General features: G+C 42.4%; 4 protein-coding genes and 1 long non-coding RNA gene across 16 annotated transcripts in view; 4 read left to right on the plus strand and 1 right to left on the minus strand.

Annotated features, from left to right (window-relative positions):
* Window positions 1-2,424, plus strand: part of LOC147251302 (uncharacterized) — a 3,280-nt gene extending 856 nt beyond the window's left edge. The window contains exon 3 of the long non-coding RNA XR_015118899.1: window positions 708-2,424. This is a non-coding gene — a long non-coding RNA (uncharacterized LOC147251302). The remainder of the gene's footprint in view (window positions 1-707) is intronic.
* Window positions 2,425-27,904: 25,480 nt separating this feature from the next.
* On the plus strand, window positions 27,905-71,711 carry atp11c (ATPase phospholipid transporting 11C (ATP11C blood group)). Of its 10 annotated transcripts, none has more exons than XM_086221866.1 (31): window positions 27,905-28,473; window positions 45,240-45,359; window positions 46,775-46,864; window positions 50,897-50,977; window positions 52,031-52,138; window positions 52,805-52,933; window positions 53,237-53,325; window positions 55,034-55,084; window positions 55,505-55,569; window positions 55,688-55,769; window positions 55,857-56,007; window positions 56,115-56,330; window positions 58,238-58,408; window positions 58,800-59,008; window positions 59,119-59,190; window positions 59,290-59,363; window positions 59,450-59,553; window positions 59,670-59,851; window positions 61,555-61,821; window positions 61,896-62,073; window positions 62,160-62,262; window positions 62,374-62,519; window positions 62,648-62,707; window positions 63,696-63,823; window positions 64,550-64,685; window positions 64,781-64,846; window positions 64,984-65,087; window positions 65,189-65,345; window positions 66,406-66,496; window positions 68,967-68,998; window positions 69,244-71,711. In XM_086221866.1, the coding sequence occupies exons 1-29, from the start codon at window positions 28,447-28,449 to the stop codon at window positions 66,493-66,495; spliced, it is 3,456 nt and encodes a 1,151-aa protein (XP_086077992.1). In that variant the 5' UTR covers window positions 27,905-28,446; the 3' UTR covers window position 66,496; window positions 68,967-68,998; window positions 69,244-71,711. The 10 variants fall into 10 exon arrangements, with proteins under 10 accessions (XP_086077992.1, XP_086077989.1, XP_086077991.1 ...); XM_086221863.1 differs by lacking the exon at window positions 66,406-66,496 and adding an exon at window positions 67,434-67,542; XM_086221865.1 differs by lacking the exon at window positions 66,406-66,496 and adding an exon at window positions 67,437-67,542.
* A 1,095-nt stretch (window positions 71,712-72,806) lies between these two features.
* Window positions 72,807-97,079, plus strand: mcf2a (MCF.2 cell line derived transforming sequence a). 3 transcript variants are annotated; one of them, XM_086221874.1, is made up of 30 exons: window positions 72,807-73,298; window positions 78,369-78,437; window positions 78,832-78,946; window positions 79,262-79,352; window positions 81,394-81,513; window positions 81,845-81,961; window positions 82,191-82,340; window positions 83,252-83,367; window positions 83,549-83,663; window positions 84,160-84,279; window positions 84,422-84,613; window positions 84,742-84,933; window positions 85,063-85,234; window positions 86,546-86,622; window positions 86,774-86,859; window positions 87,053-87,119; window positions 87,246-87,361; window positions 87,757-87,826; window positions 87,911-88,003; window positions 88,147-88,239; window positions 88,504-88,629; window positions 88,745-88,966; window positions 90,191-90,283; window positions 90,583-90,661; window positions 90,833-90,896; window positions 91,968-92,068; window positions 92,339-92,451; window positions 93,277-93,389; window positions 93,629-93,732; window positions 93,810-97,079. In XM_086221874.1, the coding sequence occupies exons 1-30, from the start codon at window positions 73,184-73,186 to the stop codon at window positions 93,848-93,850; spliced, it is 3,342 nt and encodes a 1,113-aa protein (XP_086078000.1). In that variant the 5' UTR covers window positions 72,807-73,183; the 3' UTR covers window positions 93,851-97,079. The 3 variants fall into 3 exon arrangements, 2 of the variants coding, with proteins under 2 accessions (XP_086078000.1, XP_086078001.1); XR_015118900.1 differs by lacking the exons at window positions 92,339-92,451; window positions 93,277-93,389; window positions 93,629-93,732; window positions 93,810-97,079 and having other exon boundaries at window positions 90,569-90,661; window positions 91,968-92,049; XM_086221875.1 differs by lacking the exons at window positions 91,968-92,068; window positions 92,339-92,451; window positions 93,277-93,389; window positions 93,629-93,732; window positions 93,810-97,079 and adding an exon at window positions 91,198-91,860.
* On the minus strand, window positions 95,660-100,060 carry f9a (coagulation factor IXa). The gene is made up of 8 exons (XM_086221876.1): window positions 99,941-100,060; window positions 99,584-99,753; window positions 99,474-99,498; window positions 99,217-99,330; window positions 98,562-98,696; window positions 98,100-98,440; window positions 97,873-97,996; window positions 95,660-97,274 (listed from the first exon to the last, which is right to left on the minus strand). The coding sequence occupies exons 1-8, from the start codon at window positions 100,032-100,034 to the stop codon at window positions 96,685-96,687; spliced, it is 1,593 nt and encodes a 530-aa protein (XP_086078002.1). The 5' UTR covers window positions 100,035-100,060; the 3' UTR covers window positions 95,660-96,684.
* Window positions 100,061-112,636: 12,576 nt separating this feature from the next.
* Window positions 112,637-144,179, plus strand: part of fgf13a (fibroblast growth factor 13a) — a 97,690-nt gene continuing 66,147 nt past the window's right edge. Inside the window, exons 1-2 of the mRNA XM_086221877.1 lie at window positions 112,637-113,147; window positions 113,442-113,590. Of these exons, the coding sequence (XP_086078003.1) occupies window positions 113,542-113,590 (49 nt within the window). The 5' untranslated portion in view covers window positions 112,637-113,147; window positions 113,442-113,541. The remainder of the gene's footprint in view (window positions 113,148-113,441; window positions 113,591-144,179) is intronic.

Below are 144,179 nucleotides of genomic sequence, written 5' to 3' on the forward strand. Positions count from 1 at the left end.
CACTCTCTAATGTCACTTTTGTGCTGTGGTATCATTGTAGAGTGATTGACTTGCCTTAGGGGACACATATTCTCTTTAGAAGTGTTCCACTGTTGCTGAAGCTATTATATGGATATTAACCAGGAAATCCTTTTATCTAATGCTATCCACAGCGGGGGGAATATTAATTTGGGAATAGAACCTATAATCTCGAAGAGCCTGATGAATGAAGAGCCCAGCTGGTTGATATGGATGATAACGTACTATGTTTCAAATCACACACAGGATTTCTTCATCAAAAAGAAAATTTTAATGATGGATTTTGTAGACATTCTTGAAATGCGTGACTGCTGAAATACAAGATGTTCATCAACAGCGATGTGCCTGACTGAAATGTCACAGTGACAGAGTGAGAGAAAGAGAAGGAGAGAGATCTCGTCACCTGCTGGCGTGTTGTACCCGCTAAGACAAATATGCAGATATGAATCTAAACCGGAAAAAAAACAATCAGGTGAAAAATATAACAACAAAGCCAGACACGAACAAGAAGTTAAAGATTTTAGAACATCTTGTGATATATTTTATATTCTCTTTAATGACTTCACGCAGTACGACTGGGCCTGTACTGGGTTTGATCTTGTCGGGAGTTTGAAGTGATGGTGAGGTGTAAGTCAAGCATACTCTCACACCTATTTACTTTCTACCTCTTTCCTCCCTCTACTTTGCAGGTTCAGGCCTGAAAGACGTGCCAGACCTGCTGCCAAGGCATCAGCCTCCACCTCACCCTGCAGACATGGCTGAACACACGCACACATGCATACACACACAAACACATCAAGGATCACTCATATCCATCGCATGTCTACCACTTACACTATTCAATCGTATATATACATATTTACCCTACAAGAGTGTGCACACACTCACTCAGTCGCATAAAATTCTCTCCATTCTGTATGGAGTCACCATACAGTCATGTCACGTGTCAAACCTTAGACACTAGCATACTTCACACGGTCCCTCCAAACATAAACACACACATGCATGTCTGTCTAGCGTGCATATTTTTAAAACACCTACACACATTCTCCCATACTGGGACACACCCACTGCAGCTGATGCACCGCTGCGAGAACACCCTGCACATTTGTGAGAAGGAGAAAATTATTCAAGTGAAGTAAAAAATTGACACCCGACACCAGTGGTCTCTTTAAAGTTGTTTGCACCACCGCCTCCATACTTAATGGTACAGCACCTACTGATTATTGCATGCTCTCAGCTAGTGGGGTAATTGCACAGCACATACCTGTCCAGTGTGTAAGCCCATCGGCTGAACACGGCCCCCCTCTGTTACATGACTTATAGTATTGAAGAGAGGGAGCCTCCTATCTGTCAGTCACAGTCAATCATTGTCAGTGTGCATCCTTCCTCTGTGGTTGCACGTATGCCCTGAACGTCACACACGTTTTCTCTTCACTACATTCTCATCCACACTCTGTTCTTTCATCATCAACCAGTGTTTGTGAACAGCTAAATCAGTCAACAACCACAATCCAGAAGCTTTGTATTACACGAGGGACTCGGATCACCCTTGTAAATAGTTAAGTCATTGTGGTTTTCAGCACCCACTTCATATTTGAAGCAGTAAATAGTTCTCACACCTCCAGTCATTTTTTTTTTTCAGGACATCTGTATGAGTCACCCTCTTCATACACGTTTTTAGGTGACGGTGACATCTGTAGTTGTACAGCATCGTCACTAGAAAGGTATCAGAATATCACATCTGATGATTCTTTTGAAGTTATTTTTAAGGTTTGTTCTCCTCTTTATCACATCAGAGATGCCACTTAACTTCATGTCCAACAGGATTAGATCAGTAGCTGTTTTTGTCCTCCCTCTTTTCTCATCTCGCAGTTACAAAACTGCACAAGAACACCCATCCTTTTTTTTTTTTTTTTTTTTTAGAATTTATTTGCTTGTGCTAAATTTGTAGTCTGTGTAATATATATATATCACACCCTGAAGTTTTAAACTTTTCTGGCCTCCTGTAAAAGGGGCGGGAAAATAATAACAGTATCTATAGGCTATTTGGGACAAAAAAAAGTTTAAAGGAAATGAATGCGACAACGGAGTGAGCTAACTATCTAATTTCACAGCACGAGAGCTTGTTCCTGGGTGACGGGAAGTGGAATGAGGAGTGGTCACAGCAGTTTGTCACATCAGTTCCGTTGGAGAACGCAGTGAAATCACTTGCACTGCATGTACTCCTGACAAATTCAGCAATATTATCGCTACATATTGGAGGGAGACAATAGAAACAAAGAAATATTTCAAATGCCATTTAATCTAGATTTAGATAGAGACCTTTTACACAGTTTACCTATGCATTGTATCAGTAGTTTTTTTTCCCCTCATAGTTGATGCACTCCAATATAACATGGAACTCTAGACATTTTTTCATCATCTAATTAAACCATTATATGTATTCAGCATTGTCTGCTCTCTCTTTTGTGTAAGCTAATAAAAATGATTCTTGTAAATTAAAGAGAATCACCTTCATTCAATTTAGAAGCATTCCAATGATATTTACGCGTGAACATATGTGAAGTACGTGTAATCACAGTTGGTCGAATTACTAACTGATAAATATAAAGTGTCAGCGCAGAGTTTTTGACACGTGCTATAAGTGTTGTCTTGTCAATCTTAGATGTCACAATCTGATGATAGAATAAAAATCAGAACTCAGAGAGAATCTTAAAGATTAGAGTGACTGTGAAATCAGGATTCTGTTCTTATCTACAGCATCTGCAGTGCATCTTCCCTGTTTGTTGTTATTGATAGCACAAAGGCTTGTCGTGCTCCTCATGGGTGACAGTAACACGAGTTAAATCCTGTAAATCTTCAGGAGACCTCCTTCCTCCCCTCTAATTCCTCATGACCTCATGGCAGGTTGTCTCAGGAGAGATTTAGAGGGCCTGAAGTGCTGCTGCCACAGCCCAGCGTGTTAACCTGCTTGGTGAGGTTTTGGTTTTTTTTTGGACCACAGGGAAGGACCATGGTATGTGACGTAAAGCCAGGTGAAAGACCACAAACCACAAGCAGGTAATCCCATATGTTGTCGGTTACCTGTGTGAGTGTGTGTGGCTTCACACTCCAGGTGAAAACACAGGGAGGCAAAACACAAGAAATCAAAATCTGGTGTGAAACATTTTATCTGCTGTAAAGTTGTTCATAGACACGTGAAAAGAATGAAAGGTTGCTCATCCTTTCAGAACTCATTAGTGTTACTTCACACACCCATCTCTCTGTTCATCAAGCTGTGTGTGTGTGTGTGTGTGTGTGTGTTCCTGTACTTGCTACGTATTGAGGACTAGAATATGTATTTACACAACAGAGTGAGAACAATTTTGGAAAGTGAAGACATTTTAGCCAGTTATCACATCTTCAAATGGCCATTTGAAGATCAAGACTTGGTTTAAGGGTCAATGTTAGAATCAGGTCCTGGTTAGGTTTAGGGTCGAGGTTAGGGTCAGTTGAGATAGTTAGGTTTAGACTGAGGGGCAAGGGAATGTATTATGTCAATGAAAGTCCTCACAAAGATATAAGTACAAGGATGTGTGTGTGTGTGTGTGTGTGTGTGTGTGTGTGTGTGTGTGTGTGTGTGTGCGCGCGTGTGTGCGCGTACGTGCCGGGTGTGCGTGTGTCTTACCCTGCACCTTTAAACACATAAAAAAAAAAAAAATCACTGTTACTTCTAAAAACTGTGCAAATAAGAACTTCTTCTGAGCTGGAACCTGCTGGGAACCACTCAGCTTCCTGTAATCTGTTTACTAGCTCCCACTAGTGGCAGAAAGCAATACTGTGAAAACACAGCCAGGTGATGAGATACAAATAAACAAGCTTATCTGCAGTAATTCCAGTTTGTATATGCAGCTTATCTTACAACTTAGTGCTAGAGAGGAATTAAAGGTAAAAATAATACAAAAAACTAATACACACACAACCTACAACACTTCTTAAAGAACACTTGTTATCTTGTGCCACAGAACAGGAATGTACTCATAAGCTTGTGTCATTATTTTCCCCTTGTCTTCACATGGCTACCCTGTTTGTGAATGCATGTTGTAATGCTGCTGAAGGGAATCATTCAACGGTTTGTGTGATCCCCTCTATGCCATTGTGTCCCCTGCGACAGTGTTTACTGATAATTGAGTAATTACCTGTAAAAGATAGCGCTCCCATGGTTTGGTTCAGCTGTAATCTGCTTCCACTGCAGATCAGGTTTTCGCTTGGGAAGAAGCTAAATGCAGCAGTTTAGTGCTGCTCTGTGCGTGTGTATGTATGTGTGTGTGTGTGTATGTGTGTGTGTGTGTGTGTGTGTGTGTGCATGCGCGGACGTGTGCACGACCACTCTTTCTATGTTTAAACTATTCTGACTGACTGTGAAGTCAAAAGAAAGACGAAAAGTGTTGTAAACTCATTTGCCAAGACCGACAAGATGATGGTCGGACATTTGAAATTGCACAAAAATCATAGCACGGTAATTTGACATCCCTTTTGTGAGTTTCACAATCCCACTGTGAATGGAAAGTTGTAACAGGCACTTTGTGAGTACACTAGTGGCCTCACCCACAATGGCATTTGAAAGACAAACAGCAGTGCGTGCTGCTGGCCGGAGCTCCGCAGCAGTGAAAGTAGTCGTTCTTTTTGAGTTACGGCAGGCAAAGTTCAGCATAATGTCCGTGTCATTACAGTGTAAAGAAACCTTTGTCAACCAGGCCTGTCCCTTCCCTTGTCTGCTTCTAGTGCTTCTGTTTGAACTTTAACTGTCTCTCTCTCTCTCTCGCTCTCTCTCTCTCTCTCTCTCTGTCTCCTGAAGTTTTTTCCACAAAAAACTACCAGGCCTCAAACCAGAGGCGAGTGGTCCAGTTTAGAATATTCAGTTACAGATGCATTTCCATTCAATTGTCCTTAAAGAGGACGAGAAGAAGTAAACGATATGACTAAAGGGGATCATATTAATGTAACACACACACACACACACACACACACACACACACACACACACACACACACACACACAGAAAACACACACACAATAATCCCACAGGACTTCCTTCCCATTCCAATTACAAGCCACACCCAGCAGGCCAGGTAACAGGAGAACACCTTTCACAGGGTCAGATTGGAGAGGTGGGAAAAAAAAACAGGGGCAAGGTGACTATCTGATTAATTTCACCCCTTCATATCTCACGTTTCTTTTCTTTTTACATTACCTTTTCCCCCCCCCCTCTCTCTCTTATACTTTTAAACTCTCTCTCTCTCTCCCTCTCTCTCTCTCTCTCTCTCTCGCACACACACACACACACACACACACACACACACACACACACACACACACACACACACACACACACACACACCAGCCAAGCATCTCATTCATTTTAATACTGGTATTGGCTGATAATTTGAAGTGCCTCATGCATGCCACATGCCCAAACTGATCAGTCACTCACTCCAGCGTTTGCCTGAGAGTTGGCACCCTCAAAGGGACTGAATATGCACTGATGTAATGTGTGAGATAGGGATCTTTTGTGGGGTGTGTTATAAATTGTCATCGTAATGTGAGTACGCAGGGAGCTGTGGGTTGTGCGTGCGTGTGTGTGTGTGTGTGTGTGTGTGTGTGTGTTGGGGGTTACTGAGAGGAGGGGTGGGTGGATCAAGCAGTGTCACTGGAATCCACAGTGTTGTGAGAGCCCCATACCTTTCAGCTTCATTAAACCAATTTCACGCCGAGGTGAGCTAAGAGAGGAAGCTCTGAATCTCAGCAGCGGCAACAATGGTGCATTGAAGGGATGAGGCGAAAGTAAATTAGGTACCACTTCACAGACGGCAAATTAAAATCTGAAAGTTGGATAGGAAAAGTTGAGGGTAGATGATTATGTCTTTATTGTGCCCTCCCTCCTCAATTTAGAAAACCCTCCCTTCCTTTTAGCAACCACCTTTGCCCCCCTCCCTCATATCCCCACAACCCAATCCTCTAAGAAAAAATAATGATCTATTTCTTGTCTGGTAATTGGTTTCTAAGATGCTCCCACTCAAAGACCCAATCTCAAATACTGAACTGCTTATGGCCCTCCTTTCAGCCACTTAATTTGCTTGAGCTTATCAGGCAGATTTCATATCCAGGAAAATCATATAAATTAAACATTAATGTAGGGCTGATTTCTGTGCAATCATTGACCTCTCACGGCCATTGAGCTACTTCGTCTGCGGTTGAGACTTTTTGTGTTTGTCACTCAAACTGATGTGAACATTTGAACAAGGTCCCCATAGACTCAAACAATGGACGAGAACTAAAATATCCTTGATAAACGTTGTTTAATCCGTTAAGTCCTGACACGATCATGCGCTCTTGACTCTAATGTTTTATTTCGCTGTTAATGCACTTCGGGCATTTTTTTTTGTATAAATGGTATAATACAAATAAAACTGCAATGGAACTTTTATTAATGTGGTGCAAGAGATTCCTAGATCCACCCACTTTATGTTTTACCATGGAGAAAGTCTCCTTATTCTGTATATTGTCACAAGAGCTAAGTTATGATTGACTTATTGTATTTCTGGCTGTTTTTTTTTTTAATGAAATTTGATGGGTGTCATTTTTTGACACTTTTATGGCACCAACTTGCTTATCAAGTATAAATAGATGCCTAGTGATTTATTACCGAATTTCAACAAGCAAAGTGTAAATCTCCAAGTTATGATTTATTTTTTGTGTTGTGAAACTGCTCTGAAAATGCCAACACAATAACATATAAAACTGAAGAGTTGAAACAAATGAAAGTCAACCAGAAGACTGTAAAAGACCGCATGTTTTTATTTTATTGTGTTTGTTCAGTGTAAATTAAAATGATAATACGTGAATGATACCTCACAAATGTACTCACAGTTACTTTCATCCGATTATTTTTTCTTTTGAGATTACTTCGGAAATCAAGCATTGGCTAAAATCCTCTCTGTGGCTGGTGGGGCTACTCCGGGAGCCACGGGGGCCCTACACAATACCCTGGCAGCAGTGTAGCTTTTACTAGGTCTTGTGCTGCTGGCTTTACGAGAGCCAGACAGACGGACCCCCTTCACGCCATAAAGCCATCAACACGGGAACAAAGAAGGCAGGTGCTGACGGCTGCATTGAGAGCTCACCTGCACCCAGCAGGGGAACAGACTGTGTCCAGCCAAGCCAAGAGGCCCTCCACATTCACATCCCCACTCACCAGGCTCTAACGGGCTAGCGTGAGCCCACAGCCAATCCAGCTCTCTTTACACACAGCAAAAGAAACACTCTGGCTACACTACGGTGGTGACATATAGATTCATGCTGTGGTAAATGATTTTTGTTCAATGACTGTTGTCGGCTCTACGATCTGGAGCAGGTTACAACAGGTTGCTGCTGAACTGTAATTATTGACAGGGAGTGAGAGTGAAGGCTTTGGGAGGCATCCAATTAGGACGGCCTTCCAGAGTTTTTTTTTTTCAAGGGGTAATTTAAGAGGAAGATGTGAGATATCAGTGCAGCAAAGGGATTTGTGACAAGAAAATTGAAGTGTATTGGGGGAAGATGAGGAGTCGCATTGACAATGAGGCAAACAGGACAGGCAGATGGTAAAGCTTAGCAGCCACAGGTAGGCATGGCGTCAGGGAGGCAGGCAGGCGGGCGGGCTGGCAGGCTGTCAGCGGGGGAAGACTCCTGGCTGCTGCCGCTACTAGAGTGACAGATGTGTAGTGAATCTTTAACTCTGCTAGTTCCCCACTGTCACCGCATCTGTCCCTGCTCTCCACAAGTTTAGCTCAGCCCCCTCCTATGTGAAAGAGGTGACTTAAAAAGAGAGCTATCACTGGACTTATTGATTAGTCCAGCCTGCCCCGACTGGCAACATTTAATGACTTCTGGGAGTCATTATTGAGAAGTCATTGTCTTTGTGACCAGTTCACACCCTCTCCCACCATATGGGAATCCTCCTGTTGCAACCTCAAGGCTAAAATGTATCATTCTGCTATGTAAAACTAGTGCACGCGTTGAACAATCAAAAAGAAATTGAAGATATTTACTTGTTGTTTACATATCTAATTCAAATAAAAATGAGGTCACGCTGGGGTACATGTTCATCAACAATACCACAAGTAAGCGGCCAGCGTATGTCTTCAACTGAAACACAAATCCCTTTCATTGTCCCAATTTAAATCCCACTATAGAAAAACATATCACTGACAGTATAAACGATACATTCCACTTTATTCTCATTTACGCCCTCGGTCTAATCTCCTCAGATGGCCCAAACGGCAGGGACAGTGGCCCTCTCTCTCTTTCCTCACTCAGCCATGGCAGTGGTGAGAGATGGTTGATTTTAATTGAAAATTAGCAAAACAAAACAAGGGCAAGAGGATCCCTGAATGGGGCCCCTTTCTCCGGGAGCTCCTGTGCCGTTGAATAATGCATATGGGAGAAAGTAAACAGCAGCCGCGGGCCTTGCTGGGGGAACAATGGGCCGCACACAGCCCAACCAGGGCGCCTGATTTTATTACTGGCCTGTCAATCCCCCCAGCCTGGGAACTGTGGGACCTAGGCCAGACAGCAGCTGCTGACCGCTCCATACTGACCCAACACACCCTACAACCTGCAGGATGAAACTCTCACACTGCTGCATACCTGCACTGACTCCACTCCCTAACTGCCACTTCACTAATACAGGTGGGACTTGGAATGAATTGAGTCCATTTCCTGTTTGATGGCATCAGTCATGCAGCTTTATTTATCAGAAGTTTATGTCCAGGGGTAAAATGTTGGAAAACATGATGTGATAATGTCTTAAAACTTTAAATTGAAGTTGCATTAGCAGCTTTTTTTGAACTCCATCTGAAATTTCATTTACAGTCCAACTTATTTCAGACTTCATTTTGAAAAAAAAAAATCATTTTAATTTAATTTGTTGGGTTTTTAGATCAACTCCATCCCATCTCCGAAGCAGTGGTCTGGGGTCACCGTGGCCACTTGTAAACTTTTTCATTCCTCTAGAACATTCTTTGTGTGTGTGTTCGCTCTCCAGGCATTGAGATTCTGGTCTTGCTTCTGGCTTCAGCCAAGTCCCAGTTGCCATGCCGACTGGCAACTGGTCTCCCAGGATGAGTAATGATGCGATGTGGCTGTGCTCTAAAGTCCCAACAAAGACCTTATTACTGCTGCAGCACCTCATAACACACTATTGTTGTCAAGTGCTCCTGATATTAACCTGCCTGCACCGGGGCTTCCTCCCTTCACAGATGTGTGTGTGTGTGTGTGTGTGTGTGTGAGAGAGAGAGAGAGAGAGAGAGAGAGAGACTCTCATCATGTAAGCTTTCTGCATGCTTGTCCTGATGAAAGTTGGTCAAAAACGACACTTTCAGAACTTTATATATCAAAGAAATTTTAAACCATAGTGACAGCCCTGGTTCTAATTTTGTTTAATGAGATAATAAAGTGATAATTAAATGATTGTAAACATGCCTTTACCTGCTCATTTCCTAATCATACCAACCTGTAATCTCCTCATATCACCAAACAGCATACATGGGCCCGTGAACCGTCTACAGCGGTCAAGCCCCAGCCAAGTGTGAACAGCTATAAAGGAGAAGTGTGTGGGTGTGTGGGTGTGTGTGTGTGTGTGTGTGTGTGCACGCACGCACGCACGCATATGTGCTTGTGCTTGTGCTTGTGCTTGTGTTTCTGTGGGGTATACAGGGAGGGTGATGCCACAGGATGTTTGAGTGTTTGACTTGGTTTAACAACATCCTCTGACAGAGACACCACAGGCTGCAGATGAGGTGAGAGATAAGAAACAACTGTGATCCAGGCCTTCACCCCGGCCATTGTCCTGTTTATCTCTAATGTAGCCCTATCGGCTAATAATGGGGAGGAGATGGGAGGGGCTAGAGGGAGGAGTTGTCACTGATAAAGAACAAAAACATAATTTTTTTGTTCTTCAAGGTGTGATTTGGGGGCATTTAATGCACCATAGGCTGTGAAATGGATGCCGCTTTAACTTTCTTTGCCTAAATTGGTTTAAAACAGGATTTGGAGAATGACTTCACTCATGAGCCCAGGATCTCTACTCCTTCATGTCATATCATGTTCACTAAGTATGTTGGTTGGATTTGTGTGGACATCCTAATGGGCCAATGTTCGAAAGGAGCCCTCTTTGTTTCAGCCTGATGAGGCGTACACTCCGGTGTGTCACACAGGATGTCTTGTCCTCTCTGGTTTCTCTTGCCCCAGCTCAAAAGGGGTGCGCCATGGAGGTTATCAGGACAAAATCACCACTCTAGTTCCAGACTCCACCAGAGGAGGGGCTTCTGGCCCTGCGTACATCACTGTCGCCGTGGGAAACCGCATCCATCAAATAAAGTCAAGCATTTACCTGTGTGGCTCAGGTGACAGAGGAGGAGGGGATAGATGGGGGTTGGGAGAGTGAGTCTATGTGTGGTGGTGATGGTGGTCGGGGGCTGGTTGAGACCTTGAAACTGTGGAGGTAGTGGAGAAGAGGTGGATGCTCAAGATGGGCAGGGCTGGGCCAGCATCACCTCTGGCCCTCAGCTCTGGAGGCAGACAGGGGATTGTGGGAATTTTGCCTCCTTCAAACAGGGCCAGCTGTCCCTTGGGAGACGGTCCCCTTTCCGGGAGGAACAGCAGCAGCCATCCCGCCCTCCTCCTCATCTTCCCTGCAGTTCCACTGCCAAGACTGGGAGAACAAGTTCAAACACACCACTCACATAACCTCTCCATTGTGGGATCAGCCCTGTGTGACCTGGTGCTGGCGTTGTGTTTATTTTGATGCAAAAATAAGAGAAACACAAGAGAGTATCAAATTCCATCCTTATCAGCCTGCAGTTATTAAATGACCAGCAAAGTCTGAAATGTATGCATTTTCCAATTGCATGCAAATGCACATGTCACTTGTGAAATGAGCAGGGTGTGGCACTCGCTCCGTGATGATCACTGACTATGTCATTTTTCACAGAAAAACTCTTACTTCAAAATTCTTAAGGAAGTAATTAAAAATAAATCACCACCCCCACATTTATTAGAAACCCAGTTATAGATACTGTAGAGGGATTAATTACACTCCAAAGTCATTAAAAGTAGGCTCCATTTTAATTACAATCATTCTTTAATGCGATCACTTTGAAAATTCATCATATTTCACATCCTAATGAAGCGAACTTTCATCATAAATACAACTTGTTTCGTCTGACAAACTGAATATTATTTATATTCCATTTCCCGGAATAAATCACTCTCCTGACAGTGCAAAACAGACCTGAAGACACCTCGGTTGATAAGAGGGATATTTGGTTACACCTGGGGATATGAAGATAAGATTAAATTTGAGACAGAAGGATGAGGAGAAGATGGAGTAGGGGAGGAGGCGGAGGAGGAGGAGGAGGGGAAAAAGGTTTCCTCACTGATGCATGAAGAACAACATCTAAGGTGGACTGGCCAGGGGCCACAGGGTTGTCAGAGCCCTGGCCTGACCACACTGGGAGCTGCACCCGCAGGTTGACTCAGAGCTGAGTGTTCAGGGCTTGAGGTAGAGCTAATCCTTGGATTTAGACCGAGACAGGCTCCGGGACGGGGACAGGGGCTGCTGAGAGTGGATGGCCAAGGGGTCGAAGGGTCGTGTTTACCTGCAGCAGGTATTTCCTTTGGGAACTGATAAGACTTGGGGAGGGGAAGTGCTCTGTTCCAGGTGAGTGCAGAGGGGCCCGCAAAATGACACCATATACAATCCTCACCTGAACCCCCCCTTTTTTCTGGCTCCACCCCTACATACACAAACAGGTCATCTTTTGGCCTCATGCTCTCATCTGCTTTTTACATGCTTGCAACAGGAGACATGCTCTTCATTTGAAGAATTTTACCAGATGCGTTTGACCTTTGTCCTCGCATGATCACTGCTGCCGCTCTGGGCTCACTCCTCTTTCTTTGTCAAAATTATGTGTAGAAACAGACCAGATTAAATTGTTGAATAATCTTCTTGTCACCTTTGAAAAATGTGAGTTCATGTGCAAATCATTTGATAACGCACAGCCAGTAACTCCAAAGTTCCAATATTTTTAATAAAATGATCTGAGCAGCCATACAGGCAGGATGTCTTTCCAATTTGCTGTCAGGGGCAGCAGTGAGACGTCTGAGGTGTTACGTTGTTTGTTGCCCTTCTATCTTCTTTCCGCTTCCTCACCTGGTTCAGCGCTGAGGCCCTTCCCCCGAGTGCTGAGAGGAGTCAGTGAGCTAGAACATGTTAACAAGCACAGTCTCGACCACTGCACTGAAAGACACACACGCGCTCCCTGTGTGAGGATAGAACTGGTCGACGTGGAGGACAACCAGGCCGGGTGTTTGGGAGCAAAATGTTTCGACCACTTTATTTTTAAAGGTGAATGTCAAAATCAACGTGTTGCAGTTGTTTGAACTTCAGTTACAACATTCCCCAAGACAACAAATCTTTATTTTTTTCCCCATTTTTCTTCTTTATCATTTCTCCAATGTGATAAACAGATCTGCCTCCTCATGGGTTCTTTCTAGGCCAATGTGAACCCCGACCACCAACACCAACACCAACACCACCACCACCACCACCAACAACAACAGTCCTTCTAACAGACAAACAATTTTTAAACGCATAGAAGCACAAACTTTTTCTCTCAGCGGGCCAATCGTGAAAATTTGATGGGGAGCTAAAATAAACCCATGTTGTGTTGTTAAAAGGCTTCTTGTCTATCATTATTTTTCAGCATCACTTGTGCCAAACTGACATCCTGTGCAAAGTGTCACTGCCATGAGATAAACATAAAAAAAATAATTAGGTATCCTACATATCCAATGATAGTTTTTACCTTAAAAAGGAAAATAGTAAAGACGTTATGTAAATTATGATATCTGACATATTTTAATTTTTTATCAATACGTGTGTGTTGTATATTTTTACATATGGCAGGCCAAAGTTAAACTTCTGGCGGGCAAACTTTGGCCCACAGACCCCACTTTGAGCAGCCCTGGTCCATTGTATTCTATAGATCACGAGACGAGCACACAACACGATGCTCAAATGGAACACATGACAAGAACATAAGCATATTAGTGCAAAGCAGGTACATATGAGTGTGTTAAATGTGTAAGGTGTAAATATCAGGTCATCTAAAGATGGTTGTGTGAATCTGAACATCTGTGACAGTGAATATGTGCATTAGCTTTTTGTTTGTCTCTTTGAGAGTTGTAGGTTTTAAGCAGAGGAGGTGAGTGGGGTGTGTGAGGTGCTACACTCCTCCTCTGTCCTCCTCTTCTCCACCTCCTCAGGCCCTCTCCTCACCTCCTCCATCTCTCGAGAAAGCCTCATTAGTGCCAAGGAGCTGCTGAGGTAGCACACGGCTGCCATTGTAGCCAATCCAAACATCAAGTCCTCTCCATCTGAGCCCCCCACTTCAGAGCCCCCAACCAAATCCTATTTTCAGGCTCCGCAGCTGCCCTGCTCTGCCAGAGCACTTAGCCGTGTCATTCTATCCGGCTCTCCAGGCCTCAGAGGAAACAGGCCTGTTTTGTGCTTGGCAGTCTCTGATATGACTCCAGAAATGGAAATGAAGCCATGGATCTTCATTAGGAGAGGCAGGTGTCCACAGAGACCCAGCCCAGGTGAAGAAGTGGGGAGGGGGCTGCCAGGCGAGTGATGCTGGGAGAGGAGGAATTGGATTGGCGGTGGTGGTGGTGGTGGTTGTGGTGAGGGGGTTGATTCTGAAAACTTTACCCAATGAAGGGCCTCTGTTATTCCCTCATACACTTCCACACATGCACGCGCATATATGCACTTCTTTGCCATCGCCCCCCCCAAACCTCACCCCACCCACCCTGCTCCTCCACCCCAGCACTTAATTGCCCATGTAATGAGCTGCAGTGAATGGGATTACTTGTGTGGAGGCACTTGAGGACCCTGTGCATTGGGGGCACCTCCTGCAGGCCTTCATCTCCAGGGAATACATTTAGGATGATGTTTTCTATGAAGTGCAGGGGCAAAAACCTCAGCTCTCCTTGCTGCATCTGTTCTAGTTGCATCAGGCCCTCCACACCCTCCTCTCCCCCCACCCCACGCTCTCAACCCCTCTGAGTCTTTGTTTACTTAATTATTCATTACAGAGAGGTGGCCTTCGCTTTGAAACCTGTGGAGGTAGATGAGGCTTGGCGCTGACCCACGAAGCACCAGAACATCCTGGAGCTTGAAACGTGTCTTTGTGAGAGGACACCTGTTATTCCTCCATCCTTGATCAAATTCACCCTCTCGCCTCTAACCACACATTAACAAATCAGAGGAGAAAACAATACTCATTGTTTATGTTAATTTATTACATCCCTTCTTTTTATCTATGTGGCAAGAAGTTTTTCGCTATATACGTCACTAAAGAAGGAACACCATTCGTTTAGATAATGATTAATTGAATCATGTACATAAAGCAAACTGCAAGAACAGGATTTGATAAATATCATACAATCATGGAGAATATTTATTAATTTTTTTTCAGTTAAAGAAATGTTATTTTTATGAATTTCATGTGTACATATTGCTGTTTCCTAGCTAATGTTGAGTGAGAAGGCTCTCCCTATGGTGCCCAGGACTGCTTCTCTTCTCACGCTGTTTTTGGTAAAATATTAGCCCCCGCAGCCCTGTGCATGGCGGTTGACAAATAGAGTGCTGTTGTCCCTCTTCTCTCACAGGGCTGAGGGTTAATGATCCCAGTTTCGGGGGGTTAAAGCCTGCCAGTAGACCTTTCTCCTGCACCCCAACAGATGTTGCTGGGACTTTAATGTGGTTATCAAATCGGAGTGCCCTCTGAGCCCCGGGAGCTCATTGTGTGTCGCTACATTCCAGGGCTTTGCCGTGGTGACAAGGCATCCCAGGGGCCAAGCTGGCCTCCCGCTGAGTCTTCCAGCAGCCTCTCAGAGCTGACAGCTAGGGCTGCCCCTCTCCCCACACCGCCTCCTCCGGGTCCTCTCTTTGCTACCCCTGATCCTGTCCCCTTGGTGTCATAAAGTCATCCTCCATCTCCCCTCTATCCCACAGTGGCCCTCTCCGTCACGCTGTTCTCACAAATAGGTCCACTCACTCACTCTCCCCGTCCCACTCAAATTTTTTGGTCACACAGTATCACCCCACTCATGAGTATCACCCACGCTGATTTCAAGCACATAAATGTATTCTTTTAATCATTATCACACTGATTTTTTTTTTGTAAAAAAAAAAAAATTTAGAACCATTCTACTTAAAACTCAAAATTCTAAAGTTTTAAAAAACAGGAGCTGTGTGTAAAATCTTGGAGAAAAACTGCTTATTTCAAGTTGATTGAATCGTGTAGCCATAAACACAAATTGAATGGTTTTAATAGTTCCCTCAGTGACCCTAGGGCTGCCATTTAATGCTTTGGAGAAGCATAAATGCTATTAAAGAGTAAAAAATACTGGATACCAAAGGGTGAAAAAAAAGAGGAATTCTTCAAAGCTTATGTGGAAATATTGTGTGATAACTAATTACTTTAAAGAGGTTTAATTAATTAGCTGTGTAGGCAAGAGCGGGTTTACATCATAGCTGCTCCCAGCTATGATTTGTCTCCATTCTTTGAGTAATGATACAAACATTTATACAACGCTACCGATACAAAAAAGATGAGTAAACAGTGTGGGACGGCTCTTTTAAAAGTGTAAACAGGCTGGTGTTCGTATGTGTGACATACAGTCTATCTCTCAGATGACTGGGTCACCGTCTTTGAGGTGATACAACAGCCCCGGGGTCAACCTGAGCTTTCTCCGCTCTCCTGTGCATATACAGAATCAATGCCAGCAGCTGTGGGATTGTTTGTACACAGATGCAGGGGTGCTTGATGATAATTGCCTTGCAGCTGCACTCCGGGGGCTGGAAACGGGTGGTTTTTTTTTTCTCCCTCCCTCCCTCGATAGCTCATATTGTGTGTGAAGCGTTAAGAGCTGAAATGTGGGAAACAGTGGTAATTTAAGTATTCTATAACTCAATTAAGGAGTCTTCCCGCGCAGTTCCCCTGAGCCCTAACTGCTATCCTACACCTATTTCCCTGCAGGGAGATCAGTGTCCGTCTGTGGCCTCTGCAGCCTCTCCTGCATGAACCCCAAGGCCCTCAGTGTTAAACCGATGTCGTGAGTGGTTTAATTGAGAAAAAAGAGGGATTTGTTTCATGGAAATATGAAGGGAATGGCGTATATGAGGTGGAGAAAAGACAGTGGAGTGGAATAAATGAGGAATTGCTGTTCCATGGAGGGCTATGAACCTGGCTACCAGTCAGAGGTGAGACACTCATTAGAGACATGAGCCATTTTTCATAAGCTGTTATCAACTCACTGTGCACAGAAGATGGATGGATGACAATTACACTGCTGAAAACCTCACATACTCTTACTGGCAGGAAAATAGACTCATAAAAATTAAGTGTTACACAATTATTGATATTCCTTTTTGAAATCTAACACTATAACACACCTGAAAAAAAAACGTATTCTTTGTACTATTCTTAAATATTTAGAAATGAGGAATTATTCAATTTAAAGTGATAAACATCATGTGTTTTATTCTAATTCTGCTCAACGTCGGGAGGCTGGTTTCCGGCACGATGTATCTGAATACGTTGGACGATGACAGGCAACAATCAAGGTGCTCAATTAACTGTATAAAGATGATGATTAAGACATCAATTACTAAATTGATTGATGAGGCCAAATGATCCGATTCATTTTCTCCATCCAGCGTAAAAAACTGGTCGCAGCAATATGAGCGAAATTTGTTGATTAATGATTTGGATGTGTAGAAAGCACTCTGCTCAAGAATAGTTACATGTGATAGGAATTTTTTTTTCATATATTTTGATACAAAGAAGCAGCATTTGAAATTTAAGAAGTTATTAAAGAGCATGTGAACATAAACCTCTGGTTATTGTTTTTAATATTCAAATGCGTTCATAGTTTTCTTTCATTTTCTCAATGAATACTTTTGTTGTGTAAAAGAGGTTAATGTATCAAATGAATGTATTTCTTTTCTCTGTTGCCATTGATGCTGGTGATGTTCCTCTGCCCCTGCAACAATGGCCAAAACAATGTTTGAAGAGCGCCTTGAGACCAGCTTGGACTGAGGCTTTAGTTTTTATTCTGTCCGTGTTGTCAATGTGTAGAGGGATAATTGAAGCGATCCTTGACTATGGGATCTATTTATACAGAGCATAATTCCCTCTGTATTCAGGCATTATCATGGTGTCAGAACAAGCACAATGACACAATAAGGTCAATATAATGAAACTCCAAAACAATATGGTGTCGTTCCTATAATAAAAAGTGAGCCAGCCGGGATTGTTTGGTCTTGTAAGAGTGCTTTGGTTATATTAAACCTTTTGCAAAAGGATCATACTGTAATAAATATGCAGTCACTTACAAGTGCATTTTAGCGCATTATGAAGAACATAGTTATTGTTTATATACAGAAATGTGTCCTACAAGAAGTTTTTAATCGACTGAATTGTTTTTTTACTCTAACTATTCATGTATTTCAGGTAGCTTTGATAGTACTGGTTTCATCTTTTTCAAAAATAGAATTATTACAGATGGTTATTAAAAAGAAGTCGTAAAAGTCAAAATGGTTGTTTTTGCTCTATTGTACAATTAAAATGAACATTTTAGCACTAAAACAATTGGTCCTTAGAACCAAATTTTACACGCACCATGGTGACTTCTTTATTTTTAATTTTCTGTTAAACTCAACGGCATTTGCAGCCAAAATGACATCAGTTTTCTGTTTTTTTCCCATTAGCAATTTGACAAATACTCCTTTTATAACAGCCCCATATCATTCTGCTTGACTTTCCCCTGGGCCTGAATTCAGTTATTGATTGCCTGTTCAGTTTCACTTGGAAAAGGTTGATAAAAGGAGGTTTTCACTTTCTCAATTCGATGTGACAGCTCCCTAACAAGAATAATGGAGAGTGCCCATTCACAGGCAAATCAAGCTAATCCAGCGTGCCCCTCCACTCTCAATGGAGAAGTCACAGTCCCTCCCGGCCCATTCCATCACAAACCCCTCTCTTCAGAAACCTTCAAAGTTAGCCCAACTCCTCCAAGAGACAACATTGCTCTTTGTCTCTGCCTCTCACTCACCATCCAACAGATAAATAGGTCGATAAATGTATACAGAGTCAGAGGGGAAATAAAACTGAAGCATATAATCAGTTTGTTTTATGTGTAGTCTGCTTTCACGTCCCGTTCTGTTTATTGTCAGCTGCTGATAAATGTCATCAGGCTGATATCGGCTTGAAAACACAAAGCTGATTTTACAACACCCCGATGAAAAGAGAAGCACTTGCATTATTTTATTTGCAGTGTAATTGTGCAGTAAAGTATAATCAAACGTTATTCATCTTGAAAATTAGAGCGTATTAGTCCAGCAAAAGTGCCTTAGCGCAGCAGCACGAGGGGGCATTAGTAATGGGTTCCCCTCTCCTCCTGTGTTATTCTGGGCAATGAGCTGCGGTTTCTCATCAAATCCTTTTTCTGGGCAGAAACTGGATGACAAAGCAAAAATGTATGAGTGTGTAAGTGAGTCACGATGAATGAGTGAGTAAGCATGCCATGTGAATGAATGCATTTTTGAGACTCGTGCATGCCATTAGGAAGAGGTTACAACCAGATGTCCTGGATTGCTTAGTTGGTTTTATAGGCCCTAATATTAGCACAGCGGATCTTCTACCATCGTGTCCTCAGATCCTGAGTGAAATGTTATTTATATCCCATCCAAATCAGGTTCATTAATAGTCTTTTGAGCACACGAGGAGAGGAGAAAACAACATAAACAAAGTCTTTGTAGTGGGTTGTTGCCATGCTTCTATTAACATTTTTAAAGAATTCTACAACTTGTCTTCTGTCTTGGGTCAAGTGACAACAGAGGTCTCATTCACATGTGACTTTACAAGTCTTTGTAAGACTTTAGTTAGAGCATTAAAGTGCCACAGGTTCACTCCCATTCTGCTTTTAAATGAAGAGAAAAGGAAGATTAACATGATTTTACTTTATCCGGCACATACAGGCCTCAAAAACCATAAAACACATCCTAAAGGCATCCCCATCCTGCTCTGAATGTGCACTTGTTACCACTCTCAATTCGGCTTTCAGCCCCCTCTAAAGAGACAAGGCCCAATCACAATATTGTCAAGGCTCTGTTGGTTTTCTGGTTCAAATCCTTGTTCACGCTGTTTGCTGAGTACTCATCTGCTGTGACAGCCTTCAGACAAACAGTGAGTCCTGAAAGAGGTCTCCCACAACCAGATCTTTCCTGCTGGGCAGTGGCTAAAATGCTCCTTTCTCTCTCCATCAAGTGGAACCCAGGCTATTGAGTTGGCCCCTGGGATCCCTCCATTGAGGTGGGCTACGGGCCAGTGCTTCGCCCCTCCTCGCTCTGGGCCACCCTCATTCTCCCAGGACACCTGTACCCCTAAACCTCATCGTGGGAACCTTGTCACTGCCTCTGCCACCTGAGCTACTCGCTGTGCCAGCTGGGCATGGCTGACAGCACCATCGGGAGTCAAAGCACACAGAGACTAAAGATAGTCACAGCGAGCCAGCTTGACTGAACTTTTCACTGCCAAATCGTCATACTTATTGAAGCCAGAGAGAGATTAAAAAAGAATGACTCAAACCTGTGTGTCAGTTTGTGATCTGTAGCGAACCTTTTTTTTTTTTTTTGATGTGCCCATATTCACAAAAACCGGCTTCCGACCAGAGCTCTCTCAGCTCACACACGCACCCCTACACGTTCAATCTCCATGGCACACTGCAAAAAATGGCATCAATTAATCAACATTCATGAACCGTTTACTTGAGCTCGCCTTTGTGTGCTGCAGGGCCTAATCCAGACAGAGACCAGGCTGTTCTGCAGCAGTGCAGACTGCGTCACTCCACCCTTTGTGGGAGAAACCCATCAACTGGTGTTTCAGGGAAATGTCTCCCCCCACTGAGAGCATAACCTTCCCCCTCTCTCACCCTCTTGCTCTTGTGCCCCCTCACTCAGGGCAGGAAGCTCTATCTCTTAGAGGAGGCCATCCATCTATCCTGCCTCTTCCAATCCAATTCACAGCCGCTCTGCGTGTATGAAGACATCTGTCCATATTTGATCAGATATTCCATTTTGCTGCAAATGATCCCACCCCTCCATCCTCACCCATGAAGGAGGCAGCTATTTAAATGTGCTGATACTTTCCTGCATAATAACCTGCCAATTCTTTGCCTTGCAGAAGAAGCAAGTTTAATTGGGCTGTGCATTTAGAGCTCTTCTACAATTACACAATTACAGCGGAGATGCATTTCTGCACGTTGCGATGTTTGCCCCAATTTACTGCACTTTTCATACAGTTTAACTCTGGTTTCCTTTTCAGAGGATGCAAATTTAGCTCATTTGGCTTCAAATGGAGCGTAATTGCTCATATTGAAATCTACACCTTTCTACGAGAGGTTCCTGCCAGTTAGTTCTCATTAAACCTACGGAGAACAAAAATTCCCAATTCCATTTCTGCACAAACGCCATCTGTATCATCTTGTGTTAAAAGCAAGGAAATTGGAGACAAAATGGATGCTAACTGCATGGATTAAGAAAAAACAACTTAAAAATCAGTTTGTTCAACTTAGTCTGTGCAGAATAATCCCTCTCCCCATGAAAGTCTGTTTCATGTATATGACAATTAACATTAATTGGAATTTTAGTAGGAATGTTTTAGTGATAAAAAATGCAAGGAATGTCACTGATTGGAATTAACAATATTTTCATTGTTTTCAAATTCGGAATGCGTTTGCAATTCGAATAAGTGCAGGCTAATTAGTGTCGAAGGGCATGCGTGGCTGGCCTCTCTACTTGTCAACCCTGACTTGTGATCACCATGAAAGTGTTTTCCACTCCTTCCCCTTCTTTTATATCACAGTCTTGAAAGTTATAGAGAGAAAAAAAAAAACTCTTTTTCTAAAAGGCCCTCTGAGGCTGAAGTGGTGGCCTGAGCCCACTCCAGACAATACCTTACAAGATACTGTTTAAATTCATATCCGCTCGTCCTTTCTTGGAGGGGACACCACAACAAACCACTGACCCACTGATACACAATTAGAAGTGATGCGGCAGTTAAGGCTACAAGCAACTCTGTTTAACAGTCTGTCTTTGACCCTCCGCCATTGAATAAATATAATGCCCCCAATGAGAGTAAAGACACTGAGGTAGAGTGAAAAGGGAACTGGGGAAGATTTTAAGCCACAGATAAGTAGTTAAAGACCTTTATAGAGTATAACACCATTATCTCTGCTGAATAAAAATAGGATTTAGTGTTTTTTCCACTTAATTTAAATCAAAAGAGTCCCCACCTTACATATTGCACTGGTAATGTAATGGAGAGAGACCCACAAAAAAGGCTTTGTGGCTCTGACACCTCCTATAGTCGGACTGTGTTGTCCTGTGAGCAAAGGAAGAGAAAGAGTTTTTCTTCCCTGCGTTGCTATCTACAAACACATTCTAATTGATGCTGCTGCATTCCTCCACTGGATGCATTCAGTGAATAACGAGCCTTGGACTGAATACCCATGAATTGGTCCCCACCAAGCAAAGCAGTAAAGCCTTTGGCCCCCTGTCCCTTATTCTCCCCGAAACCACCACCATCGCAACCACTACCAAGCACCACCTCCCCTCCAAACCTTCCCCAAAGCTCTTCTCTAGCTTTACCGCCCATTAAAGCATGACCATTGTGCAGAGATGCAGTCCACAAAAGCTGTCAATCTCTCCGGGTCCTCCAAAGCTTGGACTCACACAGACTGGAGTGACAGACCCCCCCCCCCCCCCCCCCTTCACCCAAACCCACCCCTGTTCCCCTGAAAATCCTCTCCCTGAAAACTTCTCAGCTCCACCACTCTCTCTCTCTCTCTCTCCCTCTCTCTCTCTCTCTTGCTCTCTCTCTCCCTCTCTCACTCTCTCCAGCCCCAGTGCACAAAGCATCAATCTGTCTTCAGCCTCAGCACCCTTGGCCCTTTGTCCTATCTGCAGGTGCCTCTGAAAGCACCCACGGTCGCCCCAGCCTCTGCGCACGCCACGCCTAGTCCAGGGACAGGAACTGCTGACAAAGGCCCAGTGTGGGAATGAGGGATGCGTGCAGGGAGGGAAGGGGGTGTCGAAGGGGGGCTGCTCTAAGACAGATGGCTGGGGAAGTCTCCCAACTCCTCCACAGGGGCTGTCAGTTTAGATTCTCAACTAGGAATAAGACACACGAGAGAAGAAGCAGTAAGGGAATGCCCATGGAATACAGCAGCCACTTTACTCAGGATTACAGATTACAGAGGAAGCAACTCTCATCGTATATGAATTAAATGGCTTAAGTTACATATTCAGTATCATTTAAATCCTTTTATATCATCCTCCCGTCTTATAAATGTTACATGTTATCAAAGTGTTCAAGCAATATTCTGGTAACATGTCTTTAATTACATTTACAAAAGAAATATACAAAAAAATAATGACACAAAAAGAATTTCAATACGTCTCAGGCTGATCAATGTTTTCCTTTAGTTTTACATTGAAATGAATTAAAGATTTTCATGAAAATAACCTTTTGAGACTGGGAACATTCATATCAGCACACAACTGACAGTACATAGCAGGATATTTAAATTGTCTTTTTTGTAACAAGATATATATTTTCTGAGGTGCTCTTGTCTCTAAAGTTTTATGAAATTCATTGATTTTAGAAGCAGCCTCCCTAGATATTTTTTTTAATTATTCAATTTCAGCCTCTACCAGTGCATATTCTGATAATTCAGCACTTATACAAAAGACAAAAAAACAGTCAGAAATTATACATTTATGCAATTAAAAAAAAATTTTTTTTTTTAGAACTTTCTCTTGAGAGCAAATTCTAATCAGGTCTCCGGCCTTGCTCCAGGTTTCTTTCCTCCATGCAACAGGTTTGCAAAATCTCATAGACGTTACTGGGTGGACACCGTGTGGACATATGTGGAATTACAGCAACCAGTTGCTCGCTCCATTCATTGCCCTGCACTCGTCCTCACATTTGAGGAACAGACAGATAAGAACAAATGCAGCGTAGAAAAATAGAATGATTTATTTTTCTCTGTTTTTCCATGTATTTTGTTAATTTTAGAGCTGCTACTGTTTGTACATTATGCACATACAGGGAGGGAAACACATCTAATTGGAATCACCCAGCATAAACCTGTTGCTCTATGTGACTTCACTCAAACATCTCACGCTTTTTTATGTAATGTGTATGTTATACAGTATTTGTTCTTTGTACTTTTATCTATTATCTTGAGGGGGGTATCGGGGGGGGGGGTATTAATTTCTATTGTTTGGATTTTTTTTTAAGTTATGACAGTGCAAAAGAAATGACAAAGTACACCTGAATCCGTCTGCTTGTATTTAAGACGTTACATGACCGTTGATTCTAGTGAATGGCTTCACCCTGCTCAAACCCAGGTCGTCTGAGCTACACTGCAGCCAACTGGGAAAGGAATGAATTATTAACATGTTAAAAGATGTTTTCTGTAGGCCACATGGTGGTGGTAGAGTCAAATTTACCAGCCCGTGTGAGTTCAGCTGCAGTGGGAAGAGGAGTTAGACCCTCCTCCTTTTGCTGCTTTTGCACGAGCAGGATTGTTTAACTCAAACATTACAGTTGGCATGCTTTTTATGGTTTTATGACGAGATGATATAACATGTGCAAAATGTGTGACACAATCTAATGGTGTAAATCAACTTTTTTACCGACTGATCTGATGTCACTGCGCTGAGATTACACAGATTACAAACAGGGCGGTCCTTTAGCAGAATTGACTGTGGAGGCTTTTTATTTCTGCGGGACAAACAGGATTTATAACTTTGTGGTCAAAAACCCAAACCCAATCACTGCCCCCCCCCCATTTACATTTGAGCTGTTGATTTCCAACCTACTGTCTTTGAAGAGCTAAGAAAACAAAATTGTCCCGATTAATTATCCTTAAAATGATGAATAAGTAGATTTATTTAAAGGGTGTCTTGATCCTGAGTGACCTTAAAAACACAAAGCACGTGTTGAATGTCTTTGTATTTTTGTCGTCCTTGTTTGGAAGTTGTTCTTGCTATGTACATAATCGTTATTGGATCATTTGATCCGAAACATAGTCATCTATTTTGCCAAGTTAGCCTAATATTACGTCTGAATTGCCACCTCTCACTAAATGTCAAATTATAACTTAAGTCGTGATACATTGCTGGATATTTTCAATATCAAATGAGACACTTAAATACATTTGTTCCTTCCTGAGTCCATATCATCGATAGTGGCACTGGCAGGTCTCCTGCTCAATTGCTGCAATGATGCGGAAGAAAATGGCTTTTGTTCCACTGGATGATTTTATTTGCATCTACACAAAAACCCACATAGTAAAATATAAAATCACTGTGTATTTGCTGGATTTCTCCACCTAAAGGTCAATGTAATATTTACAAATGAGAATGTCAAAATGCCCGAGCTAGCAATGTTTTTATTAAAGAAGAGTGTGTGTGTGTGTGTGTGTGTGTGTGTGTGTGTGTGTGTGTGTGCGCGCGCGCATGTGTGTGTCCGTCTGATGTGGGGAAGTTTGGACCCAACAGTTTCTGCGTAACACTGCTTAGAAACAAGCAACGAAACATGGTCACTAAGAGAGAATGCAAAGCTGTTGCCAAATGCAAATCGCTGCTGGTGTCACTCGAGCTACAACACACGAAACAAATTAGCACGAGTACCACATCTGTTTATGACCTGCATGGCTTTTACTCCATAACAGGCAGATCGCATTTAAGGTTGTGAACTGTTTTTGAGGTTCACAAAAGAACGGAGGTCTCTAAAGGTGTAGCTTAAATGGAATTTGTCATCATATTTGTTTTGAAACTCACACAGAAGTTTTTAAGAGAATCGTGGAAGTATAACGGCTTCATAAAAGTGACCAGTTTGATTCCCTGCAACAGAAGCTGATCTAATTCCACATAAAAGTATTGAAGATAATGCAGTTTGTGGCGCTATAGATCGCAGGATGAGCTTTGACAGCACAATACACAAAGTGAGAAGAGATTAACTTCAGAAAAGACTCGGGATAGTTTGTGCCTTCCTTCCCTGGAATTTTTGCTTTTTAAACAGATGTTCCAGCTTGTGTGACAATAGTTCATCACATCTGCACATTTACCCTGGCGTCAAGCTCAGTCCTAACTAAAAGACACACAGTGTTCACGCTGTCACTGTGAGTAAAAAAAGAAAACCTTGGTGCTGAGTTTTTTTCACGTTAAAGCTGGTTTGACTTCCAGGAGAGGTTGGAGCCACGCTGTGCTGACTTCAGACCTTAAACTGCATGAGTCAGAAAGCAATTAAAAGTCAGCGGGAAGGTCCATATAATTTTGTTACAATGTGGGTAGATTTTGTTGCCGCAGTTTTATTGTAGGTAAATGTTTTTGTCAGCGTGTTCCTGTTTTGCTTGCAGCTGTATCTTCGAATATCCTCAGATGAAAATGACAGACAGCGCTTCATTCTGAGCGCACATTTTCACACATAGGAGAGAATTTAAATCAAGATATGAACTGCTATTAAAGAGCACTTTCGCTCAGAAAAACTGGAAATGATTTATGGTGTGTGTGTGTGTTAACCTTTACTTATTCAGGGTGGGTTCACCAAGATTGATGCTTTCTTTTGCAGAATTACAATCCCACAGTAATACATTCACACCTGGATGCTGCCCAGTATAACCCCAGTCTGACCTGTTGACCACTGTTTCCATACATTCAACCAGTCAGTCATTTTTTTTCTGGACGCCAAGTGAGATGAAGCATTGTCTTTGGATGATGTCAGTGATGATGGATAATAAGAGAAAATAATCAGCTTTTAGAGATCCTTCATATCTAATGAGCATTTTACCTCACACAAATAGCAGTAGCAGTGTTTTGTATAATTAGGGCCTGAGCCTGAAGGTACTTCAGGCAAGACCCTATTATGTTTGTTCGGCAGAGCAACACATTAGCAGCACTAAAAACACTAAAAACACACACTAAACAGTGTCCCAGCCCCCCCCAAACCCATGAGGCACCTCGGCCAGACGGCCCAGAGCCGGTTTTCACATACACACCCATTCAAAACCTGGTCCTGGACCGTTCTTGACGTCAATGAGCGCGCGCATTATGCGCATAATCTAATTTCACTCCCTTAACATGCATGAAATTGGCTGAAATTCTGCACAATTATCCGGTCTGGCTAAACATTCACTAATCAAAAACAAAAACACCACAAAAGTCTATAGCGCCACCTAGGGAGCCACACAACTAAAAGATAATTTTTTATAATTTAGAGCGTTATAACTCCTCCCACGAAAGTCCCACAAACATGGGACCAACACCGTTGGACTCGTCTCATCAAGACGCAAAATTCCTACACTCTGACCTCTCATCTATCTACAACAGAATGTCCACAAATTGGACATAACTGTCAAAATCAGGACTTTTTTTACTCCCCGAACAAAATCTATCTCCTCCTAGACTCTCCCAACTGTGCTGATTGAAAGTTGCTAAAGGTTTTTATATGAATCACTCGGTTTGGATTTTATAAGCCGTCAAAGTGGGGGAGACACGTTTCACGCTTACAATGGAAGCCTATGGGGAGAGCGTGTCCTCTCAGGGTACATACTGTGAAACAAACGCTTCGCATGTCTACACCATCCATCCCACAGCTTTAAAAAACACACCACTGAATTCCTGACAAAAATCCCTACAAAAATATGGTATTATGAGTCACTCTTGACCAACGTATGCCGACTTATTCCACTTTTCCACACTACAATTCTGTTGATCCTCCTCTGCTCTCCACTCTAGCACAGATCAGAGACAGAGCAGTGGGGGAGGGGTTCTTAAAGGGCCAGCTCTCAGCTCTGCTCTCAGCTCTGCTCTCCACTTGAGCACAGATCAAAGACAGAGCAGTGGGGGAGGGGCTCTTAAAGGGCCAGCTCTCAGCTCTGCTCTCCACTCGAGCACAGATCAAAGACAGAGCAGTGGGGGAGGGGTTCTTAAAGGGCCAGCTCTCAGCTCTGCTCTCACTCTCTGATCACACTCAGGCTTCTAACTCCTAAACTAGCTCCTCCACACTCGACCAATACACCGTTGGATTGGGGCCGGCGTCAACGATGCGGCCATAGGCCGTGCGGGGGCTCAGGCCCTAACAACGCTGCTTGCAGCTTTAATTAGGGCCTGAAGAAGACCCTATTATGTTTGCTCGTTTGAGATTCATTTTCCATTCATCCATCCATTTTCTACACCGCGGGGTTGATTCGTTTTGTATTTCGTGATTTTTAGGCCTGCAACAACAATAAACATCACATTACAATACACAATACATTTGATCTTACCGCAGGCTCGATTTAGTGCCTGGATGCAGCCCTGCATTAAAGGAGCATAATTTAGATAGTGTTTATGAGCATAAAGATTTATACAAGTGTTTACCTGAGATATTCATCAGACTAAATCCAGTTCTAGGCCATTTGGACTGTCTCCCCTGTGCCATTTATCCAGAAAAGCACCATCTTTTCAGTGTGATTATAGTGCAAATACAGACATTGTGTGTGTTTTATTGTGCAATCCCACAACACAGCCCATCACATTTCCCCTGAAATATTCATGAAATCATCCAAATCTTAAATGCTTAACATCTGTAATTCTGTAATTCCTGTAGTTCTAATTTCGACCACATTACCCATAATACAATGTGGGCGAAAGTCGCCGCACCTTCGCCGGGTGGAGCCTGTGAACGTGGGAACGTTTGTGGGTTGCTGCTGGCTGCTGCTGCTGCTGCCGCTGCTGGAGGAGTGAAAATTGTTTGCCAGGGACGTGAGGCGGCTGGAGCTCGGTAATCGATACGGGGAAGTTAGTTTGTAGTGTGGGGCAGTTTCTGGGTCAGCAGCGAGGCAGACTTGAGAGCCACCAATGATTTGCCCGATTCCCAGCAACAGGGCGCAGAGCGGAATGCCAGCGAGTGTTTCTGCCTGGAGCCGAGGCAAGCGCGACTAGTAGGCTACACCGCAACGCGGAAAAGAGTCAGGGGCGAGAGAATGCGAATGGTGAGAAGACACCGAAATCAAACAAAATGGAAACGATGTAGCGTCGCTGCAGCATTTCATGTATCTAGAACTAACGGTAGAGTAGGGAATAGATAGCCAAGGAGCTAGCAGGTTAACTAACATACATGTAAAGTTATTCCCCGGTGGAGCTGAACCGGAGCCTGGAGGCGTCTGTTGAACCCGGAGAGTTAACCAGTATTGCGAAATCAAAGAAGGAGTAGAAGAAGAAGATGCTGCGGAGAAGACTGAACCGTTTGGTATGTTGGCTGACATCAACACTACACTACACACTGTTAGCTTATGACATCCTGTTAGCGTTTCAACAGCCGTGATTCGACCCAGAAATAATGTCAACTGGCACCTTCGCTCATTTGTGTCTTGACATTTTCGATGTGTGCAGGAGAATATTTTCCATTCAGACACGCTGTTCTCAGCGACAACGTGAGACAGCTGTTGACTCACCTCACCGCTGGTGTTATTGAGCCAGTTAGCTAACTGCTAGGTAAGTTCTTGAAGGCAGGAAGTCACGACTGATGGAAGTTAGTCCCAGTTTAACTCATTAAACTTCCACTCGGAGGTCACTGGGGTGGTTTAAATCACCCTTATTCTTAGACAAGCGAACCCGTCTTGCCCACAGTTGTTTGACGAAATGAAAGTGGAACTGAAGCTGGGCGATATGAACACTATCAAATGTCGCGATATTTCTCTTGATATTCCGATCTTGTAATACTAATGTAGGTATGACTATTTATTCTTTCAAAAATACATTAACCCAATTAATGTCTTGATAAACACTTATAATTAATACCTGTTTAACAACCAATTGGTTAAAGGCAAATAGATAAACTAGAACTGTTAAGTTCGAATAATTTCTTCAATTTAATTTAATAAAAAGCCTTGTAGCTTTAGCGTAGAATGCTAATATGTACTTGGTTATAAGACACCTAAACACTTAAAAAGAGGAATATGAATCTCATACATATGTGATGTCATATCCCGTCAGTGATTAATGTCATTGTATATATTCATTCCAATATATATATATATATATATACTCAACAAATGAAAGGAAGGTATTAACTCTGGTTTGATTTTTTTTTTCATGCATCTTTTGCACTTTTTCTTTCAAGCGACAGAATACACATGTTATTGTACAAAAGAGAAAACACTTTAGTTGCAAACAGATAAAGTCATACGCTTACAATGAATATATCCTCTCAGAATAGAATTTGCTTTCACCTCTTTACTGCACTTTTGAGGTTGTCGTTTGGATTGATTCTTGCAGAGGTGGTACAGAGTTAGGAGTGTTTGAGTTAGCTGTTGGTGCCAGGCTGCAGTAACTTTGCAGTTCTTTGCAAAGTATGTTGCCCTTTTCTGGTCCATGTCTGACTTTTCCACACCAAACCACATCGCTGCGAACAGGGAAATACCCTGTTTTAGAATGAGATTGTTGTCTTGTTCTGGGTCGGTGGAGTCTGACTCCTTGTTTGCTCTTTATTTTATGCTGCAGAGCGGAAGAATGTTAAGTGTCATCTGATGATGTAACGTATTGCCGTAACGAGTAAATATGAAATTCAAGATAAACGATAGAGCGTAATATTGAATGATACAAGTTCTTCTTTTTTTTTACCTTCAAATGATGTATATCTTCATATTGGAGTGCCACTAGAAGCTTGTATGTGTTGAAGAAAAACATTTGGTCAATAAGCACTCATCAACTGAACTGGTTGTCAGTAATTATCAGTGAACAGAACCTGAAATGCTCCTTGTATCACACATCTTAGGGCTGCAAGTAGTGGTTATCTTCACAGTCGTTTAATTTGTATAAAGTTACATTCAGTCAGTTCAGTTTTCTGTGATTAATAACTGTAAAAAAATAAATACAAATGCTGAACAAGACAGTCTGACAGCAACCGAAAAAAAACCCTGCAAAACATTCGGAGTTATCATGGCATAAACCCGCTAAAAAATCAGTTGTGAGTGATTAGAATTCATTGTTTCTGTCCTTTAATGCACATGTTTTACATCCTGGATATACAGTGATATTTGGTGCGTTTGGACTTTATCCTCAGACAGAACTCAATATCTGGAGTTATCACCCTGGCCTCAAAACCTCTGACGGGCCTGTCAAGGTTTTTTTTTTTTTTTAAATCACCCTTTCTGCCTCTGTATCTTCCCAAATATACAGTATATCGAAGCTGCAGCCATTTTCCTGTGAGTGACACAGAGAGACTAACACAGCAGCCTTTTATATCCAACTGGCTTGACTACTGTAAATCTCACATATCTGATCCGTCCAAAAAAAAGTATTGATCAGCGACAGTTGATTCTGCTGCTTGATGTACTTTGGAGAGAGAGAGAGAGAGAGAGAGAGAGAGGAGAGAGAGAGAGAGAGAGAGAGAGAGAGAGAGAGAGAGAGAGAGAGAAGAGAGAGAGAGAGAGAGAGAGAGAGAGAGAGAGAGAGAGAGAGAGAGAGAGAGAGAGAGAGAGAGAGAGAGAGAGAGAGAGAGAGAGAACACATTGCTCCTGTTTTAAAGCACTCACATTGGGTTCTTGTCAGGTCCTTTGTTTTTAAAGCACCTTGTGGTCCCACAGCAGCCTAATCGTCCGGCACATTTGCAGTGCAAGAACCCCTCTGGTACAAATCCTCTTGTTGTTCCAGAAGTTCAAGGCAAAAACATTTAGTAAAGCAGCTTTTAGTTGGTGTTTTTTTTTTTTTTTTTTTAAATGCCCTAAGCAAACTTCTTTCACCTTTGACTAAAATTTCATTATTTTACCTAACCATTCATTCAATTGCATGTTCTAAAAACATTAATTATTTTGTCATTGTCTTTTGTTTCTTTTTTTGGAAATTTTATTTTATTGATTTTATTGCATAATTATTTAAAAAATGATCATAAGCGTTAGTCTCGTTCTTGTTTATCATGAGCCTGCAGTTCATGCAGGAATGTGCTGTACAAATACATTTTATTGAGTGATGTAGTCTGAAATAATAATAAAATCCTTCTTAGGATGCCTTATTGCTTTCCATTGGGGCAGCTTTTTTTTTTTTTTTCCCTCAAAATTCTAACTTGGTATATTTCCAACATGAAATGGTTTTTCATCATATTTCACACTTGGCCAGTTTAATGCTTTACCCTTTTAAAGTTCATCCATCGGTTTCATTGCCACTCTCCTGCATTTATCAGTCATGAGTGGACTAGTTGAAAGAGGGAAACTATCCGCAAGGCCAGGTTTATAATGCTGAGCTGTCTTTACTGCCTCTTTATCATCATCATGCACCAATAACCTGTTGTCACCAGCGGGCTCGAATCCGCCACAGGTGATGTGAGCAGTATAGATAGTTGCTGGCTGTGAATACGGAAGCAATATAATAATTATAGTGCCTGACCTGCCTCATGACCTTTCTCTTAAGTGTCATGTCAGCTGATTTTCCTGCTCCTGGAGAGAATCGCTGCTGTAATTTCTCCTCACAGTGAGCTGTAAATAATATTTTGTGCAGAGCAGCCATCCTCGGACGTTGATGCACACGGTGCTGATATCTCAGGCTCTCTGCCTCCTGATTCACACCACCCTCCCACAGGCAAGAAGAAGTGGAGTCAGACTGCTCATACTAAAAGCCACGAGGAGGCCTCATGTGTCTCACTTGACGCTCCTACTATGATGCGGTGCACCACTAAACCCTGGGTATGTCTTTGGAAAATCATTGAAGAGGGCTTTTAGTACGAGTGGGGCTGAACTTTTTCAGGGGGGGTGGGGTAGGGGGGAAGCTCCAGAGGTTGTAATGCTCTGACAGGAATGCAAAAATCACACAGTTGCCTTTGATGTTCATTCAAGCCCTTGAAGGCAGCAGTGTGATCTGCAAGAGAGGGGGAGGCTGGCGGAAATGTGATAGTAGTCATTGCGGTAGCCCTCGCCTTGACTGCAAGGAGAGGTGCACCTCACTATCTTTTTATTTTTATTTTTTTGCACCGCTGCAACCATTAGATCTCCTCCCACTCACTAGCTCAGTGGAAAACACACTTTGTGAAGTTTTTGCTCTATCAGGACACGATTGTAGTAGCTTGTAGCAACACCAAATGGAGCCCAGAGCTGTGCACCAACACTAAGGCAAGACACGCTCACACTGATACAGACCTGCCAGCACTCTTGTTTTCTGTCATAAGCTTATGTAATGAAGGGACGCTGCTTAGAATAATTCATTTAGTATTTGATTAAGAAGTTAACTGCTTTCTATGTAATGGAAGTGGAAGTGGAGTTTGATTTGAAGCCTGTGGACTATTAGATTTTAAGTCACCTTAATCACTCAGCACTGCACCATGTTGCTTCATTATGTCTCAGTGGTGCCCCCCCCCCCCCCCCCCCACACACACGTTTCTGTCCTTCTCTGTGTCTCTTCAACCTGTCCATCCTGCTGCAGGATGATGATGCACTGAGGCCTGTCTCACTTGACGGTGGCCCAGGCTGCTTGTAAACGTGCCCCGACCTGACAGCAGATGTTGTTATGCGTGAGCCTTTTGAAGGATTGCAGGTCAGAAGTGTTTGAAGCCCTTGGGGCTCTGCAAACCAGTTTCTCAGGTCAGCCATGAGCACACACAGGTCTTCTGATATTTACACACAAATGCACAGACACACTCATTTAACGGACAGTGTTGACTTGCACACAAACTGCACACATCTAAACAGGAAAATGATTTTGTTCAAACATCCTTTTGCTAATGGAGCACACAAGTATCTCTTAAGTCTAAATATACCCCGTGCCTCTTCCATTATTCTATTTAGGTTCTGCTGCTTATGTTCTTTGCTTTGTTACACTTCAAATTTATTTTTAATTGCTTTCAGTGCTTCTATTTACTTGTCTTTGCCAGCCGCTATTAGCATTGGTTCAAAATCCATAGATCGGTGTAGAAATGTGTCCAAATCCTCCCAAAATGTAGGTGTTGCTGACGGTCAGTTTGCCTCGTCTCAGATTTGAATGGGTTTATGGTTAAATGCCTGAAATAAGGTCTGTGCTTCTCACTAGCTGTAGATATTTTTCACATTTTAGCATAAAGTACACTAGTAGTTATCCACAATCTGGAATTTTTAAGCTTTTAGGTGTCTTAAAAAGGCGAATGTTTACGAGTTGCTTAACGTGACTACAGACATTAAGTTGCAGATGTTGAATGTCATCACAGTCAGTTGTGAAGCTTTTTGTGGTAATGTCCTCATACATCGGCAGGGTAGTTGCTTCATAATGTTTGCTTTGTGGTGTAACAATGCCATTTCCACTTCCATACTCATCAAAATAGTTTTCATCATCTCATTAAAAAAAAAAGCAAACATGAAAGGCTCATAAATTTATGTTTTCCACAGAGATTATTTGTGTCAATAATCCAAAATCCAGTGCTAAAATCCCATTGGTTTTTGGCCGAGGAACCCATGGCGATGTTAACTCTCTGGTTGGCCAGCACAAGGACGTCATCTATCAGGGCCTTTAGTAACTGATGAGATACAAGAGTCCTCAAACAGAACTGTCACTTGTTGGTGAGCAGTTGGGTTAAGAGTGCATCCGAGGGCCTCTGACCATACAAGACGTGTAGGACCATTTGATTTATTAGGCCTGTTTGATTAGAGCAGAGAGATGCGTATTGATTCTAGTTGCTCAGGTTTGCCGCCATTAGTCTTGCACCACAAGCTGGCTGGCGAACAGAATTGCTTACTCTCACTCCTTTCTCTTCCTTCCACCGTCCGCCTGGTCCCCCGCCCAGATACGGAAGCCCAGCCAAAGGAGCTCATCTGTAACACACAGGGGGATGATAAATATATTTAGTTTAGTGAGGAGGCAGTGTAAAGGGATAAGCGGCCGACTGTGTGATGAAATATACTGTAGTAGGGGAGCCTGGAAAACCCTGCATGACTCAAACCTTAGAAACTGAAGTCCAAAGGGGGGGGGGGGGGGGGGGGACCTGTAGCCTCTCTGCATCCGTTGCACCCTCCCCTTCTGTGCATTCTCCTAATGGACAGACTCCTTCAGTGTTTGTGTTGTGATTAAAATTGGAGTGGACGGATCCAGTTGGATATAAGGGGACCATGGATGGCTTTTTGTGGCAATCTTGCACTTCCATTTAAAAGCTAGGTTGAATTCTCAGTTTGTACATTTAAATAATTCAGGTTGCTTCATTTATTTTGAATCCCCCCCATGGCTCCTCCCTTTCCTGACCCACGTATTCTCACCAGGCTAGCAGCTTAAAATGCACCCTAGTCATCCATATATGTATAAAGGCTCCACCGGAGATTTTCTGTTCCATGCTGTAGCTGAACCAGGGAGATGAGAAGAGAATGCAGATATGTCTTTGCTAGTGTGTGTGTGTGTGTGTGTGTTTGTGTGTGAGTGGTGGGATGTCTTTGTTTGTGTCATATATCTCACTCTGTTTCTGAGCATGGAGAGAGAGAGAGAGAGTGAGAAGAGGAGAGAAGCCTGCATCTCTGTCATCCCAGTTTTTTTATTATCATCTGCAATGATAGGGGTGATCACTGATAAAGATGATACAGACAAGAGGGACAACCAAGTGCATGTGAAGCTTTAATGAATGGTGGAAGACAAACGAACATATCCCCTCCCACACACACACAGATACACATTTAAGCAACAGCCTGCAATGATTATCTCCCCCCAAAACTTCCAGCTGAGTAAGAGCTTATTGCTCAGTCACAGGGAGAAAAACAGCTCTTTTTAATGTGGTCAGAGTTTGGGCGGGGGGCGGTGGGGGAGTGGGGGGGGGGGGGGGTGCTGGTTGAGGAAGTCCAAACATTTCCACTGAAGAGAGGAAGGAAACAGAGGCATGAGTCTCTCCCTATGCAGTGTCTAAGGATGATTAATTGAATAGCAATTATAGCAAGTTTTGCCTGCTAGATTATTAAAGATAATGTCATCGGTAGGGCTGTAGCTGATATGAGATTTTTAAAGCTGGCCAGCATAATACATGCCGTCCTCTTCCACTACATCGAGGAAAAATAGCTGCATCGAGAACCTTCATCTGAATCTGCCGATTTGTCGCGCACAAAAATAGTCCAGAGCATGTGCACTTGGTTGGAAAAACCATCCTCCATTTATGGCCTCGCTACTTTTAAATTCTCTTAAATTATAGATTAAAGTGTGACTAGACTGCAGCTTGAAATGTGCTCACTTTTCCTGGTCTTAAAACACAAACTGTCGGTTTTTCTCCTTTAAAGCTCCTCGAACATAATTCTGTCATCTTCTCTAATACCCGGTGAGCTAACTTGTCTAGAGGATTTTTGCTCCCGGGACAAAGGTCAAGCCGGAGAAGCAACTTAAACTATAATCTTAAAACTGAAACCTGCCCTCAAGCCTCTCATTAAATACCCACTTTGAAACAGTAAACCAGTTAAAAGATAACTTGCCTTGTGAATGTAAAACTGGTTCCCAGTATGTTTTGTGAAATCAAGGCTTTGTTTTTGGTCTTTGTGGACAATGTAACTGTATTTTAATAGCAGCATGCTTTCAGTCACTGATGTTACCACAGGTCTCTGTCAGCATTGTTTGACTTGATTGCACATTTCCTGTGTTTTAATGTCTACTGTGATGTTTTTTCAGTTCCTCAAATTTTAACATTTTCCGAGCTACAATGACTTCTTGTCGACTTATTGTAACCCTATTTGCATAGGGTTAGTGTTCACACTTTACTCAAACAGAGAGGCAGAGGACAGGTTTCCCTGCCTTATCGCTACCTGTTATGTAATCACAGAATGTCTTAAGGTGACATTTCATGGTTTTCACATGAATTGCAAGAAGTATTCTGAACAATATTCTGTCTGTGGCTGTTTTGAGGCTACGGAATTATTGAGGAAGCTGCTCCCAGTACAAGGTCTAGATGAGTTTCCCCTCCTCCCCATTGTCAAGAGACGCAGCGTAATGTAGGCCAGTACCACCAGCCCATGATACAGTACACTCTGTGTCGTGTACAGCTGCGGGGATGCTCGTAGAACAATGAGCCTTTGCCTATCTACAACAGCTCTTTAGGATCAGCCCTCAGTTCAAGTTGGACTATTATTACTCTGTGAGGCAATTCATCATTGTGCGCAAACAGGGGACAGAGTACCCTCCAATAGGGGGGGTTTATGCTATACCATAGACCAAAGAGGTGGTGAACCCATGATGGAGGTAACTCCTGTTTCTCTATAGGATGGAGTAATGCCTTTGCTTGTTTTTATCAGCTTCTGCTTGTTTGATTAATCTTAATTTAGATTATTTGACAGTGATGTTCTGTTAATTAAATGATTTTTATGCTCTCCTGCGTTACACCCTCGTCAATTCAGCTGTCAAACTGCTTTTTTATGCTGTGACAAAGTAACATGGAATTGAGGTAAGAGGGAATGAATATTAACAGTTTGTCTGGTAAATCTTTTCTCACCCGTCATGCCACATTTTTGGATGTTTCAGTGACACAATGAACTGTTTATCACTTGTAAAAGTGTCATTCTACGTGATAAGCTTGTTGAATTACAGTTTCTGATACATTTTCTTATCTATTAGACCTAATTATAACAAAGCCCCTTTGTGCTGAAATTAGACAAATTAGCCCATGCGACATAGCTGTATCAGGAGGAGGTTGTTGTTGCACAGGAAATGCAACAAAGAGAGTTCTTACCAAGTCATTGCTGTGACAAATGCTTAATTCTGGATTGATGTCTTTGTCTTTGTGCTATATTAAGTCCAAAAGATAATGTTGCCTCTGAAAATCCAGTGCAGCCAATGCAGCGAGCACTTGGATGTGTAATCAAAACTGAGAGAGTTACAATTAGTGAGAAAGAGTGGGCATGCTGGGAGAGGACATGCAGGTGGCCTGACAAGCTACTGTTAGAGAATAAAAGTGAAGTGTGTGCCGAATAGTGCACGGTAGTGACTTAAACGTGTGCGTCTTTGTCCTTGATTTCATAACCGTCATCACTTGATGCTATTAGGCGTGTCATTATATGCTGAATAGTGAAGTTGCATTCATAGCTTAAGTGCAACAGTTAAGGTGGTTTTACTGTTCCCATCAACATCTTCTAAATGCTTTACTTGAGTTCAGGCTGCGCAGTTTATTTGTTCCATTACACTCAGGATGCCATATTATATTGCGGCCAAGTCGAGATCTCCTCAAATGTAATAGATCTTCTGGTACTTCCTTCTTAACACTTCTCCTTGGTGGTCAGAGTAGAAAAAAGGAAAAAAACCAAGTGGTGATGTTGTTGTACAAATCTAAATGGCAGATCATGTTGACCTGTGATTAGCTCACTGAAACATCATCCATAAAACCTGATAGGATAGATATAATGCAGTTGACACACAGGCAGCACTCACTTTTCCTGCTCCCCGCAAGCTAATACATTGAGTAATTTCGGGTTCAGTTTTTTTTTTTTCCCCAGGTCATTACAAGACACGGTTCAAGACTGGAACACAGAATTTACACCATATCTGTTGTACTCTGTGTAATTCAGAGTGCTATTAGTACACATGCAGGACATAAAGATGGGGGAGTATAGGTTTCCAGTGCTCTCTCCTCTTCCCACAGCTCCCTCACACCTCATTAAATGTGTTTAAGTAGATTTTCTAAGTGGATTTTTTTCTTTAAAGCTTAATGGTACCGCTGCATTCCATTCTGGCTGAGCTTGATGTTTTTGTTCATAAGTTACAAAACTGATGAGAACAAAGCCTAACCAACTGGATTCTTTTTGGGCTCACATTTTCTCCAATGGTTTTGTGAGAATAATGTGACGAGTATGGATTCTGATTGTGTCAGGCTATATTATGCTCTCAGCGCCATTGGCCCTATCAGATGTGACAATGCATATTTATTTAGTGTCTGAATAGAGATGCTAGTCAAATTAGCTTCCTTGACAGCAGACACATGTTGTCTAGAGATATACTGCATGCTGCCTTGGCCACGCTTCAGTTAACAGCAAGTATAACAACTAATGATGCAAGAATCTGAACACACTGAGCCGTCTGCAGAGCCAGCACCGCCTCTCTGTCAAACTTGCAGGCCATAAATGTCAAAGCATTTGTCAAAAAAAACCCAACAACAACTAGATTTACTCCTACATTTTGGAATCACTCATGTGGATGTTAAATGATGGGTGGCAATATGTTACTGCCCAATGGAGAAATGAAGCAGTCTCTTGGATCAAACTTACTCCAACCTTACTGTGGTATGGGGCATTACTGGCTGATTAGACCCTCACATGTAGAATTGCTGTCAGAATGTTGCATGCACACTATGCTATGTACACATTTGCTGTTTTAAATTGGCTGCCCATTTGAGATATCATTAGAAAGCCTAGATTCTTGTGATTCGATGGACAAAAGGCACTTCAGGACACAATCGTCATGTCTCTAAGTAATATGGCGATCAACAAATATTTGTTAAAGAAGGAGCTCAAATTCACTGGCTCAGGCTCTGACCATTCAATCCTCTAAGATCTACAAGCTCAAAATACTTAACATCCACAGACACGCACATACAGCAGTCAGTCATAACTCAGTTCGCATGCAAACAAAAATTGCAGCCGCCCTCTGACCTTTTGATTGACACTTCATTAGTCCCAATTGAGGCTCTCATGTCTGGTCAACAGCCAGCGATAATGGAGGGTCCTTGCCCAGGTCCGACGTGTGGTAGGCTTCCTTTTAGCCAATCAGAACAGATCGTGTGGATGTGTGATGGTTTGCACAGCCAATGAAATCCTGAAAATGATCATATTGCGTTTTATGCGTTGGAGAGTTTGTTCATGAAATGGATACTCTGGCTATTTTTAAATACCCCTGTATATAGTATTACTGTATTTTCCACCCCTCTCTTGGAGATGAAAGATGTCACCATGAGCTCTTGAAAATTTTAACAAGGTTAAATTTGGATTGATTTATATTCTTGACATTTCTCATTTGGTATTTTTGTAATATAACAACGGACTTCATGACTGCCTTATGTGCTCACGGTGGAGTAAACTAAAATAATGGTTTATTTTGTGGGTTGCCTGGTTCGAATGATGCACTCATCCATCTGAAAAGAGTAGCCCAGGGTTTCCAAGCTCTGATGAAACACCATCATTTTAGTGGGGTGAGGGGTGGGTCCCCTTATGGAGATCTGACTTACAGTTCTCTTTCAATTGACTTAGTTGTTTGCGTAACTCATTTTAAATATGCGGAGGAGCAAAAATTTCATAATCCCAGGCTTCATTTCAGTTCAAGAACATGAGAAATAACCCAATTTATGAGGGCTTTTTTTGGTGGTATTTTTAGATCTGCTTTGGCTGATTTGCGCATGAACAAGGCCATTCAACATAAATGTCTGTAAAAACAAACAGGAAAAAAAATTAAGAAATTGTGGTTCTCCCTCAGAAACAGGGAGATGCTGCTATCTGCTGATGAATCCTGTAAATTGCAACTGTCATAACTGATCATGACTCCCTGCTCTCTATATTACCAGCATTGGCCACTGAAAATCCCAGATGGCTTGACGACTAATTCCAAAGTCAAATTCCTATATTTCTGATTACTCAGTCCGTATCTGTTCAGCTAATGGCACACAGTGACAAAGCGGATAGTCATGAAATAGTGACATGGTGTGACAGGACGCAGTGTCATCAGACCCAAGTCATCACCAGGCTCTTGGCAGTAGCTGAATGCAGCCTTATATTCCCTGGCTCTTAGTCGAGGACCTTTCCCCCCTGCCCTAGCATCTGTTCATCTCACAATGTGTGCATAATTAAATCTGGGGCATAATTTAATGTTAAGTTTTAACCTCATTCAATTCTCTAATGCACCATTTATCTCTGACTCAGCAATTATATTTCAGCTGAATTGATGATTTGATGTTTGCTTCCTTGATCTCATTAACATTTGATGCGGGATCTACTGTCCTGTATTGACATGCTGGCAGTCTTGGTGGCTTTAGCTTTACATGCTAACATCATTGGCATTTAATGGCAGCGTTTGACCTTTGACAGTGAGGCAAAGATAACGTATTCAGTTCTATTTTTCTTACGTCGGCATTTCTGGTGCTGCCCTCTGCTCACTATTTTAGGATAAGTGAGCCCCGTCGTCTCACCCTCATTATAGTTTACAGTGAACTTGCTGCTAAATCGATAGCAATTCGGTAGTTACATCGTCATCTTCTGGCTGTCAGAACGTGAACATCGCAAAGAATAACATTTTAAGAATGAATTATGAGCTTCAGAATCCATCTCTGAAGCCTAGAAATTGCTGGTGTATGTTATTCTACAGCTTTTTTTGTTTTGTCTCCATCAGAATGAATGTTCATCTCCTTCATCAGTCCTCAGTAGATGGGTGCAGGTGAGAGGTTGATACTGAAATGCTGGAAATACTGTTTTCAGACGAACGCATTGTCAAAGAAATACGGGGGCTGCATGCCAAGGAGGTTGAGTCCTCACTTCCCCCACTGACTGTGATGAGGTGTCCCTGTCCCTGATGAATATGTTGGCACCTTGTATGGCAGCCCCCACCATCTGTGTGTGTGTGTGTGTGTGTGTGTGTGTGTGTATGTGAGAGAGAGAGAGAGAGAGAGAATGAGACAACACTGGTAAGTGCTTGGAGTGCACTCCCTTCATGTGGGTGTTAGAAGTGCTTCGGTCCTCCTGGAAGCTGGTTCTTTCTAGAAAACCTGGATCCATCCCACCCACCTTCCTTTGGCAAACAGGTCTGTCCGGTCCTGCTTAAGGACTGTGGCCAAACAGGATGGAGACTGTTGATTTGATGGTCATACTGAGCTGGATGCAACTTCCCTTTCGGACCTGACAGGCTGAAGTACCAGCCTTGATATCAGATACATCATATCAGCGTATATTTTTTCCTGTAAGTGCCAGAATTAAAAAGGCTTTGGTGGAAGAAAATCTTCGCGTGAAGACAAAAACACAGTTGACAAATCGCTTCACTTAAAACGCAGAAATAGATGGCTATGGTGATTTAAAAATGGTGTTATAAACTGTGTCCAGCAAGAAGTACTCTGGTGCCTCTGCCTTGAGATTTTTCACTATTTAATTTAAACGGTCATGTATGACAATTTAAAATATTTTTTTTAATAAAGTTAGTCATTTGATTAAAACATTCACCCTCTACCCTCTCAGTCCAATCGGTATAAAATTGTTGCGCAATGAACACAGAAAGGATCTACTTTCAGTCGAGCGCAAAAATTCATTGTAGCGGTTGCACATATTTTAAAAGTGACTTTTTTTCCCTTCCTGCTCTAAAATGGATATTGGGCTCAAAAACCCCGTGTCAGGTGGAGCCGACTACCCATCCTACTCTTCCCTGGTCTGGGTTGGTGATTCTGTCGTGGCATTTCACGTGTTACTTTGAATGAGAAGCAAACGATTGCATAAAGTGGAGTTATGTAGGCTGTGCTTCTGTCCTCATGCATACATTTGTTCCCCCAAAGTGATTAAGGCTCTGCTTTGATCCAACCCTTTGTCAGAAACCGTCTTTGGGCAACTGGCTGTCCAAGGTGCAGTAATTCACACACTCCCTTGGCACTGCTCCAGGATCAGGTGTTCACTGTAATCTGTTCCTTCAGCCCATATGTTTCTGACCCTTTTATTGAATTAAGCAGACGTATCCCTGTCTTTTCAACCTTAATAACAGCACAGTAACAACTTGTACATGGGGTACACACTTGTTATGTGTGAGAGTTGCGAACAGAGGCTGCACTACTCGTTTGTAGTAGATGCTGATCCATCACTAACAGATCTGATTATCATTAACTGATGTTTCCCATTTGAAAGAATACATTCATCTCAGGTCTGACTCAAGTGTCGCATGCAATAAAATCTTATAGAATTAGTAGTACATATAGACAAATATATATTTCTGTTTGTCAAATGTTGCTTTTAGGGCTGTGAAGTATAGCATGCACGTCCCTCGAAATAATGAATATGTAACATTTTAATTGTGACATCCGAGTCTGTGTCTGTGAGGTGGTTATCCATCTATTTTCCACAGGTATCAGTGACACAACTGGGTAACTTTCTTGTATTCCTGAGGAATTTTGTGCTTATGAAACATGAAAAGTTAAAAAATAACAATAAATAGGCAGACATTTGGAGAGTGCTCCAAATATAACAATGCATCAGAACCTCACTACTGTAGTACATTGTAATATAATAGAAAAAAAACAAACATAATACTCTAAGGCCGTGTGTGTACACAGCATGCACAACTCTGCTGATAAAAATAGCTGAAAAATGCCTCACCGTGGGAAGGAGATTCTGCCAGTGCCCCATTTCCTCAATGTAATTTAAATCTTGATGCAAGAATAGTGGAGAAAGAAGATTAGTTAGCATAACCAAAAGCTTCAACTTGTGCACTAACAGACATACTTGTTTAAATATTTAAATATTGTGTGCTCAGGCTTTTCCTGTGTCACACACTTTAGGGAGGATTTTTTTTTTTGACGTGTGTGTGTGAGAGAGAGACAGAGAGAGAGAGAGGGACATAGAGAGAGAGGGACAGAGAGAGAGGAGAATAGATTTGCGAGTGAAAAACCTTAATAAAAACTAGGACTTCCTCTGAATCCACAGCAGTTGCGTGTGATCTGAGGATCCAGCTGCAGTTTAATTGGCCTGATTCTGTTCTTGGATCCAGCAGCAGAGGATAAACATCTCACTCAGAATTATGAGGAGGTCAGGTGTGGTTTGAAAACTGACAGAAGTAATGATGGACGACCGATAAAAAGGTTGAGCAACTGACCAATGAACCACCATTGATGAATTCCACAGCAGATGATGGATGCCAGTGACTATACTTGGGCACAGCAATAGTTTTTTTAATGGTCTACTGGATGTTACACTTGTGCCACACAGCAGAATGCAACAATTTCTCCACAGTACAAGCTCAGCATTTTTCTCTGGCATTGCCGTGGATACAATTATTTGTTCGTTCTCTCCTTCACTGAGTTGACACAACTACGTTTTGACACATTTGTTTGGTAGGAGGTTTTTTTTTCTTCCTGTTATTGAGTTCTAAGCCACTATGTCAACAATTGTCATTGGAAAATGCCGGCTGGTGCGGATTTCAAAGATTAATAAATACAGTGACTCTACAAACTTCATGCAAATACTCAGCAACTGCAGGCTCATAGCGGCTGTGTAAATGAAATTTATTGATGCCCACATTGCAGTGGAAGGCTGAAAGAAGACAGCAAAGCATTTTATGCCCTCAGTTTCGTACAGTGTGAAATGTAATTAAAAGGTGGTAATTTAGGGGAATGGTGGAGGTCAAGAAGAGATTTAGAAGACCAAGAAAACTCTTGGGAGGGAAGTGCTACTAAGTTTTTCAGAAAGGCAAAACCCCCATTTGACTTCAGAAACCTGCAGGAATATGTGGCAGACTCAGGGGCCATGGTGCATTGTTCCACCGTGCAACGATGCTTCGACAGAGGTGACCTTCATGGACCAGTCGAAGTGCGCATCCTCATCACATTAGATGTCATGGTTTGGGATTGTACTGCAACCAGTCGCAAGAACGGAATGGATTCTTCTAAGTACCAGCAAATTCTGACAATGAGCATTAACCATCTGTGAAAAAAACTAAAGCTGAAAGGGAACGGCTTCTTCTACAGGATAACGATCCCCAACACGCATCAAACGCAGACCACCTAAAAAGATGCAAGCTGAAGTTTTGGAACGGCCCTAAATCTCCTGACTTCAACATAATTGAAAATCTGTGAGCACATGTTAAAAAGAGCTGTGCGTGCAATATGGGTGTCCATATAGTATATGTGATACTGTATTATATATGAAGAGCATACTATATATTTGCAGAAAATACTGTGTTTTTATGTTCCATTTACTAAAGAGGCTCCATTTATGTCTTTTCAATTAAGATAAGCACCCCCCCCCGGCCTTTCTGCATACTTTATTACATGAAGTAACATATGCTTAATTTATTGATACAGCCGATGGAGGAGTTGAGCGTGTTTGTTTGAAAGCATCGGGTCACTCTGGTAACGCAGTAACATCATAGGTGGTCGGAATCAAGATTGGGATGTGTTTCGATAAGGAATGCTGCCTGGTAAATGATGTAAAAAAACAACACAGGATAGATGGTGAAAAATATTGCTGACAATTTAATTTCCCATCATCTATCCTGACTTTTTTTTTAGTAAGATGTAGAGGGTGAAAAGAATGAGCTGTACTGTGAAATCCAACACATTGCCGCAGCTCACTGTCAGCCCAAGCAGCAAAGCCTCCTTCGTGGTTCTAGAGCTTTCTTGCTGTAGTGCATTCCATCATACGTTTTATATGTAGAGGACACTTGATCTATTATGTTTTTCAAATTAAAGTAAACCAATTAAAAACCGTAATACATGAGTCTTCTGTCAATTTGGAGTTTCATCAATAGACATGTTCTTTGGGGTTTTTTTTTTTCTCTTCCTTGGTGCCTCACTGATAGAAGTTGTGTGGATTGAAAAAAAAAAAGAGAAAAAAAAAGCCAACAGCAAACATCTAATTTCAAGTTAATTTTGTAATGTCCTCACTGATGACGGACTTCCTCTGTGACAATGTAATCAGGAGTATGTCTGTGTTCTTGCGGTTCCTTTTGGAGTCATTAACACTTTTGTTATTGAGAGCACTGCTTTCTCTTCCCTGCTCTGTGATTCATCCTAAAATGGGGTGGGGGTGGGGTAGTGCTGCACGATTTACCAAATCGCAGCCCGTGCGATTATATAACTGGAAGAAAAGCCACAGTTATTATTTTGAACAGTTCTGCACATTTGAAAAAAATATCAGTAATTTGTATGCATTTTTCTTGATAATCAAGCAAATCCAAATTGCACAGCACTCTAGTGGGGACTCAAACTGTGTCAAGATTCTTGTTTATTGTATGATGTAGCTTTTATTTTGTGCTTGATTTCATTTGAATGGTTCCATGTTTAGACTTACTAATAATGTGTGTTCTGCATTTTCTTATCCATTTTATCTTTATCTCTTCCCATCTCCATCCCCTCTCCCCTGCTCCCTCTTCTAGCTTGGAGGTGATGAGAGAAGAGTAGACAGTAGAACTATCTATGTTGGTCATCGGCACTGTTCTGCCACTGAGGCTTTCATCCCACCCAAGTTTTGTGATAACAGGATTGTGTCCTCCAAGGTAAGCAGCAGACTCACATGCATATGGCACCACTTCACACTCCAGTATACCAAACTGAATTCATACACCTCTGGTTGTGTCTCAGCTCCTCTGCATATTCTGTTTCACCTGCCTTCAGGCACTTCTCTTCTCACCTGGAATGCAGAATGAGCTCTTGCACCGTCATGATCATTCCAAGGTCTTCCTGTCTTTATTTCCTCTCCTCCTTTTTTTTCTCCCTTGTGGGGGGCGATTATTTGTCTGTCACGAGAGCCCTGGCTGTGGCACTAAAATACATGGCTGCTATTAATGTAACGGCAGGGTGGCCAATTCACTTTTTCCCTCTTAGACCCTTACAGACCACCCCCATCCCCCAGCTACATCTTGACCCTCAGCCCTTTATCAGCTGCAGGCTCAGGCCAGGAATGGCTGGCTTGCTTAAGGATATGAGTAGGGAAAGTGATGGAAAGAGAGAGGCGGAGGGAGGAAGACGGCATGGCGGTGAGATTTATAGTGGTGCTGAGGGTCCCAGTGAGGATGGACTAATCAATTGCCTCCTGCCTGTATGTCAGGGTAAACAGTCTTTAATTACACTCGCTGTAGTTTTTATGCTCTGCCATGATTCTGTTCTCCATCATTCTGTTGCTTTTGCACTCTGCAATGACCGTTCTCCACCTCTCCTCTCTTACACTCATTTCTGTTGCACCCCCCCCCCCTTTTTTTTTTCTCATTACTTTCACTCTCTTTTCTCTCTGGCAAAATGAGATGGACCTTTCTGCTGCAGCTGCACTTCACCACCCTCCCCATGCAGACATTCCCCTTCACAAACAGGGCCTTATTGCTGTTTGTGTTGTGAGCGTGTATGCATGCATTCTTATGCATTTGTGTTTTCCACCCTGGTATTTGTTATTTGGCACAAAGTTACTAGCAGGGTGTTGTTGAGCTGTTCCTAAAGGATTTAGGCAGATAAAGGTGTTGCCTCAGCCCTGATGGTATCAGTCACCGCCACTTCAAAACTAACAAAAGACACAGAAACAGTCGCCAACTTGACAAGTTCATGGGCTCTCCATTCAAGGGTACCTGAATTAAGGAGATAAATCTCCAATCTGAAACAGTGCAAAACCCGCGGTCCCCCATGGCTTCTCTCAATAGGCAGTACAAAGAACAGAGACTCCCAAGCTATTGAAGTTGCCTTTCCTCTTCCTCTTCCTACTCAGACAGAATACTCATACACAAGAAAGAGCCTGTGAATATGGAATGCCTCTAATCTCTCTCAACCTGTCAATCCTTTCTCTGACCTCCTAAGTTAGGTTGCAAAGATCATACTTATACGGTGAAATGACAAGAGCATCATCAAAGAGCCCTTCACATGCTATATAGCCTTAACATCTCTTTGACATACCTGTGTGTTTCTTCTCCTTTTTTCCTCTCTGCAGTATACGTTGTGGAACTTTCTACCAAAGAATCTGTTTGAACAGTTCAGAAGAATTGCAAATTTCTACTTCCTTATCATCTTCCTGGTGCAGGTGAGGACAAGCTGTGTCTGGCTTTATTATTTTTAAATGACCTGCATGACGTGTCTGCTGTTTGAAAATAAGCTGCTGAAGAGTCGGGGTCTATTTCTGCACGTCTGAACTGATTTTTTTCCTCAACAACAAGGTTTGTTTAAACCGAAGCTTCGTTCCCACTCGCTAAAACAGAGCGCAGCTTGAAACAGGATATGCTGATGATCAAGTTCTCTCTGTTACCTGCATCTTGGAGACCTCTGTGTGCTGATAATATAAAACATGCTATGACGAAGTGTCTCTAGTGGAACATGACTTCTTTGCTAATGCAGGATTGCAGTCACACATATATTTGGCCTTGGAGCTTTTAAAAAGGTTCAAGGTTTTGATTATAGATCACTCACACACTCCAGAGATGTTAACAACAGGGAGATTATAATTCAGCTATATAGTGACCTTATTTCTGTTGCTGAAATCTCACACAAAGTCTTGAACTGATTCAATAAAATGATTACTGAGTACGGAAATAATTTTATCTTTGTCTTGAGGTAAATTTCCCTGCATTTGCACTTTGATAGAATCATTCACTTGACATTGTCCTAAGTTTTTCTACTGTTCCCTCTGGCACTGTTTATAATGTGAATGAAGGAATTCACTTTTGCTTTTCTCAATTCATGCACCCACTGGAAATCATCAGTGGACCAGAACTCACTCCGGTCTACGTAGTTGTTTAAACTTCCTTTCAATTTCATTGGAATTGTCTTTGCTCTCCTCCCCTCTCCCACTTTATGAGCCCATTAGAAAGACGAGCATTTACAGCAAACATCTGTTCTTGCTCTTCCATCATCTCGTTCTCTCTCTGGCCTTTTTTCTGATTCACCATGGAGAACCTTTCTCCCTTCAGCTGTAACCAAAATATAACTGCAAACAGCCTGGGAGTGTAAACAAGTGTTGGTCTTGGTGTTCTCCAGAGATGTTCTTCCTTTCTCTTGTCACATACTGACTGTATGAGGTCACAGAGCAACTGCCTCCTGAAGCCCAGCACTCATTCTCAAGTCAGTAACAGTGTTTACTTTTCCTCAGGCCTCCGTTTCCCCCTTGAACCATTTATAGTTGACATTCCAGCTTGTATTTTCCACTTTGTCTCATTCGAGTCAGCTAATGGATAGAAATGCTAGATTTTGAGCAGTTGTGAGTTTATGTGTGAAATTAGCATTAACTTGTGCAGTACACTTATGTGGGAGTAAACCATCAAGCATGTCTGCATCACTCATACAAATTGCCTATTGCTGCGAGTGAGTGCACAAGGATTTTTCGTAGTGTATAATACGTGCAGAGTAGTTTTTGTTTGTGGGTGAATACATTTTTGTGTGTGTGTGTGTGTGTGTGTGTGTGTGCGTGCGTGCGTGTATGTGCTAGAGTGTGATGTATGACTTAGTGGGTGTCCTGGGTTTGCTGACGGTGTTTACCCAAGCTGCAGCATGGTTGGCATTTCTCCACTAATCCAGCCTCTCTTGAGGGGATCCTTATCCTAACCCTCAGTTTTCCCATGCAGCCTGCTATTATATCAGAGAGAGGGGATGAGAGAGGAACAGGTACACAGACTCTGTGTGCACTCATTTTGCACTCGCAGATGGAAATAAACCTTTTCACTTCCCCTGAGAGGCTTCATGCAAATGCATAACCATCAACCAGATGTCATGAAGCCTCCAGAATTTGCTTTTTTCTTTGCCTTTGTCATTTGGTGTCATTTTCTCGGTGTCTCTTCCTCCCTTTTATTCTCTCTCTGTCTCTCTCTCTCTCATCCCATCTCTCTGCAGCGCTGCACTGCTAACGTCAGCAGCCAGGAAGCCCTCTGTGCTTCTGAGTGCCACAAATAGACACAGGCTGATAAAAAAAACACCTCTCTCCTAAAAATAGCCTTGCATGTCTTTGCTTGAATTTGATCGAATGGGAATAGAGGTTTGTGTGTGTGTGTGTGTGTGTGTGTGTGTGTGTATAGTGTGTGCATGTGAGTGTGTGTGTGAGAGAGACAGAGGGATGGGACAGAGAAAGAAGGTGATGAGAGAATAGCAGGGAGAGAAAGAGAGGAAGAGGGTAAAGGAGTGGGAGTATGCAAGGGTCCACAGCGCTGCCCTGAGACCTCGGGACCTGTTTTTTTGTCACGCTCCCTGACACACTTCCTGGTTCAGATGAAGGGGCTTTGTGCTGCCCTGCTCTGCTGCTCCATTATCAAACCTGCACATCAGCAGCAGCAGCAGCAGCAGCAGCAGCAGCAGCACACAGTTCATTCTCGTTGCTGATTTTTTTTTGTTTTTGCATTTGGTGCAGAGGAAATGTATTTGGCCCCCCTGAAAGATTGGTGCCAATTTTTATGAATCTGTGTGGACGGATAATGACACGTTCTAGGACAGCGATGTGTTTTTTGGCAGATGAACAGTAGCTTGATGTTTTGTGGAGGTTGTACTTTATTTATGTTTTATTTTTTTTAGGGCATTTGCAATCCTGCCAAGTCAGATTTTGAATAAATGTATTACAAAGATGAAAGAAAATGTTTTTAGGGTCACTATAGAGGAAGGGACATTGGAAAAAAAAAAGACAGTTTGTCTCTTTTTATAGCCACCCCCTCCTTTTTTGCCATCAAACTGCCCATGGATAATGATAATTCATACAATATGTAGGCTGAAAGCTGGCTTTTTAGCACCTTCTCTGTGCTTTCACTCTTTTTCACGTTTGACCATCTGGCTGGTGCATCAGAGGGAAGTGTTTTCCTCAGTCCTTCCTGCAGTTGCTATTTAGCTTCCTCTAATCAGCCAGTTTCCATTCAGGACATTTGACTAAGCTGTAAATGTAGTACAGCAAGAAATAAACTACTTCATTAGAGCAGTGTTCTTTGAGGACCTAAAACATTGAGAGCTCACGAGGAAGTCAATAATCTACTTGCTACATCAATGGGTTTGCCTGTTGTAATTAGTTTTCAATAGAAAGGCCCATATACCATCCTCATGGACACACTCATTTAAAGCAGCAAGTAGTCCCACCTCAGGCTTCCTCCACCTGAGGCTACCACAGCACAACTATTACTTTCTCTTCTGTCTCACCGGAATCGCCAACTACCACAAATATAATGCAGACTCTCCTCTGAATCTGCACTTCTTCAAATGGTCAACGTGCGCTAGTCTCTGCTGTGAAATTGATTTATCCTCCAGTTAATTGTGATCTCATTAAAGCTTGAGTAGGCAGGTAACTCTGCTGTTGTGTGTATTTGACTGTGATTACTGAGAGATCAGGAACTGCATTTCATTGGTAGTCGGAGCACAGTTGAGGAAAACACCAGAGACTGCTTCAAAACTCTTGCTCTTACTTGTGCTGATATCAATCTGACAGCTTGTGATGCCCCCGGTTTGAATACCAATTAGCTGGATGTGTTGTGTCAGTACCTGCTGTAATGCACCTACCTCTGGGGGGGGGGGGGGTGCAGGTTTAGCAATACCAGATTAAACCTTGTGATGGTTAAAAGGGAAACACAGTCACGAGGCTATTTGTGTTTGGGGGTTTTAGCTGCAATCTCTGGTCAGGTGCTCTGGGATTACCTGTTACTGCTCACATATTTGTTTGATTAAACACACACCAAGCTCAAAAAGGGGAACGTTCGTCCAACAAAGCTTTGTGTTGGCCCTCTCCCATGTCTCGGCAGGGACACATCAGTGTTGGCGTCCCTGTCTTTTTAAGCTTCTTGTTCCCGGCCCACTTAATTAAAATCCTCTGTGTTCTAGAAACTCCTTTCATCCCCTCCAAAGTGTCTCTCCTCGGCTTGTTCCTGATAAACAATTCTGGGGAAGAGTTGAGATCCTTTACTGGAACACAGACTACACCCTGCACTTAGAGGGCTAGCCACACCTCCAAAACATCACCACTCATTCTTCCTCCCACTCCAGCAACCACACACACACACACAAACACACACAGACATTATGAACTGAGTGTTATGTTCAGTTTTGGTTTGTTCATTGATGAGGGTTAATATGGGATTTTTTTTCTCCCTTTCAATAGGTGATAGTGGACACCCCCACCAGCCCAGTCACCAGTGGCCTACCCTTATTTTTTGTGATTACAGTAACCGCTATCAAGCAGGTAAACACTGCCTAATGAGACTGTGTCATTAACATATTATGATTTAAATTGTCATGTCATCATGTTCTCATACTGCCTCTCTCATCAAATTATATCCACCCACTCTGAGTCCTCTTGTCCTCATCGACCCCTTGCTGTGAATTTCCTATATAATACGTGACTAATGCTCTCGTGGATTATGTATTGACATTTTCCGCTGGTGAATTGTGATCGGAACAAAGAGAAAATGGGCTTTTCGGGATCGAGAGCAAGTCTATTACAGAGATACAAATTATCAAGGGGAGCGTCTTTGACTCCATCCCAGCTTTAGATGTATTGTTTTAGGAATGGCTTTTTAGTGAGCCCACTGCTGGGGGAGCTTTGAAATGCACCATCGGAGGGGGACTTCCTTCCCTAAATATGTGAGACCCGCTGATAGTCCTGGACTGCCTTCAGCCAGGGTTTGAAGTGGGACTCCATGGCAGTCTGTGTGACTATTTGCCAGTTTGAAGCGAACTGCATAGTTCAGATGACCATCTGTGTAATGCCTTCTTCCTCCACCCCCACCCCCTTCATCCACCTGCCATCATTTCTCTGCATCACTCAAGTAGACATTCTCTCCCCTTCTTTCACCTCTGCCTGTAATTCCCCGCTTCCTGGCTGGAGCCCTGCCTTGGCTCACACTTGGCTTTCCACCTGCTGCATCTCTGCACCACCTCTCCTATCTCCATCACTCTCCTAAAGAGCTTATGAAGTCCACGCTGGGCTCAGTGGCTTGCTCTCTTTTAGCCCCAGGTATTATTTCAATGGAATATTGTTCCAACTCATTGCTGGACAATCATGATCCCATTCTGCTGCTGCAAGCACACTTACTCACCTTATGCATAATGATGAGATCCTAAAAGTGGTTATTAAACTGCATGTACAGGGCTTTCTTTATGTATGCCTTAATTCCTTTGTGATACTTAAAGTTCCCCATGTCAGGGTGTACTTACCACTGATGCTGATGCCAAGAGCTTTTATTAGCTCATGCTATACAAAGAATGTGATTCTGATTTTGATATGTTGCTGTAGGGCTATGAGGACTGGCTGCGACACAAGGCTGACAATGAGGTGAATAAGTACCCAGTGACAGTGCTAGAGGACGGCCGGAGGGTACGGAAGGAGAGTGAAAAGATCAAGGTACATTTCAGCAACCGCATCTTTGCTAAGCTTCAGTGGAATAAATAGTTCCATTGAGACATTGCGTGAGAGAAGCCGCTGGCAGCTTGGCATGACTGTATTAAGGACATATGCACAGGGGACAACATGCTCCAGCTGCTGAACTGATTAGACGTTCAAACATCGGTGTGATCTTAATTAATGTATCCAGGAAACTGCGTGCATTTGTTTGCTATGGGTCATATCGTACTTTTAGATGAATTTCTTTGTGTTGAAAATGTTATGCATTTATCAGGCAATGTTTGAACCGAACATCTCTGGGTTCCCGGTGCTGCTGAACACGCAGCTGTCAAAACCGAAACATCATCCCTTGTTTCTTCGGGGGCGAGGGGGTCCACGTAAGATAACTGTGAGCTCCCCTCCTGGAGCTGTAGCGTAAACAGCCATCTTTTCTTACTCAGCAGACTAAGCAGGTGCTAAACGGTGAGGGAATATTGAAATTACATCTGGCAAGCGGTCAGATAGAAGACTCCTGCGTTGCGCATAGCTCTGTTTATACTGTACATATGTAGGTAGCTTGTTTTCTAACATGCTAGTGGTGACAGTACTCAAAGCACCTCTGAATCTGAATCCAGCTGATTTACTACCTGCCTATACTTGTTTGTTTTCCTTATTTTCTTTGTGCAGGTGGGAGATGTTGTAGAGGTGGAGGAAGATGAGACCTTTCCCTGTGATTTAATTCTGCTCAAATCAAGCCGAGACGACGACACGTGTTTTGTTACCACAGCAAGCCTGGATGGAGAGTCCAACCACAAGGTAACGTGAACCCTCTTGAAAAATGTTTTTTTTTATGAAATCTGTATATCAGCTCTTTACATATTAACTATTTTTTTGTTCTGAAATGGCTGGACAGTGGAGCCTGTGTTCATTTCCCATGCTTTGAAGAAAAGTCTTAGTTTCTCCCTGTTCCTTGTGCTTTTTTTGTGCTCAAGTATGATTCACACTATCGGGACATTCATTTATCTGGCTAGTTTCCTGCTGTGTCCGTGTATGAAGGGAAGGGGAAGGTTGACCTCAGTCACTCAGCACTCACACTCTGCCTCTTTCTGCTTTCTCCAGACGCACTACACAGTTCCAGACACAGAGAAGGAGCTGGAATCCCTCAACGCCACCATCGAGTGTGAACAGCCACAGCCTGACCTTTACAAGTAGGCACTCTTCATGTGTCCCCAACACATTAACCCTGCACGCATGTGCTGCCTGTGGTTTGTTACGAGGCAGCAACTCGGCTGTTTTGGCCTTACCAGCAAAAAGTTTAAAGAATTTTTTTTTTCAGATTTTTATTTTTAACCTTTTTAAAAATTGGCATTTATTGTTCTCACCTTTAATTTGCCTTTGTCACTCTCAGTCTGATCTCCTTTAGTTTCTTTCGTCCTCAAATGAACTCCTGCTTGTCTCCTCAGTGCTTGGATGGCCTCTCCAAACCTGCCTGCTGCAGCTTTTTTTCTCTTTTCTTTCCTATTTTATGATTTTCATCAGCCTGTTTGCAATCGGATGATAGCTTTATTGGCTCCAAAAATGTAGATGAGAGTGTTTGGATATAAGTCAAGTTGTAGGTAGCTTGGGAACCTGACAAATCTGCTTGCTCATGTTTTTTTTTTTGGCCTGGCAATGTCAGTCAATTGTAGGATCTCTCAATAGCAAATTATGAGTTCAAATAATGCAGATATAATGCATACTTACATATAAGAGGAATTACAGACTTGATTAAAACAAACCTGACTACAGTATGTGAATAGTAGGAATCAGGTTTCAGAGTGCGTCCACCTCTGAGCCTTTAGCGCCCCCTTGGGGCGAGCAGTAAGAACACTGTCTGTGAGGCCATCAACTGGACTTGTGGTCCATTTTGAAACGCTTCTTTCATCGTGCCGCCTTCTTGTCTAAATGAACTGTAATGTATCCACGCTTCAAAGATGTTCGAGACCTGCAAAGGAAGTCCTGATTGTTTATTAGTCAGAGTGAGACATGTTGACTGCCTCCTGCTGGCTAACCACCAGTATTTATGTGGCCCACAAACCTCTTCATGTGATTTTTATCTCAAAGCAGAAGACATTCAACATCATAATTAGACAAGAAGGCAGAAACATCACCAACTATATCATCTATCGTTAAGTCAAGTGGCCTGAGGCACAAAGTAACACATGAGAGCAGGTTTTTTGATTCAGAAAACGGTGCTGAGAGACATAAAACCTCAGAGTGGACCATGGTGTTGATGTCAAACTTCAAATACAAGCTGTGATGGTTAAATGCTAGTTGCTTACTTGGATGTAGTACCATATTTGAGGTTTATTTAATTTTTTAGACGACATTTTTGAACTCAACATTTTCTCAGAATTTGTGCATGTTTTGTACACAGCAATGTTGTTGTGAACATTTTATAATTACTTCCAAAGGAAAGCCATGCTGGTATGATAACTAATATGAAAAGACTCTAGCACGTTGGTAAGTTACATCACGTATTACAAGTCAGTTCAGCTTTCCTTGACTCTTTAAAGTCAGTTTGAGATTCTAAGAGTGCATGAAGCTGCTTCTGTTATAAACGAACGCAAGAATATATTTGAGGGCATGTCAAGTGAATATGAAAATAACAAGAATAAAAATGGTTTCTTTTCAATTATAACACAGTTGTTACTAAAGTACAATTCACTTGGTGTCCTTAAAATTTGTGACTGTTCATGGAAATTATATTATTTGTTCTTGAAAAGTCACAGAAAGTCTTTGAAATGTTGTCTTTGAAATGTGTGGCATCAGTGGAAGTAACTCCAGTGCACAAATATTGACTAAGTTAGGCAAACATCACATATTCATTTTTAACATAATTTCAGATCCTTAATATGTGTTCCCGTTTCCTTGTAGGTTTGTCGGCCGTATGCACATCTACAAAAACAATCAGGAGCCTGCAGTGAGGCGAGTACTCATGCACAACCTTTCCTTCTTTAAGTGAGAGCTAATTTAAAATACAGGTGCTTAAACACTCATTTGTTTCCCTTTGCATCACTAACAAATCATTATTTCATTGATCTTCCATTGCAGAGGAGCAGTAAAATTAAAACAGGCTGGCTTGGCGTCAGCCACTTTCTAAAGCGCTCCCACAGGCATTTATCATTGACTGCTTTGTAATGGAAGTATAAACAAATGCCAGTGTCCTTCTCAAGAACATTGAGCCTGGTGAAAGTCCAGACCGCAGTCGAGCTGGGTACTGTCCCTGCTAATTTTAGAGTAAATGCCAGCTTGGCTGCCAGGTTACTTTCTAAAGAGCTGAGGAGTGTGTGCATTTCACTGCTTCTGTAGTGCTTTAAGTGCTGATGAACTGATGTGACTGTGTAGGTCTTTGGGCCCAGAGAACCTTCTGCTGAAAGGAGCAACTTTAAAGAACACTCAAATAATCTGTGGTGAGTCGGATGATATTTAATTCATGACATTAACTATACGACAACATAAGTGTGAGTGAGGTCGTCAGGGATTTTTTTTTAAAGATGTGTCCCTCCTCTGCTCCTGTTCTTTCTCAAGGTGTCGCAGTTTACACTGGCATGGAGACAAAAATGGCTCTCAATTACCAGGGCAAGTCTCAGAAACGCTCTGCTGTGGAGAAGTACGTTCCGAGGAAAGAGGATTAAATAAGCTTTAAATGTGTGACCGAACTTCGTTTACTCATAATGTTGATTTATTTCATTTCCAGGTCTATCAATGCCTTCCTTTTGGTATACCTTTGTATATTGCTGAGCAAGGCTTTGGTGTGCACGACACTGAAGTATGTGTGGCAAAGCAAGCCAGGGCAGGATGAGCCCTGGTACAATGAGAAGACCCAGAGAGAGAAGGACACCAACCTGGTGAGTGGGGGACAACTTAGTCACCTGTGTCTTTGTGGTTGAAACTATTATCTGGATAATGGGAACAAACACGCTACAACAATTCACAGTGATCTTTTTCTCAACAGTACCTAAAGATGTTCACCGACTTCCTGTCCTTCATGGTGCTCTTCAACTTCATCATTCCAGTCTCCATGTATGTGACGGTTGAGATGCAGAAGTTTCTGGGATCCTTTTTCATCACCTGGGACAAGGATTTTTTTGACCCTGAAATCCAGGAAGGGGCATTGGTCAACACTTCAGACCTCAATGAGGAATTGGGACAGGTCAGGAAGATGGACAATGTCAGTTTAACACCATCTAAAATCCATGCATGTATGTCATCAGGAGGTTTGTCTTTGTAAAGTCAGGTTCTTGTGTGCTCTTAAAAATCCTGCATAGGGTTTTGGGTTAGGGTAGATCAAAATGTCCTGGAACACATTGAGCTGACATGATAAAAGTAATAATGTCCAGAAAAACCATGTCGTAGATGCTTCTTTGTTCAGAGATGAGATACCTAAGAGGTAAGTTGAGTGGCTGGCAGTTCTATTTTTGGTAACTCAAATGCAGGTGGATGTCTAGTAAACTGTAGGTTCAATTTTTCGCTTCTCAAAGATCTGCTAATCTCTCACAACTGTAAGGTAAAAGATGCCGGAGACCAGGATTTCACACAGCTTATCTCTGCCAACCAGCATAACCTCATAGTACTGTTAATACCATCAATCACCTTGGAAATTCTCCCCTCTCTACTGCAGACAATCCCTCTCCGGCCAAGTGTGCTAAAATTTTTTTACCCTCTTTACAGAAAAGATTGAGCATATTGAGGAAAATATTACCCTTCCCTTCTCAGCAGTTGGCCACCCTCTGACCAGTGTTAATTGTGCTTGACTTCAGTGCAGCATTTGACACCATCGACAACCTTCTTCTAGTCTGACTAAAACAACATCGCACGGATGCTCTTGTGGTTACCTTCATACTACGATCAAGCTTCTGTGTTTGTCTGGAATTTTATGCAGGTGGAATAATCCGTTCTTCATTCGGTTGAAAATATTTGTCAACCGTTATAAACGATCAAGAAGGGAATGCATGCACATTTAGATAAAGGTTCCTGCTTTTAGCTGTACAAGGAAAAAAGGGCTGAAAAAGAAGATGTAATGTGGGATGGGGCTTACAGGACACTGTAGATGGTCATGTATGATCATCTTCTTGTTGGTAATCCATGTAGAGCTGCATGTGGATCAAGAGCTGTACTTAAACACGTACACTGACACACTTCCTTTATATTATGCCACATTTACGTCACGCTGACCAATGCAGACCCTAACAGACACAGAAAACCTAAATTGGACCTAAAACAGTGGACCTGCTCTCGAATGATTTTCTTCCTTCTTATAGAAAGTACTTTGTTTCTGTTGGAGATTTCTAACTAAACTTGGAACACGACAAGAATCGATCTCGGGACACGTTCGTTTCACCCTGTATTTGCTACCTTTAGGAGAGATAATCCATCTTCCATAACCGAGCAGAGGATACACGGCTCTACATTTCATTTATTCCCTTGGTCACCAGTAATTCAGTTTCACTATGTCGTGGCTGAAATATCACAAATCAGGATGCCCAGAGGTTCTTAAAATTAAACTCAAATAAGAACTTCTCATTATTGGCCTTTAATGATTAAATTCAACCTGTCTATTGACCCTCACACTTAATGTAGTGTCTGCTGTATAAACCTTGGTGTTATCTGTTAGCAACCTGAGCCTGGAGTCACTTTTAAGGAAACAGTTAAGTTATTTTTTTTTTATCAATAGAGTAACACTGAGAAAATAATACATTCTTATATTCTTCCACCCTGATTACTAGAGTGCCTTGTTCACTCGCCTCGAGCCACTAAACCGCTCAGTTCATACTTATAATGCATTTCCCAGAGTTATCGTACGAAACTACTTGTTGGGATTTTTTTTATTTCATGTAGTAGAGTTTAAAAATGGAAGTTATGAATGAGGGCATTACAATGTGGATATGTTCTCAGGACTCATCTGCACAGGTTTACTGTAAAATTTTAGTTGCTAAGTACCTCAGACTGCTTCATTTAGAGATAAATCACACAGCCTAATGATCACTGCTGTTAAAGATGAAGGTACTGGTGGGTGACTCTCCTTTTCTTTGTATTGCAACCTGAAAAGATGTTGTTCCCTCATCTTATTGCCTGCAGGTGGAGTACGTCTTCACAGACAAGACAGGCACTCTTACTCAGAACAACATGGAGTTCATAGAATGCTGCATTGATGGATTCCAGTACAAATACCAGGACGCAGCCACAGAGTTGGACGGATTCTGTGTTACAGATGGACCTCTGAACAAACTACAGCACAAAGCTGGCAGGGTGGGTTTTGTGGTGTCTCTCCATCTGGCATAAAAGTCCCTCAAGCAGCAACATATGGACATTCTATTGCGCAGTGCTCAGAAAGAACCATAACGGGTCACCCAAATATGATCTTCTTGCCATAACATATGTACTCAACATGGAGAGGAAGCAGAGTGGCTGTGTCCTGTGGAGCACCTGATAACCCTCAACAGACTGTCGCACTTAGAAACAGATAAGAAGTAAATCTGCATGCATAGCTTGTAAATCCTGGACCCTATCTCAACGCCAGCTACTGCTATGGCTCCCGTATGTGGCTGCAAATGGGTTCAAGGAAATGTACTGATTCATGCTCACAAAATGTAGCAAAATTAATTCATTGTATGGTTCTGTGTCAATGTTGTGTTATTAGGAGAGGGAAGAGCTGTTTCTGCGTGCCCTTTGTCTGTGCCACACAGTCCAGGTGAAGGAGTCTACAGAACAGGGTCAGGGCCACGAGGACGGACTGTCAGACCAGGTGGACGGTTTAGGAGTGGATGGAGGGCTGCATCCACATCAGGAGCAGAGAGGGTTTATAGCCTCCTCCCCTGATGAGGTTGCTCTGGTCAAAGGTGCCATGAGGTAAAAGATGGGCTGGGCTGACTCAGTGAGTTAGACTAACAAGTGCTGAGAGAAGTCAAACGTAGAAGTACACTGATGTCTCATCTGTGGTGGTGTGTCTCCTCCTGCAGGTATGGCTTCACGTTTCTTGGTCTTGAAAGTAAAACCATGAAAATTCTGAACAGGAACAATGATATTGAAATGTAAGTCGGTCATCTCAGTTATCAATTCGTTTGCTTTTGCCTTTTTGTCATTATTCACAATTACGCTTTCGCTTTATTCCCATTTTGAACATCCTAAAGGTATGAACTGCTTCATGTGTTGAACTTTGACCCAGTTAGAAGACGAATGAGTGTAATCATCAAATCCAAGTCAGGTGAGGGTGAGGTTGCTGTCATTGTTGTATACATCATTAAATGATGTCTCTTTGCTTAATTATTTTTTGTGTTGTTTTTGTTTAAGGTGAAACACTACTCTTCTGTAAAGGTGCAGACTCTTCCATCTTCCCCCGTGTCAGACAGGAGGAGGTGGAAAGGATACGGATGCATGTGGAGCGCAATGCAAAAGTGGGTGACAAAATATACCTGGTGTCTAAACCTCCTCTTCACCGTAAGCATTTCAGAACTGATTATTTTGTCTTTTCTACCTGCTATCGCCGGGTGTTGGGCATTTCCTCCTGCAGGAAGGCTTCAGAACATTATGTGTGGCCTACAAACTCCTCAGTGCAGAGGAATACGCACAGGCAGATGCAGAACTGAGAGACGCTAGACTGGCTCTGCAGGACAGAGAGGAGAGGCTCATGGCTGTTTATAATCAGGTGGAAACCGGCATGAGTCTAATTGGAGCTACAGCTGTAGAGGATCGGTGAGTGCTCAGAAAAAACTGGATTTCTCTTGCCCTGCTTGCTGCTGCCTTCCTCTCCTCTCACCCTCTCATTGTAAAGACGAGCGCGAAGAGTTGAGCAGAGGTCAAAAGTTTACGATGGCTGGCAGTAAGTACCGTCGTGAACCAGCAGTAACATTATGGATATTACTGGTGTTATAGCCCCATCACAAATACGGCTGGAGGTGCTGTCATCTTCACTCCTGCACTCTCATCCTTGCTGTTATAATGACAGACCCCTCCATTTAGAGCTTTCGTAATAAAGCCATTTGTCCTTTGTAATGTTAATCTCCTGTTTAGGCCAAGTCGGAACTTCCTGCAGCTGTCTTCAAGCACTTCCAGAAGCCTTTTTTTTTTGGCCTGGCATCCTTTGTAACACATCAGCAAGTTCCTCGTAGTCTTTTGTCCTTCATGACAAGATCCCTGCAGGGTTCATGCAGTCAGGAAGAGTCATAGAATTTGAAAATAGCAATTCAGAGGCCTGGAAAAGTCATGCAAATTTGCTCCAGAAATATCGGATATAAGAGAGTAGTTGTTCAGTTTACATCCATTGAAAAAAAATCAGTCATTAATATTTATCTGATTTTAACATGTTTATTTATTTATTTGATTTTAACATGTTTATGTTGAGGGCGGCACAGTGGACAGCACTGTCGCTTCACAGCAAGAAGGTTCCGGGCCCAAGTCCTGGCTCAGGCCCGGGATCTTTCTGTGTGAGTCTGCATGTTCTCCCTGTTCCTGCGTGGGTTCTCTCTGGTACTCCAGCTTCTTCCCACAGTCCAAAGACATCAGGAGAGGACGAGGCTGATTGATACTCTAAATTGACTGTAGGTGTGGCTGTGAGTGTGAATGGTTGTCTGTCTCTATGTGTTGGCCCTGTGATGAACTGGTGACCTGTCCAGGGTGAACCCCGCCTCTCGCTCGAAGGCCCAGCCCCCCTGCAACCCTTAACAGGATAAGCGGAAGAAAATGGATGGATGTTTATGTTGTATCAAACCACACAGCTCATCATTAGTTTGGTTAAATCTTTGCCAGTAAATTTTAACCTGCATCTCTCGGTTTATTCTGTGTGTGTAAATAGACATTTCATGAAATTTAATCTTCTGACAAATTCCCTAAAAGTCACGGACATGTATGTGTATATGTACGATATGTTTGAATCCTGCCCCTCCAGTTTCTCGGCAGCAGTTGGGATGGCTCTTTGCTGTACTTATTATGTTAGGTGAGACTGCCATCTAGTGGTTGAAATGAGGCACACTTTGTTTTTATGTTGTTTTTATTTGTACCTTTGGTGAATTCAAAAGACGCAACTGTGTGATGCAATGCACTGAAATTCATTCTTCTGCCATGAATTCTACTAGTCATGGTGGGTGGGTGTACTTGAGTGTGTTCTATGAAGAAGGGTTTCCAATGTTTTCCCCCTCACTAGTAAATAGGAGTGGTGGAAGTGTTTGAAACTCCTCAACGTAATGTAGTCAAATTCAGCATCACAGCAGACTTCAACGTCAGTCACAAACATGCACCTGGTTTTAGAAACGTGAATCAAAACAGTAGATTATTATCTTTCTGAAGGCAGAATTATGTTAGAGCTGCTTTGTAGCACCGCATTAGACCGTTGTGGTGCGCATTATGAAGCGAGTGAGTGGATAGAACGTTCATTTTCTTTTTCTGATTTCTGATCTCAGGCTTCAAGAGGAGGCAGCTGAGACCATGGAGGCTCTGCAGGGGGCCGGCATGAAGGTTTGGGTGCTAACGGGGGACAAGATGGAGACAGCAAAATCCACCTGCTACGCCTGTAGATTGTTTCAGAGGAACACGGAGCTGTTGGAGCTGACGGTGCGCACTCTTGAAGATGGAGGGAGGAAGCGTGAGGAGCGACTTCACGAGCTCTTGCTAGAATACCACAAGAAAGCTGTGCAGGATGCACCTCCTGTCAAGGCCGGCGTCACCAGGTTGGTCCCTTGGCTGACTGACAAAACTCAATCTTATTGATTACAACTAAACAACGTACCTTCCCTTTTGGTAGGAGCTGGTCTTCAACCAACCAAGACTATGGATTCATTATTGACGGAGCCACTCTGTCAATGGTCCTCAACTCCTCAACCGAATCAAGCTCCAGTCGCTACAAGAACCTTTTCCTGCAGATTTGTCAGAACTGCACAGCTGTGCTCTGCTGCCGAATGGCTCCTCTACAAAAGGCCCAGGTCGGAACACCGAAGATTATTTCTTTCTTTAATTGCTTTAATAATTTCCTTTTTAATATTTGCACGGTTTCTTGTTGTCTCTCTAGATAGTTAAATTAGTGAAGAACTCCAAAGGCAACCCGATCACCCTCTCCATTGGAGATGGTGCCAATGATGTCAGCATGATTTTGGAAGCTCACGTTGGCATTGGTAAGAATTCTCCCGCTGAAACTGGCCAAAGATCTAGCATTACTGTCCCAACCATAATGGATGGCACCTCTCGCGAAGGCATTGCACAAGCTAGTACTGTTGGTCTTTCAGGTATCAAGGGTAAAGAGGGGCGGCAGGCCGTGAGGAACAGTGATTATGCCATCCCCAAACTCAAGCACCTCAAAAAACTTCTCTTGGCTCATGGACATCTCTACTATGTGCGCATTGCTTATCTCGTGCAATATTTCTTTTACAAGGTAGGAGGACGAGACACTTCTGACGCTAACTTCATCTTTCATAAAGACCAGGGAATGAATGCACGTGTTGATGTTCTATGTTCTTATCGTCCATCAGTGTGAGCCTTTCCTCTTCTCTTTGCCTACAGAACCTCTGCTTCATCTTACCTCAGTTTTTATACCAGTTCCTCTGCGGCTATTCCCAGCAAGTGAGTATGTCCTGAAGCACGTTTTTAGCTTTGAAGATTCAAAGAGGAACAGTCCCTTGAATTCACGCCACCTCGTCCTCCTGAATGCTGGACTCTTTCCCTAAGATTACCCCCTCCTCATTGCCCCGGGACGTCTGAACTCTGATTTATTTCTGTGCTGACTGCAGACATCTTCTGCACTATATAATTTAAGAATGGTAGAAATGCAGGAATATTACTGTAACATATTATTGGAGCACATTGGTGAATTCACCTGCGTAATGATTCATTTATTGAATCATTGACCTCAGTTTGTCGAGCTCTGAAAGGTGAGGATGCCCTTTTCGTTCTCTCTTGATATCCAGACCCACATCTCTCATGAAGATATGAAAGATGTTTGCTTATTTTATGTGTGCGTGTGTGTGTGTGTGTGTGTGTGTGGTTCAGGGTGTTGTCACACTTAGCGTTTGTTTGATCTGGTCTGAATCAGTTAAATAGAGTGAAAAGAATATTTCCCTCTTCGTTCATTTACCTTTTATAAAAGCCAAACAAACCAACATGCATCACAGTAAATATGGGACTTTTGCTCTTCCGCGTATTTCTGCTAGGTTGTTTTTGTTTGTATCATTTACGGTTGTCTCCTAAGCAAACTGCTGCAATATGCAAAGCACATCTTAAGCTGTTCAGCTAAAAGTTGACCTGGTAGATCAGATGGAGTTGAGATCAGATTTAGACCACAAAGGAACCCACCAGGGTTGTCTTCTGAAGGCACTCAGACCTCCTCCTCTACAAAGTCTTGGTATATTTGGTGGAGTGTAATTGCTGGTGTCACACTGGCCCAAATGAACTGGAGCAAGGGTGAAAATTTACCAGAGTACAGTTCAACCGGACTAAACAAGCCAGGTGTGTCAACATCATACCTTTTGTCCTCTCCTCTCCCTGGTATTAACCCCCGGCTGCCCCGTCCCGACTGTTCCTTACCCCCCACTCCTGTGCCCATCCTCCCCAGCCCCTGTATGACGCGGCCTATCTGACGATGTACAACATCTGCTTCACCTCTATGCCCATCCTGGCTTACAGCCTCTTCGAGCAGCACATCTGCATGGAGGTTCTGCTGGACAATGCCACCCTCTACAGGTAAAAGCGATGAAGGCAGTGCAGTTGGAGGGTTTTGTAGATGTGCTTTTTGAAGCTTTTGGTCGAAGAGAACAGTTTTCTCTGTTTTGTTCTCTGTTTTGGGCAGTTTTAGCTTTGGCTTAGGGTTTACTAATGAGCAAAAATAATAACCATATTAGTGTGAGTGTTCTGTTAGATACGACTCACTGTTTCTGTCAATAGTAATCTTGATTTTCATTTCCTGTACCACACAACTGTATTTGCTTCTGTTTGGAGGATTAAAGAAAACAGCTTCTGCAATTTTGAATCTCCAAGGCTGCCATTTTGTGATTTTGCTAATATTTAGAATTTGTAATTGTTTTCAGTTATATATTTTTTGTGAGTTGGATGAACGATCTTTCACTAGATTTTAGATTAAAAAAAAAACAAACCCAGTTTAAGAAATAAAGTTTACAAACTGCTCTTCTGAATGTCTGTTAAAGTTAAGTGCCTTCTGGCATATTCGGTTGTCGTGTCGTCACCTTTGATGTGAATTTCTGCGTACAATGACATTTTCACCAATGAATCTCTTAATCTATGCAATGACTCATAAACATTTTGACGTTCATGCAATTTCAAAGTGTCCCTTTCTTGTTTTAGGGATGTTTGCTCCACACCTCATTTTTTAAAAGAGTTTGTCTTTTTTATTGAATATATGCAAAAGGAATTTAATCATGTTTTTGTCTTTTCTGTTGTGATTGTCTTCAGAGAGATTGCCAAGAATGCCATGTTGAGATGGATACCCTTCCTCTTCTGGACTTTATTAGGAGTCTGCCACGGCTTGCTCTTCTTCTTTGGGGTCCGATTTTTGTTCAGTAACCCAGCACTGCAGGATAATGGCCAGGTTTGTTCTGTCTTCTGATCAGAATCGTCGTCTGAATGAGTGAGGCAGTGAAAAACTCAGCTAATTTTTGTCCACGTGCTCTTCTTTCTACCCAGGTTTTTGGAAACTGGTCATATGGAACTATTGTCTTCACTGTCCTCGTCTTCACTGTCACACTCAAGGTGACCTCCTTTTCCTCCTCCTCTACTCTGATGGTGTTTCATTAGAGGGGCTCTTTTTTTCTAGAACAGATCTGAGGAGATGTATTGTTTTCCAGAACGTAACAGTGACATTGACTCTAACGTTTCTGCTTTCCTAGCTTGCTCTGGACACACGGCACTGGACATGGATCAACCACTTTGTAATCTGGGGCTCCCTGGCGTTCTATGTGTTTTTCAGCTTCTTCTGGGGAGGAATCATATGGTAAATAACGTGAACTGGATAGTTCATCTCTGCCTCTTCTATTCCAGGCCACTTGTCCCATATAGTTCTTCCAGCCAGAGTAAAGTGTTCCTCTCCTGCAGGCCTTTCCTGAGACAGCAGCGTTTGTATTTTGTGTTTGCCAACATGCTGAGTTCTGTGTCTGCCTGGCTGGTCATCATCCTGCTCATCGTGCTCAGTCTACTGCCAGAGATTCTTCTTGTGGTCTTCCGTAAACCCCGCGGCCCCCATTCTCGGCAGGTGGGAGGTTTACACACGCACACACACACACACACACACACACACACACACACACACACACACACACACACACACACACACACACACACCGGTGCCACTTGCACTCCAATATATTCCTTCTGTTTTACTGTCTCTCTGGAGAAATAAATATACTAGACTTCCACGAAATATAATAGTTTTTCCAGCTGACAGTCAGATATACTCTTTTGATCCTTGATAACATTCTGCTGCCTACTGTGACCCACCAATAGGTGTGATTTATATGAAGACACATGGACTGGACAGTGTATATTTCACTGTTTTGTGTTGTCCTGAAAATGTCAAATACTTGCTACGGGGGGGGGGGGGGGGGGGGTCATATGATATGTCATATGCAGCTAAGATTTTACTGTTTAGTGGATTAAATATTTCACAAAGAACAATAAAAACATGCTGGGTAAATGACTCGAGTTCTGCAGGACAGCAGCGATCCACTTGTAACTCTTTTTCAGTTCTAGTTTTACAGGAACTGGAATTTTAGATTGCGTATAGTCAGCAATAATTTGCCTTTACAGACCCCCCCCCCCCCAAAAAAAATCAAAACCAAACAGTGCACATACAAAATACATATTTGACTGACAAATATAGTCATGCAGCTGTTTTCCTCTTGTTCTGATAGTTCTCTCAATTGACTGTTAACTCTTCATTTTAACTGCTCTCATGCATGTCGTGACATTTTGCCATTTCTGTTTGCTCCTCACAGGACCAATTTTTTTCTGTGTCATTTAAAAAAAAAATACCATATTTGGAGAAAGTCATACTGCAGTTTTGTATGTGTATTTCTTTGTCAGTGCTTTTGAGTGAAGAACTTTACAAACTGCCAAACTGTGGATGTTGCTGCCTTAAATTGAAGATGACACACTATAATAGCTCTACTTTTTAGTCTATACCGCTCCTTTTTTTTCCTATATTTTCCACCTCTCCAACTTTGTACTCTCGCTTTAGCACTTATTTTTCTTACTCTGCCTCACTGTCTTTTTCTTTGTGTCCTCTCCTCCTCACTGGACCTGCCTCCCTAAAGATGAAACATCGCCTTCCTTCCTCGGGGACTTCCACTATCTTCATGTTGTCGCAGACCGCTAGCACTCACAGCTTCTCGTGGAGTGACTGAGGTCTCTTTTTCTCTCTGTCAGCTCTTGTTCAGCTGTCCCGCACTGTGCTGTGTCTGCCAGCCTTTGCTTGTTTCCCAGCTGTTGTTTCCTTTCCTCTCCCACTGCTAGATTCCTTTCTTACCCCCAAAGTAACTCAGGGATGGTGTTCAAGAGACCTCAGATTAATGATTACATCATATCCTCGGGCTCTTCAAACCCTGACTTCAGTGCTATTCCTTAACATTTATCTACATTAATGTCAGTCAGCGGGCAGAGGCGTGCCCAGCAGCAGTGTGGAGTGTAGGACTGGATGTCCATGCTGAAGACATGCAGTCAGTCTTGCGTCCTTGTTTGTCCAGTTGTATCAGTCAGTGTCTCCTCCCAGCTGCCTGCTGCACCAGTGCCTGCTGCCTCCGCATGTCCAGCCAGGTGAATGCAGCACATCCAAGCACCAAAACCTGCATGAGGCTCAAGACAGCAACCGCTTTCAGGACACTCACCACAGTCCCCTTCAAGCCACTGCATTTTTATCTGTGTGTTAATGTGTGTGTGTGTGTGTGTGTGTGTGAGCGTGAGCGTGTGTGTACGCTTCACCTGCTCAGGGTGGGGCTTGTCGAACATCACCAGAAGGATCCCTGTGTTGTACTGTACGTTCTGTTCAAGGAGAACAACCTTGTTCTTCTCAAGTTTCTTGTCTGGTTTGGAGATCTGGCCAGCTTGTATTTTTTTGGGGCAAAAGGTGTAAAGCACCCCTGGACTGATTTTCCTTACCCATCATCTCTGTTGTTGACGTCTTTGTGTATGTACATGTGTGTTCTCTGTGTGTATATATATATTATACGCGTGTGTGTGCGCGCGCGTGTGTGGACGCACAAGAGCGAGCACAAGAGGCAATGTGTATGTATGCGTTTGTCAGCTTAGTTACGTCTTTTTGGTGTCTCTTGCCTCACCCTTCTAGAAGAAGCTGGTTGAGTCGAGTGTGGGGGGCCTCCAGTCTCCCCGGTCGTCAGCCAGACCCCTGCTCATGAGAACCTTTTCAGATGAATCCCATACTGTCATTTAAACAGGTACCAGCCCACCTTCAGGCCATTTAAGCCAATCAAAAGACTCGTTTCCCCCCACCCAAGCCGACGTCTGCAGCAGCACTGGGGACTAACTCGTTAGCTAACAAGCGAGCAATACAGGCCATTTCCAACAAGTGTGCTGTTGTTGTTGTGTTATTGTTGTGTACGCTGGCTGAAGAGATGTACTTCGATGTCACTGTGTTCACGTTTTCTTTGTGTGTGTGTGTGTGTGTGTGTGTGTGTGTGTGTGTGTGTGTGTGTGTGAGAGAGAGAGAGAAAATGGTTCAACCTGCGCGTTCACTTAACATGCACCCGTAGGTCTTCAGTTGCACACGTTAGCTAATGTTTGTGTGTTCACATGCAGCCTCTCTCTCATAATTCCCTCTGCATCTGCTTTTGAAGCTTTTTGAATTTTTTGCGTTTGTTTTGAATGTGTTTGCTGGCAGTTTTTTTTTGGGTTTACTTAACTTACAGTGCGTGGCAACCAAGCTGCTCTGTGATTATCACCCCCCCACCCCACCCACCTCGTGTGGCAGTTGGTGATGGTCGTCTTCATCCTGTGTGCACGTTTCGATCTGCGTTGTTGGTCATGGTCTGCTTACTTTATCAGTAAATAATAACAAGTGGATTTTTGAGTGCTGCACTCGTCCTAACCCTTGATGTAACTTCCTGAACTTGACGCTGAATGCTGCTGCTCTACGTACAGGGGATAGACAAGACAAATACATGGAAACACCACATGATCAAATATTACAACTTCTACTCGGTGAATGTGGAAAAACTAGAATCTTCCATCAATAAAACATGTTTACTTCGTCATCCTAGTTAATATGGAACATTCTCGGTCTCTGTTATATATAACAATAGTGCATCATGGACTCATCTGAGGCTTTTGTTCCACAAACACTCTGGATGTCCTTTGATAGTCTTGTTCAGAGGGTTCTCAAACTGGGACTGTATTTTTCCACCCTTCAAACAACACATAGGGATAAAAAAGACTGAAAAGTCCAGTATGTACATGGAATGTTGCAATGATACCACTGAATTACATAGTTTTTAAAAAAGTCCAAACCCTTTATTTAGAAAAATAGATCATCCTAATACTGACGATAAAGTCCTATGGTGATCCTCTCGTGACCCCATGTAACTTCAGCTTGATGGAAGCTGAGAGCAGCGGAGTGACGGATGTCCCCGTCATGGTTCACTCAGAGCTTTAGACGAGACCCTTCCCTCAGCGGCGACATCCAGAACACCTCAGGTGTTCACAGGTCAAAGGCCTAAAGATTGTGTTCCATGTCATTGGGTGTTCTCATTATTTTGTCCACCTCCTGTAGGTAGGCCCTCCTCTCCACCAGGCTCATCAATATGTGTGTCTGTGCAGTAGCTTTAAGCTTTTTGCTTGACCTGCATTTCTATTCTCCCTTTAGCTATCAGAGGATGAACACCAACCCACATCCAGGTGAGCCCAACGAACAAACCTGCTGACCTTCAACGGGTCAATAATCTTGGATGAAATCAGGAACTCTGTCTTAACTGATTTTTATTTGATTTTTTTCTTTCATTGGCTTTCGTGGTGGTTTGTGATCGATCGCAACATTTTCTGTGATTATTTCAGGTGATTTCAATGCTTCCCTTCCTCTTCTTGTCTCTCTCGTGCATCTAAAACCCATTTTGAAGCCAAAGTTTATTTTTGTGCTTTTTCAGATTGCAGTCGTCACACCGCTATCCTATAAGAACCTGAAGGAGCGTGAGTGAGGGGCGGCCGGGACTCACAACAGCAGCACACATTCAGGGTTCTGTTCCAAACCAAGTCGAACCCGTCTTCCATCACGCCTGATCGAAATGAGGATGATGGGAGAAAAAAATATCAGAAGAAAAGGAGAGATCAGACTGTCGAGAAAGGATGAAAATGGGTTTTAGCAGTCTTAAATCTTTCTCCGTCCCTCTCTACCCAATCCCAACTAGCCCCCCCCCCCCCCCCCCCCCCCCCCACGCATGCCTGCAGAGAAGATCCCTGCATTATTTTAAAATGTATCTACTCAGATGACGGGCATGAGTATTCTCTCTTTTACTTACAAATGAATGCAAACACGGCTGCCTTGTCAGACGCTCGGAACTGCTGTGTTTTAACAAGCAGTTGTAATATCCACTCCAAGGTTCACCTGCATGAAAGAACACTTCACTCCACTGATGTTCCTTTACCTTCAGTATCCTGCAAGGTTTTGATACGACATGAGAAACCCAACGGTTACACCATAAGTTATTCTACTTCTAGTTATGCTTTCCTGCGTTTTTTTTTTCATGAAACGGTTATTTGCTTCTTTTTTTTTTTTAAAGGAAAAAAAAACACTTAATCACAGGTTCAAATCAGGAAGTTCATGTCATTGTTCCTTTTCAATTAATTTCTATTGAAGATTGGAGAGTAAATCAAGGCAATATCAACACTTGATCCAAAAATGTGTGTGTGGGTAAGATTGAGAAGTATAGATTAGAGATGTAAAAGGATATTCTGGCTGTGCTCGAAGCATGACCCGGATATTCCAACCTCAGCGATAACTTAAGCTAGATGAGAAAGTTAATATATATCTATATATTTGTGCTATACTGTATATATCTTAGAGATGTATGACAGCATCTGCTCAAAGCCAAAAAGTCTGAAACAGACACGTAATGTGATCCTATACTGTCTAAGCAGGTGTGACCTGAAAGTGTATGTGTGCGTCTCGACAATGGTGTGCAACTGTTCTAGACGAGAATAGCCAGAAATGTGTGCGTGTGTTTGTGGTGAGAAGAACCAGGATTACTTGAATCATACTGATGTTGAACAGTTAGACAATTGCTGCACTAGTAGGGAAAGGAGTTATTTAAATGGCGCCGATGGTCACCAAGGCACTAACGTATGCCTGCGCATGCACACACGTGGATAATTAAGATGCACACAATAACCGCACACAATGCACTAAAGCCTAAATGAGGTATTTATGTTCATTACACATCACTTAGTTTGCATAATGCGTGTGAAGCAGGGTGGAGTGGAAACGACTCCACACATGCAGATCAAGTGGGATTGATGCCACTGTGAGGTTCCTTGCTGTTCCTTTTTGTTATCTTTCTCTCTCTCTCTCTCTCTCTCTCGCGTTCATTCATACATTCCATTTAGTTATGCGATGATTTCAATCACTTTTAAATGTCTCGCAATGTTGCCCCACCCCCCCCCACAAATTGTCTGTTTGACATATTTATCGTCATTTTACTCATAAATGTATTTTTATTATATAAATCTTTTTTATTATTATCATTCTCGCGGAGAACGGTCATTTTTGTGCCAGTTGAGTTCACCTGTGTTGTTATTATCACTCCAGATGTGACCTTGTGCAGATCTTATTTGATTGTCTTTGTCATGCGTGTAAAGACAGGCAGCCCCCCCCCCCCCCACACACACACACACACACTTCCTTTCCATATATATTCAGACCATAACCCCACCCCCATGTTAAATGGCTGATTTTAGGATTTCACCCACCCCGGCTGATCTGCCATTTCATTTGGAGCATCTATATAGAATTGCATATCATAAAGTCAAATGGAGCTTTTAATATTAATCTGACGTGTAAATGCCTTTCATTTTCTACTAAAACTGTCTTCTTTTCTTTACTCTACGATTTGTTACCTCCTGACTGCACTGTGCCGGAGACGTGTAAGAGGACGTAGCGAGAGGGGCTGCCTGCTTTGTTAAAACTGAAAAACCTTTAAGCGACATCAGAGATGCTATTTTCAGAGCTTCAAAAATAAAATTAAAAAAAAAAACTATCTTGGAATCTAATGTTTTGCCTGTCGAAGTGAAAAAGTATAAAAGAACAGATTGTATTTTTAATGCAACCTTTTCCAGCCACTTTTTTTTATAAGAAAAATCAAAATGTACCAAAAAAAAAAAAAAACCTCGGGAGGTTCTGTGGTGGTGGACGGGGTCCCTCTCTGCACGAGGCGGGGTGGGTTGGTGGAACACCTTCAGGCAGCTCTGCATGGTGCAGTGAGGGGCACCCTACCATCTCCTGCCCCTTTTTTCGGGTCTCCAGCCTCAACAGTCCAACCTCCAAGCTGAATGTACCTATTTGAAACTAGTATATTGAAGATTTTCTGTAATAAAGCAGAATGTTTTGAACATAAACAAACTGCCTTGTGCTTTCTTAGTGTGTGTGTGTGTGTTTGTGTGAGGGAGAGAGAAAGAGAGAGAGGGACCACTCTCAGCACATGCAGCTAAGTAATGAGATGGCTGAGAGGCTAAAGCTGGATCAGCTGAGGGGCACACAGAGCGACTGTGTAAAGGAGGTTTGTGTACATCTACATGACTTCTCCGTTCTAGCCTACTGTTAATAAGTTGATCTGTTCAGTGTGGTTGAAGGTCGAGGAGTTGAGCGGAGAAAGGCTCTTGTCTATCAGTGTGTGCACAATGACACTCTTTCATCTAGTTTGAATGTGATTGTTGTGTATTAGAGGCTGACTGCTTCACGCGGGCCAAACTTGTTGGCGAGGGTGCTGTATTTTTGTCTTTTTACAAAGTTTCCTCTGTTAGTGCATGTGTTCTACTAAATGTGTGTGATTATAGAACAGGCGTTTTCATAGTCTCCGATGGTGGGCCTCTCCTTGGACAGAGTTTGGAATAAGTTGCCCCCCCCTTATCCCTTCTTTCACTTTTGTTTTTGGTTCATATTATGTTACTTGATCCCACCGTCTATTTAGCCTGCTCATTGCAGTTTTATGTAATTTCAGAGTAAACACAAATACATAGAAACGACCTGTCTTCAGTCATTTATTAGATTCGGACTCCTGGAAAGTAGGAAAAATAACAGTAAAATTCTGTAAAAACTATTTATCCTTTTGACCCAAATGCCATTCATTTAGGCTGTTTGACATGATTTTGTTCTGATTACTAATATTCTTGAACCTCCCAGGAGGGTTTCTGGAGCTGCTCCTTGGGCCGGCCTGGCTAGACAAAGGGGTCATCAGCCAGTCAGCTCACTCATAATCCAGCTGTAGCCCTGAGACCATTTCAGCAAAGTCCTAGAAAACAGCAGAAGTGAACTGGTGTGAAGTTAAGAGGGAAAAGTTGGGAGGGAGTTGGCAGTGTGTCAGGAGTAGACTTGCCCTGCTCGGTGCAGAGCTGACGCACCACCGCTCAGAGAGCGAGAGAGAGAGAGAGAGAGGGGAGGGAGGGAGGGAGAGAGAGAAGGAGGGGCGACGGAGACAGACAGCAGTGGCCAGATGGAGCCCTGTTTGTTTGGAAGTAGCTGCCTGCTGCTGAGAGCTGGAGACTCCGCTGATAAACACTATAGGAGGGTAAAACATTACGCAGTCTGGACTTCAACAGGACAGCAAACCACTCTCTTCTGCTGAAGTGTGCTGCTGTGTGTGGACTCACTCTATGCTGCTGGGAGCTCCTACAGCAGCGGGAAATTGTCCCATCTGGATTTTGCGACCTGCAGAGGCAGGTGGGCACATACCTCCCTGGTGGGGGCCCTTTACAGAGGACTGTAGGACTCTGAAGAGGATGTGAGGCCTGGATTACTGTCAGTACCTCCCACCACCACCACCACCACCACAGGGTCAGTTCTCCCTGCCTGATCCTGTATCAGACACCAAGGGAATGGGCCCGGCCTCACTGCAGGAGGAGAGAGAGCCTGAGAAAGAGTCCAAGGAGGAGATGGAGAGCTACCGCTGTCTCCTGCAGGCTGGCTCCCAGCTAGAGAGCACACTGCAGCGTGAGTAGGCATTCACCTCCAGCAGACGGACACTATCAGAACCGCTCCGTGTTGTGGTGCACAGTGCAGCAGACTGATGTGTACTGACAACAGAGGTGCATTAACTTGACCTCAGTGTTCATTTGTTACTTCCTAGAAATATTACACCAGGCGACTGCAGCCTTATTGATGTTCCCTCTCTGCAGCTTTGCTCCAGCAGTGGGTCATTGCTGGGATTATGTCAGCTATTTTAAGCTGTCACAGATGGATGCACATTTATTTATTTATCTTCAATAATCATTTTTAAACGCCTAAATATTTGACTGCGGCTTACACGCATAGAAGTAAACAGCGCGAAGTGGCTATTAACTGAAATATTTGCAAGTAATAAAAATGTTTAAAGTGCTTTTACCGACACATCAAGAAAACATACAAAAATCTCACGAGTCCATCATTATTTAGACTTTTGTCAGAAGGGAAGGAGGTTGGACAGAAGAGGCTCCCGACCATGAATGACAACTTTCATGGATGAGCTTCCTCCAGAGGATAATGAGATTACTTTTGAGACTTGGCAGGCTACAGCTATTGTTTAATTTAAGACCCTTACAACTTCATTGTACCTTTATTAATGTAATTAATTGCATGGCAGACTGTGTGTGTGTGTGTGTGTGTGTGTGTGTGTGTGTGTGTGTGTGTATGTGTGTGTGTGTGTAACAGAGACGGCAGGGAAAAGGCCACTGTGAATTTTCTATTTATACCAGGTGAAGTTTTTCACTTTGCCTGTGAAACGTGAGCTCCTCTCTAAAGGTTTGTGCTGGCCTGTGATGCAGAGAGGGGCAGAGGGCGTGTAACAATAACCCCGGATTGATAATTCACTCGATAAGTAATGATGCCATTTAACTACCGACCTCCTGCCGGATAAACTTCAGTTGCAACATGCAACAGAGTTCTTCCTTATTAGTAAAATGCTGAAGGTTTTATGACATTATCTCATATATGACAGTAAACCATAAGTGTGTGTTGTTTGTATTTCAGAGGTGGACAATATAGATTCTCAACCCCATCCTAATATTCCGATTGACTTTATTGTGGTAACAATATCATTGATGATAGTGTGATGTCACCACACAGGAGAATACAGCCGATCACGTACGAACTGATACTGATTAAATTGACTGCAAATTATTGTGTAAATCAAAATTCAGGTGAGGATGCAAATACCAAAACTTGCAGGATTACTAATCCAGTGACCAGGGCTGTAACTAATTTTTATTCTCATCATTTGTTAATCTGTTATAATTATTTCCTGTGAAATGTTTAGTAAATAAAATTTCAAGAAGTTAACCAGAACCCAAATTGTTAATGTTGCATCACCAACATTACAGTTTCTTCATTTTCTATCAAAAATGACAACAAAAAAATCTGAATCTGTTATAAATCTTGAAGATTTATAACAATATTTCACAGATTACGTGTGACATGGCCCTAACAACTATTAGTAAAGAAAAAAAGATTGTGTAAAATTGTCTTCACTTGTATAACGTTCTTTACATTTAATGGGAAAACAGAAAAACAAAATTGCTCTAAAGTGTAAATTCTAAATTGTAATGGAAAAATTGTTTGCTTTCCTTACTTTAATCGAGGTGAACACTGCAAATGACAACAGTTACTTGACACTTCACCCGGCATCTCAGCAGAAATCGGCTTCTACACTTAATAGTTTCCGTTACTTGGATAAAAACAAAAACAAATCAGCTTAAAACTGAATTTGGAATCGGCCTCATCTCCATCGGTGCCGCGATGCTTTCATATGGTCACGCACACTCGCACAACACATTCATACACTGATGGCATCAGTGCTTTCGGGTTCAGAGTCTCTAGAACCTTCTAGGTGACCCGTCCTGCTTCTTCCTACAGGATTTCCCATCCCAATGTAAACCAATTGAGTTTTCCGTGTGTCTAAGCTGATGGATTCCATTTTTTTGTCCTCTACTTTTCTCGACCGGAAAGCATCCACCCACCACTCTAATCTCCAGGCTATTGAAAGCTTTATTTTTTTATTTTTTTGGCATAATATCTCATGACCTAAAAGCATCGAGAGGTTAGTTCTCTGTGTGCTATGAACATGTTTGCATGTGCGCGAGGGGATTTCTTGCTCTGCGAGGGATTACACGCGTCTTCATTTTGGGTCGGTAGAAAATCTACGCTTGATTAAAGAATAAAAAATTGCAGGATTCTGCATACACTACAGTTAAAGTAGCCTCCCTCTGCTGTCATCCGTCACAAGCATTTACTAGAAAACTACATCCTTAAATCTCTGCCTTCCTCCGTCTGTTTTAACATCTCTTTATATCCTCTGACATCTCTCAATCTGAGGAGATTTGTTTCCACTTTGTTTTTCCCCCCTCGTAACATTACTCAACATCATAAAAGAATAAAGCAGGAAAAAGTATGGAGGCTTTTTATCGAGGCTCTGCATAGTAAAACTGGCATACATGATTATTCGTGTTTGGTCAACAGAGATAAACTCCGTAGCATCAGCTTAGCACGCAGACAGGAAGGATTGGTCTGAGTCCGGATTTGTTTGACTGGCAGCAAATCTCTGTTTCCCATCACACTGGTAAACATTTGTCTTTTAAAAGCAGAAGAGCAAACAGAGCTTATTCGACCTTCACCCCCCCCCCCCCCCAACCAACACACACACGCACACGTGTCACCTGGAACATTTGGGACGGAGCTCACAGAAAACTTGAGCAAGAAAATGAAATTCACAATGAAGAGCAGATTCTGTGCTCACGACTGACAACGTCTTCTTGTTACATGAAAACTGTGAGGCTGATGACCAGGAAACTTGGCCGAGTCCAGGCATGAAGACATTGGCAAGCTAAGTTTAAGTGCCACCTACTTTCTACAGGAAGTAACCCTGATGTAACAAACCATTTGATTTGCATCAAAAGTTCTTCAAGTGATGTACAGCAACACTATCTATCGTGTGTTTTCTTTAGAACCACCTAGTGGATGCAGGAAGTTGTATTTGCACCACAGAGCAGCTGCCGTCTGCTCTTTCATGCAAAATCTTTTCTTTTTTTTAAACAACTTTATTTTGAACTTAATGTAAAAGACATTGAAATCTGATATCATGTAAACGAACACAACTTTGACATAAAATTTCCGAGCGCAAAGCATGCAAAGAAGTCTGAAATGGAACATGAAGAAGCAAATCAAAGTTTTAGCCCACAAATGTAAATCTCAAGCTTCACTACTCTGCTTCACACTCTGACCCGCACGAGGGTGCCTGCTCGTCGCTTCCCGTAGTTAGGGCCCAAACAGGAGGGCTGCAGGGGCCAAACGTTGACCCTGGTGAAAGTTTGTGCTCCGTAGTGTTCAGTCAGACACGTTGTATTACTGGTGGAGTCAAAGGGACGCAGTGGCTACATGTTGGATCCATTGAAACATGGAGGAAGGTGAGCCAGGGTGGATGTATATTACTGTGACTCAGCTCACTGGCATGTTTATTTAACACACCAGTTGGTTTATGGAGTACAGGCTGCCCTTGCTCTCGCTAAATACACTCCACGTCTTCTGTGTGTGCGTGTGTCTTTAACATGACGCTGCTCTAAAATGCGTTGCTCTATTTCATCTACATGTAACAGAGATGCATATGTGTAATGGTATTTAATTTCTGACACAATGATATACGATCTTTATGTTGCAGTTCGTATTGGTTATATAAGTATGTCTGTGACGGTAACTTTATACGGTGTGTGTGTGTGTGTGTGTGTGTGTGAGAGTAGGCCCTGTCCTGGCTTGGCTCAGCTGCTCTCTGTTACAGACACATATCAAATATTCAGCAGGTAGCAGTGGAGCTCATTACTCACTCCCTCACTCCCTCCACACACACACTGCTCCTGCCTTCAGTGCACGGAAATTAACACCTCCTTTGCTCTTTCAGTTTCTTTTGCCTTCTCTCATCTCTCTCTCCATCTTTTCGGCACCAGTTAATTGTCAATGTCTTTATTCATTATACATGAGCAAATGATGCTTTGTGATCATGTCAGCTTCCTTGTTGTTGCTTAAATCACAGAACAGGAGCAAGGACATGGGACTTAGAGAAGTATATTACAAAATAATTGGAATTTGCTAACATCATTGTATAGAAAATCTGTTGTACAGCATCACTTCAGATCGCCTGCAACAAAGCATTGATACATCTTAATAATCCAGTTTGTCTTGTGCCACATGCAGGTTTATATCTGTCGCAGCAAAGCAGCACTTACAGCGAGGTATAACTGCATGTGTGAGATCAAACCAGGGTAAATAGCTCGCTTTATCACTGTCGCTACTTTTGGAATAAAGCTGCTGAATAATGTTTTATATTATCTCGAATATGATCACTTTCATGTCAATTCCAGGCCACAGAGCAGAGACCTGGAATGAGGGAGCTTTTCAAACATGTTGTAGTTTCCTGTATGAATTGACTAGAATTCCAAGTAGAAGAAATTCTTTCACTGTTATACCTGCAAAAACCACTGCTCACGTTTGTCATTTTATCTTGAAGGATTGTCCATCGTTTGCTGACAAGACAACACACACACACACACACACACACACACACACACACACACACACACACACACACACACACACACACACACACACACACACATATATATAAACACAGATGTATATAAAGTAAGTACAGTCTATTAATTAGAGAGATTAAAGGAGTTAACTAGTTTAGCTCAATGAATTGAACTGAATGGACGTGTTAGCATACTTCAGTCAAAACTCATCAAATGCACTCTGCTCCAAAACGGTCTCGGCCTGCATTGATATAACAAGGGTTGTCTATTACTTTCCCAATGAAAAGAGACTTTAAAATCATCAGACACTGTAATTTTATAATCCATTCATAGTCAGAACTTGTATCCTGACTGGATGCTAACACTTCCCATTCACTAGCATTCATTGTGCTAAGCTAACTAGCGTTCAGAAGGTCTTTTTGGGTCTTAGTGCACACACATCGAGGAGTCTTTAAGAGTCATGGATTTTATGGAGATTCCCAGGCTAATGGTTGTGTCGTCTCCACAGAGGTGACTGTTCCTGTGAGCATGAAGGAGGTGGGAGGCTACATAGAGAAACAGGTGGCGTACCTGTCAGGTGAGAGCTTTTTACACCTACTAGTTGCTTTTCAGATGATTGACATGATCGGATCCTCTCCAGACTCCTCGGCATCAAGCACTTGCATACGGAACCCCGAGGAGGCCGTAGAGAGAATTTCATAGCGCAGAGAGGGCAAAGAGACAGAATACAGGCCAGCATAAGGCCATGAGATAAAAACAGATTCTGTAATTTCTGTTTTAGCCTGTGGTCACAAATTAATTAAGTTGAGGGGACATGTTTTATCTCATGGCCTCAAAATATGTTTTGTCTCTCCATGCCAACCACAAAAAACAAACAAAAAAAAACCTCTCTATGGCCACTCTGGGGCTCCGTATCACAGGACAGGACAGTATGTGATGGAGAACGTGACGAACCGTGTTTTTCTCCCCAGGTGGCCGTGGTGAAGACTCCAGCGTCATCATCACTCTCCCAGAATGCTCTGCTTTCAGTGACATTCCAGAGGAAGCTTTAGCCAAAGTCTTTACATACCTCACTCTCATCCCTCGGTGTGTCCTCCTTCTTGACTTTCTGTGTCGCTCCCTCTCTCCTCCTGCAGTGCACCAAAATGCCTCAACTTGTATTCTCAGCACAGCTCTCTGCCAAAAGTCCTGGGGAATTGGGGGTGGGTAGGTGGGGGGTTCACTCTGCACGCCATTCAGGTGACTTTAACTGAGAAAGAACTAACATATTGACTTGTAAAGCTCACATGTTACATGTTTTTATTTTGCATTCTTGTCACACCATCTTGGTTCTCTGCGGTATTTTTCTCTTCGCCACATTGATCAGGATGATTCTACATGTGTGAACTCTTCCTCCTGCAGAACCAGCCAACCAGGAGTCAAGTTTATCATCATTCTAGACCGAAGACTGGACACATGGGCCTCCATCAAAACTGCACTTGCCAGAATAGCAGTGAGTCTCATGTCTTATTCAAACAATATTCCGACTGGATGGATTAGACGTCATTTATAGTTACTATAGCTTCGATGTTGCTGTTGTATTTGGGAGCTGCTGTCCATGGTGCTGGAAACCTCTCCCCTGTACTTTTCCATATGACGAGTGACCTGAATCTGAGTCTGTGAATGTCCCATTGCGTACACTGCTGCAAAAGTGTGAGTAGGCAAAAATGTGATGACGGGAGGGAGGGGGGGGGGGGGACGCTGAAAGGGAGAGGAGAGGATGAGAGGGAGGAAGACAGGCGGGAGGGAGGGAAATATTGCAGTCGGCGCTGCCACCCTCCGTCTGAGAGGCTGCAGGCGGGCTGACGCCGTTCCCTCACAGCCGGACTGGAACTTAACGCTCATCCCCGAGATGGCTTCGAACACGGTGGCCAGCCGCCTTTACCAGCGAGGGATGCCGAAGATCCGGAGGAGCCCGGTAACTGCATGTTGATTCATTTCCTTCATCCTCTGAAGAGTTGGGGTAAGTTTTTGGGCGGGCACTCGGCTGAATGCGGCAGCAGCTGGCGAGTTGAGCACTGCGGTGCAGAGCAGAGCGCTTCTGCTTAGTCATGCAAACCTGAACGAGCCCCCATCAGACTCGTGCGGGCGGGTTCACGCGTATTTAACGATCCTTAGGTCTGGCATTACAATAGTAGTCAATCGCAGGGGAGGTGCGGTGGGGGGGGGGGGGGGGGGGGTTGCGTCACATGCAGATGCACCGGCGAGACAACAGTATAAAATCCACTCGCGGGACAGTGCTCACGTGACCCGGTACAACACCTCTGACGTTTATGTGCCTTCCCAACAGTAAACCTCAATGATGCCCCAAAATGACAATGATGATTGACAGGTTGCGTCTTGCAGTTGCAGTTTTACTGCATCAAATTTAGGGACGATTCTAATGTTTTAACCATCTTATTGAATCTACATGAGAGGGATAGAGAGTTACCTTACAAGGCGATGCTCTCACTACAACACTATGTGCTGTTTGTATAATGAAGAGTTCTTTATTGATTTATTATTGGTCATATAGGATGTGTCCCAATGAGATTATAAATCCCTGGCGCATAGCCAAGACAAGACAGGACCCAAAAAATAAAATAAACAAGTAATTTTATACTGATACACAACAAACTAGACAGTGTTACTGTGGAAAAAAACCCAAGGTTATAAAACAAGACCAAAAAAAAAAAAAATGCAATAAATAACTACACACGGAAAAAAGTACAGCTTGAACCTTGCATTCATGACAGACAATGAGTACAGAAGAAGAGCAATACTGGGCTTTCACAGATTTATTTAAATGAAAAAAATTTTAAATGAAAAAAAAAAAAAACCCAAAACAACAATGCCTGCAAATGACATGCCAATATTAGCTTTCATCCATACCCATGAATATCAGTTTCTATTCTACCTCAATATTTATCCAAACAGCATTTAAAGTCAAACAAATCTGAAGTTTTGAAACTGGGAATTCTGCACTGCTTGCTTCAGTATTATCTTAAAGTACAGCTGCAGTTTTTTAAAACGTCAAGCAAATGTGATGTTTAATTATTTGTCTTTATCTTTTTTTTAATTCATTTTTTGTACATTTACACATAGATGAGTTAGCCTATGAGGCTCCCTTAGTGATGTCATGTTAACGGTGTGTGAGAATAATGTATTCTGAGCACACACTCCTACAGTCACCTCAAATGACCGGAAAGTGAAATGCAGCATGTGACGTGTATGTATGTGTGTGTGTGTGTGTAAGTGGTATAGTGGCAGAACCTTGAATCCATTAGGTTGGACAGTAATCGGCTGAGTGACAAAGAGCCTGAAACCTCTCCTGTCCGATATGGAGGCTTAGAGCTTGTAAATGCTTTTTTCATCTGTTCCTCCGGTGTCATCACACTGAATTAAAGCTCCACCGATGTGTCCGCGCCTTTGGATTTGTTAATTACGCCCACCAAAGTCATTCCTCTGTGAGCTCCGTCATCACTATGACCGTGATCTCCCTCCTCCACTTCAAGGCTTCCTTTCCCGGGAATCTCCACCTGGTCCTGGTGCTGCGACCCACCAGCTTCTTCCATCGCACCGTCACTGATATCGGCTTCCGCTTCAGTCAAGATGACTTCATGGTCAAGATGCCAGTAAGGCAGCATTCCACCGTTTCCAAACATGTTCCACATCATGACAACTGGCGCCTCATTCATGCCATGATGCTTTACTGTGGTGGACAGAGACACAAACACACCATGACTTCAAGTTTAACTTTGGAAACAACTGTGGAGATAAAGAAGGGAATAGAACTTAGATGTCACCTCAGGTTTAAAAACTTGTTCTTGTTTTGTTTTTTTTGGTTTTTTTTATAAAAAGGCCCAACCTTGATGGCACGTGTGTAGTTTAGCGTGTAAATCTACAGCTCTTGAAAGCTTCCTGTGAATGTTTCTGGAGTTCTTAGCCTTGTCTCTGCCCTGTGAGGTGGTGATGCTGAGCTCCGTCACAGACCTGCTGCGCTACATCGATGAGAACCAGCTGACCTCAGAGTTCGGAGGCACTTTGGACTATTGTCACAGCGACTGGATTGTTTTACGAACGGTAAGATACGCAGATGTATTGCAGTCGAACATTTAATTCCACACACACTTTCACAGGATCTAACTTTGGCATGTGGATGACATCAAAAAAACAGACCCACTTCACCTTCCCCAGGTGGTTTTCATTCAATCACACTAACAATCTCAAAGCATTTGTCCAAAATATTTAATTTTGGTGTTGTCATTTTATATATATGTTGTATTTTCATGAGCACTCTGCTTCTCTGCAGGCTATTGAAAGTTTTGCTGTTACAGTCAAAGACATTGCCCAGATGCTGCAGGCCTTTGGCACGGAGCTGGCTGAGACAGAGCTGCCTGCAGACGGGAAAGCACTTGAATATCTCCTGGAGTCACAGAGTGACAAGTACAGGAAACTCAAGGTCAGTATTCCAGTTCTATCATCTGAAAAGTATTTTTTACAGTGTCTGTTTTGCTCCCAAGTGAGATTAGTCACATGGCAACTGTTCAGCCATTTGCACCTGCCCATTTAGCTGTCTGTAGTTTCATGTTTTTTTTTTTTAAAGGAGCATGTCAACTTTAAGGGAAATTGTGTGTGTGCATTAGGGAGCTGAGACCCACAGAGACCAGTTGACCACGAGTTAGCTTGTCGCAATGAATGGTAGTGGTAGTGTAATGGTAGCATGAGCGTATCTCTGGCTCAGCTTCCAAAACCTGCTTTTCCTGCCCTTTGTTTTCTGGCTCAAATAGATCAGGTTTAAGATCTTGGTTTGTGCAGAAGTAACTTCCTCCTCATCTTCTCTTACAGTCAGACATAATCAGAAGCAGCAGCCACTCTTCTAGTTATCAACATTTTGTTTTGATGGCTGAAGTTTTGAGATGTGCATTAAATCACTGCACACAGTCAAGAAATTAGTTCCAGCTATGATGAATCTGACTATATTTTATCTCTCAGGTTTTTTTTTTTTTTTTTTTTTACATTTGTGGGCAGATGTTATACATACCCCCAGTTCAATTGCTGCAGGCAAAGATCATTTAAGGAAAAGAGGGTTTTTGTTTTGGCTTTCAACAGAGGTATGCTAACACTCCCCATCCACTACCCTTCATTGCGCTGAGCTAACTAGCAGCTAGCTTGTCTCTGTGGGTGTCAGCTACCTGATTTAAACAATTTAAAACAGAGAGCTTGAACCAAAAAAGGTCACTCACTGACCATAACTTAATATTGTTGTTTTGTTTTTTTTTGCCATCATGATCTGATCCAATGATTTTGTTCAATAGCAGACCACTACTGCGAGCTGTTCATTGATGATGTAAATCTCCCTGAATATGATAGGATGCAATCAGATCTGTGTCGAAAGAGGCTCGCCATCTCTTGTCAAGCCTGGAAACGACCGAGAAGGAAGATGACACTCAGTGGGATGTCAAGCTGGACTGTGAGACAGTACAACGGTGAGATTTCTCAAAGAAACTGAATTATTTATCACTGCCGTGCTTAAAAGTGTGTAAACTTGAAGAAGCAGGAGTGACTATGTCTTGGCTCAGTTTATTCACTTTTAATCAAAGTCAGTCTCAATAGTCTTACTGACAGAGTTACAGCAGAAAAAAATGAACTTGACATTTTTTATTTTAGGCTCCTTGCTCAGCTCCGAGACATGGAATCAGCCTTTGACGGATTCTTTGAGAAGCATCATCTGAAACTGCACCAGTATCTGCAGTTGCTCAGATACGAACAAAGCTTTCAAGAGGTGGGTATTAGAAGTAGTTGTCTGTTTTACAAAATTAGTGGTGCAGCTTGTAATGTGCACAGAGCAACATATTATGCTAAGCACTAGTCAGATGATATTGGTGGATGTGACCGCAGTCCTTGGCTACATTCTCACTGCTGCCCTTGATCCTGGTGATGATGGTGATGATGATGATGACGATGATGGTGATGATGATGATGATGCTTGGGTACAGGATTAAGAACACAGGTCACAAACATGGAAGAGAAGGTTGGAAGATAAGGTCAGGACTGAGAAGATGCCCAGAGCTCTGGCCACCGGAGCTGAAGAGCAACAAAAGCAGTCTCCCGGAGCAGGAAGCATGCAGTTGCTTATCATCAGAGTGGCAGATGTCCAACGCCAAGGCTCGAGGGCTGGTCTGCACGAGACCTTGATACGATGGCCGAAGAAGCTCTCCAGGATTTCCCTCTTTTTCTTTATAACCTGTGTACATCTGAGCGTTTGTGTTGTCTGTTAGATGGAGTCGTGCCTGGAGCGTCTGATGACTCAGGAGAAGGAGCTGTCCATCTCTGTAGACACTCCTGATCAAACACAACGGGCTCTCAAACAGCTGGACAGTCTGGAATCAACAGCAAAGGTCCGTGCTTCTCTGTAAAACTTTCATTACATCAAAATATTGACTTTTTTTGTAACTTGTGTGTTACACCAGATAGTTTACATTCCTATTTCTGTGTCTCATTTCCCTTTCACTTGTGTTTCTCATTTGTTGGCCCTATAAGGAAGTGATGGCTCGAGCTCAGATCATCATCCTTCATGGTCACCAGCTCTCAGCCGGTCACCACTACGCCGTGGCTCTCATCATGCAGCGCTGCAACGAGCTCCGCCATCGCTGTGACACCCTCAATGCTGCTCTCAAGACTAAACACTCTTTTCTACAGCAAACAAACCAGCTGATGCTTTCTCTTGGACAAGTAATGAGACATGCATCTATACACACACACACACACACACACACACACATGCACACACACACATGCACACATGCACACACCTCAGGACTTGAATACTTTATTGTGATAAACGTGTTGCCCGCTTTCAGGCCCAGACCTGGTGTGACGATGGAGCGTACCTGCTGGCCAATCAGCTGTTAGATAAGTTCCAGTCCAAGGAGGGGGCTCAGACAGCTTTGAGAGACATTGAGAGACTCCTGGAGAGGGCGCCATCTATGTTGAGGTCAGGACCTGACATTCTGGTCATCGAGTACGAGGCTGTCATCACACCTCAGCTGCAGGTCAGCTGCAGTTACGTGAGGAACAGGCAACATTTCCCACACTGTTGTTGTTACTGTTAATATTTGTGTATTTCAAGTATTTACTCAACTTTGATGACAGGCTAACCTAACTCTGAATTAATCTGTCAGGCCCAGATAGAAAAAACATTTGAGAAGCATGCCGCGGTGCAGCAGATGATCCAGAACCAGCAGGCTTGTCTGCGAAAGCTGGCCGATAAACACGTCCGACCGGTCCAACTAGTGGCCCCCAGGGCTGAAAACCCTCCACGATCCAAGTCTCCTCTCTTCTCCCCCAAGCACGGTACTTTAAACACATATTACGGTGTCAAAAGGAGTCTTTGTACTATTACTTCCACCTCATTCATGGACATTTGTCAAAATAATGATCTGGGTCACACCAGATTTAATGCGAGTCTTTAGTTAGCTGCCCAGGTTTATAGTATATACAGTAGTGCTTTCCTTGAATAAATCTACCCTCCTCCTTTCCCAGGCTCAGTATGAGGTCTAATCTCTGCCCTCATTGCATGGCACCAATCCCCCTCCCCTTACATGTTCCTTGAGGCTCCATCGTTAAATTAACACATCACACGGCACCACTGAGGCAGCCTAAGGTGTTCCTGAATTGGCTTTACGGTTTGCAGGCCACCTTTACAAACAAGCTAGAGCAAGGGTGGAGGGTAGGATCAGTCCACTGGGAGGCACCTGACTGCTCTATGAGTCAGGACGGCTGCTATAGAACCATATGTGGTACATGTACATTAAAGAACCTTTCATCTCCCTTTGTATCCCAAGAGAGATTGCACAAAGCTAACCATGTACAGTAGTACCCAATTAATACCGTATGTGCAATCTTTTATGTTTTAAAGAATATCTCTATCCATAGTGAGTGTGTGTGTGTGAGAGAGAATGTAAAAGAGAAAAAAAATTACTTCTATGTTTTTTAAGTATCCAATGAGAGTATTCAAAAGAAATAAAGAGTAATAGGAGGCTCCCTCAACGCTCAGGAGAACAGACTTTGAAAAGAGGACATGAAAGAGAAGGCAATGATTGAGTTGATCCATACACGCATAGATACACACACACACACACACACACACACACACACACACACATAAATATATATATGCATGCATGCATGCATGCATCCTGCTGATGAATACTCTTCTGTTGTGCATGCAAGGGCATGATTCACACACACACGCACACATAAACACACCCACACCCACACCCACACACACACACACACACACACACACACACACACACACACACACACACACGCTGTAGAGATCAAAAGGCTGTGGATTATTGTGCACCCACAACTTTAGAGGAGACATCCTATTATAACTGATTTCTTCAAATGTCCATCATTACTGATTTTTTCTTTTTTAATTCCTGGATATAAAAAGGTCACAGGCAGGGTGAGCTGATCCAGTTGAGGGATTCACATCATGTTCACGCTGGGCTTGCGGCCATTAAAAAAATTGGATTTACGGAGGGTTCTTAAATTAACCATCTCCTATGTGCACCTCATCAGGGCATATGGAAATTTACCGTACTGAATTATATACTCATAAATTTTAATGAGGTGCTGAATATCGTTCTTTTGCAGGTGATGGTTTGAAGTTCACATTTGACCTCTCGCTTCCTGGGAAGAGGGCATCCCGAAAAAGTCCCAACCCTAGAAAAGTAAGAAGATACTTAACTGAAAAATTTGAGCAGCAAAAATTGTTCAAAATTTCACATGAAGGGCAGAAAAAAGTGTCGCTTGACTGTAACTGAATGGTAGTTGAGTGTTGTCTGTGTGTGTGTGTGTGTGTGTGTGTGTGTGTGTTTACAGATCGAGGTGATTCATGATTACCCAGAGATTAGGACCTGTGTGTCATACGGTGTGAAGGGAGAGGACAGCCCAGACCTCCTAAAGCGGTGAGGCGGATCCATCCGTCTGTCCGTCCATCTGTCTGTCTGTCCTGAGCACTCTTGATGTTGTTTACTTTGTAATTCTCTTTGTTCAGTGCTAATGAGACCCTCTGGCTCTCTGTGTTGACGTGTGTGTGTGTGTGTGTGTGTGTGTGTGTGTGTGTGTGTGTGTGTGTGTGTTTGTGTGCCCATGTTACAGTCACGTGATGAGGGAACTCATAGAGACGGAGAGAATCTATGTGGAAGAGCTGCTGTCAGTGCTGCTGGTGAGAAGGATTTACTTTTATCCCACAAAAATAAAATCCTACTGCATGGTATAATTTGTTCTCTCAAATTACCCTTATTAATAATTAACATTTCCAAAACTGCGTTTCTGTGATTCAATCCTGCAGGGTTACAGGGCTGAGATGGATAATCCAGCTCTGTCAGGGCTCCTTCCACCAATCCTGCGCAACAAGAGAGACATCTTATTCGGAAATATGCCAGAAATCTACAATTTTCACAGCAGGCAAGTCATTAATGACACACATCACGCACAGACCTGTTTAAACATGTAAAACAAGCCTGTACGTCAGGTGTGCAAAAGAATCCAAACCTACTGCTGCAAGACAGTTTAGTTTATCATAAAAAGCCTTTGATCAGACCTCAATCAGAATTGTTTTTTGGTGAGAAACATTTGTGCCTGCATCTACCGTCAGCTGAGCTACAGCTTTTACATTGAATTATTGTTACAGCTGCTGAATTACCTTGTTGCAAAAGGATACTTTAGCATATACGCTAATAATCCTGCTGCAACGATGCGTTCCGAGGCATTACTCATGTGTATCTTAGTTTAAACTGATGTGATGGGATAAGCTGATGCTTCCTTTAGTCACTCCTCTCTGGATTCTTTGGGGTATCCAGGGTTTTTCTTCAGGATCTGGAAGGATGTCTGGAGACTCCTGAAAGTGTGGGTCTCTGTTTTCTAGAGAGGGTGAGAGAAATTTAATGTATATTTTAACATTCTATGAGTGATTTATTAGGATTATTTAACACATTGTCGCTCCTGTATCCCCAGAAAGAGAATTTCCAAATGTATGAATGCTACTGTCAGAATAAGCCGCGCTCTGAGGCCCTCTGGAGACAGTTCTCAGATTGTGCCTTCTTCCAGGTGAATGTGGCTCGGATTTCTTTTATTGTCAGAATGCAAGACCAGTGCATCAGCTGTCTCTACGTGACAAAATATTGCATTCATAAAAATATCTCTCTCTTGTTCTGGGCTCTTTTTTTAAAAAATTTGTCTTCCCTTTCAAGGAGTGTCAAAAAAAGCTGGAGCACAAACTGGGACTGGATTCCTACCTTTTGAAACCTGTTCAACGCCTCACCAAATACCAGCTGCTGCTTAAGGTTAGACAGAGAGCAGAACATAGACTCACACACGTACACGCACACACACACACACACACACACACACACACACACACACAAATATATATAGACACAGATGCATATAAAGTAAGTACAGTCTCTTAATTAGAGACATTAAAGGAGTTAAAGTGTGTGTGTGTGTGTGTGTGTGTGTGTGTGTGTGTGTGTGTGTGTGTGTGTGTGTGTGTGTGTGTGTGTGTGTGTGTGGCCTGCCAATGTCCTGTATAATCTGTGTATTTTCAGGAGCTACTGAAGTACAGCACGGATTGTGAGGGGACTTCTGAACTACAGGGGGCGCTAACAGCCATGTTAGACCTGCTCAAATCAGTCAATGACTCCATGCATCAAATCGCCATCACAGGATATGAGGTCAGAAAACGTGTGCAAACCTGAATACGAATGAATTTTCAGAATGGCAACATACATGTGCTGTTGTAGAGAAGTGATCCTCAGCAAATGCTTTCTGCGGCTGTGCTCCTCACAGGGAGATATTTGTGAGCTGGGCCGCATATTGATGCAGGGGTCTTTCAGCGTATGGATCAGTCATAAGAAGGGTCCCACCCGTATGAAGGAACTTGCCCGCTTCAAGCCAATGCAGAGGCACCTCTTCTTGTATGAGAGAGTTTTACTCTTCTGCAAGCGGAGGGAGGAGCATGGAGACGGCTGTGATAAGACGCCCTCCTACAGCTTCAAGCACTGTCTGAAGGTGGGTCTGCTTGTCATAGAGGAATACACCAGTTTATACAGCCTTGACCCATTGGCTATGATATATCAAATAGGTTTAAACATACACAAAAATCAGTCATTTGTTTTAAGCCGGTCACTTATCAGAACATTTAATGCTCCATCTGTGTGTAAGTATACACACATAGAACTTGTGGCAGCCCTACATTTATTTTATGGAGGAGGTTGATAGAATTGACGATTTCCGTCCTATAAAAAGACTTTTCAAGGATTCAATTCTTTGAAATAGAATGAGACTTGCTTTATTTATATACACGCAGGATTGGTTATTGGACGTAGTGTAAAATCACTCTCTATTTCCAAAAGTATATTTTTTTTTACCGTGTAAAACTGACTCGTAAAAGTTGAAATCTTTAACAAACTTTTTTTTATTCAAGCAGTAAATTGAAGGAAGCTGTAGAAAATGATACACTACCATTACCATTATTTGAAATAATGCCTTGTGAGAAGTAGGTAATAAGGCCACGCGCCGGGGAAAGTATTAATCATATTAACTGACACAAACAAGATAAAGCCGGTGAGAGGTTTTAAATGTCAGTTGTGTTTGGGAGTTTAATAACTGATGATGATGATGAAAGTGGACATCTGGAGGCAGAACTGCCAACCGTCCTGTGATGTGAGGGTGACCCACTTAATCTCCCAAGCTCTAACTGCCCCATTTATCCTGCATTAAACGGTGAATTAGGGAATTTTTGAACACAGCGTGTACAAGAGATGAATATGTCACCACCCAGCATCAACAGTTACTGACCGTAGATGTAAACACCAACAAATGGTCGATTAGGCTGGGCTTTACACCCAGGCGTGATCGGCGGGGGTCACATCAGCTGGACCCGACGTGTTCCTTCTCGACACCTTTTGTTGTGTGTTGATGTTTGGAAGCTGTCACAGCTGGTGTCTCACCAACAGCTGCTACTGCTGCTGCTGCTGCTGCTCTTGATTTATTATTAAGAATGCGGGGAGGAAGCAGTCACTCAGCGGAGGTGTGTGTGTGTGTGTGTGTGTGTGTGTGTGTGTGTGTGTGTGTGTGTGTGTGTGTGTGTGTGTGTGTGTGTGCGCGTGCGAGTGTGTGCCCTGACAGGACAGATGTGTTACATGATGTAAGTCTGATGTATGATGGGTTGTTTGTGCTGCTCGTCCTAATGCCGTGAGTGTGCCGGTGTCAACAGTCTATGTCTCTTGACAGATGACTGCTGTGGGGATCACAGAGAATGTCAAGGGAGATGTGAAAAAGTTTGAGATCTGGTACAGTGGCAGGGAGGAAGTGTATGTGGTTCAGGTAAGGAGTCTGAAGAAGCTTCATGCTCAGTTTAAATATAGTAGCTAAACTGCAAATATCAGATCAGAGGGAGCTGCAGCTCGCTGCTGTCAAGATGTTCAACGTGTTGTGATGTTGCTGTCGCCTTTATACAGTAGAATAGGGATATCTGCTTCAACTAAAACATATATTTGTGAATATATATATATATATATATATATATACAGTAATCATATAGTTATATTCCCTCACTGTTTTTTTTGTTTGTATTGTTTTTGTTTCATTTTCCTCATGTTTTGAATAAAGGTTTCATTTCTCAGGCTCCTACGGTGGAGGTGAAGATGGCCTGGCTGAACGAGCTGCGTCGAATCCTAACGAACCAGCAGAAGCTGCTTAGAGGTTTGTGACATTCAAAGACATTCAAAGGTTCGCTCTTCAGAGCTTTGCCATATCGCTCTCTCGCCTCTCATAGTGTATTTTCTTCACCATCGGTTGTTCCAAAGCTAAAAAAGGAAGATTGATGCTTAAAAATCAAGTGAATATTCACCTGAATCATTGCTCTTGTCCCAGATGAGGTGTACCAACACGGCCAGCTGGGTGGACACGGGCAGCTCTCTCCATCCCTCTCTGAGAGGTCGGTGCTTGCTGGGCATAGCTCACTGTAGTATGTACATTATTGTATTAAGATGTAGTTGTTGATGCACAAACATTTTAACACAAAGGTCTACACAACCCCCCCCCCCACACACACACACACACACACTCACAGCAACACCAGTTGCCTCTGCTGAGTCTTCGTATGTAATGGCAGCTTGCATAAATGTGACCGTTTCATTCACGTTGCCCGTGGTAGAAGGCTTCGTGTGGGCGCAGGCGCCATCCTGTCCACTGCTGTCTGGTTGCCCATCCCCACTCCTCCCATCCCCCACCTGCAGGGGCATGCGGCCGTCCAGAGGGGTTCCTAGGGGCTGTCTGCCGGGGCTGGACTTTGTCTCGCTGTCAGCTGATGTGTTTCTGTGCCTACGATCCCGGAGTCCTCGTCCCCGAAGCCCCCGGCAACGGCCCCGGCGGCGCCCCCACCACCGCCCCCAGCGCCACTGACCTGCCCTAACACTCAGTGGTAAACTCAGCCTGGCTCACCTCACCTTGCCCTGGCATGTGGTGACCCCATTTGGGGATAAAAATCTGGGCTGCTGTGTTTGCATACTGACCATCACTTGCAAGCCTTTTAATAGCCTCCATTCTAATAAGAATGAACAACCACTGTTATTCCAACATCTTGCTAATTTGCATGTAATGCACTATAGAGGCCAAACATTAAAAAAAAAAAGAAGTTTGGGTTTCATTCCATGAATTTCTTTGATTTCCTCATGACTCCCACGTTGCTTTTAAAGATGGGGCTCGTTTTTAAGATCTATCAATGTATTTTTCATTATTCAGGAAAATCCAGCATCAAATAATTCAGTGACTCAATCTCTAAATTTGGATCTTGATGAATCGAGGCCAGATCTTCCCTCACATGCGTTACACAGCCAGTAGTGTGTGAGTCCAACGTGCCCCCCTCTACAGCAGAGGAGCTTGCTCTGTTCATGCTGTCTGGCTGTGAATGGTTGACAATAACATCGATCCTAAATCTGTACTTTTTTTTTTTTTAATCTTTGAGTCGAATTTGGTCATGTTTTATTCTTTCTTGTTGTTCCCTCAGCAAGCAGCAGAGGGCGTCGGTGAGCTCGGAGGACACGGAGTCAGGGAGGAGCAGTCCTGATCCCCAGCCTCACTCCCACAAACACCAGCACAACCGCAGGAGTGCGTACATCTCATCCACACACATTTATAACTCAATAATGAAAATTGCTGGTGACTAAATCCTCTTTTTACCCTCAACACTTCACTTGTATATTTAGGAGCTTGGGGGGGGGGGGGGGGGGGGATCCAGCTTCTAAGTTATTGGCCCAGTAAATAACGGCAGGTCATTGAAATGCTGATATAGTCACTCAGTATTGACAGAGTGGTTTTAAGGTTTAAAGATAGTTAGTATTAATCAGTACTAACAGCCAGAGTACCGTGTCTCCACAGGTTGGCCGGGAGCTCATCACTCGGTGGACATCTGCGAGAGTCTGGAGGAGTGGTCTGGAGGTCGCGACACCTTCCACTCATCTGACACGGAGGAGGTGGTTTTGGTACAACTGGTGAGAGCAATCACTTGAAATAAAAACCCACAGCAATAAGTCATGATGCACCTTGTTAAACTTTTGTCGTGATACTCAACTAAACATGGAAGTAAATGCGTTGCAGAGGAATTGAGGCGTGTCGGGTTAAGACAAGTTTGAGGTGTGTTAATGTGGTCATTTGTAATGAAAAACATGCTCATCTGCCTTTTTTTAATGAAAGAATTCTCAGATAACATTTGAAAATCCCATTACTCTTTAAGAGGAAGCTCAACATGTCAGTGCTTGTAGTTAATTTTAAGAATTGTGGGGAAAATGCCTTTCTGGTTATTTTGTAGTTCTTTCTTTGATTATTATTACTCATATTTTGTAGCCCGTTGAGAGTCTCAGAGCCAAAATTCCCGTTTATTTGTACATCGCATTTCAGACAACAGCCATAAACTCAATATGCTTAAAATAAAAGCTAACAAAAACATAACATGACATTAACAATACATATATAAACTGTTCAAAATAAGAACCTATATAGGACACAGGTATTTAACATATACTCATCTAAAATGAAAAGATAGTAAAATAAATAAAAGGAGTAGGATGCGGTGGTATTATCATTATTAAAAAGGGAATAATAATGATACATGATAATAATACAATTCATATTTTACCATTAACTAGAAACTTAAAACCAGATTAAAAACTTGCTTAAAGAGGTTTTGGTCTGGTTTTAAAAGAGTCGTGTGTTAGAGCCCCACTTCGGGCATCGCGAACAGTGTTCCCATGGTGATCCATAAAGTGTTTGTGTTTCTGGTTCAGTGACTTTGTTTGACATTTGTCCTTGTGTTTCAGTCTCCGGGCAGATACAGAGCTTTAGCTGACTGTCTTCAAAACGGACCAGACAGCATCACCGTCAAAACTGGTGACATCATCCAGCTTCAGTGTGAAGACAACAAGGGCCGCTGGTAGGTTTCCTGTCCTGCCCGTGACCTCAAGTTAGCTGAAATCTTTCCTAGCCATTAGCGAAATAATCAGAGAGAGCAGAGTCGTTTATGTCGCTCTGGTGCAGGACCTTTGTCTTTTGAATAGGAATCCATGTGTATCTAAATTCCAAAATGTAAAATTTATTTTTATTTCAACTTCTCTAATTTCACCCCCTTCCCTCTCTCATCTTAACTCCTTCCTCGCCACTCGTCATCCTCAGGCTGGTTAAAAATCTAAGTCGACGACAAGAGGGCTTTATCGTTGCTGCCAGCCTGCAGCTGGCCATAGGAGACAGCAGCCGAGGACACCCGTCCAGACTGGGAGGTAAAGAATAGAAATGACAAAAAAATGTTGAGTTATTGTCTTACTTTACATTTATTTTGAAGTAATTTTCCTTCCAGACCCTGGGAACTTGAAGGTGAGAAAGCTAAGTACCCCGTAGAGAACCAAGCACAGGATGTGGCTCAAATATTGGTCTGTAGATGAAGACGAGCGCCATCTTCATCATGCACTTCTCTCTCCCTGGAGCTGTCCACTTTCTTCAGCACAATTCATTCAAAGAAGAAAATTGCGGGCACCTGAGGAGGATTTTTCTCTCAGAATTTGTCTGATGAACTCCTGGGAAGCTGTGTGGCGGCATCAACGAAGGCAACGAAGGGGGACGGTTGAGTTCTCTTGGACCATCATCAGCATCTCCCGCCATCCCCCTGACTGACATGTGATTAAGCTGGTGTCCCTATGTGACTCCGTCATTCAGAGTTTGCTGCTGCAGGAGTGAATCAACCCAAGGAAGCATTTTTTCACCCTTTGTCACTCCAGCTATTACTTGAGATTATAGTGTCTTTTCAGCTGTGTGAGTGTGTGTGTGTGTGTGTGTGTGTGTGTGTGTGTGTGTGTGTGTGTGTGTGTGCGCGCGCGCGCGCGCGCTGAATGGATGGGAACCCAAGATCCGCCTGAAATATTTCTTAAAACACTTTTGTACCAACATCATTTTTAACGTATTTCAGTGTGTCATCTTTGTGTAGCTAGTTTTTCATGAAATAACTTAATTATTGTATTTTTCTTATATTCAATTCCTCGATGCACCCACTCGTCTATGCAATCCAGGAGTTAGAATGCCAAAATGTGCCATGCCATAATGCCTTTTTAGTCTTTTGTCTCTTGTATGTCTCTTTATAAATACTGTTTGTAGAATATTATGTGTATGCTTCAACCTTTACAATCATTCAAGAGGCACTTTATCAAGGTGGAAGGACAATCAAGAGAAAAAAAACACACCCCACCTATTGAAAGAATGTGCTCTTCCTTTGCTGCTTTACCTCTCCGTCCTGTTTCTGCGGCTGTTATTTACATTGTTTATTCTTGAATGAGTGAGGAAGGCGGGGGAGACGTACCCCCCCCCCCCCCCCCCCCCAGCATGGTAGCACTCTGACATGCCTGTGTTGTTAATGTGAAGCACAGGCGAACGTGATGAAGATTGATGGCACTGTAGATGAATGGGAGGAACGCGCCACAGCGCTGCTCTCCTCAGATTATCACCGCATCCTCAGATTTGTCAGTCACAAAGAACAGAGTGGAAAAAACGAGGCGGGGTTAGAAAAAACAGAGAGAGAGAGAGAGAGCGAGAGCGATGCGGTCTCTCCATCACAGAGGTTTATTATTTCTTCCTCACTAACACAGCTCAGTAAATCTTGAGTTCCCCATTAAACGGGATCATACTGCCAACATGAAATGCACCCTCTGTGTTGAACACGTAATTAAATATTGATTGCAGACTTATATGAATTTACCACATCAAATCGATGCTTCAGTCGGAGAGCTGCCTTTGATAGGCTGCGTTTGATATGGAGATGAGCGTAGAAGGCAGCAGGGGCTGCTTCTCGTTACACATTTCCTTTGTTAATTAATTCATTTTGCTGTCATGTTGTTCCTTCAAATTTGTTAGGTATCCGTGCTGCCCCAAATTAAACCACATCTGCGTTTATTTCCTGGAGCCACCCTTGACCGCACAGCAACACGTCACGTTCTTTTTCTCTGTGTGCTTCATGTATGTGACAAAATTAAACCATTTTAACTTCAATCAAAAACGCTGCAGATTTTGCACAGATTTTCCGAAATGGAAAAAAAAAAAGACAGCTTGAAATATGAAATATGTAGTTGAGCCGAAACTTGTTTCTTTAAGATGAAAATGCATGGCAACTGAGCAATGAGCAGATTTGTGTTGGACCTTCCCCAAACCAGTTCTTTTTTTCTTTTTCTTTTTTTGCATAACAGTGAACAATTACCGATGAATGAAAAATAAACTATTTTTTTGCAATACTTGCATAAATTAAAATATTTATAGTTGTAACTGGTGATCTGAAAAGGGTTCTGCTTTTGGATGATTAGAGAGGAAACTCACAAATGTCGACATTCTTGTTTCATACACACAAATTTAATCAATTTCCCTCCTTTTTGTTTGAATGAAACTTATTTATACAATAAATGGACACAGATTTTCCCCCTCTTTGTGAGTGTTTGGGAGGGATGCAGTGTGGTGCATCGGTGAGCAAACAGAGGAGCCACTACTTGTAAAACCTTCATTCACCAGCAGATGGAGTCGATGAGCTTTCATGTAACTTTATATGCGCGCACTGAAAGTATGGCAAGAATTTGATCTTGTGTTTATTACAAATATCTCTAAAATATTGTACAATTTAATGCAATTCTAGAACATTTCAAAGTAGGTTATGGCAAGAAACCTTTGCTGTGTGCTGGCACGGTTTGTACAAGGATTTCTCTCGTTATTCCTTTGTGTAAATTATTCACTGACAGGCTTTTTCTTACTTTCCCTCTCTCTTCCTCTCTCTGACACATACACACTTTTTCCAAGTGACGAGACCATAAATTATTCCCTGCCCCCTACATTCTGACTAACCATCCCGATTAACTGAATCTAATTCTGAGCCTGTCCTTAGTTTTGAATGTCTGACAGGACATCCTGACTTTCCAGATCAACTCATCTTGTTCCTCTATGATATTTGACTACTCCTACGCTTGACTTTCAGTCAACGGCCTCCAGAGGGCGTAAAGCACCTACACATGATCAGCAATGAGGTGAAAGCACAAAGGTATTGACATGATTGGTCTCATACTGTCACAACATAAGTTTTCAGTTTAGGGAGTTAGTTATGATGTCAACAGAGCGCAAGGTCATTCATGAAACAAACTTAGTGTTTGGGATTAAAGGGCATCAATCAAAGGGATGTTTTATTTGACATGTCACTTCTTTTTTAATCAAGTATCAGGGTCCTCCACATCAAATTCTGGCCTCTTTTTATCAAGTCCCATAACGTGTTGTATCCATTGGTAGTAAAGGGACACCCGGGTGTACACGCCGTATTTACCTTCCTTTGCACATTCTTCTCCCCAGCTTACAATGCCCGTCAGGAACCATGTGTCATGAATACTGTTTGTGTGAGGACCCCCACTGTCTCCCTGACAGGAATCCTTTTCCTCATCATAGTACCCTGCACAGAACATGAAGGGAGTGATCCTGGCACTGCTGCTGTCCTTGCATTCGGTCCGATCTGTGAAGGGAACCTCCACCTTCTGCAGCATGTTAGCCGTGGATCCCAGGAAGCGCGTTCGTCCCCAGCCACTCACTGTAGCTGGGGACGACTCCTTCACTAGCATCTCGATAAAGGCCGTTGGCCCTATGCAGATGGGCCGGACAGTTGTAGAGAAGGTGATGGGGTTTTTGAGGTACAGCAGGGCGATGTCATGATTGTAGAAACTCAAACTAACATTGTAGAGTGGGTGCATGTGTTGCTCCAACACATCATAATCCTGCTCTGTTCCCTCTTTGGTGTGGATGTTATGTTCCCCTGCAGGAAGTCAGGACACAAACCTCAATCACCAGTCATAGTTAACGCAGTACTTCACCCAGGAAGTGTTCAAAAGAGTGCAAAAAATAAGATTATTTATCATTGATCTTGATAAAGAGGTCATTGATTATATCAGGCGATGCACTTGAAAGTTTATAAAAGGACGTTTGCGGACAGTTGTGCTATTGTTAATATGAAGCATTAGCTGCAAGCTAAATATACATGTCGCTGGTTATTCCTGGATTCTGGAGTCTAAGAAGTGATGTGAAACCAGAAATGTTTTCGTGAGTTCAGGAGACCTACTTTATGACTTGAAAGGTGGAATGCACTTTTTTGGGTGAAGTAATGCATAAGTGGATTTACTCTTCAATAAAAACATGACGTCCCAAAATAAATAGCATATAAAAGATCTCCCTTTGGAGAGCAATAAATATATGAAATCAAGAATTACTGATAAGGTTGAGACAATAACTGTTGGCTGCTGCTTCTGTGCTTGATTCTGGAACAAGGTTTTGTCATATTTGATGAAAAAATATGAAGATAAATAAATCTGTTTTTTTCTCCCTTCACATGGAGCATAGAGATGTCTGAATCTTACCCACTCTGATGAAGAAGCCGCCTTTAGCCTCTATCAGGCAGTGGGCGGCAGTGATGACCCATCGCTCGCTGAGGACGGAGCCTCCACAGAAGGGGCTGCCGGTAAGATGGTCAATTAAGCCTGCCTGGTAGAAAAGGAAGACTGCTCGTGAGAATAACTACGAGATAGTAAACATAATGCTACTTTTCAAGTTGTAATAAAGTGTTTATATATGCATGATAGCTTACCTGCCAGGGGATCTCTCCTGGAACCACCACTTTACCACCTACAATACGTTTAAAAGGTCTAGGATTCTCCTCCGTGGGGATCTCAGAGTCTTCAGACACCCACAGGGGCAGTTTTGCCGGGGATCGGCTTACTCTTGAGCCGTTTGTGGTTGGAAGAGCCTCTGTAGTAGAAGCTAGAATTGAGGGAGGGGATGTGGTGGTGGTGTTGGTGGTGTTGGTGGTGGTGGTGGTGTTGGTGGTGGTGGTGGTGTTGGGCAGACTTGCATTCTCCTTATTGAGGAGGAACCTTGAGAATGATGTGTCTCTTGACGCCAGAGCGGTTCTACCACATGGGAATTCAGCTGGCAATGTGAGAAGAGTGGCATTTCTGATTCATTGTGGAACGAAGGGTTGTTTGTGGCAAATTAAAAAAAAACCCAAAAAAAACCTCATCAAATAAATTCATCAAGAATTCGTCATTACCTACAGGTTGACACTGCAGCCCATCCTGCATCAGCTTGTATCCCGTTGCACAGGAGCATTTCGCTCCAAAGGTTCCCAGTGTTTCACAGAAGTGCATACAGTCTCCATTGTTGACGTCACACCTTTTGGCTATAACTGAGGGAGGAAACATGCAAACCTATATTACTGATATAAACGGGCACCAGTCAAGGAATGTTGTCACGGACGATGTTTTTTTTTTCTTCTTCTTAAACCCTCAGTTTAGTCTTACCTTTTGTTACATTAATTACAATTTTGGAAGTCAAGAGGTACACAGCCGACCTTAGTGGCAAGGAGTTACGTCATTCAATGTAATTAAACTGAGGGTTGAAAAAAACCCCAACAAATCCAGTGATGTGTAAAAATAAATTTGTGCTTAAGAACATTCCATTGATGTGTTAAAGCCTGTGACATGGACCTGGAGCAGTGCCACGCCGGTGTGTTCTGGTTGGTGCAGGTAGAGAGAACTTTAGTTGCTGTTTTTAGAGAAGCCAATCGAATTTTGAACGATCAAAGAAGATAATGGCTGGCTGAGATCTGACCACCTCTCTCTTCGCACCCTATCTAGGTCATAGAACATGAAAAAAAATAATAATTTGATGGAATTTCTAAATCCAGCCACAAGACTTTCATGTACCAATCTCACAGCTCATGCCAGTGAAGCCCGACTGGCATGTACAGGTGTAGAAACCCAGGCGGTCCTGACATGACCCCTGGTTCAGACATGGGCTGGAATTACACTGGTTGCCGTCTGTGGAAAATGAGGCACGACACAAGTCAAGGCAATAAAGTGAATACAGGGTCAAGAAATCAACAAATTCAATGAAAAACAGGAACGCAAACATTTCTGCTGTTCGTCTGTTTTGTAAGAAGTAATTAGTTGACCGTTCTTACCTATGTAGCCGGCCCAGAACTCCATCTAGAATACAGAGAAAAGCCTTAGATTGATGCAGGCACCCGATCTAAGAATGTGCTGAATTAAAAAAAAAAAAAAGAATACACACTGTCTTTTCATCATCCTCAAAGATCTCCCTGGCCTCCTCCAGGACACACTTTTCCTCTATACATTCTCTCTCTAAGTTGCCTTCCAGCACCTCCTCAAACATGCCAGTGTTGTAGCGTTTTTGTCTCCGTAGAATGCCGTTAGCTGCCTGACCAGACAGAAACACTGGACCTGTTTAAAAAAAAAAAAAAAAAATCACACCGTCGTTTAAGTCTTCATCTCACAAGTTAAAACAATTCAAATGTGCATTTGTGTTCTTTTGTGCACGAAAATAAGACCTCTTAATGTCAAGCCGGCAGCTAAAATAAATCCAAAGTTATATAAAAACTATGAATGTGCATCATAAAGAATGTCATACCTCCAATACATGGCTGGAAGTCTGAAAGTAAGATACATAAGCAAAACAAAAATACCGCTGCCATTCCAAAGAGCTGTGTGACACACTTGACCATCACTCCAAAGTGCAGGGTTTTGTTTGTCCATGTGCAAACACAATTAGTCATATGTGAGTGTGTGTCCTAAAAACAGCCTTACTCTGCTTGGAAAAGCCACTGTGTCCCCATCCATGTGAGCAAAGTGCCTGATTCTCTCATTTCATTGATTTATCTGTATTTTTATTTGTAGGTGAGTTAAGAAGTTTACGCTAGAGGATTAGGATATTCTGAGAAATGTCCCTCAGTTTTCTAAAAAAAAAAACCCTAAACAATGATAATCTTCTGCCACTCATAAGGCTGAGTTGTTACCATCCACTGAAGAGACTTAAAAATGGCAATCGGATGAATGTTCTGTCCCCAAGATACTTTATGTTATAATGCAGTGATCAACCTGTGCAACATTTCTTTATAGAGTGAACATGTTACAGTTGCACTGCATAATTGAAAGAAAAATGTTTTCCCAAAACATCTCACTCAACCTGTTGAGTCTATCTGCAGATCCGTCTGCTTTAAAATTACTTGGAATTCTATAAACTGGAGATTAATCAAATCTTCCCCAAAGCTGTTGTACAGTATACCCTCCATGTACTGCCTGAGATGCACTTTGGCTTTTTCACCACAAGATGGCGAGCATGTATCTCAATCATTATCAAAGATGATGAAAACGAGTGAGAGGATCATGTGACGTGTTATTTATTATTGCAGCAGAGTAAAAAAAAAAACAACAACTCTCAGCCAGAGACTGAATGCACACCAATGTTTAATCAATCTTTAAAGAATGACCTCATTTCAAATCTAACGAGCTCTGTTGACTGTCTGACTGAAGTGTGTTAATTCAGATTAAACTCTGCCCCACAGAACACTTTAACTTTAACAGCATAAAAACCCCTCTACCCACCAAAACTGAAGGCACATGCATTCATTTTATGGTAATATATATATATATTTTTTATGTCTGGAAAAAAAAATGTATTGTAGCAAAGTCTTGAATCTTAAAAATATAATACCAATGCTATAACCAGTTGCTTTAATGCTTCGCAGCACATGAAGGTGCAAGGTGTTTATCCAGGGTTAGGAATCACGCATAAACAGCAGCATGTTTCCCAATATGTAGTAACTTCCTAGACTTTTGTTCATCCTTTTATACTTTCTGTCCTAAGATGGAGTTGTCAAGGGTAAAGCTGATTCGTTGTGCCAGCTGTAGATTGAACTTCGGTGTCATTTTGTGGTTTGGCGTTTAAGATGCAACCTAAACCCCCCCAGAGTCCAAAGTCTTCTCAAGTGTTGGCAACTATTGACTGGAGGCATTTTTATTCCATTAAATCGATAAAAGGCTGAATAATTCATATTCGAATAATCAACAGAGTCTGCTCAATACAAGAGCTTCTCTCTCATTTCTGGGTGAATATCGACTCCATAGATATGATGCATTCATTTGCTGAAGCAGAATTTTTCATAGTTGGGTGAACATTTACTGAAAAAAAAAAAAAAAAAGAAAGATTTTTATCAAATATGTTTCTGTGAAAGTGTACTAAGATATATGGGATTTGAGCTCATGAAGGTGCATCACTTCTTTGAGACCAGAATGCAGAAAGCACAGACATTTTTGGACAGTTTTGCTGTTGTAGCTGTTCGAGCTGGTCACCATTAACCTTCAAGCTAAATACAAGTGAGCTCGAGACATCTCCTGTATTTGGGAATACTTGAAAGGCAAAAATATACTTCCTAAGTGAAGTATTCTTTGAATGGAACTCTGTGCCTTGTGTGGCAGCTGTGGCCCTGTGCAACAAGGCAACATAGTTGATACTATGCCATCCTTCCTCTTGTATGTGCCTAGCATGATACAGTAGCTCTCACTAGCAGCAGTAAGAGCTGTGAACCGACTCGGCTTTGTTGAATGCGTGGCTAGATAGATAGAATGAAGCAAAACTGTGACTGACAATTGATTCATGAAGATTTCCGTCTTCTCTCTCTTTGGCAGCACTAGACGGCTGGGGAATCTGTGTCGGCTCCAATTAGATTAGTCACTACAGTGTGGGATCAAGTCAGGGCCTTGAAGATCATAAAATCTCTGATGCTAGCTCAGTGCTATTGATTGTTTCAGAGCAGTATCTCCTGAGCTGCGAGGAGCCTGCTCTTTCACCAGGGACATGGTGTTATTTGCAGAGGTTTTATGTTGGGCTGCAGTAAAACTTTCCTGTGAATCAAAACCTTCATATTTGTGAATAAATAGAGGTGACTGCATTTTCCTCGTCAATCTTGGGATATCTGAAAGCACACGAAACCAAATGTGCAAAACGAGGCCCATTAGCTTCCTTATCAACATTTCTAGGATGAGTCTACAGCTGTGGTAGCAGCTTTGGCGATGTTGCGGTATCAGTGGTTGGAAGAAAAATTCAAATTCCAGCATGAGACAAGCTCACAGTGACAATAGCAGGTATTACAGTAATACGGTAACCATGGCTGCAATTATAGTTTAATGCCTCCTCTCCACATATGGGTATAATTCTGTTGTATAATGTATGGAGTCTATGGCCTGGTGGTAGTAGAGTAGCCAGCAGTGAGAGGCTAATTTATTCTGTTTTTTGTCACCTAATGTGTAGAATATGCACATCTGTAGACAAAGTAAAAGCCTGTTATTTCGCTCACTTAGCTTGTTTTTGTTAGCACACTGTCCACATGTCCAAAAGTTACATTTTTTTTCAATGTACTCGAGGCTAATGGCACAAAAATACATGAAGGAGGCATCTCTACAAACCCATTCTTTTGGGAATGAATACATTTCCAAGTACGTCACCAGATTTACAGATGCAAGACCCCAAACACTGGCTGATAATGGCTGAGTACGTGGTCGGATTCAGATTTTGTCTGCTTTCGGGTTTTCACTTGATAACAGTGTGCAAGCCTTTCATGTGCAACATGAGAGTGTGAGGGTGAGTTTGTCCACGGTGACATTTCAGTGACGATGGTATGAAAAGATCTCAGGGCCACGGGGAATGAGCTGTGTTTAATTAGAGCAGCTGTTCCTTGCAGGTTCCACGGTGGTCGTCATGAGCTCAGGGAAGCTCCCGGCGATCACTTGGAAATGTTAATAATGACACGTGTGGGCTTCTTTATATAGACGGCAGCTTGTAGATCGGCATCCTTGGTGACATGCGAGCACTCACTAGTTTTTTGCGTGCTATAATGAGCAGGATGAGCAGAGTCATCTCACCGAGCTTTAAGAGGCAGAATATCCCATTGTTAGGTAGAAGCATCAGAAAGGCAGGTGAATGGCTGGTCATTTTCACAAACAGCTCATATGATGGGAGGAGTAAAAGGAGGCGCCCGTCACAACGCAACGGACTTGAATATTGTCTGTTGAAGGTCCTTTAGTTTAAATCAGGTCCATGAAATATATTAATAAAGTACATGTACAGCAAAATGACAAGAAACTGTATTGGAAATGTAAAACGGGGGGGGGGGGGAGGGGCAAAATTAGCCCTTCATGAGGTTCAATTTGGCCTGCAGAATGTAATTAAAGGCCCCCAGATAATGCAGCTGTCTATTGTGTTGCCTATCAACACTAGACCCCAGGCTCCAGGCTCAGTTTGCCATGTTGGTTGAGTGTGAATAATATTATAATGATAAAGTTGAATAATAATAATAATAATAATAATAATAATAAAAGGTTTTAACAAATAATGATGTAAGTCACTGTTTATGCTGTTTTCTTTCTTGTGATTCAAGTTGGAAATGCTCTTCAAATACGTAGAATCCCTAATTATTGATTATTTGTCATAATTTGATCAAACTTGTGTTCCCGATGCTTTTAAAGAGAGTTACCTGCACTTAAGAAAATCCTTCAATAATGGAAGGAAGCCCCAGACAATACCACATTTTATTGTCACTGAAACATGAAGTCAATCAACAATGAAAAAGCCTTAATAGTGTTGAATAAAGGGAACTGCAGCCCACCATTACATTCCAGTCTGATCCCTCCCAGGGAAAAGGTTTTGGTACCCCCTGATCCAGAACATTCAACCTTTGCATTTCAAGTGATTATTTTGTGTATTGATTTTTATAAATATGAGGAGAAAGGAGTGGACTTATTGATATAAGTCTCTCGTGTCAAGTAACATCCAGTAGGAATGTTAGTGAAATGCACTATATTGCCACTCTACAGGGGGCTAAACCCAGGTACAGCTAAGTGGGTCAGTGATCCAGTAATGCTTAACATCACTCTAGAGTGCATGTTAATTCATCCAAAGCTGTTTCTTTAAAGTAATCACAACCTGCAGGTGTGTGATGAGCGAAAAAAGAGGGAAAATAAGTCTAGGATTTTTATGTAAGGTTAAATTTAGGTTTTATGTAATTAGCCGTTTACTAAAGAGTGACCCAGAAACAGAGTACTATTGCGAGTTCCAAAGAAATAAGGTCTCAAATTCATTCCTGGTTCTGTGAGCCGTGATGCAGCCAAGCTGACAGATGCTGCTGGCTCAAGCATGTTCACCCACCGTTAAAGAAAAGTGGAGCTCTCATCCCTTCTGGTCAGAAGCTGGCTGAGAAACTTATTGTTTTCCCGCTGAATGTCAGAAATGAGTAAGCGAAAAAAAGCTACACTGAACAGAGAGAATGAGGTGGAAATAGGTCAAAAGATGTTTTTATAACGATACATCTATTTCAACTGAGCTTCTCTCTTTTAGTAGTTAGACGCTTCAGGTGATACTAACTCATCTCCCTGTGGATTGATGGAGATTTTTTTTTCTTAGGGAGGTAAACGTCAGCTGCTGTTATTCCATAGCTGAAAATACAGGTAGGGCATCTGTCAACACAGCCGAAAGTTAAACCCCGACATGAGCCATAAAAAAATGTAATCTAGGGAGCAGCGAAGTCAATTATGTGCTGTGTTATAGGGAGATGTGACAGAAATATGACTCAGCGTCACACCTTTCGACCCTGACCTCTTTAGTTTTGAAATAACTTGCTGACCCCATTCTGACCTTAGGAACAGAGGTCTGAGTGCTTGAGCTCTTTGACGTTCCGGGAAAAATGAGCAGGTGACGCGGCCCCGCGAGTAGTGTTTGATGACATCCATCACTTTTATCTGTGTGCCGTGCCTGTGACACACACACACACACACACACACACACACACACACACACACACACGATCACACATATGCAGAGCTAGACAGCAGTCTGTATATAAATGCCACAACATACAAATATGTTTTTCATGAAAACTGCATATACGTTTAAATATATATTGGGGAATTTTTCAATTTTTAAAACAAATATCTGCATGTGTTACAGAAATACATTTGCGAACCTTCCTAACGTGTGTGGATTCTGGTAATGTTTAGATAGAATGAGAAATATTTGTACTTGCATCGAAAAAAATTGTAGAGGAATTTTTATATCTAAATACCCCAAATATATTAGTGATTATTCCTCTTAGCGTGGATTATTGGAGTGATGTAACTCCATAAATAATGCATGAAGGGATTTTTTTCCATACGTAGCGACGTCGCGATGTCACTGTGAGTTATATAATAATTTCTCAACTATGTTTTTTTTTTTTTTTTATTTTAGCAATCAATCAGTCAGACTTTAGGAATTTATAGAGCACTTTTTACAGCCTCCCTGACAGGTTGCCACAGTCCCAGCAGTACAGTTTCTGAAGCTGCTTTTGGGGTCCAGACATTAAACATCAAACCAAAAAGATTCTCAAACCCTGGCATGGACCCTTTCCTACATGTCCTCTCCTACAAATTAAAACTAAGGTGCCAAAACCAAAAGAAGATGATTGCTGTCACTTTTCAGCGAAGACTGCAAACCAGACCAGTTCCTCGGCTCCTCACCAGAACACAGCAGAATGATATCAGCCGCTACCCCTGACACCTCAGGGAAATCCCTTAGCGAGTGCTTGAAAAAGGGTGGAAACTTTCAAAGAAATACTCATCATCTGACTGGATGAACCATCAGTCTATCAGCTGCTAACTTCAACCAGTCAGATCAATGAATTGATATAGAAGCCATAGCCGGTCAGTAGAAGAGTGATGATCACTGTTTCCATGGAGAAAAGCCCTCAGTGGCATTCTTTACTCTTCCGTCAATAAAGAAATATTCTCCTGTTCGCTTTAGTAGCATCGACCTCTTCAGGAGCAACAACTGTTGATTTGAACAAAGCAGTTGACAGCCCAGCAGTTGATCCCTGAGAGTGTTTGACCACGTCACCTTTGACTTTTGACTTTTGAACGCCTCAGGTCCCCTTTTGCTGTGTTCATAGGGCCCATTTAGCACACTGTGTTTTAACCAATGCTCGTGCTGTCGCCACTAAAATGGCCTTAGTTGCTTAAGTCAAACGCACAAACCATACACGCTATTATTTTCTATCACTCCCTTTCATTATTTTGCATTTTCTCCTTGGATATTATTCATTATTATTTATCTATTTATTTATGTATTTTGCGTTGCTTGAGGCGACTCTGATGTCTCTTACATAACACTGCACGCCACAGACACACAAACATGCAATTATCTGATAGCAGTGAATGTCAGAAAGGTTATTACGATGGATGAAACACAAGGCACATTTTGAGTGCCAGCCAGAACGTTTGCGGTGCCTTGTATCACATGATACAGACTCCATAAACACAGCTAGATCTCCAGCCTGTATCCACTGACAACAGACCCACCTGGATACCTTATCAGCCATATTCAGCTTGAACTGAGCTGCCACCTACAATCACAGGCAGACAACTAACCCTGCTTAAACAATGGAGAAGAGGGGTATTAATCACCTTCAACACCCCTCTACTTGTCCCAGATGATGATATTAGGACTGATCCTTTCCTGTACCCACAACGATTCTGCTACGAATATCACAATGAATTATTTTTCAGACTAACCAATCAAGCAGCTTCTTAACTGACCAGAGATGATCTGTTCTAATCCACCGGTGCCGTGAGCAGACGAGGGTGGATAGAATATTGATTCTTAACGTCACGCTGGGACAAATACACACATTTTAGCTGTAACATCAGACTGCAAGGACTTAACATAAGTATTCTCAGCTTAATGTACATCATTTACGATAAAAACAACTCAAAACAATAACAAAAAAAGAACAAACTGATGACATCTAATTTCTAGTGTGACAAAGTTCTGCTCATACCGTAGATGAGATGCAAATTCATGGACAAAATAGTGTAGATAATTGTAAAATTGTGTTAATTTCATCAAGATCATCGGAGTGTATGTGGTCAATGTCTGAGTCGAATTAAGAAAAAGTATTATTATATCAGATTTTTTAAATTTAATTTTGTTATGAGATCTGTTAGATCCTCTGATTATGAAGGTCATCATTTAAAATGCTAGTATGAGTTGTGGTGGAAAAAAGGAAGCAGAATGGTGTCAACATAAATGTCCTGCGCTCATATTTCTTTGTTCCCTCCACTTTTCTGACCTCCTTTCGTGGACATTCTCACTATTGACATCTGATCTTTAATCGCCAACTTTCCCCTCAACTGTCATAATTACAATGACCACTAGGTGACAACGGTCATCAACCACATTTGCATGAATCAGTTATATTGGTTGTTGGTCATTCAGGGGTGCCGCAGTGACATTCGATGAAGGCACTGCAGTCTTTTTCTGGAGTTCCCTCTGTTTTTTTTTTAACATTTCTTTGTGTTTTAGTTCTTTTTACCTGAAGATGTATGACACACTCTTATTCGTCACTGCTTCTTAATAGACTTGAAAGGGCCTTTTGTGACCTGGGACACCTTAATCTGAAGCATTCAATAACGGTTGATATCAAGGACAGGAGGGGTGTGTGTTTGTGTGTGTTTGCGTGTGTGTGTGTGTATGTGTTAAGTGTGCATGCCCCATACATTACTCATGTGGTCGGGACATAAATCTGATTGGCGTAAGGTTAAAGTAAGGTTATGTAATCTCCTCTAAAGTGATGGAATCACAATGGTGTGTGTGTGTGTGTGTGTGTGTGTGTGTGTGTGTGTGTGTGTGTGTAGACCACACACACATTTACAGTACATGCTGTTGGAGAAAGAAAACTTTGTAGAACACATGTAGCCTGAATAATTATAACATGATACTTAATCGAGGTTTGTCAGCAGTCGGTAGTTTGCATATCTTAGAGCTTGAAGCTTGTTGGGTGTGTAACATTTATGACGAGGAATAGTTGACATGACAAAAACAGAGACACATCAGCCTGCTTACTGTGTTTGTGTGTGTGGCTGCTTTTGCTGGAGGGGAAGGTGCATCTTCATAATCAGCAGGCGAACAGAAGTGATTCAGGGTTATTCTGTGGCGTTGGTGCCTGTGATGTGACATCAGAGGTGACAGTGTGTGTGTCAGGGAATTATTTGTGCTGCACTAACCAGGCTGCAGGGCAACGCTTTCACCAGGCAGAGGGTGAACGTAGCACTGTGGAGTGATGCCACTCTGGAAAGGTCAAAGGGGGCCACAGGCCATGGACACTGTACAAATACAACTCTCTGACATTTACACTCTCTCCAAACCCTTGCTCTTTATACCTCACTCCAACATACATGTGTAGGATATACACCCTGCTGCCGAGTCAGAGCCTTAGCCTTATTCTACCCCACAATGTAACCAATTAGCTCAGGAGAAGTACAGAAGCATGCATGACTAACATATTATTCCATAAATTCCTCAGTAAACCCATTCTTTCATCTTAGAGTGGAAACTCATTGTGGGGGATCGAGGAGAAAAGGTTTGAAAGAAAAAGAAGCTGACACTGGGCACAAAGATGGAATCAGAAATTGGATAAGAAAAAAATTAAATCACACATTGATTCTACAAATTAGTCTCTGTTGCAGGTGCAAAAAGTGAGAACATGTCTGGATTTTCAAAGCTCAGTATATGCAGGCAGCACTCGCTGCGTAAGATAGCAACTAAGCCCTCTAAACACATAAAGTACTGTATGAATAATGATATATAGTTTATGTTTTTGAGGCATGCAAGGATATGTAAATAGTAGATGGCACCCCGGTCTATTGTTGTAATGTAAAATGCTATTGTTGGCCCAGTTCTGGGTTTAATCAAGATTTGGTGTGTATGCAAAAAGTAGTAATTGAAATTAAATAACATATTTTGATAACATATAGGTGAAAATATTCATGTTGTGATCATTCTCACCCTTAGTGCTGACGGCGATATTCTTTCTGGTGGTCTGAAAGACTGATTGCATCACTTACGAAGCCATCCATTCACCTTCATCCCCCCCCCCCAACACACCCACACACACACACACACACACACACACACACACACACACACACACACTTCTGAGTGGTCAGCTCCTATTGATTCACAGCCCCCTGGACTGGGATCTAAGATAGCTGCTATCACACATTATAACCACACGTTTTCTCATTCTCTGTGAATGCTAATGAGCAGTCAGCTCTCATGATTTAACAGAGGAAAGAAGGAATAAATCAATATTCTAATACAATTTTCTTCCAAAAAAAAAAAAAAAGCACAGCGCACCAGAAAAACAAATTGACCGAGGATGGGTTCATTCTTGTTCACAGGATTTAATGATTTCATATCTGCAGCAGGAAAAAAATACAGCAGCACGGAGCTATTTCCATCAAACAGGATTCAGCACAGCTGCAAAAGAAACTGCAAAAGCAAAAATAGAGAGATACAGAAGATATCTAGAACGAAGTGTATAGGTTTATGCACTAGCCTATGCAAAATTTTTATGAAATATATGTAAATATTTTTATAGTGTCATTTATTATTTTAAGGAGTGTGGCTTGTTGTGGTATATTTTTACAATCTTTTGTAAGAAGTGTATCCATTAGCTAAGATTTTGGATGTTATGAGGCCATGTGTTTCTCATGTCTGGAATTATTTCTATTCATGATTTCCCGGTCCGTCTTTTAATACGAACTCAGTTTTGGACTTTCATTTTATAATCTTGTGTTTGATTTTTTTTGTTCTTGTTCAAGATTCAAGATTCAAGATTAACTTTATTGTCTCAGAAGTGAGAAATTTGTTTTGGGCCAACACCCATGCTGCCGCCACACCACACATACAATACAAACATACATCCAATACAAACATACATCCAGTACAAAAATATATCTCTTACCAAACAGAACCCCATGGCACAACCATGCCATACAAGGTGCCTAAGTGCATGATAAAATAGGTAAATATCACCTAATTAATTTAATAAATAAATAGATAAATAAATGCTAAGAAGAAGGGGGAAAAAAAGTCTGAACTCTGGTCTTATCTGAACTTGTTTACCAGCTTAATTGACGCAGGGAAAAAATGAGTTTTCATATCTGTTCAGTCTGCTGTGAGGAACTCTAAACCTTCTGCCAGATGGGAGGAGGTCATACTCGCCATGCAGGGTGTGTGATGGGTCACAGATCTTATTTGCTTGTTGCAGAGTGGCCTGTTCATAAATACTCTGACTGGAGAAGTTGTTCTCGCCCGGGTGTTGCTTGTGGTAAACAGTTCCTGTTTTATTTTGTAAATCTGTTCACTTTCGTGTCTGTTTAAATCACTTTCTGTCTCTGTTTTCCCTCCTTTTTTGGGTGCACACCTGTGTCTCCTTTATTAGTTAGTCTTTATCAGCCCCGCCCTCTTCCTTGTGTCCAATCAGCTTCCCCCCTCCCCTCTTGATCTCCCACTTGTTTCCTGTTCTTGTTTGTAAGTGCAGCTTCTTCTGTCAAATTTTCTGTTTTGCGGTTAAGCTTTATATTTGAGATGTAGTCTTTCTCCTCAGTTTATTGCACTTTCATATATTTATTTCAAATAATTCTTCAGTTCTTACATTCCTGCCTTTTTGCCCCAGTTGCTGGCCTGTTATTTGGGTGCCCCTACACCACCTGATATGACAGGTGAGCTGTCAGGATATTGCAGCGTATGTGCGTCAATGTTTGACAACCTGTGAGTTGATCAAGGAAATATTAATTACAAAATATATAAATTTTCATATCTATCAAAATATAAAGACTTCAGTGTATCTGCAGTTGATCCTTGTATTAAAAACTACATGAGGAACTGACTGTGCTTCAGTTTTTCTTCTGGCTAAATTGAATTTCATGACAGAAAACACTTGATATTTAACCAGGTGTCATTGCACTCTTGCCTGCTTCTAGTTCAGTTAGGGTGAATACAAGAAGACAGTATTTTTATTAAAAACTCCCACTCCCACACATTTGAGGCAGAGTTACGCATTGAAACAGACCAAACAGGCTGCAGTGTTCCATAAAGGTCTCAGGAAGACTTGAGTATGTGAAGACAGTTTGAAAGGAGTCCAGTTTCTTCTAAAAATAGCAAGCATAAAGATCCTGTAACCCTCAACCTGCAGGTCTTTTTCCTGGACTGCCACCGAGCGCTTAAGACACGTAAGGCCAAGACATGCGGGGATCGGACGGGGATTCTACCGGAACTCCTGACTGAGAGAAAATAATCAAAATAGTCTAAAGTGACCTCATTAGGTAAAGCTGATTTACAGGCTGCCATTTTGAATTGGACACTCTGGTGAGGGATGAAGTGCCAGGCTTCATCCTCTCAGAATTGAAGGTAAGGACTAACACACAGCCTGCTGTTGATATTGCATTTATGCCACTTTCAAACTTATCATTGTCAATATAAATTGGTAAGAGGTAGAGGGTTTCACCGTCGTGTATCTTTGTGCAAGGACTGTTTCTTTACAATAAGAATCAAATGTTTTCAGATAATACAGTAAAGCTCTGCAGAGCACACTGTCAGAGGGTTATCGTTCTCATCACAGAAAAATCTGGATTAACCCAAGTTAGGCATTTTTATCCGTAAAGCTATACCTGTCATAAAATATCATGGTGAAATAACGCTATACCACAACTACCTGTGGGGAAAAAAATCCCCAAACTTCTTGCATAACTGTTAAAAGTATTTTATGGAACACACAGGCTCATGGGTGACGGACTTCTAGTCGTTTGCAATGTGCAGTTCGTATTTTAACCAAGTAAAACAACTGGATTAATCTTAGTTTTATGTTAGAGTCTTGCAAGATGTGCGAAGCAGATTTCTGAGATGCAGTTATTCCTTTTTAGGTTAAACAGCTTATTTTGTCTTTTCAGTGGCTTTTTAAGAGATAAACAAAGTCACGCGTGTTGATCCAATGTGAAACCTAGAGTGCTGGTGTTGCTGGAAGCCTTTTCAACACTTTTCAACACTTCAGTGAAATAGTCACAAAAACATCATTTTCATTACAGTGAAACAATTAAGACCTTTTAAACTCGGATTTCTTCCACAACTCTCAAATATATACATTTGAAATGTCTAAAGTTATTATTGTAAGACAAACTGGATTCGCGTTGGGCCCACATACACGCTACATGGTACTGCTTCACACTTCCATCATGCGTAGTTAAAAGCCAAGACTCCATGACCTTGTCACATTACTGGACACATTTATATTACTTTTCCACAAGTATGTCGCAAAAACCCCAGTCCCCACATCTGCTGCACCTGCTGAGGTCCAGCTGTGATGATGTGAGGAGAAAATACGCAGCCTGCAGCCGCCGTGAATGGGATCACAGCTCTGCAACGACGACAGCTGGATGAGCGCAACAGCAAGACGACGGCGAGTGTGCAGCATGCTTACGCAGTCTCCGGCTATAATTCTCTACCGCATCGACCAAACAGCTTCTCTGGTGACTACATTTAGGGATGGAGCAGCTGTTTTTTTTCGCCACGGTAGCGATAGTGACATCCAAACACCAACGGCAGCGGTGTGAAGCGGCGCTGTAGCGGGGGGAGCGCTCTCTCTCATATCCTGTTGATTCTAGAGGAGCAGCGCGTCAGAAGCAGGCAGCCTCACACCACAAAACCTGCTCGCACAAGCCACACTGGATGGCCTTTCTCCCGGGGTGTGTTTGTAGAAAGGACCGACTAGTGTTTTGACTTGTCTTTGACTGAAAGCTCCTTGGAGGGGGGAGAGGAAATCCTGCTCTCCATTTCGCTGCTTTTGCTCCTCTCCTTTGTCACAGCAGAGCAGGTCGTGATTTTTTTTCTATGCAACGTAACGGGATTCATGGTGGGACTGTTTCCTATCATCAATGTGCATTGATGTAGCAGAAAACGTGGAGGAGATAAGGTAGGTTTGAAAAAGTGAAAAGGCTGTGCAAGAACACACACATCGGCTGATGCACATTGAAGCCATATGGGCTCTTTGTCGTGTGGTGTGAATGTGTTCACACAATCACACGCACACACACACACACACACACACACACACACACACACACACACACACACACAGCATCAATAGTTGGATGTTTTCATTGATAGCCACACACCTTGTCCCTTCTTTAAAACCAAACGCTTCTCCTGTGTGATGAAAGAAATGTGTAAATGAGTGGATATAAAATGAAGATTTCTCTTCTCACAGAAGCCTTATCTCAGCACCTGGATAACCATTTCATTGAAGACAGCCTGCCATTAAAAGGATTCTTGTCTAAATCGGGAATTACACATCCAAACTGGGATCTATGAGCGGAAAAGTGGCGAAGCCTAAAGAAGACAAGGATGCTTCCAAGGGTAAGGGGCGAGCCATTGCCTTGCACACAATGCTTTAACCCTAAATCACAGGTTTGAACGCAGCCCTGCTCTCATCCACCCCCCCCCCTCCACACACACACATATACACACACACACACCTCCCCCCACCTTCCTTGCATGGTGCTCGAATCGCCCTTTGAGGTCACTGAAAACAATAGCAGCCGCTGATGGTGAACCGTCCCCAGCATGTGGATGTTGGAGACGGAAGCAGTTGCTATACTGTAGGCCCCTATAGGCTGAATCCGCACGATGTGTTGGTTTGAGATCGCATGCTTCACTTGCACTGACTTGTACAAAATAGAAATCAGGCCAAGAATCAATGTTACAGACTGGTCATGTTGTGACTGTGTTTGCATTGAAGGCAGAAATGATGACAGTGATTTCTGTCACTGGCATCCTGTTGAAACGTCCCTGTGTGTTCCTGGCTCATATTTGCACATGAGCAGCACACATCTGTACAGTTGTAGCACCCCCCCCCTTTTTTTTTGTTCGCTCCGTAGCTTTTAAATTTGTGACCCATGACACTGATACTGGTCGTATACCGTTATTATAAAGAAAAAGCAAGTGAACTGCCCATTCATCGCCATGGAGACACAGCGGAGACAGGGTTGCCAGAGAAACCTGGCGGGACTAATCGTTGTAACCGCTCCGTGTCCACTGGGGATGCGCATGACACTTTACGCACTGGCACACACGTTATTGCGCCTTTGTCTCAGTGCGATTAAAAATAGACAAATAAATAAATAATGACAACGAGGCGGTTTTTTTTTTTTTGTTTAAAAAAAAAAACAGCTTCCAGGCCTCAAAAATTCCCCCAGTGTTGCAATCTTGATATACATCAGCTGCCTTTTTATGATCAATATGAAAAAAATAGGTTACTTTCTGGAGTGTATTGCCACAACTTACCACTCCATGGCTGCTCGCCACATTGCAGCCTATGTTTATTTAGTGTGGCAATTGAATTGGGTCCCTGTGTTGTCAGGTCTCTGCTCTGTTTGGGGTGATCACTACAAATCAATAAAGCTAATTGGCTTATTTTGGCAGCGCAGCTACAAGTGTTGACATTGATGTAAAGACTGAACAGAGAGAGACCTGCGCTGCCTGTCCCGGTGAGAAACTTCTCTTTACTTGTCCTTTACTTCATAAACACCAAAGCCATTATGCTGCAGTAACATGAGCAGCTCAGAGACCAATTATTCATTGATAATGAACCAGAATGTTTTACCATGTCAGACACACGATTCTGAAGGGGCTGTAAAGTCACTCTGTGAGAATATATCATTACAAATGTAAAGGAGGTTCCTTTTCTAACTCTACAATTCACCAGCCTTGATTAAAAATCGACAAACATTGATTAAAAATAAGACTTTAATTATATCTAATGTCAACAATGATGCATTTTCTTCATAATACTACAATGTAGTCTTTTTTTTTTTTTTTTTTTGGATGACAGCCTCATTTATCCTAACACTTTGTTATTTCTCCAGGGATTAAATCTGGTGCGGATCATCTCTTCCTTTTGTAAACGATTAACGTCTTTTGCACATGACAAATAGATGCAGCTAAAACCAACCAGCAGATACGGGACAGAGGTATCAGCCTGGTGTGTTGTGCCTACAATAGAGCGAGCAAAATGTGCTCAAAACAATTGATTTCCAGATTAACCTCCACAACAAAGTTCCCTCTCATCTCCCCCTCAAAATCAATGGCATGTGTGAATGACTGACTCATTTAAGCCCAAGGGCACTGACATCTCCAGAACTCTCAGATTTTTTATATATATATATATATATTTATATATATATTTATATATATATATATATATATATATGTATCTTCTCCTTAACTGAGAGCCGTCAGCAGAGCCGAGTGTAGAGTGTATCATAGATGCATAGCTGAAGGCCAAATGCTGGTGTGACTTTGCTGCTTTCCAATTTTAGGACGAAAAAAATTGCCGATCTGCATCATTGACAGGGTCGCTTAGTGCCACCGGCCGTCTCAGAGACTTGAATGGCACAGGAGCAGGGAACTGCCAAGGGAAAAATGACCCTGCCAGCTTTGGAAACCACCTGTCCCGCAAATTATTTCAGGGAAGCAGCCCATGAATGCCAGAACCACCTGCTATCACCGTAGCGTTTTCTGCAAGCTGTTGGGCCACGGAAGCTCCAGCTTTTCATTAGCAGCGGGGATATGCCCGTTTCTCTCTCGTTTATCCTGAAATAACTTTGCAGGACCCTCAACCTAGGATGTCGTCTTCACTGTGGCTGAGAAAATCCAATGCATTTGTGATTGTCAGTGTATCAGAGTTTGTATCAAGTTGTTAGATAATTAAAGATCCAACAGAAATCATCACCGTACGTATTGGAAACACCAAAGATGAATGGTGAGAATGTTTGTACAGTAATAGCATTTCCTTTAAAAATAGACTTTACAATAGACAAAGACAGTCTGGCTCGTTGGTGTGAATGCAAAGATGCAGCCCAGCAGAGAGCAATACACCAAGTGTTTTAGTAACTGCTGTGCTTGTGTGAATGAGTTTCATGTATACAATTGTTGGCAGGAGTTTGTGCACCGTCCCTCAAGCTGAAGCTCACATGTTTGATAGAGTTTGAGTTATACAGCGGTTATGTCAGTATAAAGGAATTCCTGGGTTTGCTTTTTTGCAAAGACATTGGCCTGACAGAGGAAGTTGCACTTGCGGGTGCAATGGATGAAGTAATTTGTTTTAAATGATTTTTGAGGGTGCAGATTTTTGTTGCCACGGAGGATGTTGTGCTTATTTCTTTTGCAACGCTCAACTTTGTTGTGAAAATGCTGCTGGAAAATCTGCAATGCCTCAAGGACACAGCTGTCTTGACCCTTGTAATTAATATATATAAAATAACTGGAGCACATTTAGAGGGCATACAAGGCAATATTCCTTGTCCCTAATTAAAGCAACGAGCAACAACGAGCAAACCCTTGCACCTGCAGAGAATGAGGCTGTTCAGAAGAGCAAGCGGATAGCGAAACCTGGCTTTATTATGTCTATGATTATTATTAAACATCAGAAAAGATCGGACCGTGTGGAGTCCAGTTATGATGGCTTCACGCCAAATTAGCATTAGTCAAAAAAATCACTGTCTCCACAATAAGCCATCACGGAATTGCTGATCAAATTCAGGATGGATCTGGTCCACCCTCCAGGAGGAGGAGAACAAAGTGTTAAAGAAATGACGACAGCCCTTAAAATTGATTGGGTTCTTCCTCGGCCAACGTGCCCCTCCACAAAGTTTGATGACAATCCGAGACAAACATCGACGAAAACATCACCTCATCGGAAGATGTATGAAAATACACAATAAAACCTGATGGTTGCCATGAGAAATACAGCCGTTTTGTGACTTCAACTAAAACCAAAGCCAGATTTGCAGGTCTCATGTCAGTGTACATTCAAAGGTCATAGATTCCTCAGCAACAAGAAGTTGATTAACATATATGATTTTCAGTTGTGCTTTTTGATGAATCAACGCTGAATTTTGTTGTTGTTAATGCAGATTAACTGTATAAACCCATCCTGTTCTGCCGCTCTGTCAGTTAATCTGATTTTTCCTCTGCGGGTCAGTTAGAAAGGACACAGTTCATCATGTAGCGCTGCATGTAAACAGAACGAATTCAGACAGAGAGAGAAAGAGAGCTGGTGGAGGTAGGAGGAGGGGTGTGTAGCGGAGCGCCAGTATCAACACCAGTGAATCACGTTGTGTTAGTTTCTCCTTGTCCTTGTGAGGCTAACTTGTGCAGACAAAGTAACGCGTCAAAGTGTGACGTATATCCACGCTCACAGCATTCCAGAGCCTGAGAAGTCACTTAGGTGAACTCCTGCTTGAGCCTGCACACGTGAACAGTGCTGCATTAATAATGGTGCATCAAAACATTTCCACCTTTAACTGCTGGGCTATTGACAGTTAGATAAGCTGTTGAATAAAATGAAAATTTGAAATTCTCAGTTTGAGTAATGCAACAACTAGTTTTATTTCTCCTGGTCATAAATGTTGGCAAATAACTTACTTGCACCACTCCCCTCAGACTTGTTATTGACAGACTCCTCTATTGGGTCCTGAGTGCCAGCCAGTGGATTCATGTCCTCCTCAAATTGCGGGTCCGGGGCGTAAGACATAAGTCTCGCATATTATCAAGCGCATTAATTCAGTTCGATGACGGCCGCAGAACTGAATCAATAGATATCCAGAGAGGAGTTAGGAGCTGCTTCATCAATCACAATGCAGGCTGGCCGCTTGGCCCTCCACAATACGCACATAACTGCTTGAATCTCATCAGCAAAACCACACGCTGCCTACGGTGTTCACAGCTTTTCATTTAATGGCTGCATCCCCTTTGAAAAGCTTCAGCATCACCGCCTCGTGTGTGGTCAATATCAAGACTGTCATTCGTGATCTTCATCTGTCACTGAGAATTTCGATGTCTGCAGCTGTGGAAAGACTACATGTGCTTCTACTTAAAGTTGTTGACGTGAGAAAATCATCTTCATAATGCCAAAATACCTCACGCCCCTGTGCATTCATTAACCAGTTACAGTAATACACAGTGTGTACAGTTTCACGGCAGGAGGTTTTCATTTTCGTAATCCCAGGGCGAGGAAAATGATTCCAAATAAATCGTGAACCCAGCAAGCTCAGAGGATTTTCTGCTATTTGACAGGGTCAGCTTAAAAATGCCCCCCCCCCCCCCCTCCAAATTACTAATACAAAGTTCAGCTCTTTTTCATTTTCTCATTTTCTCCTCAATCTTAACCGTGTACTTTTCGGACTACCACTGTAACTAAACCATAACAATCGAAACAAACACCAGAAAGTTGAGGCAAACTCAGTCAACATTTATATTCCTATCCAACATGTAAACATTAGGGTCTGTGAGGACATGTTCTGCTGGAAGTATTTGTGATGTCAGGGTGGTGGAGTCGTTCCCTGTCAAATGCTTTCCTGGTACTGACGCAGATCAGGCCACACTGCCTGCAGGAATCCAACTCGCCTCGCATCAGAGATCTGCCACTCTCCATCGCTGACTTGCATGCTTCTGATCTGTGTTTGGGAATGTTGAGAGCTCGTCTCTTCACTTGCTCTGTCAGGCTTGGTTTGTGAGTGACACGGGTGAATTGTCTTCGGGTTCCCGGTTGGCTCTGTTCCCATGATTCAGTTAGTTTCTTTCAAAGGAAAAAAAAAGGTGATGTTGTGATGACTTGTCAGTTTGGAGTGAAAAATATAAAAACATCCTATTATTCTGTCTTGATTTTGACATGACATCGTCACACTGTGTCCCTCCAGCAACTGAGACTTATCTAATACCAAAGCAGAGTGACATCATCGTCAATCTTTTAATATCATCACTCCAACTCTTATTTGATACAATAAGTACAGTATTTTATCCTGCAGTCACAACCTGTCCTGATATCTGAGGCTTTATTCTGAGATTTCTCATCAAACTTAATTTTCATATGTCATCCCTCCTCCAACCGATTCGGTGGGACCACGCCATCAACTGAATGCATCTCCTGAAACTCTGCTGGGTAGCGTCAGTAGAAAACTGACTCCTCTTCACTGTGACCCATACTATGTCACTAATCAAGACCCCCTCCGTGCTTTACCTCCAAGACACATCTATTATTGTCTTCTCCACTGCAGCCGACTTCAGAGCACCGCAAAGCTCCAGATCAGGTCCTATTTTTTTCTATATGCTGCCTTTGGCTTCTATATGTAGACGATATTATATCTCCTACCATTGTTATGCAGACAATAGTCGTTCATGCCTCCCACTGAAGCTTGGTGATCCATCCTGTTTTAGCTTGCACTGAGGAAGTCATGGATGGCAGACAATATAATGCAGATAAACCAGAAATAAAACAAAGGCCCGCTTCTTCAACCTGGTAGACCATTTCAGCACAGCGGTCTTTGAGAAGAAACGAGCATTCAAGAAAGTTTTTTAAGTTCAAGGTTTCTTCATTCTTATCTCACCTTCAGCCAGGAATACAGCAGCAAGACTCTCCAGTGAACCCAAGAAGAAAAGAGCTAACCACTCTTACATTCTTCCTCACTGATACCAGTCAAATACAATATTAAGATAATTTTATTTTGTTTATAAAACATTGCAACATCTGCTTAGATCCCCCAGCTCCAGCTCCTGACCTGAGATCTGCTGAGTAGGGCCGGGCAGCCAACACAAACTGAAGATATTTTTTAATATTTGTCAATGACAAAACGAATCAGTAAATTGTAACACGAGAATTTTAGTGCTTTTATGCATCTTTAAAGTGAGGCTTGGGTCGTCGCGAAACGGGAGGCTGTGGGAATTTTAAAGATCATCACGCTGAGGTGAAAAGAAAGGAGAAGCTAACTGTGGTGACGCTGAAGTCCTGCGTCCATGTTGTCCCTCATTCAGCTTACTTCTAGTGATCGTATTTGCACTTCAGAAGTCATGAAATTAGTGAAGATTATTTTGCCCGACAAAAAAATATCAGAAAACTTTTGTTTGAAATGGAAATTAATTTCTGCGGTAATCTGCCAGACAAAAAGAAAAAAGAAGAGTCCGCACACATCAGCTCCCTTTTGTGCATATATTTTCGCGCATCATCATTCTTTTTGTCTTTCTTTTTGTCTTTCTATATTGATTTTGAGTCCAGCACCTGTTTATGGGATGTGCGCGACTGCTCTACATTTGCGGTAATCTGCTACCCTGTGCCCTTTGGCTTTTGGCGGAGGAAACATCGATGATGCTAACTTCTGTGTTGGCCGATGAGAACACATTCCGTTAAACTGCTTTGAATGAAAAGGCCAAGGAGCTGAAAACTAAAACTAATGATTTGTAACATAATGTGTAATGTAATTTTCATTGTGTTAAGATTTTTTTTTTTTGAAAAAAGTCATATTCAAGAACTGGGATCAAAGTCTAGCTAACAGTTGGGATGTGGTATAGAACATTTTTGGAACGATACCCTGCCGCGGTGCTGTTCTTCTGATCATCCCCTACTTGATCTCCCCGTTCCTTCCCCTGACTTTCTTGGTGGCACTCTTTGTCTGTTTTTTTTTCTGCATTGCAATGCTGTTGTGTTTTTGGGGTGTCATTCATATCAGAGTAGAGCACTTCGGTCAACATTTGCTGTTGCGTCATCAGTGCCAGAAGTGTTCTGTCCCTAAAATCTCTAAATACCTCACTTTTCTGATGCATTAGTCAGCATGCTGCCAGTAATCCACTGAGCTGCATGTCTTCTGAGGGGAAAGGCTTTGTGAGCTGCTCCCTCAGTGCCCGCGGGAGCATGTTGGCCTGGAGGAGTAATTTGCCAGACCACAGAACCAGTGAAAACAATCACTGGTGTCACTGGTTCCCTGCATATTTTTGTGTGCACATCTTCTGTCTCTCTCTCTCCCTCAGTGTTGTTCTCAGTTACATCCTTTGGCCTCACTTTCATTCAGAGACTAAAGGACTTTAAACCAAGTTCATAAAATGACCATGCATGGAACTGCATCTGTTTTCTCCCAAACATAAACACTTATTTTCTTTGGTGACACTGAACTTGAATCTAATTCATATATTTAAATACTTCAATCAAAATAATGGTGCGGATCACGTACTCTGGCAAAAAAGGTGTGGGATTATTACCTGAGGATTCCGGATTACTGAATTTTTACTTTCTGAAATGCACTCACTCTATGCTGCAGTAGTTAATCCCATCTAAAGATAATCCCCATAATTGTGGCTATGTGTGTCAAACTGCCTTGATAACAATAAATGATGTCCCTCCAGAGCCAGAAGTACGACTGTATTTCATGCATATTTAAAAACTATGTCACATGAAGCTTTACTGTTCTGACCGTTGACCCTTGCCTATATGCCTCGAGTGTGTTCTGTTGGGAAAGTACCAACCTCTGAGGTGGGAGATCATGCTGAACACCTGTTGATTATCCCACAAAGACTAATATTATTTTCTAGATTGCTCTGTTAATCCCTTACATTTGATTTTATTCACCTGCTCCCTTTAACTGCTTCATATGCTACGTCTAGCATTTCAGTGCGTCCATGCAGTTGAGGTTTATTTATCATATTTATTTATGATAGAAGTCCCTCTGTTTACTGGCATCCCGCCCAGGGTGAACCCCGCCTCACGCCCAAAAGCTGCTGGGATAGGCTCCAGCCCCCCCACTCCCCCCCCCGACCCTTAACAGGATAAGCGGAAGAAAATGGGTTGATGGATGGATGATGGATAGTCCCTCTGTTCATATTTTTAATTGTGTACTTTTATTCCTAGTTGTTTCATCTTTTCATATGTGAAGCACTTGGTTGAAATTTTGTAGTGTTGCATGAAATGTTTCATAGGACCTACATCACTTCACTTGGCAACAGTTCTGCTGAAATACAGAGGATCATATAAGTCAGTTTAACTTAAATTTAAATCAGGGGTTCAGGAACATTTCAACTCAGGACCCCAAAGTAAAGGAAGCTTTGAATAGATTTCAAATTCAACTGCTATTTTTATACTGTAGTCATGAATGTACCATTTGTATCGTTAAAAACAGTTGAGGCTCTTGACATAGTTTCTAAATATTTTTTGATTTCTGGGAACCATTTAATGAGCCCCCCCCCCCCATTTGTTTCCTATGACCCCCCATCAAGTAGTCTTTGCCTTCTGTTTAGCCAGAGCTCCTGAGCTTATTTCATTTTGTTTATATGGATTATTATAATGATTTTTGTGGGATTTCAAAAACAGGAAATTGGGGAGGGAAGAGAGTCTGTGAGATGGATGTGTAGCAAAGAGCTGCAGCCGGGTTTCGAACCCACAGCCGCTGGGGGTGGTGCATGGGGTCATTAGCCTACGTGAATGCTCTTAACTAGGAAGTGGGTCATTTGCAAGTGGGAACTTCCTAGCCTGCTTGATATTATTACCCAGGAGCCAAGATGAGGTCAGCAGCAGTCCTCATCTCAGGGCTTTAAAGGAAGCAGAGGACATGAAAGTTTTTCCCTGGTTTACTATCTGCTAAACAGTGCAAAGATGACATCAGCAGAAAACTGTTCAAAGTGTGTCGTTATCTCATCTGCTTCATGATGCTGCTCAGAGCGGAGCACGCTTTAATGACTGTCTTTTTAACTCCCATTGTACGGAGGAGATGACAAATGGCAAACAGAATTAAATTGTCTTCATGTAATATTTTTGACAATTCAACTGCGAGTGCTAATGGACTCATGGCAGATCAAATGCTGTAAGCCCATCTGAGATGAAGGCGAGAGCTCATCTGTTCTACTGAGCATGTGGCAGGACTGACTCATTTGTCTCTAAGCATTTATACCAACCTGAGCTCACTTTCAGACGGTGCGCACTTTTTTTTATGCCACGTCCAATTCTGCAGGAGATGAATGTCACAGATGTCATCTTCATTTACCTCCAAACAAAAGAATTGCTCCACTGCAGATCTGGAAAATTAAGTGGATATTTTTGTAAAGGCATGGGTGGTTCTATATGCAGTCCATAACGCCATCATGTCTGCTTCTGTAGGCTTTGGCAGAATTCAAAAACAAATTCAGATCCCTTCATCCTATTTACAACTGGTATTAAAATGTGATATGCACGCGGATATTGAAAAATGCATGTGTAAATTTATCAATTGGGATGTGATGGGATCCGCCGGACCACATCAGGAGGTCGTGATCAAATATTATGTAGAAGTAAATAGAAGTATTTCCTGGCTTTTCATAAACCGAAGCATCATAAATACTATTATTATTGGACGTGTTGTGGAGAGTTGATGTAGTATTGTAGGTTAGAAAGCGGTCACTGAAGTAATTATGGTTTTCCAAGGTTGCTGCTGAAGCCACGAGTTGCCTCCATCATCCAAGACAACCTCCACAGCCTGGCGGAATTGAAACACTGTCACATAGAGTTATTGTGAGTAAAAGAGAGAGAGAGAGAGAGACGTTTTGCAGTCAACGTCAGTGGTGAAATACTTCTGAGCCAAGTCAAGGCCTCAAAATCATGTAGTGTACAAAGATTTTACTGCCTGCTGGAATATATTTTAAATCATTCTCAGGATTAATAGTTGCTCTGGACATGAACTAATTAAAGTTGCTGAAAGCTATAAAGGGGATTAGGGCGAAGTGAGGTGATAAGGTTGGACCAGTGGTAATAAACAGAGGTTAGAGGCTGGAACAAAGCAGACCTGCGAGACGGCGTCTAACTGGCCAGCAGGCCTCTGTGGTGCGAGCGGTAAGGGCAGATGATTGCTTCTGCTTTGAGGAGAATGCAGATTAGGATATTCTGAACTCTCACCAAAGCTTTACCAGTCTGTAACAATGACAACATCAGGAAGACATCATCTTCTCTGCTCACATGGAGAAAATATAGCTAATAAGAGGGCCAGTTTTCAGGGCTAATCCAGCAGCACATTTGAATTAGCAGCAAGACTTGACATTAGTTTAAATGTTATATCATTTTCCCACTGCACGCCGAGCTGGTCCAGCTCACACTACGAGTAGATGAGGAGTTGCCTGTTCTGGTGCATCGTCACAAATCACAACAGAAAGAAAGCAAAGGTGTTGAACTAGAGTGTTGTATCTTGGGTTTGTAATGTTTTGGTGTCCTTAGTAAAAGCAGCATGGAGGAAAGTGACAGTTGTATTTTTTTGCTCCAGTCCAACTCAACACTGACACCACAATGTGAGAGTGCTGACGTGCTGAATCTAAGGCTGAGACGACTCCACGTTACAGAAGTTACTGGTGGAGACAATGAGCTTTCATTTCCTCTGTACTGTTGAGTTGTAGACATTAGAAACGCCATTATGGGCAACAAATTACTACATTCACCCGGGATTTTTGTTCCCATAAATCAGGGCTAGAGCTGATCAATACTTACGTCTATGGCAGAGACATTTGACCCGCGAGTGAATGTTGATTAAACATGTTCCCTCTGCAGACAAAAGCCAGATGTTCACAGGGTTTTTTTGGCCTGTGTGAGAGGGACCTTAATGGCACTCTGTGTATGAGCAGAACCACCGGCTTGGAAAGCTGAACTACAGTAGAGACCAGATTTGAGTTGAAGGATTTTATTGGAAAAGTCAAGGTCGATTTTAAGACTGGTAATGACTTTTAGCATGGGCTCCTTTTTTTTTTTTTATAAATATGTATGTATCTGGCCTGGCCAACCCATGGCTCCTGAGCTGCATGCGCCTCTTTGCCCGGTTTTATGCGGCTCTTACGTTCATATTGAAGTTTGTTTTTTAATGTACGTGTTTGCTTCACTTGAGTTCAATATGGTATTTTTGTCAAACGCGCATGTGCGTGGGATGAGTACGTTCTCAAAATGGCAGGGAAAAAATGCACAGCAAAACGAAAATATGAAGATGAACACAGGACGCTTTTAACAGAGTGGGATAGTTTATATTTTTTTGTTAAACGTAATGGCGAGCCAGTCGGCCTTATACGTCAGGCGTCATGAGCGCATTTCAAAGCTTCAAATCTTCAGCGCCACTTCAGCTCAGTTCATGCTAACATCGACGGGGAATTTCCGAAAGGGACTGACCTTTGCAAGCAAAAGTTGGTCACTTTGAAAAGTCAGGCAGAAAAGCAGGTACAGTTTTTTCCCCAAAAAATGACGAAGCACTCAGAGACTGTAATGCTTGCATCGTATCAACTGGCTTGGAACATTGCATGGGCCAAAAAGCCGTACAATGAAGGGGAGTTTGATAAAAAATGCCTCCATGATGTTAAAATCTTGTCTCCTGAAAACGACAAACTAAAACGAATGGTATCAGACGTCAAACTGTCCCGCCACACTGTTGAACACCAAATATCGGACATTAACACGGCTATTGAATCACACTTGCACTCTGACCTTCAAGCGTGTGAGTATTTTACTGTCAAACAAGAACTCCTTGATATTGTGCCATTAAAAGACAGAACCTGTGGCATAGATGTGAAAGAAACAATGATGGCTGCATTTGCGAAAGCAAATCTGCTCATACCAAAACTAACCGCAATAGCCATGGATGGAGCGCCAGCCATGGTCGGATCTGTGAACGGGCTTGTGGGGCTATGCAAGGCTGACCGAACATTTTCCAAGTTTTGGAATTTCCACTGCATCATCCGCAGGGAGCAACTCATGTCTAAACCATTGAATTTGGACAACATCATGAAGCCTGTGATGGAAATCGTCTGCACACATGCACTTAACCACTGACAATTCAAGAATCTCATCGCTGAGCTGGACCAAGGGCTTCCAGGTGACCTGCCGCTGCACTGCACTGTGAGGTGGCTGTCAAAAGGCCAGGTACTCTCTCGCTTCTTTCAGCTTTTGGGTGCTGTGAAACTACTCATGGAAGAGAAAGACAAGGACTATCCCGAGCTCTTGGACCTCGAGTGGATTATGGATCTGGCCTTTTAAGTCGACACGCTGTGTCACTTGGGCAGACGGAACCTGACCTTGCAGGGTAAGTTAAAAATCCTGCCTGACCTGGTGCAAAGTGTGTTTGCATTTGTCAACAACCTGAAGCTGTTCAAGGCCCCTATTCAAAAGGGAGATTTAACACATTTTCCCACTCTGCTAAAAGCCAGCGGGATGTCACTAGCGCCGCCCCGAATAAGCAAAGAGCCAGATATTCAACACTGGTTGAAACCTGCAAGAAACCTTTGTGGCCCAGTTCCGTGATCTACAACTGAAAAGGCCACAGATTGCTTTCCTCGTCGACTCATTTAATGCTGAGATGGACTGTTTGAAAGCCCCGCTAGTCACAGATGAGGCTGCCACTGAGTTGGAGATGATCGATCTTCGTGAAGAGGACCAATTGAAACCTGCTTCAAGGGAAGGGACCACTGAGTTTTGGAAAAGCGTGCCAATGGAAAAATACCCCCACGTCAAACTGGCTGCGCTTAAGATACTGCCAGTGTTTGGGTCAGCATACGTCTGCGAGTCTGTGTTTTCTACCCTGAAATCAAAGCATCGATCTGTTCTGACTGACACCCATGTGAAAGAACTGCTTTGAGTGGCAACAAAGGAATACAAGCCAGATTTGAAGAAGGTTGTTCAAGGCAAGGAGTGCCAGAAGTCCCACTAAGTACATTCATAGTAAAGAAATCACTGTTGTTATTTCATATATTTTTGTTTGTGGACTTGGTTGAACTGGGAGTTCACAGTCTGTGTGAGACAGAGCACACAATGTCCATTGTTGAAAATGATTGGCCTGTGGTCTTAGTACTGTAGGAGCCAATTTCTGTCATTATCATGTTGGTGTGTGACATTTACAATAAATCTGGCTGAGCAAAGGTATGTGTGTGAGAAAGGGATGGGGTGATGTTCGTGTGTGCCCATCTGTGTGATGCGGGTCTTTGCGGTAACACAGTAAAAAATGTGGCTCTTGGTCTCAGACTGGTTGGCCACCCCTGGTATATATAATTGAGCCTTCTCAAGCTTTGTACTACTCAAATTAACACTCATATTCCCATATTAGGGGAAATTTGGTGGTCAGTGTCTTGCAAAAGGACACCGACAGTCCCTGGGGATCAAACCATTCTGTTTACTAGACTCTCCAGAGCTGCTCCCAAATATACATACAGGCTTGACGTATTTGTGGGGGTTGTTTTTGTTGCTGTTCTTTGTACACATTGCATGTAAATGAAGAGTGTGCATGAATTTAAAAGCAGTCAACACTGGCGAGCAGGGAACAGAGCAAGATTCTTACATTTATTCTAAAGGAGGCCCTATGTGATTATTTCCAGCTCTACATTTTTATTCTGTATCGCATGACTCTTATATCCATATATAACATCTACTGACCCTTTATATAACATCTCAGTTCATCCTGTCTGAAATTTTAACTCCTGCTTCTTTAAGAAGCTCCAGATAACACACCTACTTCACTATATGCAACACCTCTGACATAAAAAGAGGATATTTCACCTCACGCCATGATCATTCCCTTAGTTTAACCTGAACCTAAACCTTACCAGACTTAAGCCATAGCCTCATATGAGCTACATTCTAACCATGACATAAAACAATGTATAGAAAGCAAGCAGAATGCTGTCAGCAGACCTCCCCCTGTATTCATATGTAGCTCCAGTTGTTGGAGAAATGTACTGTGACAGCTGATGTTATAGGACATGGTGGTTATGACTGGCTGGAAAAGCGCACAGACTTCTATGGGGGCCTGCCTGAACTGATAGTCAATGAATTGCAATCATGTGCAACTATTTGTAGATGACATGAAGTTTTGGCAGAAGGGGAAGTGTTGGCTGCAAGAGTGGTGAAGAACTGATGAGTCATCAAACTGACCACATGCTTCCCTTAAACCTGCCAAAACTTGACCTCACCTTCATTGTATTTAGCTGCAACATGTACCAGTTGCAGGCTGCAATGTCAGACTGAAAAAAATACTTTGACTCGTAACGTGTTGTTGTGGGGAGAGGCATGGCTCCTGAGGTAGAGTGGCCGTTTAGCAACTGAAGGGTCGCTGGTTCGATCCTCACTTCCCCCGGTGACCATGTCAAAGTATTCTTGACCAAGATACTGAACCCCTAATTGCTCCTGATGGCCCTGATGCTGACCTGTTCAGAGTGAACCCCGCCTCTCACCCGATGTCAGCTGAGATAGGCTCCATCCCCCCACCCCCGCCCGTGATGGATAAGCAATACAGAAAATGGATGGATGGATGGATGTTACAGTGGCGGTGTTGCTAAGGACATATATTGCATGTTAGCTGTGACTGAGTGTTGGCAAGCTGGCGAGTTGGCTGGATGTAAAGATGTATTTGCTTTGTAGCGGGAGGCGGGAAGCGTGAGGAAGAGTAAGCAATTTTAGCTGCTGCTCATTAATTACAGTCTTGACTGACCTCACTACCTTCACCGAGCTGTCGTGCACTCTGGAGGTTATTGCTATTGACCGTATTGATCTCTGGGTCACTCACTAAAAATAGCAGTTTCATTAGAATGGAGATATAAACACAAGTCTCCATAGTGGTTGAAGAGGATGGAGGAAATAGCTTCAGCTTCCTGGTGTCTTGGCTGATGGGGAGAAGGGGTCAAAACAAACTCCATCATGGTGTGAAACACCTGAATGGCTATTAAAGATCATGTGTGGAGGAAGAAATGCTTTAACCTAATTTAAATGCATGTATGTAGTGAACAGATTAACATCTTCAGGTCACGTCTAATGTCAAGAAGGAGCAGGATTCTTATTATTGGCTTCTCTTGAACTGGAATATGAAAGATGACATCGCAGAAAGCCATTCCTCAGAGGAAGCTTATTCACTCAGTACTGATGAGGACAGAGGGTGAAAGGGTAATACATTCACAGTGATAGATTCAGCTGAGAGAAGAAGATAAAAGACTTTCAGATAAAATGGTGGATGGTTGAAATCACAATAAATGAAACCGAGGTAGTGAATATCAGCCTCTCAGATGAAATGTTGCCTTAGGATGCATTTGTGTTGATGCCAGTAATATGGTAGTAGTAAATGAAAAGGATAAAATGTGAGTGGGCTTTTTATTTTGAGTATATTAGAAAGAATGGAGAAGAAAGACATTGTTAAGATGACTGCTAAATATAGCAACGATCCTTCACTGGTCCCTGAAGCCAATTTTACACAGTCTGGAGCTGTGAGCATCACGGCTGCGGCTGCCTGCTTCTCATCAGGGAGACATCATTTACATAATGAGACGCTGCCACAGCAACAAAGCCCCAATAAGCGTGGGTGTCGTCACATATGGGGGTGGATACCTAGGTGCTTTCCTGACATGCACCCTTGACGCGCAGGGGGGCTGCAGCGCTGCCGTCACCCATGCACGCACACACTCCAGGCCCAAGAGGCTGACTCTGTATGGAGAGACACTAGATTAGAAAACAAGGGGTGGGAAAGCCACTATAAATGAACAGTACTCTGGGGGGGAGGGGGGATGTGCGTGTTTGTGTCTGATTGGTGCTCTAACATAACGTCTTGCTTGATCATGCTTTCAGAGTAAATGTTAAACAGCTCAGTCTAACAAAGTGATCATGTGATATCCACTTTTGCTATGATCAAGGGTCGCTCCCCAAGAATTCTGTCTAATGATGCTGCTGTCAGCATGAAATTAGTATCCGACTCTGACTTTGGTTGTGTTACGACCCTGATGTAAAAGAGATTCCCCTCTTCCTGCTCTTCCTAGCCACCAGCAACAGAAAATGCAGCCCTTTTAAGTTTAGTTTAGTTTTTTTTTTTTAGCTTCAGGGTGGGCTAACAGCAAAGGAACTAAAATTTAGCAACCTACGTTTCCCTATCCGAACAAAAAGGAACTGAAAATGCCTTAAATTTGCAAAAACAGGGGAAAATGAATGAAACAAAAAACAACCAAAAAAAAGAACTATTACCCACGCCAACCAGGCCAGGCTTGTTATATTAGGATGCAACTCTGCTGACAATATGACATGAGGTAACATGTTGACTGAAAAGTTGATTTAAAGAGGAGAGGGAGGAGAGCTCCAGCTCCTGCAGCACTCTGAGCACTAACAAGAGAGAGCCGGAGGGATAAATTACCACAAAATTAAATTAGATTGCCTGCTTATTTTCATATTTGCATGGTTGCACCGCTACACACTGCTTTACACATCATTTTAGGACGTTAAAAAAAAAGCATTTCATCAACTTCAGTCCACATTACGAAAAGCTTTTGAAAGAGTTTATTCATGAAACGATAGACACGAATTAAAAGGGAGATAACGTACATCCATAGTTGCCACCACTTTCTCATTCCATGACTGAACAAAGGTGAACATGTGATGCATGTGTACAATTTTCACTTTAGCAGCTCATAAATGTGATTGTTTTCTTTCTTTTTTCGTTTTGGACTCTCAACAGGAGTTGGATCCTTGCGTATCCGTCTCATGATATGCTGAGATCTGATCGGAGCAGAGATGAGCGTTGAACGTGTTGTGGTTTGTGCTCACGTTCCGTTAAAATGAGTGTCTTATTCGTATGTTAGCTTACCCTGAGAGCAAAAATGTATTCTCCCTAAACATTTGTGTGATACCTTATGAAAAGTGAAGCACAATGATTTGCGCATAAGCCTACAAATGTCCAGAAACACGAGTGATGAGTGCGCCTGTGTGACAGTGGGCAGGGGGAAGTTCACTCCCAGCACCACGTACCAGCGACAGACCTCAGCGCCTTGAGCGTTCACAATTACATGGGTTATATATGATAAGTACAAAGAGTGAACGATAAGCGTGTGCCATTGTTCTCAGGATTATACAGTGTGGCGCTCCACAAACCCAAACTTGACCTCAACAGTCGGTAGAGAGGTTAGACTTCGGTGTGATTCAGTTTCCCACCTGACAAACTTCTTGTTGTTTTGTCAGATGTCATCAGAGATTTTCTGCGGTGAATGATAACATCATTTTCAATGTAATTAAGGGAGACAAGTCACTGCCCACACTGCAGTACAAAGGGAGAGAGCGAGAGAGCTAACAATGAGGAGAAGCAAAGGGACAAAGAGAGAGAGAAAGAGAGGGAGGGAGCTGGCAGTCGGTGATCTAACAGTAATCCATAACAGCAGAACCGGCTACCATAAAGAAGATGAACAGTGCTTTAGGCGAGATGAAAAGGTTACACGCAATGACAAGAAAACGCTTCAGCTTTGCTTAAAGGTTACAGTGGAGAAGTAGGACAGGGACCACATTAAACTGCCTCTGGTCTGTCACTTCATGTGGTTCCCTGTACAGTAATCGTAGCAGCTTCATTTACAATTCTAATTCAATTATATTTTACTTGTCAGCACATTATGCAATTAAGTCATATCAAAACATCAGATTAGCATCAAAGTTCAAAAGGAAGTACTTGAGTAGTAGTGAGGTGGGTGCTGTTAACGTCCCTCCCTGGAGGTCAAGTGGACACAATTGAGAAGTTTTCCCTTGAAGGCTTTCAAGAAAGACTTTGCGAAAGGCTACATTTTAACCTGAATGACAGCATTTTTCGAAACCTCACCTCTCTTTGACTGAAAAAGTGAAAAGAGGCTTTCTGGCAGAAAAGCTTCTGGGCAAATTTTGTCCTTTGTGCACAGAAAAGCAGCTAGAAAGCCTTTGTACGATGTGGTTGGCATAAAGCATTCTTTTTTTTTTAACCACAATGTCTTCTAAGACCGAAGAACAGAGTTTTGTTGCTTAAAACTGAACAAGTTGTATTTTTATGTAAACCTAACATCAGCAACAGCAAACTAAAAATAAGAAGTGAAGATGAAGTTAAAAACAAGTTCAAAACTGACACCAAAAGCCTTATACAAGATGTATATTTGGGTAAATGTCACGTGACTCCGTTTTTAAACTCTATCACCTGACCACTGACAGATTTTCTGAAAAAAAGAAACGTTTTGTCAAAAGTGTCCATCTGAACCAGGACCACAAGGGTCTTTGATGGCTGCCGTTTTCACGATTGTCTGTGTGAGAGTGTGTGTGTGTGTGTGTGTGTGTGTGTGTGTGTGTGTGTGTGTGTGTCCATGTTAATTTGTTCTCAGTCCGCCTGTGTAGATTTTTCCAGATATTTCCTAGTATTTGGCTGTTCTCTGTGAATCAGAATGGAAGGCATCTGGTGTTTGTTCATAGCTCAGATTATTATTTTTTTCACGTTTGTACATTGTGACAGTCCTGTGTGTTGGACATTGTGCTCTAATCTGTGTATTTACAGTTTTTTGGGGGTTAAAAAAAACCAAACCTTTTGCGATTCTTTATCCGAATTGTGTAAAATCAACACATTTCACAAGTGATTAAATCTATTAAGAATGCAAAAGATTTTCAAGTTGTATAAACATCTGCGTTTTTATTCACTCCAAATTGAATGCACACGTCTAAGAAAGTTGGCTGGACTAAAGGAAATAAAAGCAACTTAAACAAATGTAAAAGAGCGAAAGATTTTGGACAGCAGGTACATGTGCGTATGACATCTGCTGCTCTTCACAGACATTCTTTTTGCTTGCCTGCACGATGGTCTGCTCAATATGAAAAGGGCCCTGAGCTGAAATCTTTCATAACTGGTACTATAAATTTATTGAATTTACTGAATTTATCTTGCACCAACTAAAGCCTCATTCATAAACATTATATTAATTCATAACTTTATTTTGCATTCAATTTTTTTTGCATTCTATGAACTTACACCACAGAGGAGAGGCCTCCCTGTTACTGTACCACCCCTCCCAAAGTTTGTTTTGGCACAAAAGCTAAACACAGTATAGCAGTGGCGTCACTTATTGATCGTAGTAGTTTTTATTCCGGTCTGCCCTTGAGCTCCAGAAACACTCACTGTCTTAAACACACACACTTCCTCACAACCACACACTTGCTAAGGTCGGAGTGAACAGGCAGAAACCCTGTCGTCTCTGCAGACTCTCTGCTTCTCCTCCCACAAATCCCCCCAAAGACCTGTTGATGCACCTGCTGCCACCATTCTGCATGTTAATGTCCAGCATTTGATACATTAGAAAAACGAGTGTCACACTTTCACAGATTTAGACTCTAAACCTCATTAGAATCACATCAAAGACCAACGGACATTTACTGTAAATCTGGATTATTATACAGGAGAAGGCACCCGCCTACTGCTTTTCAGGTAAGATGTGGTACTGACACACTATTGTCTTGTGGACTAGTGAGTCATTTACTCATAGTGTGATACTTGGTTGGTATATAATGAAAAAAATAATGTCTTTGAATATTTCTTTTGAACTCTTTTCTATTTGCTGCAAATAGTCATTGTGTGGGAGTCAAACCTCCTCACATCCAGTTTGAGACTGTCAAGTTTGCCACATGCGAGCAGGAATATTGATGATGGAAATGCAGCCATGGCGTTTCAATTCTGATACCGCTCAAACGAGCCAGCAGAATTGCAGTTTCATCAAAGTTTGACAAAACTTAGTAGCTGAGCTGTTACTGGTCGTCTGCATGATATATAATGGCACTAAACCAGTGATAAAATAGATTATCACTGTGCCTTGCACCTCTAAATTGAATGTGAGTGTGAATGGTTGTCTGTCTCTATGTGTTGGCCCTGCGATGGACTGGCGACCTGTCCAGGGTGAAACCCGCCTCTTGCCCGTAGCCACTGGGATAGGCTCCAGCCCCCCGCGACCCTTAATAGGAGTGAGCAGAAGACAATGGATGGATGGATGTGCCTTGCAAACTAAATTCACTGCATCCTTCAAAACCAAAGCATGTGCACTAGGAAGACGAATACTTCTACTTCATCAGGTGGTTGTGCTCATGGGAAATGTGGGCTTCTCTCTGGTAAATGCTACTGTTCCTGGTCAGAAGCGCCACCAACATCAACACAAACTGAAAAATAGTAGCTGCTTTAAGTAGATGAAAACTGTTGAGGAGAGCTGCTCTGCCACCACAACAATCTAAACCTACCGTCCTCACGCTGCAGCAACAGTTTTCTCTCGTGTATATTTTGTGATGTAATGTGTGTCTGCTTAGAAACTGTTTTTGGACCCAGTGGGCATGTTTTGTTGGATGAGCAGAACGTGTTGTTAACACCGTGTGGAGGCAGTTCTCACATTTGCTCCAGAATCAGTCATCACACCCATTAAAAAAAGCAACTTTAAGGCTTATTCGTTGTGAGACAAATGAAAGTGGAAAAAAAGAGGATAGAAATATGATTTTTGTCTGCCAGGTCACTGAACTTTATTCAGTGTATTTTATTTACTTAAGTTTGGAGAATAGTAATAGAAATGCCAGGCACTGACATCTTGAGACTCCTTCCTAACAAGCTAATTCCCAGAGGACAGGAGACTTCTTTGTCCACCCAGCCTATTTATTCTCAATTGATTTCAATTTAACATCTTCGGAAAAATATCCTTCCTCTTGTCTCAGGGGGTCAGAATTCAGTCGTCTCCAAATGAGAAGACAATTTAGTTTTGATGAGACAAATAAAGGACTATTGAGAACAGCAAAAATTTGCTCTGGGTTGTGCACACACTCTCCATCACCATTCCCCTGACAATACGCAGCATCGTTTTGGTGCAGATGATAACGTCTGAAATGCATCATCATAGCAGCTGCATTATTTTTGTAGTGAAACGCCCTTAACCGCCAAGCAAAATATGTATATTTGATTTGTGAAGTTAAATTATGATTCTTACAACATGAAACTGTACTGTAAAGATGTCCAATGGTGGGTGGGTGGGTGTGTGTGTGAGTGAGAGAGTGTGTGTAATGTTCGTGTGGGTGAGTGGATGCTCAGTGCTCCATGCTGTAAAGCTTTGAAGGACAGATGGCTGCTCAGGCTCGTTGTGAGTTGCTCTACCGGTCTCTTGTGTTTGGCTCCAGGTCTCCATCCTGTCTTGGCTACAGCATCACAACGTTACCCACCCACCCACCCATATAGCACACACGCACACGCACGTGCGCGCACACACACACACACACACACACACACACATTTTGAGGTATCTGGGTTTCTTTTACCCTGTAGGCTAACCAAGCTATCTACTCTGCGATAGCTAACCCTGCTGAGACAACTGACCCGAGCCATGCTGGAATCCAAACAATAAGCTAATCACTGAAAAAAGGCTTCTGGCTCAGCAGATTCTTTTTTTTTTTATTAAATTTAATGGAACCACATCAATTTACAAGCGTATAAAATCCTATGGAATATTTTCAGTATTGGGTTACTCTTCATGGGCATTAGAGTTCTCCTCCTCATTAAAGATGGGGCATTAAAATTAAAGTGCTCAGAAATGTCACTTAGGCTTGGGCAGTATTCTGTATGTCCAGGAATGATTTGGAATTTGTCTGTTTCTATCTCTGGTTGTATAAAAGCTAGTGTTCCTCAGCAGGAACGTCACACTGCAGTTTTTTATTGTTTACATAACTTAGTGTTCCCTGAGTTTTATGTATTCAGAGCATTTTTTTATTCAATTTGTAGATGGATCTTCAATTGAAATTTCAATATAATATTGCTATTGTGAGTCCTTGAAATGCAAAAACATTTGCGTTCCTTTCTTTTTTCCATAATGTACAATTTTTTTGTCAGGGGCTGTAGATTTGATTTATTAGTACTTTTAAGTTTTTTAAATGTTCTCCTCTTTGGTTGTTCTCCTGAACCGTCTGTTGTTCTTGGCCTTGTGAAAGTTCTGTGGTGTGAATGTTGCTCAAGTGAGCTGCAGTTTACAACATGAAGACAGCAAAGCGATGAGAAAAGGTTAAAATATCACATAGGATTGATGACTGCTGCTGCAGCTGTGTTCATCCTGCTCTGAATAAACTGATGCACTGTGTACATACTGTACATTGTGTGTGTGTGTGTGTGTGTGGGGGGGGGGGGTGTTCGGGTGCAGAAGTATTTTCATTCAATCACCTCTGTATTTGCTCTCTTGTTGCAAATGTTAGATAAAAGGATAGGCGGTACAGAAAAAACACACACTCACACGCGCACACACACAAGGTTTTCTGTGTGTTCCCATGCCCGATACAGAGAAATGTACCATTCTTGAAAGCTCACAAACATCATATCATTATGCTATAATGACACCACCTCCAGACGGACGCCAACAATACAGTAGCGCTGCAGTAAACCTCAGCCACGATAATTGTACCCTCCCCTTTAGATGGGAAATTCAAACCTAGTCCAGACATAATTACAGTGCTGCAAATGTTATATTTCTCGCTCGCCTTATACAAAACTATTTTGAGCTGAACTTATTAAAGCTGTGCTGCCACTAATTAAGTTGTTTGTATTTGCAAAGCGATCTCCGCCTGCCCACTGCTGCTTGCTAATGAGTAGTTGTGTCACGGCACCCTGCCTGCTGATTGAAGGGAGATGAAAGCAGGAATATGGAAGGAAAATGACCCGACGGTGGCAGAATTTCCAGCAGTCAGTGCTGAGGCTGTCGCGCACACGTTGCTAAATCATGCCAGTTTAGGTTTGTTAACAGGCAGTTGTGTGGACGCTTTGAAGGTTTCTGTGGAGGTTTTTGACAACACAGGTTTGCCTTCTGCAAAGAAACGGCGCGATGCTGTTGCACATCGGAGCCTAGATCTGTAAGATCATTCAGTTGGAAGGAAGAAAATTTGGCTATTGAATGCTGAATGTCTGGAGCCTTAAGGAGCTGTTGTAGCTTGGCTAGAGTTCATCCGGTCGGTCAGAGGGGAAAGAAATGCTGATTAATAATCATCCACATCTCCACTGTCAAATCTGTGTACCTTGTTGATCATGTGTGTATATTGTCTTTGAATTTCTCTTTAATGAAATTTCCAAAGCCAACCTCAAATCTGTCTTGGAATGTTTTGTTGGGTGGGGACTGATTGGAATTAAAGTGAAGAATAACAGTGTGTCAGATCCGAGCAAATGTGTTTGCGTCACAAATCCAAGTGTAAGGAATCACGGTCACGATCACTGGTGTGTCCAGTTTCTCATCTGCAACGCTTAATTTCACAGTCATGTGCACCTAAAGCTTTTTATAGACATTTCTTCAGTAAAGCTGAGGTGAAAAGAACAGTGGAATACTACTGTTAATGAGCCATTAAGACAAACCAAGATGGGGCCTTGATTTCTATCTGGAGCAAAGGGAAGTCTGAGCTTTTCATGTCCTCTAAACATGTTACATAATTGCTTAGGTTTGTTGTTTGCAAGTATTTTTACACGGAAAAAAAAATGTGCAGACTAACAAAATTTTCCTGGAAGAACCCATTACATTTGGCGAGTGATCCAGATTGTGAAAAAGGTACATATTTGTTTAATTCTCAGGAACTATTACATCGACCTTTATGACCCCCCCCCCCGCACACACACACACACACACACATACACACACACACACCCCGCCCTGGCATAAGCCTATTTTGCTTTTAATCCTTTTGGAAATATACTTGATGGTTTCAGTTGTGAATGTGCATGTGGCAGAAGGGTGGGCTTTGGTAGAAGAGGTCTGCGCTTTCCGAGTACTCCTCTTGTATTTTGAGTGTCTGTGCTTGAACCTCGGACCTTGTAAAGCAAACCCCCCAGAGGAGAGGCTTGAGGGAGTTCAGAGACCTAATGGCTTTCCCATCTGTTGTGTCTGGGTAGTGTTGGACTGTGGGGAGGTCCCACACTTCTGCATGTTATCTAATACACAACATGGAGGGAGAGCAGTCAGGTAATTTTAGTTTAGTCCTAAAACCTCACTGTCAACGGAGTGGAGCGTGTGCAAGTCTGACTGAGTCTGTCGCCGGCTCTGCGCGTGTTTCCGTGTGCTCATGTATGTGGTTATGAGGACATGAATGAACATTTGCGAGCATGTGTGTGTCCTAGCATGAGGGAAGTCATAGCATGTGGTTACGCGCAGAATAAGCTACACTGAGCCGCTTTTTTTCAAAGCGTCACCCTGCACATCAGTTGTGCTCCTTTTAAATGAAATCCTAATTTTAGATCTCATGTGAGCGTATAGCATATACCAAAGCACTGACTTTCCACTGGCATTGTTTCCATAGGACTGCCTCCTCATCATTTAAGATGAGTGTTAGCAACAATGGCTGTCTGAGTTATTTCTTCAGGGTGAGAATCATCCTTCTTCTTCCATCAGATTTGGCTGCTTCTTGACAATCTTTCCTCACCTTTCTCCCCTCCTCCTTGACTTCATCGTTCCCAACTACCTTTAGCAGCACATTAGTCCTCCCTTTTTCAAAAGAGATAAATCTTTCTGCCTGTCTACTTTCCTTCCATCACTTCCACTCCAACTTTAGAATAACACTCAGCGCAACTGCTCCTCTTCCTCTCTCAGCGATGCTTAAATTTCATGTTGTCAAATCTGATGTTGCTCCAATGGTCAACGAGCTTGTAATATCTTGGGCCAGAAGTTTTACTGTGGCCTGTTTGAATTTAGGCTGGTTGGATGAGTGCAGTAATAACTGTGGAGGACTATGCCTGGCATGCAGACATTACCTCCCCCCCCCTTAAAAGATCAGCTCACCTAATAAAGCAGGACTGGAATGTCAGTTCACGCTATGAACCCTGTTAACCTCTTTCCTTCTCTCACAAAAAAAGCATACTGCAGGTTTATGAAGTAAACTTAAGGAAAGTTCAAGTACTGTACATTTCCCAAGTCTACTCAAGGACACTAGTCTACCATTCTGTCTTTCACACATTTGTATATATTCCCATATACGCCATAACCACTTTGTGATCAGATGACCCTCATTTTGGGATGTGAGTATAGTGAACCACGACCTCAACGCAGCTACAGGTACACCAGTCAGTCCACTAAACCCACTGATTATACAACAATCCTGAACTAAATCCTCCCAGTTCTGGGTATAATTATTGGTATACGGTTAGTTAATCACCTCCAACATTTTAGTTTATAAAACTACCCTTTTATATGAAATGCTGTGTTTGTTTTAACATGGAGACCATTTTTGACAGCAGAATGTTGAATTACCAGTTGAATAATGGCAGCATCTATATTTAGACCTGTTCCCTGTATGCTGCTTTCACCATGTAGTTCTGACAAAAAAGACTCTAGTTTACGCCGTACATAAATTTATTTACTCTTCCTTCAGTATTTAAATCTTAATCTTGATATATGTTCATGTGAGGCTGAGGAAACTTACCTCTTTTTCAAAAAAAACATATCGATATGCATGAATTAAAATAGTGCATATTCCCGAGTCCAAATTCATTCCAATGGATATTCTTTTGCTAAAGAATGGGAAATCGATGGGGACAGCTTTATTACTTGAGAATTTAATGCTTGAGGAGAAACACAAAGAGGCAATTACATCCTTTCCAACACTAGAGACTATTATGTTGAGTAATTTGTCATATTATTTAAACACTGGATTTCTGCTCCCTGACAGAATAATTGCAAAGCGCCCACAGCCCAATAAATTGGACTCCCATTTGTCAGTGACCTGTGGCTATTACCTGCCAATCATCCCTCCATCACCCTAATGTGTCTGTGACATCACTGCATATGACTGGTGCTCTCACACACACACAAAATTCTCTCCTCGTGCATGTGTTGGTGTACTGTAGATCTGTAGGTTTTTTTGCTTGTTCACATGCCGTCAGTGCACGCGGAGCAGCAGCAGCAACACAAGGGTGTAGATCCCAGGGTGCACTGGGAGTGCTTGAAGAAATGTAAGCAGCTTAAGCAGTCCGTGATGTTGTCATCTCCTCTCAGCTGAGCTCCTAAAATAACAGGCCCTCTGGGTACAGACTGGCAGCGCTGAGCAGGGGACAGTCAACAGACAGACCCAGAACAACCCAGCCCAGATTAGACCAGATGAGACTAGCCCAGTTACTCAGTCCACTAGGCTCAAATTGGTTATTCTAGCCTTGCAAAACAGAGGTTATTCTGCAATAGCGTGGCTCTACATACTGTATATCTCAATCTTACTACTCAAATCTTGAGGGTAGCAGGCAACTTTCAGCAGGCAAAACCTGCAAACTCACGTGTTGGGCAATTGACTTTGTGGTCTGTGTCTGGGCCTTGTAGCTTGTGAGGTGGTCGTGTTGCTGGTAGCGAGGGAGGCGGGATCAGCATCTCTTTAACAAACGTGCATACACAACTAGGCCCCATTAAGTTGCTAAGTGTGTCGGAGAAGGAGGGCCGTCCACTGAGACAGGAAGAAAAGTGTTTAAGTCTCCTTGCTGCCCCCCTTTTTTCCCATCTAGGTCATAATGTAGGCTACTACAGGAAAGCCTACGTACTGTATATTGTAAATTTGGCAACATGCAACAAGCATGTAGGTAAAAGTCAGTTTGGCACATAAAGAACCACACAAGCAGACGGTGAAACCTTGTGTTTAAGGTCATGTAAGAGCTTTTTAGCAGCATCTTTGTCACCTCTGATGCATCACTGGAGGAGATATTGTCGAGCTCATTTACACCTGTAAATTTAACGCAGAATTATTCATGAACAAGCGCTAAACTGGGAGGAGCTGAGCTGACAACAATCTATTTTGAGAAAGTCACATTTAAATAGTCCAAATGAAAAGAAATCCCTTTATAATAAGCTGCTGTTATTTTTTATTTTAATTATGTGTTCCTCTTTAGTGGAAAAATGCGAAACATTTAATATTAGACATGGTGATTAAAAAGGTGCTTGCTGGTGGTTCTTGTTCATGGTGTTGAGCTAACTTGTGAATCTCTCTCTTTATCCTGGATGTAGACATGAACGGAAGGGGGGGTCCTGATTATATCATCTTTCCCCCTTTTTTGTGTGTTTCTGAAGGGACAAATATATCCCCTCACAAAAAAAAAAACACTTATCCAGTAAACTATCAGGCCGAAAACATAAATTTAATTATATGAATGGCACAGATGGTACAGTAGTGATACACGTCACCCCTTTGGTAGCAGTTAAGTCCCAGCAGAGCTGTTTGCTCGTGCGGTCAGATACCCTGTCAAATACAACTGACAGATCATTTTCTCAATGATTTATCACCGCAGTAGATCTTCTAAAGTCCCAGATTCAGTACTAAGTTATTCAATTTCTGCTCTTTATAAACAAATGAAAGATATAAAATAAATCACCCTGCAACTTGTGATGGAAAATAAAAGTCTTTTGCAGAAATTTAGACAACAAAGCAACTGTTTAATCAACTTTGTAAGAAAAGCTAAATCTGGCTATTGCTGACCCGACTTCATGGAGAGCTGCGGATATGGGAAAAAAGAATTTGGTGGTGGTGGTGGTGGGGGGGTGTTAAATAATCCAGACTCTGCTGAAAAATCTCCTTCCAGAAAATCCATGTCTCAAATTTCAACAATGTAGATCCCGTCTAGGTTTCACTATTGGTTTCATAGACTTGGTGATCAGTTATCCTGCTGACCTTCTAAGAGGCAGACAGTGGCAGAAATTGAGTTTTTACCTCCATCAGTACCAATGTAAAGCAAACAGGGAAAATGCAAATTTCACTAAATAGTTCAGCCTACAAATATAATGGATTTTCGATTGGTCCATGTGCTGTTGGAATCAGGCCAGTAATTTTTGTGTAGTCTTGTTGACAGATTGACAGACATGGGTGAGAGTGTGACAGTTGTCCAGATTTCAAAGTAAATCATTCAAAAAACGTAGGGTATTTTGTTTAAGAATTTGCCCTTCGATGGTGAAGTTTGCATAACTTACAAGTTAACAAATATCCATTAAAAAAAAACAACCCTCATCTCTGTGTCTTTTTTTATTCAGGCATGATTTTAGGGTTTTCAAATAGCGGAAGGATGAAACTTAACCCTGTGAGTTCATGCGGGTCATCGAGGTATAAATGAAGCAATGCCCTTGTTTATGTAGCCTAGCTGTTAAAAACAAAGCCAATAACATGACAGCAGATCACAGACAAGATTAGCTTTAAATGTTCCTTGTACGGGGAGCGGCATGGCTCAGAGGTGGAGTGGCTGTCTAGCAACTGAAGGGTCGCTGGTTCGATCCTCACTTCCCCTGGTGACCATGTCGAAGTATTCTTGAGCAAGATACTGGACCCATAATTGCTCCTGATGGCCCTGCAACAGACTGGTGACCCGTCCAGGGTGAACCCTGCCTCTTGCTCGATGTCAGCTGGGATGGGCTTCACCCACCACCCCCTACCCCCCCTGCGCGGCAGATAAACAATACAGAAAATGGATGAATGGATGGGTTTCTTGTACAGGTTTTTGACAGAAGATTGTTTCAGTATTGTGCCCTTTTCAATGATCTGAATTTTAAGGGAAAGATAATATTTTTTCATAATTTATGCCAAATATATCAGCATTTCTTGAATAAACAAACCTCTGTAACAAGCTTTCAACCTCGTATGTTGTGCAGTTTCATATGCTGCACACACAACACCACTTGTCCTGGCCCAGAAGCCCAGTTGTACATCACAGTCTCTCTGACCTGCAGTGAACTGAAGCTCTGGTACTGCCAGCAGTCAATTTGAGCTGTCAAACTAGAGGTCGTTGTCAGCTGTTGTCTGTTGCAGAACTAGTTTTATTTCAGGCATTGATTGGTTGCTAAACTGTCAGTCTCCATATTCAAAGTCTTGCTCAATCAACAACACCTGTTTACAGCACAGGTCAAGTCAAAGGTCAGAGTACTGCTTGTAGGTATGCAGAGGGTCGGGGGGGGGGGTTTGCTGGTGATGTGGTGCTGATTACGACTGTAGTTTTAGCCTTATGTTTTAGTCATAGTGGTGTCTCCCCAGGGTGACCTCTGAGGTGCCGGGGTGTGACAGCTGTGAGAATTAGGTTGCTTTTACAAAGCCCTCTGTGCTATATTGAGTGCTAAAAGGTCTTTAGCCTTTTCAAATATTTCTAAACAACTGTCTCTTTAAATATGAACTTGGTGCAGTGGAGGAAGGGAATATGATACATATTTAGTAAAGTGTAGTGAGACTGAAAAACAGCTTTTCAGTCACATTCAATTTGTCTTCTTCAGTTTGTCACTGATTGTAACCTCTACAGTTCTCCTTGTCTTACTCTTTGTCTTTATCTGTCAATCAGTCTGCCAGCCTCTCCCTCATAATGGTGCTATCCAGAAAGACACCTCCCATCCTCATCCCATCTTGCTGTTTTACCCACAGTCCCCTGTGAATAGTGAAACTACAGGCCAGCCAGAAGCAAAGGTCACGGACAGCCACTACGGCCGCTCTATTTGTTGATGAGTTTTTCCAGATATTTGCTCTAAGCTGACCCCGCCATGTGGTGTATCAGTACAACATAGATGATAATCCATCAACCACACCTCTCTCAGGTTTTTTTCTGTTGGAAGCCTGATGATTGACATCGTAAATTAGTGAGTAATGAGCAGCCCACAAAAAGCTCCCTCTATAGAACAGCTACTCAACCCTAATGGCGTTTTGACATAGGCAGGTAATCAGAGTTACACTGGAAAAGTTCAGTTCAGGGAATTGCTCTGAAGCAGAGGTGCTTTATGTACTGAAACACAGTCCCTCTGGCTTTTATGGCTTCAAACCATAATGGAGTGTTTGTGGTCAGGTCATATCAAGGACAAATGCTAATCCATTCAGCACTGAATTTAACCTGGACTTTTCGACGGCATGGATTGTAAGTTTGCAAGCATCATGTGAAGGATTGTCAGCACCTAAATACAGTACAGTCACCGTGTAAGGGTTTCCCTAGCTGAAGTCTGGCACCCTGCAGACAAACAAAACACAATTAAATGGATCCCTGACCCCAGATGTCTGACAGTGATAGTGAGATACATGCTATTCTCTCCCTCATTTCAAAATCCTCCTTTTAGTTCTATAATCAAACTGAAGGGGAAATGTAATTTGGAACCATGTAGGCTGCATCGAAGAGTTTTTAGCAAGGTTATGATGCATTGATGACAAAGTACATCGTGTTCCTATGGTGACCAGGCATTTCATTTCTAGTCATTCTGAATACACAAACCTGGTCCTGAGGAATGTGCGCACCTGAATAATTCGTTCACTGTGGTGCAAATGTCCCTTCCCGCACCCACCAGGTGGCACTAGAGAACACATATAGTTTCTTCTAAATCACATGACTACAGCACAGCGTAATCGGGATGTAAATGTTACATCAGGCTATTTCCTGTAACCACTAGGTGGCGCTGTGACAAATCTGTCCCAAAACAC

The sequence above is a fragment of the Aulostomus chinensis genome, chromosome 13, assembly GCF_037954235.1.
Source record: "Aulostomus chinensis isolate RoL2024-O1b breed Wild chromosome 13, RoL_Achi_v1.0, whole genome shotgun sequence".
NCBI classification, from domain to species: Eukaryota; Metazoa; Chordata; class Actinopteri; order Syngnathiformes; family Aulostomidae; genus Aulostomus; species Aulostomus chinensis.

Bases quoted from the DNA above. Each gene is read 5' to 3' on its own strand.
- f9a (XM_086221876.1), bottom strand. From the start codon at position 100,034: ATGGTCAAGTGTGTCACACAGCTCTTTGGAATGGCAGCGGTATTTTTG. The intron at 99,754-99,940 runs GTATGACATTCT...TTTTTTAAACAG, and splicing joins CTTCCAGCCATGTATTGGAG to GTCCAGTGTTTCTGTCTGGT. The intron at 98,441-98,561 runs GTAATGACGAAT...TCACATTGCCAG, and splicing joins GCTGCAGTGTCAACCTGTAG to CTGAATTCCCATGTGGTAGA.
- atp11c (XM_086221863.1), top strand. From the start codon at position 28,447: ATGCTGCGGAGAAGACTGAACCGTTTG. The intron at 59,364-59,449 runs GTGAGGGTGAGG...TTTTTGTTTAAG, and splicing joins AATCATCAAATCCAAGTCAG to GTGAAACACTACTCTTCTGT. The intron at 64,686-64,780 runs GTTTGTTCTGTC...CTTTCTACCCAG, and splicing joins CACTGCAGGATAATGGCCAG to GTTTTTGGAAACTGGTCATA.
- mcf2a (XM_086221874.1), top strand. From the start codon at position 73,184: ATGGGCCCGGCCTCACTGCAGGAGGAGAGAGAGCCTGAGAAAGAGTCC. The intron at 82,341-83,251 runs GTCAGTATTCCA...TGAATATGATAG, and splicing joins ACAAGTACAGGAAACTCAAG to GATGCAATCAGATCTGTGTC. The intron at 87,120-87,245 runs GTGAGAAGGATT...TCAATCCTGCAG, and splicing joins AGCTGCTGTCAGTGCTGCTG to GGTTACAGGGCTGAGATGGA.